At 49.5% G+C, this 144,179-nt stretch overlaps 1 protein-coding gene across 3 annotated transcripts; it reads right to left on the reverse strand.

The window, feature by feature from the left end:
• Positions 1-5,246: 5,246 nt before the first annotated feature.
• CMKLR2 (chemerin chemokine-like receptor 2) lies at positions 5,247-75,754 on the reverse strand. Of its 3 annotated transcripts, none has more exons than XM_075318999.1 (2): positions 75,720-75,754; positions 5,247-8,395 (listed from the first exon to the last, which is right to left on the reverse strand). In XM_075318999.1, exon 2 carries the CDS (start codon positions 8,377-8,379, stop codon positions 7,321-7,323), a length of 1,059 nt encoding a protein of 352 aa, XP_075175114.1. In that variant the 5' UTR covers positions 8,380-8,395; positions 75,720-75,754; the 3' UTR covers positions 5,247-7,320. The 3 variants fall into 3 exon arrangements, with proteins under 3 accessions (XP_075175114.1, XP_075175113.1, XP_075175112.1); XM_075318998.1 differs by lacking the exon at positions 75,720-75,754 and adding an exon at positions 29,648-29,697; XM_075318997.1 differs by lacking the exon at positions 75,720-75,754 and adding an exon at positions 19,633-20,020.
• Positions 75,755-144,179: the final 68,425 nt, after the last annotated feature.

Consider the following 144,179-nt stretch of genomic DNA (forward strand, 5'->3'; position numbering starts at 1 on the left):
AGGCTACCTTATACATGGACTATGGAAGTGCATTATAAAACATGGAGGACTATGTGGTGCAGTATAATATATGGAGAACTATGGGGTGAATTTTAATACATGGAGAACTATGGGAAATGCATTATAATTGAAGGGCTACTTTATACATGGAGGATTATGGGGGTGCATTATAATATATGGAGGGCTATGTATCTGCATTCTAATATATAAAGGGTTATGTGAGACCCTTTATACAATTATTTGGAAGGCTATGTGGGGGCTGTTATAGTATTTTGAGAACTTTATACAGGGGGGACAAAGATACAAGTATGGGATGGAAATGTTTTGTGCTGAGGGAAAAAGGCTCTTTCCCTCAGCAGCCAACTTTCCCATGCTCTGCTATACATCTCTCAGCACCCAGCTTTCCCATGTTCTGATATACATCTCTCAGCACCCAGCTTTCCCATGTTCTGATATACATCTCTCAGCACCCAGCTTTCCCATGTTCTGATATACATCTCTCAACACCCAGCTTTCTCATGCTCTGATATGGGAAAGCTGGGTGCTGAGGACAAGATAAATATCAGAACATAGGAAAGCTGGGTGCTGATAGAGGGATTTCAGGGTGCTGTGGGTGAGAGCCAAGTGTCAGCGTCATTATCCTGTACCCCGAGTGTCAGTGTCATTATCCCTTACCCCATACCTCCCAACCGTCCCGGATACAGAGCGACTTTCACGCTTTACGTTGTTTGTCCCGTTGCCACGATCGGGACGGCCGGCTCCCGGGCTCCGCCCACCCACTCTCTCTCCGCCTCCCTGCTTTTCCCTCCTACCATCCCAGTAGACGTGGCATAACAGAGAGGAGCGCTGCCTGTGCTGCTGCTGGTACAGTAAAATCTCCCCAGCGCTGATTTCCCTCCCTCCCCCCCCCTCACCCCCGGCCGGAGCCTCTCTGTGCGGTCGGCCGGCCGCCTGTCTGTGCGGTCGGCCGGCCGCCTGTCTGTGCGGGCGCCCCCCGGCCGCCTGTCTGTGCGGGCGCCCCCCGGCCGCCTGTCTGTGCGGGCGCCCCCCGGCCGCCTGTCTGTGCGGGCGCCCCCTGCCGCCTGTCTGTGCGGGTGCCCCCCTGCCGCCTGTCTGTGCGGGCGCCCCCCTGCCACCTGTCTGTGAAGGCGACCGGCCACCTCACTGTGTGGGCGACCGGCCGCCTCACTGTGGCTCCCTGCGTGTCCATGCTGGAGGCCCGCCGGCTGCCTGCGTGTCCATGCTGGAGGCCCGCCGGCTGCCTGCGTGTCCATGCTGGAGGCCCGCCGGCTGCCTGCGTGTCCATGCTGGAGGCCCGCCGGCTGCCTGCGTGTCCATGCTGGAGGCCCGCCGGCTGCCTGCGTGTCCATGCTGGAGGCCCGCCGGCTGCCTGCGTGTCCATGCTGGAGGCCCGCCGGCTGCCTGCGTGTCCATGCTGGAGGCCCGCCGGCTGCCTGCGTGTCCATGCTGGAGGCCCGCCGGCTGCCTGCGTGTCCATGCTGGAGGCCCGCCGGCTGCCTGCGTGTCCATGCTGGAGGCCCGCCGGCTGCCTGCGTGTCCATGCTGGAGGCCCGCCGGCTGCCTGCGTGTCCATGCTGGAGGCCCGCCGGCTGCCTGCGTGTCCATGCTGGAGGCCCGCCGGCTGCCTGCGTGTCCATGCTGGAGGCCCGCCGGCTGCCTGCGTGTCCATGCTGGAGGCCCGCCGGCTGCCTGCGTGTCCATGCTGGAGGCCCGCCGGCTGCCTGCGTGTCCATGCTGGAGGCCCGCCGGCTGCCTGCGTGTCCATGCTGGAGGCCCGCCGGCTGCCTGCGTGTCCATGCTGGAGGCCCGCCGGCTGCCTGCGTGTCCATGCTGGAGGCCCGCCGGCTGCCTGCGTGTCCATGCTGGAGGCCCGCCGGCTGCCTGCGTGTCCATGCTGGAGGCCCGCCGGCTGCCTGCGTGTCCATGCTGGAGGCCCGCCGGCTGCCTGCGTGTCCATGCTGGAGGCCCGCCGGCTGCCTGCGTGTCCATGCTGGAGGCCCGCCGGCTGCCTGCGTGTCCATGCTGGAGGCCCGCCGGCTGCCTGCGTGTCCATGCTGGAGGCCCGCCGGCTGCCTGCGTGTCCATGCTGGAGGCCCGCCGGCTGCCTGCGTGTCCATGCTGGAGGCCCGCCGGCTGCCTGCGTGTCCATGCTGGAGGCCCGCCGGCTGCCTGCGTGTCCATGCTGGAGGCCCGCCGGCTGCCTGCGTGTCCATGCTGGAGGCCCGCCGGCTGCCTGCGTGTCCATGCTGGAGGCCCGCCGGCTGCCTGCGTGTCCATGCTGGAGGCCCGCCGGCTGCCTGCGTGTCCATGCTGAATGGGTGTGGATGGGGAGTGGATATGGGCGTGACTGTGAAATGGGTGTGGTTAGGGGGCGTGGACTAAAAATTTGCCGCGGCGCGCGTAGCGCGCCGCAAACTTTGTCCTTCTTTTCCTTCTTTAAAAGTTGGGAGGTATGCCTTACCCCAAGTGTCTGTGTATGTGGAGGGGGGGCCCAGGTCTAAACTTTGCACCGGGGCCCATCCAACTCTAGTTACGCCACTGAAAACAACTGATCCGTTGCTGACGGACCTGACGGATTGAAAACAACTGAAGTGTGAACTTAGCCTTATGGGGAGGGGACATCTGTTTTTAAAGAGTTAAGGAGGTAAGCTGAACTCCTTTTTATCTATTGTCTCCTACTAATCGATCAGAGAAAGACAGATGGAACAATAAAGTACAAAGTATGCCTTCTGTGTTTCATATGTATCCGTATAGACTTTGATGGCCAAATCAGAGCCACAATATAGATGGAAATGGGACATGATCTGATTCTGGGCCACAGATATTTTTAAAACTGATAAGTATTGGATCAATGAAACTTAGATCCATGTGGTGTGAGAAACAGAATGGCCAACACTAGGATGTGTGAATGTAACACTGGAGAAAAAAAAAGGCTTAAAAAGAAAAAAAAAATCATAGAAGCTTCTATAAGATTTAACAGGATATCAAAAATATCTTAATACTTTTAGCTTGCATTTCAGAAATTGTATAATATTGAGACCTGTTCACTTTGCTATAGTGCTTTCAATGTATTCACTGCACATTGGAAAAAAACATAGCACAGTGACTAGGGAAGCGTATACTGAGAATATGTCTGAATTGACAACCAGTGCATGTCCAGTAAAGCAGGGGCTACCTAGGCCCCTTGAACGGATGTCACTGATAATGCTTTGTTTCAGGCCTGTGCCACACATCCGTGCCTCCGGCACGTGTTTGTCATTTTTTACACGTACCGGCGGCACGGAGACACTTTAACCAATGCTACCCTATTGTAGCAGGCACACACACGTAAAACCACACGGAACGTGTGTCCGTGTGCGTTTGTACGTGTGTGCGATTTTCAAAGCGCTGACATGTCCGGTTTTTCGCCGGCAGCATGGGTGTCACACGGCCCGCACCCGCACCACACGGGTGTAGTGTGGATGCGGTCCCGTGTGACACGCGCCGGAGAAAACACACATGTCAGTTAAAAAAAAAAAAAACATTAACTCACCTTCTCCAGCCCTCCTGCCTCTGCCGCTGCCGCTGCTGCCTCTTGCTGCCGACCGCCGCTCATTATTCTCATTGAATATTCACTTCACAGCCTGGCAGCAGCAGCAGCGGGGAGACGGGAGGGCTGGAGCCTGAGGATCAGCACCACGGACAGCAGCGCGGACATCAGGAAGGACCAGGTGAGTATAATAATTACTGATTCTACGTGTGCTATCGCGGATAGCACACGTAGAACACACGTGTCACGCACGTACCAGAGACACGTACTTACCTGCACACAACACGCAGGGAAAATACGTGTCTCTCGGCACGTGCGTGAAATTCACGTGAGTGTGGCAGAGGCCTCAGGTTGTGGACAGAGGGTGTGGCAGTGACAGCAGCCTCTGCCCCCTTATGATGCTTCATCTCAGGTTGTGGACAGAGGCTTTGGCAATGACAGCAGCCTCTGCCCCCTGATGACTCTTCGTTTCAGGTTCTGAACAGAGGCTGTGGCAGTGACCGCAGCCTCTGCCCCCTGATGACGCTTCTTTCAGGTTGTAGACAGTGGCTTTGGCAGTGACCAATAGCCTCTGTCCCCGATGACGCTTTGTTTCAGGTTTTGGACAGAGGTTTTGGCAGTGACCGCAGCCTCTGCCTACTGATGACGCTTCATTTGAATATCCCAGCAAGCACTAGGGATTCTCAAACAAAACGCTATCACACAGGAAGTAGAGGAAAAAATAAAAGCAGTTAAGCCCCCGTCACATTTAACAACTTACCAGCGATCCCGAAAACGATGCGACCTGATAAGGATCGCTGGTGAGATGTCCCACAGTCAGATCTTAGTAACGATGAGCGACCTGTATAACGATGAGCGACCTGTTATAGGAGGTCATTGTGAGGTGTCAAACACAGCGATGTGTCCTGCCCAGCAGGACATCATCTTTGAAGAAAACGGTCCGGACCCTTCAGCAACGACTAGCGATCTCACAGCAGGGGTCTGATCGCTGGTAAGTGTCACACTTAACGAGATCGCTACTGCGCCACAGAAACCGTGACGCAATAACAATCTCGTTAGCGATCTCATTGTGTGTGACGGGGCCTTTAGTGTAGTCAGGGAATGGTAGAAACTTTTTAATTAAAGTGTATTGGAAAAGAGATTAGACTATTACAATAAATCGAAATTTAGCAATAAAATTAACATTAGTTGCAGACCACCCTTTTAAGCATTTGCAGTCTTTGTTTGAACTGTGACCCCCTGTGATTGTCTGCAACAGTGACATCAGCGATGTAAACATGTCATCACTGTGTCTGCCGACCGACTGTTAGGCTACATGCGCACGCTGCGTTTTTTTGCTGCATTTTTGCTACGTTTTTTGTTGTCAGAACTTTCTGACATTTGACTTCCCAGCAAAGTCTGAGAAGTCAGATTTGTTATGCGCACATTGCAGTTTGTCAGCGTTTTATTTGTCAAAAGTTTTTGACAAAAAAAATGCAGCATGTTCATTCTTCCTGCATTTTTGACAACATTTGTCACAAAAACGCATGTTGTGAAAAATGCACCTATAATTACAAGCATTTTTGTGACATTTCCAGGCTCTCTGACAGCAAGCAGTTTTGGCTGCAGTTTGTGAACACAAAAAGATGCAGCGTGTGCATGTAGCTTACAGGTTTCATGTAGAAAGCACAAACTATGCATTTGTGTAACCAAAGAATGGCGTTTAACCATGGCACACTCCAGTGTACTGATGTCAATGAATTGTATTTAGACAAAAGAAAGTTATACTGATTTATAGATTGTTCATAGATAGGCAGGTGACAAGTAAACAATATGTAAATGGACTTACCTCTGATAAGCTTATAATAATATGGTAGCATATTTAAATTTGAAATATAGAAAAAAAGATACCGTATATATTATTTTTCCTCAAATAGCGCTATTAATTCCACAGCGCTATACAGACACGATCATCACTGTCCCCATTGGAGCTCACAGTCTAAACTCTCTATCAGTATGTCTTTGGAGTGTGGGAGGAAATCGGAGAAAACCTACACAAACAATAGGAGAACATACAAACTCACTGCAGATGTCATCCTTGGTGGGATTTGCATTGTGATAAGGTGGGACACAATGTGATTACCACTGGTCCTGGTAAGGCTACTTTCACACTTGCGTTGAACGGCATCCGTTGCATTGCGTTGTGTGACGGATGCAACGGATGTGTTGCATGTAGTTGCACAACGAATCGTACAAAACAACAGAATCTTTTTTTTTTTTTTCGTTTTACCGGCGGCAGACTATTGTGAACGATCAGCTGATCACTCACAGCAGCCGGTCGCCGGGTGATCAGCTGATCGCTCACAGCAGCCGGTCGCCGGGTGATCAGCTGATCGCTCACAGCAGCCGGTCGCCGGGTGATCAGCTGATCGCTCACAGCAGCCGGTCGCCAGGTGATCAGCTGATCGGCCGCCGAGAATGTGTGTAGGGGGCGGGGGGCGGAGTGCATGGTGGGTGGAGCCGAGCGGGACCATGGCGCTTAGGACGTCAGTGCAGCGAGGAATGCAAGGCTGGGGACGTGTGAGTGTGTGTGTGTGTGTGTGTACACACATGTGGAGTGGAGTGCGGGAGGGGGTGGAGCCGAGCGGGAAAGTGTCGGGCTCCCTGCACCCGTAGCCAGGGTAAATATCGGGTAACTAGGCACAGCGCATTGCTTAGTAACCCGATGTTTACCCTGGTTACGGGTGCAGGGAGGCAGAGAGAGCATGCGCAGCAAAATCCTACGGATTGCGCTGCTCAAAAAACGCTACATGCAGCATTCCCTCCGCCCGACGCAGCGTCAAAATAACGATGCTGTGTCGTGCAGCGGATGCAATGCAAAACCATCCGTTGCTATCCGTAGCTAATAGAAGTCTATGAGGAATATAACGGTTTCCTGCAACGGTTACCGTAATTCCTCGAGGCTGCGGATAGCAACGGAAGCCGCCCAACGCAAGTGTGAAAGTAGCCTAAGGGTGGGCACTCATGTATTATCTGATGCTGTTATGCTGCCTTTTGAAATTTACAAATCAGATTATTCTCTCGCTTTTACAACATTTTTATTTTGCACTTTATTTTTTATATTGTCATTACTATGTTGGCTTTGAAACCTTTTTATTGGTTGTGTGGCACTTTTGTATTGTTCTGAGCTATAGCCAACGCATATGATACTTTATACGCTATATGCGGCTCTTTCATATTGCCACTGCATTGCAATTTGTTTTGTATAATAGCAGTCCAATGTGTAGGAGTACTATAAAAGTATTTATTGATGTCATATGGCTTACTATCCTTTTTACACAAGATAAATTATACTGAACAGATCAACTTACACCCCCGTGCACATCATTTTTTTGACTTTTGCAGCCTTTGCTGTAGAGCCAATTTGCCTGCAGCCATGAAGCCTCCATATTCGGCATACTGTTCCTGCAGGGGGCAGTAATTCTTCTAGAATCAAGATGAAGGATAACTGAAGTCACCTGCTGATATTTGTACAATGAAGCCCAGTGCAAAGTGGAACATGGACAGTAAAACGTCCAAAAGTCAAGAGTTGCAATAGCAGGTCTGCATCTATCCGGTTGTACCATCCATAGATTTTCCACCGTCGGGTCTCGGAGAATATTTGTACGTTTCATAATAGAACACGTCTGCATGTTATACTTGTTCTTTATATAATCTCCAAAGGGTTCTATATTCTATGCAGTTCCATAATACCTGTGAGTGCAGAACGCACGTTCTTTGTAGTTGGTCTCTCAAGACATTGTTTCGCAGAGTGTGCAGTTGTTCTCTGACAGTGCCAAGTCATCACTTTTAATGCCTGTCTGGCTGATGTCTCGTATTGTGTTTTTAAAGATCTCTGCCACCGAGGCCTCTAAATGTGTCCGGAATGCTTTGCTTATCAGAACATAAAGGATGGGATTAATACAACTGTTAACAAAGGCCAGGCTAGTGGAAATGGGCATTCCAATCCAAAGCCATTCATTATAGGCGTCACCGTGGTGAACATGCAATTCCAGCAAGCTAAATATGTGGTAAGGAGTCCAACAAAGGAAAAAGGCCACCACAATAGCCAGGACCATCCAGAAAAATTTACTGTTTGTTCGGGTGGTTCTTTTCATTCGGATGGAGAGGATTGCATAACAAATCACCATGGTTAGCAGAGGAAAGAGATATCCAATAAAGAACTTCACCAGTGTCAGAGAGGTGTGGATCTTCTGGACCATGGAATAATCAGTTTCATGAAAATGGTTGAAGCATATGATAGCAGACCTTTTCATCTCTGTGTCTCGAAAGTACAAGGAAGGGCTAGCAACCAATGTAGCTAATAACCACACACAGCCACTTACAATTCCGGATGTCCTCATTGTCCGGTGCTTCTGTGCAATGCTTGGCCAGGCCAAGGTTAGGTATCTGTCTAGGCAAATGACTGTTAGAAAGAACACACTTGCGAACATATTGAGAATGGCAATGAAAGAATTCAGTTTGCAAAGCAGCTTCCCAAAAGGCCAGTGGAAGTTGGTAGCCACATAAGTGATGTGCAGTGGCAGAAAGAGCACGAAGATTAAATCCGCAATGGCCAGATTTAGAAACCAGACAGTGCTTACAGTTTTCTTCCATTTAAATCCAGTGAACCAGATGACGATGACATTTCCGGGTACTCCGAGAAGAAATGCCAGTGAGTAAATAACGACAGATGCCACGTGAAGTGCATGGATTTCATCTTCATTGTGCAATACCTCTTCAAACTCGTCATAGTCATATATATAGTTGTAGATGTAGTCATTCGAAGAGTTGTTCATCGTTGTGTTCATTTTCGAATCTGTGTAGCTGGGTAGAAAAAAACACAAAGGATAATATGAAAATATTGTGTACGACTGATGTCTGCTATTACATATACAATTTTATATCATCTTAAATGGACTCTGTCACCAGGCTTTTGCTATTTAATCTTAGAGCAGCATAATGTAGATGCAGAGAGCCTGATTCCAGGGATTTGTCACTTGCTCAGCAGCTAGCAGTAATTGTAATACAATCATTTTATCAGCAGAAGATTATCAATGCCTGACTACGTCTCATGTGTATACTAGTCCAGCTCTCCATTTTATCAAAACTGCACAAACCAGTCTTGTAAGTGATACATCGCTGGAATCAGGCTCTCTGACCTTATATCATGCTACTCTCAGATTCGATAACAAAAATCCGCTGACAGATTCCCTATAAAATTACTGGAAATTAAAGGGAATCTTTTGGCATGCCCCCCCTTCACCCCCACAGAAGCCTCAAATCTGTTTATATGTTCATGAAGTCTCTGAAAGATAATGTTAATACCTTTATTGATGCGATGCAATCTATTGCTCTCTAACTAAAAAAAGAAAAAAAAATATAATATTTAATTTATATACAAATAAAACTTAAACAGGTTGTCCACTACTCATACACCCCCCCGTCAAGAACCTCACTCAACTCACTAGTGTCGTTCCAGCAACGTCAGCACCACATTCGCCATTCCACGTGAGCCCTGTTGTGAATCAGTGGCCACTATTGAGCTGCTGCACTCTCACAACCTTCAGATGATTCTTGGATGTCTGTGTACAGTATGAGCACTGCAGAACAATAGCAGCATCTGATGTTCTGCAGGGCTCACATGGGACGGGAAATCCACACGAGTCTCGGGAACTCCACCACCAACATTCCTAAAACAGAGCCAGTGAAGGAGCAGAGTACAAGGTTTTTTCATTTTACAAGGGTGGTCATTTAAGAAGGGGTTGTCTCAGTTGTGGCCTAAAGGTCCAGTCACACTGAACAACTTACCAGCGATTCCAACAACGATAGGGATCGCTGGTAAGTTGCTAGGAGGTTGCTGGTGAGATGTCACACTGCGACGCTCCAGCGATCCCACCAGCAACCTGACCTGGCAGGGATCGCTGGAGCGTCGCTACACGAGTTGCTGGTGAGCTCACCAGCAACCAGTGACCAGCCCCCAGCGCCGCGTGGAAGATGCTGCGCTTGGTAACTAAGGTAAATATCGGGTAACCAACCCGATATTTACCTTGGTTACCAGCGCACGCAGCTACACGTGCAGAGAGCAGGGAGCAGCGCACACTGAGCGCTGGCTCCCTGCTCTCCTAGTTACAGCACACATCGGGTTAATTACCCGATGTGTACTGCAGTTAAATGTGCAAAGAGCAGGGAGCAGCGCACAATGCTTAGCGCTGGCTCCCTGCTCTCCTAGCTACAGCACACATCGGGTTAATTAACCCGATGTGTCCTGCAGCTACATGTGCACAGAGCAGGAGCCGGCACTGACAGTGAGAGCGGCGGAGGCTGGTAACAAAGGTAAATATCGGGTAACCAAGGACAAGGCTTCTTGGTAACCTGATGTTTACCGTGGTTACCAGCCTCCGCAGAAGCCGGCTCCTGCTGCCTGCACATTTAGTTGTTGCTGTCTTGCTGTCACACACAGCGATCTGTGCTTCACAGCGGGACAGCAACAACTAAAAAATAGCCCAGGACATTCAGCAACAACCAACGACCTCACAGCAGGGGCCAGGTTGTTGCTGGATGTCACACACAGCGACATCACTAGCAACGTCACAAAAGTTGTTCGTTAGCAGCGATGTTGCTAGCGATGTTGCTTAAGGTCCAGTCACACTAAGCAACTTACCAGCGATCCCAACAACGATAGGGATCGCTGGTAAGTTGCTAGGAGGTTGCTGGTGAGCTGTCACACTGCGACGCTCCAGCGATCCCACCAGCAACCTGACCTGGCAGGGATCGCTGGAGCGTGGCTACACGAGTTGCTGGTGAGCTCACCAGCAACCAGTGTCCAGCCACACATGCAGAGAGCAGGGAGCAGCGCACACTGAGCGCTGGCTCCTTGCTCTCCTAGTTACAGCACACATCGGGTTAATTACCTGATGTGTGCTGCAGCTAAATGTGCACAGAGCAGGGAGCAGCGCACACTGCTTAGCGCTGGCTCCTTGCTCTCCTAGCTACAGCACACATCGGGTTAATTAACCCGATGTGTCCTGCAGCTACATGTGCACAGAGCAGGAGCCGGCACTGACAGTGAGAGCGGCTGAGGCTGGTATCAAAGGTAAATATCGGGTAACCAAGGACAGGGCTTCTTGGTTACCCGATGTTTACATTGGTTACCAGCCTCTGCAGAAGCCGGCTCCTGCTGCCTGCACATTAGTTGTTGCTGTCTCGCTGTCACACACAGCGATCTGTGCTTCACAGCAGGACAGCAACAACTAAAAAATGGCCCAGAACATTCAGCAACAACCAACGACCTCATAGCAGGGGCCAGGTTGTTGCTGGATGTCACACACACCAACATCGCTAGCAACGTCACAAAAGTTGTTTGTTAGCAGCGATGTTGCTAGCGATGTTGCTTAGTGTGACGAGACCTTTAGTGTGACGGGGCCTTATCTCTTTAAAGGGAATATGTCAGGTGATTTTGTAGTAAAATACTAATGTCATCTTTAAATAGGGCTTATGGAGACCTTTCAAGGTCAGTAAGTTCTATTGTTCTACCTTATCCAGTTATCTTGCTGTAAGCTCCATAGAATTCAGTGTCTCCTGCACACTTCTCAAGCATATGTAAATACAATTTACATAGTCACTGCTCCAGCCACCTTTCAGTGCATTTGTGCTGTCCCCGTGCCAGCAGCCGACGCTGCTCGGGCCCGGACCTTCAGGGGTGGTGGCTCGAGGGTCTCCGGACCTGGGGTATCGCGGACACGCCGAATAAAATGGGGGACGTAGATGTACGGGCTAGGCCGTAATAAGTTCGTGATGCCACCCACGGTGTGTGGTGAGGTGGGACACCACCGCTGCTGCTACGGGGCACCCGGGGGAGATGTTCTGCAGCAAGTTGTTAACCCCTCCGTGAGCAGGGATGGTGGCCCCGGGACCCGGTGGCTCTGGTGCAGGGGAGATGACGACCGCAGGGGGTGCTGGTGTACTCACTGTTAGTAAACACACACGAGTCTCTGGTAAACCAAGGTGATGGTGGCCGGTGCCGCGGCCGGTTGCGTTCGGGATCCCCCACCCAGCTGGTGGTCTCTATCCTTTTCCTGCACTGTTGTGTAAAGGTGGACTTTCCCAGTATAAAACTCAGGGGTCCGCTCCCGGCAGACGCTGGCCTGTGGGATCTATGGGCCTTGGCGGTGACCTCTTATACCTAATCGGTGGGCTGTTGTCTTCTATGAGGGACTTTGGGTGGGACAGGACCTCTAGTCCTTGCCTCGATCGGTTAATTAACCAGTTCCAGTAGGATCTGGTTCCTGGCTTCAGGGTCCGAGTACCCCCCTTTGTGCTACGGTTTCCGGAACAGTTTCCCATGTCGGTATCGACGGGCTCCTACCCTGGCCCGGTCCACCTCGGTTCCACCGAGCCGTCTTCCCATCTCCTGTTGACTGAGACCACCGTCTGCCTCCTAGCCAAGGCACTAGAGCTCCTACCCTGGTCCCTGTCAGTTTACTTCAGGCCTGACACACAGGCCTGACCTCCACTCTCACTGAACTCTAAGACAGATCTCACTTACTTTCCCGCCCCTGGGATGTATGGACCCCTGGGTGGGCATGTTCCAACCACCTGGTCACACCCACTGGTGTGTCTATTTTTCCCTAAGGGGGGTGACTAGGGTTTAATGGTTGGCTGTGTGTTTCCTAATGAGGGAAGGTGTTATGCGGGGGCCTATTTGTCACACATTCACTATCACTGCTGGTGGGAGGGAGTTTGGCTGGGGACAGCAGTGCAAATTCAGTTCTGATTTATGATCACTGATGCCAGCCCTGAGAAAGGGGAGCAGTGAATATGCAGTTTGTATTTACATATGCTTGACTAGATACAACATTGCACTGAATTCTATCCTGTTTTCAACAAGATAACAGGAAGAGGGAGAGCTATAAAAGTTACTGATTCTGAAAGGCCTCCTTAAGCTCTATTTAAAGATAACATTATTATTGTACTACAAAATCACCTGACAGATTCCCTTTAAGTGCTTTGTGATGTGAAAGCACTTACTAAGCCTCTGCCTCCCTGATTTCATTCTTGTCCTTCTGCTTGCTTCTCAACCTATTTTCTTAACAACACAGATCCAATTAAAATCAGTGAACCAGTAAATTCAAAATAATATGCGCACTACATAACCACTGTCCTTTAAATATCCTGGAATCACTGAAGTAAAGGTTGTACTTTGGTATGAATCGATCCACTGAGACGTTCATTCAGAAATCTTAAGCGGGCTTTACACGCTACGATATTTCTAGCAATTGCTAGCGCTATCGTATGCAAAAGCACCCGCCCCCGTCGTGCATACGATATCGTGTGATCGCTGCCGCAGCGAACACTATGGCTACGGCAGCGTCACAAGCACTTACCTGGTCGACGGAGTCGCTGTGACTGCCGAACAATCCCTCACTCAAGGGGGAGGTGCGTTCGGCGTTACCGCGACATCACTAAGCGGCCGGCCAATCAAAGCGGAGGGGCGGAGATGAGCGGGACAAATATCCCGCCCACCTCCTTCCTTCCTCCCTCATTGCGGGCGGGACGCAGGTAAGGAGAGGTTCCTCGCTCCTGCGGTGTCACACGGAGCGATGTGTGCTGTCGCAGGAACAACATCTATAAACAACCATTAACAATTTTTGGTTTTAGAACGACCTCTCCATAGTAAACGATTTTCACCACTTTGGAGGACGTTTAAGGTCGCTGGTAAGTGTTACACGCTGCGATACCGTTAATGACGCCGGATGTGCGTCACTAACGACATGACCCCAAAGATAAAACATTAACGATATCATAGCGTGTAAAGCCCCCTTTATTCCTGCCATGATACATTTCAATGAACGAAAAAAATATCCTTGTGTAGTTTGGGAATACAATGGAATATTGGAGTTATGGGATAATCCACTTGAATTTTTTTGGTTGAATTCTATGAGAAAAGGCACATGACACTCGAAATGTGTAAGAATTTATGAAACTATGTTAATGCTGGAGTGAATTCGTAAAATAAGTTTATTTTAAGAGCTGATGAACTGTGTGACTTAAACTGTCTGTTAAATTGTAAAAAAATACTTTTTTTACAAGCACACTTACTAATATTTTCAGCCATTCTTGAAATATCACTTTTGTTTACAGCTCACTGCCAAGGAGATCTTAAGCTCTCAAAAACTAAATTTTGAGCACCAAATGTAATAATCAATTAAAAAAGCAACATATTTTTGGCCTTAAAATGACAATGATAAAGGGTTGAGACTAGTGATGAGCAAGCACTACCATGCTCGGTACTCGTAACTAGTAGTCAGGACACTCGGATGGGCATGACTCGGGTACAGAGTATAATGGAAGTCAATGGGGAGCTCGAGCATTTCTCCGGAAAATTTAAAGGAAAAATGCTCAAGTCCCCCTTTGACTTCCATTATAATTGGGTACTCAAGTCTCGCCCATCCAAGCGTTCAACTGCTCTTTACGAGCTCCTGAGCATGGTAGTGCTCGCTCATTACTAGTTGAGACTTATTGGAAACAGCAGTTTCTGCTACTTTTTGCAGGTAATTTCTAGTTTATAGGGCGCTTGGACCATAAAACTCGTACATCAAACATTTGGAAGCGAAAAATTTGAAAAAGGTTTTACATTTGCCTCTTATGGGTGATTGCAGCACTATCATACAACAATAGTCACTGATAAGAAGCAATACAATAGGAATATTACAGTTAGAGGTGAGCGAGTACCTAACTATTCGTGCTCGCTATACTCATAACGAATACTCTGTAATACTCGCGTATTCATTCCGAATAGCGTGTGCAATGCAAGTCAATGGGGAAAAACTCGCAAAGTAATGAGTAACCCAAATGCCTACTATATACTACTCGCACGAATAGTACGGCATTCAGGTTACTTTCCCCATTGACTTGCACTGCACACTATTCGGAATGAATACGCGAGTATTAGACAGTATTCGTTATGAGTATAGCGAGCACGAATAGTTAGGTACTCACTCAACTCTAATTACAGTTTAACACGTTATCTGATGGTGCCCTTGTTTTGATGCTCATTGCCTATATATCTGTACCAGCCACAATATTACATCAGCTACAGTGCCTTATAGCATTTTAGGTACCAGTCACAGGGACTGGTTATCAGCACAGGTTTGTAGGAAACATCCTTCCTTTCAGGACAAAATTCCCCAGATGAAAGACTGGGTTCACGAATGTAGCATTTTTGTAGCAATTTCTTCGGTCTTAAGGGGGTGTAACATGCAGCGATATCGCTAGTGAAAGCACCCGCCCCCGTCAGTTGTGTGTCACGGGAAAATCGTTGCCCGTGGCGCACAATATCGTTAGGAGCCGTCACACGTACTTACCTGCCTAGCGACGTCGCTGTTGCCGGAGAACCGCCTCCTTTCTAACAGGGCGGTTCGTGCGGCGTCACAGCGATGTCAAGAAGCGGCCGCCCAATAGAAGCGGAGGGACAAAGATGAGCGGGACGTAACATCCCGCCCACCTCCTTCCTCCCGCATTGCCGGCGGCCGCAAGTAAGCTGTAGTTCTTTGTTCCCGCGGTGTCACACATAGCAATGTGTGCTGCCTCGGGAACGACGAACAACCTGCGAGCTCAACAATCAACGATTTCTCTAGTCCCTTCCACGACAGCATAGGAGGTTGTCTCTCCACGCCCTAATTGGGACAGGAAGCACAGAGAGGTTAAAAGGACCCTTCCACCTCCCATAACCAGTGTCTTTCCTGTCCCCATGGGGCATGGAGAGGTTTTGTTTTTCTCCTATGCTGTGGTGGCCGGCGAACTGCAGTATGTATTCGGATTTTCACCGTTCTCAGTCCATCGTCCTGCCTTCCTTCTGTCAGCATCCTAGGACTCCGGGGGAGGAAGTGTTCCATTCTTTGGACGTTCGTCGGACGGTGTTGCACTACCTAGATATCACTGCACCTTGGCGTATTGATCATAACCTATTCATACAGCCCTTTGGTCGAAATAAGGGCAAGAAGGTGGCTAAGAGTACCGTCGCCAACTGGATTGTGCGGGCTATTAGAGACGCCTACCTCGCTCAGCATCTGTCTCCGCCTACCGGATTTACGGCGCACTCCACCAGGGCTGCCTCTGTCTCCTGGGCTAAACGGGCAGGGGCTTCTCCTGAGCAGATCTGCAAGGCGGCTACGTGGTCTTCCCTCCATACTTTCACGAAGCATTATCGTTTGGATCTGGATTCCAACAGGGATTTGGCTTTTGGCAGGAAGGTCCTGCAGGCTGTGGTCCCCCCCTAGGTATCAATTCGTTGGTATTCCTCCTATGCTGTCGTGGAAGGAACTAGAGAAATAAGAATTATTCTTACCGTTAATTCGGTTTCTAGGACCTTCCACGACAGCACGTAATTCCCTCCCTTATCCTCGATATTCCTGGATGTGTTTGTACTTCTCATATGCTATGGGTTCTTTGTAAGACACTGGCTATGGGAGGTGGGAGGGTCCTTTTAACCTCTCTGTGCTTCCTGTCCCAATTAGGGCGTGGAGAGACAACCTCCTATGCTGTCGTGGAAGGTCCTAGAAACCGAATTAACGGTAAGAATAATTCTTATTTCTTGAAAAGGAATGACATGTCAACGATGGACGATAAGGTGAGTATTTTCCATCGTTAACAGTCGCTCCTTGCTGTCACACGCAACAACGTCGCTAATGATGCCGGATGTGCGTCACGGAATCCGTGACCCCGGCGATATATCGTTAGATACGTCGTTGCGTGTAACGGGGCCTTTAGTTTATTTTTTCCAGACACAGACCAAACACTGATGAGAATCTGTCCCTTGATACGTACAAGAAAAATCACTGACGTCTGAACCCTGCCTTAAAGATTACAAATCCTGGGACTGAGACATAACTGATAAGAAATTCACAGCAAACAAAACTGCCTCTGGTCTCACAGAGTGGCTGAATATAGAGAACTATATGGCTACATTAAAGTGGTTTTAGACAATTAGATATTTCCTGTCATGTAAAAACGCTGCATCTTTGTGGTCAAAAAAAGATGCAGCGTGTGCACATAGCCTAATAATATCAGGTAATACTCACCTTCCCACGGTCCATGGATGGATGTCCATCTCTGCTCCGGTCTGAGTGTTTTGGCTGCAGCGGTGACGTAACGTCGATAGGCCACATCACCGATACGGCCACATCATCGATACAGCCAATCACCGTTGAGTCTGTAAGGCTGTGTTCACATGTAAATGCTGAAATTTCTGCAGCAATTTGACAGCGCTTCGAATCGCAGCAGAAACACTGCATAATGGATGCAGTTTTTTTGTATAGAAAAAAAAAGCCGATTTCATGCGCTATGGCTGCTGCACCCACCATAGACAGAGTGGAGCTGCATCCAAAGCACACGGAATAACTGCGTTCAAAAAAGCAACATGCACACGTATCATGCACAATCTACATAGATTGTGCAGGGGCCGCAGGACGCATGCATTTTCGCTGCAGTGCAATACGCAGCATAAATGCATGTAATTACGCAAGGTGCGCACGAGCCCTAATAGTTCTTCTAGCAAAATCTGAAAATATTTAAACCCTATGTTAAACGCTGGAAAAAAAAAATGAAGGCTCCACAATATCTATTTTTTGTCTCTGCATTTCTCTTAAAAAATGCAATGAAAAGGTCATATGTACAAAAAAGTGCCCCAATAAAAACACCAGTTTGGTGTGCAAAACACGAACTCTCATAATGGTTTATATATGGAGAAATAAAAAAGTTACAGATCTCAGAATATGACGACCCAAACAAACTTTTTTTTTTACAAACTTCAGAATTTTTTAACCACTAAAATTCAGATTTTTATAATTGTAAAGGGAATGGTATGATTCAAAAGTAGAACTTGTCAGACAAAAAGAAGCCTTCATACTGTTATAGTGATGGAAAAATAATAATAATATGTTTTATTTCTATAGCGCAAACATATTCCGCAGCGCTTTACAATTTAGAGGGGACATGTACAGACAATATGAGACAATACAAAATAACAAAATTAAGATACCAGGAGGAGTGAGGGCCCTGCTCGTAAGCTTACAGTCTATGAGGAAATAGGGGAGACACAAAAAGTGAATGGGGGGGAGAAAAGCTTGTTATATAAGGCCCAGCCATCGATTTAATAGGGGATTCAAAAAATGAAAAAAATGTATGGCTCTTGGAAAAATAACATCCCCCCCTAAAAATAAAACCACCCGGTCATGGAAGGGTTAAAAAGGAACCAGATCACACAGGTCTTTTGGTGAAGGACAATGTGGTGGGTAGTTCAGGGTCACTATGTCCATACTGATTAATCTGCCTTCACATGGTTGTAGTAAATCAGTGGGTACTAGACATAATGGACATGTTGCACTGTGGCTGCTTTCCTGCATATTACACAGTGTAAACAATACAAATCAAAATTTGTTTTCCAGGAAAAAAAAAGGAAACTGAGAAATGTGACTCATTTCCTAAAGGAATAGAAACCGTGCACATTTCACAATACTACATCAGTCCCAGATTCCTATCAGTTAAAGGATATATCAAATGCCCAGCAGGTGAGGATATTATCAGCACATGTATAACACCAGACTTCACAAATACTGGTTTAGATTTTATTAAATAAATCAAGTGGGTTGGTTGATAGCATTTTAGAACTTGGACGTTTTATCCTCTTTTATTGTTATGTGTTTCTAGGTTAGATGAGAGATGATCTTTAGGACTTCCCAAAAGGGACATTACTCCGCTTGCCTGAAGTCCTGAATGTTTCACAGGGTTAATCACTCTGCCTGTTTCTTATAGGTAGCATACAGGAACACTTTCATTAAAAGTCCAGCAGGTTTATTGAATATCACACATATAAACCGCTCTTCATCACATAAACACGGATTTTAGTCCGTTACCCTCGTGGTATGTCAGCACAGGTTCGGATATACTTCTCAAGTATGAAAGTGGACTAAGTGTGACGCCCTGGCCTATCAGGTCGTCACAGGGTATTGTGCAACCTGCCCTTCTGCACAGTATCCAATCCTCCTTGGTTAAGGATCCTTGTCCTTTGGTGTTGCTAAAATCAGAACCAGCCAAAACCCTAGGAACACTTTACACCGTACCCACCAGACACACCATTGGGGGCCTGAAGGGAATAGGTCCGCCCAATTGGGAGGTTGGTAGGGGAAAGTGAAAAAGTGAGAGGGGTAGTTGTTGTGTGGAGGAGAGAGAGAGAGAGAGGAGGTCAGGAGCAGGGATCCTTGAGTCTACTAGGTGGCAGACGTTGGTCTGGGCCTGGTAGGAGCTGGAACCCCTGTCGCAGGGGATCGCGTCCAGGGGCACGGACTTGCCGAGGAGGGCAGCTGGCAGTCTTGAGCCATCTCTGGGCAGGGGCCAGGGCACGACGGGGTACGCAGACCCTAGGCCGGGAAGTTGCTTCAAGCGTCCTGGTAATTTACCTGACGGGGGTGAAGTCTTCAAGATTCATCCCTCACCCGCTCCAAAATCGGGGTACTAGCGCACCGATAGGATAGGACTTTCCCAAGCACAGTCCAGAATATCCGGAGCGTGAACCCTGAGAGCAAGCTCACTCCGTTAGCCATACGGGTGAGCGGGACCCGATTAGTTCCAGACTATAGGGTCCAACAAGTTGCTCAGAACTCTGGTTTACAAGCTGTCAGTGTCAGTGTTCTTGGACTAAGTGAGTACACAGAGACCCTTCCTTTTCTCAACGGCACCCCCAGCACCACCACCGGGCCCCGGGGCACAAACCCCCTACCCACGGAGGGGTTAAACACCTTGCTGCCATACCACCACCACCGGGCTCCCCCACCAACAGCAGCGGTGGTATTCCATCTTACCACGCACCGTGGGTGGTGTCACGAACTTCTAACTCCGCTGTACATACCCCCCTTTTCAAACTCGAGTGACCGCGCGAACCCTCGGGTCCGGAGACCCCTCGAGCCACTGCGGTTCCGGATCCGAGCGGCTCAGCCGCTGACACGGGGGCGGTACACCTTGAAAAACTCGGCGTCACGAACAGGATATGAGCAGGACTCACTTACCTGGGTGACGTGCACCTTGAAATTCGAAAACCGAGAGTCGAGTCCTTTTCCTGCCAATTCCACCATTGTCCACCATCTTTTCGCGCCAAAACGCTGTCTTCTCCTAAAAAGTGGGCAAAGCTTAAGCCCTGCCCTTCGTCTTGCGTGTGAGGCCGGAACCAGAAGCTCCGAGAGGGCCACAGCGCGCAAAAGAGTGCTGAGAAAAGACCAAGGGGGCGCGCAGAGATTTTGGCTCCAGACGATGGAAGTGTGGCGGCGCTGCCTCCGCTTGACTAGGGCAACGATGGTGCGGCGGACGCCGCTCTGGTCACAGGGGTGGCGGCACGGGACCTGAGGCGGTTGTTCCAATAATGCCGATCACATTGCCGTATGTACCCGGCGCGGCCTGGCTCCCACAGTATGATGGTCGACCAGATGCGCTGCAAGGATTCAAGAGGAAAATCTGTAGCGTTCTTGACATTAAATTAACCACCTCATGTCCATCTAATTTAGCTCATGGCACTCCAAAGAGCTACTTTATACACATTATATTGGGCATCAATGGATGTCCAAATCAAAGGAGTGACGCCATTATTCAATAAAAAACAATCTTTTTTTAAACATATATTTAAAATATTTTAGCAAAAGGGTACCGAATAAAAAGAGAGGCACGGACAGAAACAGTAGTTACATCCCTATATTAGTCACACGTCAGTCAATGGGATGTTTACACCAAAAAACAGGTGAATTTAAATAGATCAAATATCACATGTTCTAGTGGACCGAACACAGACTCTGCGATTTTGTCTGCGTTTTTTATCAATACTGCAGATATTCTCTAATGCACAGTTCCCCCATAAGTGATTTGTACTCGTAAGAATAAATAAAATAAAAGAGTATATGGGTTCCCTTAAAGCATAGGAAATGCAGTTTGGGCTTCAAATAACTATACAGCCATTATCGCAGAGCCCGGATACCTTCACAGACACTGAGACTCATTAAAGATAGGCTAACGCCCAACATAATATTATCACAATGATATCACAAAAGTACATCACCTGAATAATGGTGCCCTGCCGTGACCCTCACACTCCAATAGCTATTGGACTTTTCAAGTCAGTATTCACACAGCAGTTTCTGCTATTCCATGTATTCCCCTTACATAGTCACTGGTGTGCATACCTTATCTCCCCATAGTGATGTTTTTTTAGGTTTTTGCACCCAGTTCAGACTTAGAATGGTGTTCCAAACGTTATTCCTTATTGTTAGTAGTTTTTTCGTTTGTGAACCCTCCCCAACCACACCTATTGCCAATCCATATCATACGTATAATAGCCTGGGTCTCAGCTTCCCATACACGGTAAGTTTTTTAATTGCATGAGAGGACACATACAAGCTAGGGACCCCAACGTAGAGAAATACTTTGGCGTAGTGTTGGGGCTCTATTGCATTGATCAATTCAGTAGCTAAATTTCTCTTGATTCATATGTTCATGGCAGTAATGCAGATTCCATTTTTCACATTTTCACTCTTACATATAGCTATTGGATTTTTCAAGTCAGTATTCACACAGCAGTTTCTGCTATTCCATGTATTTCCCTTACATAGTCACTGGTGCGCATACCTTATCTCCCCATAGTGATTTTTTTTAGGTTTTTGCACCCAGTTCAGACTTAGAATGGTGTTCCAAACGTTATTCCTTATTGTTTACTCTAAAACCTACGAAGCACACTTGGAGCATCTGGCCGAGGTGTTCGACGCTCTGTCCAAGTATGGAATGAAGGTCAAGCCGTCCAAGTGCCACTTGTTGAAACCGAAAGTACAGTACTTAGGGCATGTGGTGAGTGCCAAAGGAGTGGCACCGGACCCCGAAAAGATCACAGCCATCCAGAACTGGCCACGGCCCACTTCTGTCAGAGAGGTGAGGCAGTTTCTAGGCCTGATGGGGTACTACCGGAGATTCGTCAAGGGGTATACCCAGATGGCAGCCCCCTTACAGGACCTTTTAGTGGGACAGATGGTACACGGTAAATTCTCGGGGCCTCCCTTCAATGGGGCGTGGAACAAGAAGACTCTTTCAAGCGGATGAAGTCTGGCCTAACCGGGGACGAAATCTTGGCTTATCCCGATTACGGCCTCCCATTCGTGTTGTACACAAAAGCCAGTAATGTGGGCTTAGGAGCCGTCTTATCACAGGAGCAGAAGGGCAAGGTGAAGGTAATTGCTTATGCCAGCAGGAAGTTACAACTGACGGAGAGGAAGTCAGAAAATTATAGCTCCTTCAAGTTAGAGTTCCTGGCACTTCTCTGGGCTGTAACCGAACGGTTCAAGCACTACCTTGTTGCTGCCAAGTTCACAGTGTACACCGACAATAATCCATTGACTCACTTGGATACGGCGAAGCTAGGAGCCTTGGAGCTACAGTGGGTCACACGGTTAGCTAACTATGATTTCATTATCAAATACAGGGCTGGCCGTAAGAATGCCAACGCAGATGTCATACCCAGAATGCCTCACTTGTCCGATGATGGAAGAGACGAAGATGACCTGGAAGAAGTTGAGCTACCTGTGTTCCATCAGCCTCCGCCTGAGGGACGATCCAGATTCAGTGCTCGTCAGCAGGAGATGACCTGCAACCCGTTGCCTCACCATGGTTGGCAAGAAGCCCAGGATCGGGACCCTGCGATTAAGTTAGTCAAAGTACTGCTGGCCAGAGCTGATGCCCGTCTTGGACCAGGCGCTCCAGAAGAGGCCAGGAAATTGTGGCAAGACCGGAATCGGCTTTATCTGCATCAAGGATAATTGTGCCGGAGCTTGACCAACCCCAAGACCCACGAGAGAATCTGCCAGATCGTGGTTCCCAATTCGTACGTCCCAGTGGTGCTAGAAGCATACCATGACGGAGCTGGGCACTTTGGGTGGAAGAAGCTGGAGATGTTGCTGAGAAGCCGCTTCTACTGGATAGGAATGAGAGACTCCATAGAAGCCTGGTGTAGGAATTGCGGCCCCTGTGCCTTGAGGAGGCGCAAGATGGTACCAGTCAGCGTGCACCACTCCAACCGATTGTCACCAAGCAACCTCTAGAGATTGTGGCTTTGGACCATGTCAAGTTGACCTCCAGCAGAAATGGTACATGTATGCGCTCACGATGGTTGACCACTACTCACAGTTTCTGGTGGTGGTACCTGTTAAGGATCTGACTGCCAGTACTGCAGCAAGGGCATTCCAGGCCCACTTCTGTAGGCCGCATGGGTAGCCCGACCGAGTCTTGACAAACCAGGGTCCTACGTTTGAGGCTGAGATCTTCCAGGAGTTCTGCAGTCTGTACAGGTGCAAGAAGATCCGCACTACACCCTATCATGCACAGACAAATGGGATGTGCGAGAAGATGAACCACCTGGTAATCAATTTGCTGAAGACCCTTCATCTAGAAGAGCGGAACCAGTGGCCCGAAAAACTGCCAGACCTGGTAGACATCTACAACAACATCCCAGTGGGATCTACCAAGTGTACCCCAGCATACCTGATGAGAGCCCGCCCGGGGAGACTCCTAGTGGACTTGGAGATGGAGGTTGAATTGCCTGAAACCTACGCACCCGGAGAGGATTGGGACTCACGTCACCAAGCCCAGTACAAACAGATTCAGAAGTGCGTTGAGGAAAGTTTGGATCAAACCCAGGAGCGGCAAGAAAGAAACTTTAACAATCAAGCTAGAGCAGCCCCCTTCGCCCCTGGTGAAATCGTGCTAAAGAGGAAACAACACAAGTTGGATGATCAGTGGGAGAAAGAGCCGTATGTGATACAACCATCCAACTTTGATAACCAGAAGACCTGTTTGATCAGCAAAGATAATGGGAGAACTACGGCTACGGTATCTAGGGACCATCTGAAGAAGTGCCCAGAACCTTTAAGAAGGGCAGAAGAACCTAAGTCCCAGCTTCCAGTGGTAGAAAGAAAGAAGAAAGTGATCCATACTGTTCTAGGTGATTTTCCAGGAGATTGGCCTATGCAGAATGGAGCAGTAATAGTCCCTGTGTTAACATTCCCACAACCCGTGGAAGAAACTGAGCAGGAAAGGCTTACTGACACTGCACCCACTCCAGCACCTAGAGTAGCACCAGTCCCCTTGCCACGCACACGTAGGGTTTTGCCAGTTACACCTAGCGCAGAGAGCGAGGGACCTGTAGAGAGTGTAAACACTTCATTAGAAGGGGATGAGAGCCCAGAAGTGAGGATATCAACTCGTACAAACTTTGGTCAACCTCCACGGAGGTACAGAGAAGAATGTTAAAAAATGTATAATACCAGTATTTTTGTGATGCCATAGAATTGTTAGGTATCGGTGCTTTCGTTTATTGTTTTTCATAGTTTGTTATTTTTCATATAGAAAATGTTAGTAAATATGTCTATTCAACCAGTTTGAATGAAAAGAGTGAAAGTTACCAGGTTTGCAAGAAGATTGTCAAAATGTATACACCCGGTACATGGACTCCGTTAAAGTTTATATATATAAGTAAATATGGACCATGGTCAGCTGACTGGCGTGACCAACACGAACTTGTGTATTGTGCATAGTTGCACCTCCTGTGCCAACCAGAGTCGTCTAAAGACAACACCCAGGACCTTAACCTGGTCACGGACCCACCATAGGTTTCCAGGGGGAACAGGTTGTTTCGGTGACGGGTTATTAGGTCCGGGATGTTGGGACTGGACTGTCGCAGGAAGGGGCTGCAACGGAGTAGGTTGAGACTCCGTTACTATTGAAACCGGTAGCGTTCCACAGTTGGACGGCTAACTCTTAAAAAGTAAAGTGCCTCCCCTGTGTGGGATGGCACCCGTTAATAAAAGTGTGTAATGTTTAAAATGTTCCTTTTTTTCCTTCTGCAGTTAAAAACAAAAAAAACCCTCTGGTGTCCTGTAGCTCGGGGACGAGCTATGTTTAACCAAGGGGGAATGTGATGCCCTGGCCTATCAGGTCGTCACAGGGTATTGTGCAAGCTGCCCTTCTGCACAGTATCCAATCCTCCTTGGTTACGGATCCTTATTCTTTGGTGTAGCTAAAATCAGAGCCAGTCAAAACCATAGGAACACTTTACACCATACCCACCAGACACACCATTGGGGGCCTGAAGGGAATAGGGCCGCCCACTTGGGGGGGGGTTGGTAGGGGAAAGTGAAAAAGTGAGAGGGGTAAGAGAGAGAGAGAGAGAGAGAGAGAGGTCAGGAGCATGGCTCCTTGAGTCTACTAGGTGGCAGGCGTTGGTCTGGGCATGGTAGGAGCTGGAACCCCGGTCGCAAGGGATCGTGTCAAGGGGCATGGACTTGCCGAGGAGGATAGCCGGCGGCCTTGAGCCATCTCCGGGCAGGGGCCAGGGCACGACGGGGTATGCGGACCCTAGGCTGGGAAGTAGTTTCAAGCATCCTGGTAATTTACCCAACGGGGGTGAAGTCTTCAAGATTCATCCCTCACCCGCTCCAAAATCGGGGTACTAGCGCACCGATGGGATAGGACTTTCCCAAACATAGTCCAGAAAATCCCGAGCGTGAACCCTGAGAGCAAGCTCACTCCGTTAGCCATACGGGTGAGCGGGACCCTATTAGTTCCAGACTATAGGGTCCAACAAGTGAAAAGGTGCCTCGGAAAAGGCCACAGGCTAACAAGCAACACCAAGGGCACGGATCCAAGCATGCTCCCTCCTTGATGCAGCGGTGCTCAGAACTCTGGTTTACAAGCTGTCGGTGTCAGTGTTCTTGGACTGAGTGAGTACACAGAGACCCTTCCTTTTCCCAACGGCACCCCCAGCACCACCACCGTCCCCGGGCACAAACCCCCTACCCACAGAGGGGTTAAACACCTTGCTGCCATACCACCACCACCGGGCTCCCCCACCAACAGCAGCAGTGGTATTTCATCTTACCACGCACTGTGGGTGGCGTCACGAACTTCTAACTCCCCTGTACATAGCCCCCCTTTTCAAACTCGAGTGACCGCGCAAGCCCTCGGGTCCGGAGACCCCTCGAGCCACCACGGTTCCGGATCTGAGCGTCTCGGCTGCTGACACGGGGGCGGTACATAAGCAAAACCCCTTTTCCTCCAGAGGATCCCGTTGAGAGGTGCCACAATCTCTTATCCATGGTCCTGATCAGGACAAGCGAATCCTCCCTTCAGTGGATTTCTTTTTGGAGACATCACAGTCTCCCAACACTGACCATATGGCAAACAAACAGTCTCCATCTTAAAAGATGAGACATACCCATGGGTGGTGAGATGTCGATAGCAGACCCACCCGTATTTCCAGCTATCTGTAAAACCTGGCCCTGGTACACCCTAACAAGACTTGTGGCACTACAAGTAACAGAAACGATATCCAGGTTTACATCATTTCTTTAATATATACCGGTAGGCATGTTACAAATGGCATCTATGTACTATGCAGCATTTAGAGAGCATGAAATGTAAGGCTATATGACTATGCTGAGTTGTTAAAGGGGTTGACTGACAGTAAAAAAAAAAAATGTAGGCATGGATTGTTTGAAAGTAACCAAGGGAGGCACACTCACCTTCCTGCACCACAGAAGATCCAGCACAGCTTGCTCTGTAGGTCCCTCTGGAGGTCTGCACTGGCTCCAGAAGGTCACATTATCACTGCAGCAGTCAGGTGACTAATAGAGCTAGGCATTTCATCTATATATGTCATGCTAGGTATGGGGAAGTATCACGTGTACGGTGACAGGAAAGGGAAATCCTGTGTCTATGGAAGGAGGAGATTCTGACCCTTAACCAAACCTTCTGCTGGCTCCTCTGACCACTCTAGATAGGTTTCACACCTGTGCGCCAAGCAGGATACCTGGCCCTGGCTGACCCTGAACTGGGCCCTAGGTAAGTAACGGATTGGATGAATGCATAGTCAACCGTACTAAGCTCTAAAGGAGTCACAGGGAGCACAAACAGGGGGAAGTGAACAAATAACTTATCTCCAAGAAGACTCAGGGAGAGGAACAGCAACACAATATATCTTCATATGAATACAAGCCAACTGCTTGTATCCAAGGCCTGTTTAGGAATATAAGGCTAAGTGTACACACTAAGTTTTTTGACGCTGCGTTTTTGTGCGTTTTTTAGCACTAAAAACGCACAGAAACGCAGCGTCTTTAAAAACGCATGAAAAAAACGCATGCGTTTTTACCGCGTTTTGGTGCGTTTTTTCTCACTGCGTTTTTTTGCGTATTTTTATCAGTGAACATTGCCATTAAAGATTGTTGAAAAAAAAAAAAATGTCTGATGTCATTTCCTTCTTCCATATGTTCTTCATTCTCCACTAGTGTATGCAGGAGAGCAGACAGTTGCAGAACTACAAGGCTCAGCATGCTCTATCCAGGACTGTATGCTGGAGGGAGAGTCAGGGGGAGCAGACCTACAAGGCTCAGCATACTCCATCCACTAGTGGATGCAGGAGAGCAGACAGCAGCTGGAGAACTACAAGGCTCAGCATCCTCCTTCCAGGACTGTATGCAGGATTTCTTTGCCCCACCAAACAAAAAAAATGACGTGGGCTTCGCCATATTTGTGTATGCTAGCCAGGTACAGCAGGCAGGTACGGGCTGCCCCCAACCCCCAGCTGCCTATTTGTACCCGGCTGGGAACCAAAAATATAGGGAAGCCCTTTTTTTATTATTTCATGAATTTCATGAAATAATTAAAATAAAAATGACGTGAGCTTCGCCTAATTTTTGTGTCCAGCCGGGTACAACTAGGCAACTGGGGATTGGAATCCACAGTGCAAGGTGCCCATGCTTTTTGGGCACCCCCGCTGCGAATTGCAGTCTGCAGCCACCCCAGAAAATGGCGCTTTCATAGAAGCACCATCTTCTGGCGCTGTATCCAACTCTTCCAGCTGCCCTGGTGACGGTGGCTCGCTGGATAATAATGGGGTTAGGGCTAGCTTTATATTATTAGCTGGCCCTAAGCCCAAAATCCATGGTGTCACGCCAATATTAGACATGGCCACCATGAATTTCTAGTAAAGATAAAAAAAAACACAACACACAGAAAAATATTTTTATTAGAAATAAAACACAACACAATTAGTGACTCCATCTTTATTGAAATAAAGAACTCCCCTCCGTAGTAATCCTGGGTCAAGGGTCCCGCGCCGTCCAATCCGGATCCAATATCATCAGATCGATTTGCTGGAAGACAAAGCGATCAGATGATGTGTCAGGTTCTAGGATGTGAATCACATGAGACTGCAGCTGATTGTATACAAGCCGTTTATACAATCAGCTGATGCATCAGTGCAAAAAAAAAAAAAAAATACTCACTTATGTGCTGATTACCGGCAGCTCCTGGAGCGAGTCTGATCCCGTCCCATCGCTGCAGGAGCTGCCGGTAATCAGTGATGAAGTCTCCTGACGGCATCCGCTGATAGGTTAAACCGGCCGGGCGCCGGCGTCACTCCGAGACTTACGATCAGCTGATGCGTCAGGTGACTGCATCAGGTGATCCATCGCCAGGTCCTGCAGGCATACGTACCCGGGGAAACTGCACACAGCCGGAGCGGTGGTACCGGGAAGAGGAGCTGGGAGCGGGCATGGCACCGGGACCCTGTAGACAGGTGAGTATGATATTTTTTTTTTCTACTGTTCACTTTTGATTTTGCAGCTGCCTCCACCTCCTGTCCGGACATGGCGCCGCAGCAGACATGCACAGGACTGGAGGTGGAAGCGGCGGTGACGGTACTGGGAGGATTCACGCTTCTGTATTTACTGACAGAAGGACTCCTCTTCCTGTACATGTCACTTTACTACCCACCTCCTGCGTTTATAGCTGCGTTTTTGGTCTTAGAAACGCAACAAAACGCACCAAAACGCAGCTATAACAACAATTTGCGTTTCTCATTGCGTCTTTCAACATCCCATTGCACTGAATGGATGAAAAACGCGGTGAAAAACGCGGGAATAATTGACATGCTGCGTTTTTGTGGTCACCACAAAAACACAGCTGAAAAAAACGCTGTGTGCAGACAGCAAAAATGAAAACTCATAGACTTTGCTGGGGGAAGCAAAGTCATGCAGTTTTCTGGGCAAAAACGCACCTGAAAAACGCGCAAAAACGCACTGTGAACTTACCCTAACTCTATCACCAGCAACACCAAGGGGAAATGTGGGTATTTAAGGATGATGATTAACAGCTGAAACGTGAGGATATCCGCAGGGTTCTAAAAGGAAATGCATTAACCCCAAGCAGAGAAAATACATAGGATGCCATTTACACCACAGCAGGAAGAATAGAATGTCAAGGAGCAGTTTGTGTAGCCAAACACTCTTACCTTCTAGAGACTGACACCACGGGACTGTCTGTGAACTGTAACACACCCGTGACACACCTGTGACAATATACCTTCCTTTTTCTACATTGAGATTGCCTGACACAAGGTGAGGTTTTAATACTAGAGACAGGATAGGACTTTCCCAATTGGGTATACCTTGTCCCAGTGGGATGGCTTCTACTAATTATCCTATATTATTTACATGTACTATTGCAATTTACTTATTCACTGTATACAGGGTATATGCTCATTTTGTTTGTTTTTTCCTGTATTTTGTCTGTGAAATATCCACAGTGTGAACGTGCTCTTACACATTGCATGTATAACAACTTATGCTCTGGCTCATTTCTTTGGTTTTGTAATAGAGCCTGTCATTGGATGTTTCTCTGATGCGCGCTTCTAGATACCTGACTGCTGCAGTCAATCACACGCTGCAGTGGTGCTGTGACTTCTGACCAGAGCAGATTCTGCTTCCACTGCAGAGTGCTCACAGGGCTGCTGTCAGGTGAGTATGCCCCTGTTCTGTTTAGAAACAATCCATGCTTAAAAAAATACATTTTACTGTCGGGCAACCTCTTTAACTATTCTAGGAAACCTGAATTACAAACTTTGGGGCAGATTTAACTAACATGTCTATCATTTTTCTTGTCACCCACCTCTATAGAAAAAAGTGGTAGTTTATATTGTGAATAAAGCAAGAAACTTACCATAAGATAGTCGTCCCTAGATACTGAGCAGGGTGTAGTCAGTGACAAAATATAAAGCCGTGGTTCCTCCCTTCAGTCTAATTACATGGAAAACATACTTAGCACAACACCCAAACACTGCTGGACTGGAAAATTATCGGTTTAAAAAAGAGCAATAGTCTGAATATTGCAGCAGATCTCAAGATTTACTCGGATTTGTAATGTGCAAATTCATGTTTTATTTAAGTCTTCCTATATTTATCTTGGAAACCCAGAATTTATTTTCTTCCAAAAGTAGCTTATGTATACAAACAGAAGAAAACCAAATATTACAGATAGACGGAATAACTTTATGCGTGAATCAGGCCAAGTGAAGGTTTGCCAAGAAAAGCCTGCCGCCCCTCTAGTTCAAGCCTTCAATTAAAAATCTAGAATAGTGAATCCCTTCATAGACTTACAGAGCTCACATTCATCTGAAGCTGCTAAATAGAGGTGTGTACAAAGAGAACAAGAAAACGGAAAGATAAACAGACATGCACTAAAGGCCGCTTTACACGCTGCGATATCTTTACCGATATTGCTAGCGTGCGTACCTGCCCCCATCATTTGTGCGTCACGGGCAAATCGCTGCCTTTGGCGCACAAAATCGCGCGGACTCGTCACACTACTTACCTGCCTAGCGACGTCGTTGTGACCGGCTCCGCCTCCTTTTTAAGGGGGCGGTTCATTCGGCGTCACAGCGACGTCACTAAGCGGCCTCCCAATAGAAGCGGAGGGGCGGAGATGAACGGCCGTAACATCCCGCCCACCTCCTTCCTTCCTCATTGCCGGCGGCTGCAGGTAAGGTGAGGTTCCTCGTTCCTGCGGTGTCACACATAGCAATGTGTGCTGCCGCAGGAACGACGAACAACATCGTACCTGCAGCAGCGATTATAATTGGGAATGGACCCCCATGTCACCAATTAGCGATTTTGAACGTTTTTGCGACAATTCAAAATCGCTCATAGGTGTCACACGCAACGACATCGCTAATGCAGCCGGATGTGCGTCACAAATTCCGTGACCCCAACGACATCGCTTTAGCAATGTCGTAGCGTGTAAAGCGGCCTTAAGTCTGTGATATCTGATTGTATTTAGACCGCTCATATCCACTGTAGATGGCTGTCATTTGGCAACTTTCTTAGCCATCTTTCCTGTACCCAGGGCTTCTTGGCTCGGCTAATCATTCCTGTGTGAGAGCCGCTGCCGGACATTTCTGGCAGGGAGAAGCAGAAGAAAAGGATCAGCAGTCAGAAATCGGTCTTGACAGATCCTTACCTCCCGTGACAATCATCTGTCTGGTCTCCCCATACACATTAGACTGTCGGCCTAACCCATCGTCATCGGTGAGTTCCGCCGTCATTACACTTTAGTCACATGACTGTAGACTCCCATTTATTTATTTCACAGGAAGATATCTGTGATGCATCGAATATCTGTTTTAGTAGCTATTTGTAATCCTCACAGAGTATGTTTTCTTACAACCCAACATGCTATGATATGTACCTCTATACAGCTGACTAAGGCCTCTTTAACACGTCAGTGATTCTCGTACATATGTGTTAGTTTTTATACGTACCAGAATCACTGACATATGCAGACCCATTATAATCAATGGGTTTGCACACACAACAGTGATTTTTCACTGACTGGGTCTCCGTGTGGCGTACATGCGTGTCCGTGTGCTCCGCACAGAGACATGTGTGTTTTTTTCTGGCATCACTGATGTCCCACAGACCACACTATGCTGTGATCCGTGAAACACATACCAGAAAAACACGGACATTGAAAATAAAAAGCATTTTAAACTCACCCGTCTGCGCTGCTCTGCAGCTACCTGCCCGACCAATTACTGGCATGCATATTCATTTATGCAGGCACAGCCGACCAGGAAGCAGCTGCAAAGGTCAGAAGTGGCTCTTCAGCACCACGGACAGCAAGTGCAGGGAGAGGTGAGTTTATCTCCATGTGCAATCATGGAGCACGGAGCACAGATCACGGATTGCACATGGACAACCCCCGTGTGCCCTTTCTCATTTGATTCAAAAGCTGGAACTAGAGATAAGTAAACGCCATTCCTACCCAACTCTAGTGGCCGTTACTATAACCTGCACCCAAATTCTGGCCCATTAAAAACCATCTCAACAATTTAGGAGCTGGAGCCTGTTTTCCAGGTTTCATATCGCAGGGGCTAGGCACCTCGGTAACACATACACTCCGTTCAGGACCTGTCCTGTTGCCCTCTTACAATGCATATGACTCGCCCCAGGGTTATGGGGTACTCAGTCCAGGGCAGTGCACTACTGGGATGTGTCACTGAGTGGACGTTGTTCTGTGACCTTGGGGGTCAATGTAAAAGGGGTTATGTACAGGGAAATATTTAGTAAAGTTTATGTCGTGACACCACTTGCGGGTTGCGGTAATGGAGATAGAACTGCCCCTGTGCAGCCTCTCTGTTGGGGCTGATGTTGACGGCAGCCTGGATGTTGGGCCCTCCGCAAGTAGGGCCGGGGCTCCAGGGGGTAGGTGATGGAGTTAGGCATGGATAGATGGTAGGCCACACAAGGTATTGTGTGCCACCCCTGCGTCAGCAGCCTGCCGCTGCTGCTCGGATCCGGATCCGCGGTGGCTCGAGGGGTCTCCAGACCTGGGGGTCAGGGTCGCACGGCCACTCGGAATAAAGGGGATTGTATGGACAGTTCATGATGCCACCCGTGGTGCGTGGTAAGATGGGGTACCACCGCTGCAATGGGGAGTACCCAGTGGCTATGGTGTGGGCAGCCAGATGTTTAATCCCTCCACAGGTAGGGGGGATGCCCCGGGACTCGGTGTAGGTGACAGGGAGGGGCCGTTGGGACGGTCAGGGATCACTTAAGTACTCACTCAGTCCAATAACGCTGACACCGACAACCGTGGTAAACCAAAGTTCTTGATATCGCTGCAGAAGGGAGGGAGCATGCCTGGATCCCGTGCCCGTTGGTGTTGCTTGTTAGCCTGTGGCCTTTTCCGCGGCACCTTACTTCTAACTGGTCCCTTTAGCATAGAACTATCGGGTCCCGCTCACCAGTGTGGCCAACTGGATGAGCTTGCTCTCAGGGTTCACACTTGGGATTGTTTGGATTATGTATTGGGAAAGTCCTATCCACCTCATTGCGCTAGTACCCCGATTTTGGAGCGGGAGGAGAACAGATCTTGAAGGCTCGTCCTCGTCGGGTAAATTGCCAGGACGCCTGAAGCTCCTTCCTGACCTAGGGTCCACGTACCCCGTCGTGCCAGGGCCCCTGCCCGGTTATGGCACAAGGCTGCCGGCTGTCCTCCTCGACAGTCCGTGCCCCTTGTCATGATTCCCTGTGACCGGGGTCCAACTCCTACCAGGCCCAGACCAACGTCTGCCACCTAGTGGCCTCAAGAAGCCCAGCTCCTGACCTCTCCTCTTGAGAGTAACTTCATAACTCACTGTCTCCTAACACTCCTGACTTCCCCTTAACCAACCCCCCAAGTGGGCGACCCTATTCCATTCAGGTCAGCCACTGGTGTGTCTGGTGGGTGTGGTGCAGAGTGTTCCTAGGATTTTGATTAGCTTGTTCTTGGCAACACCAAAGGTCAGGGATCCGTAACCAAGGAGGAGGTGGATATCGTACAGGAGGGCAGATTGCATAATACCCTATGAAGACCTGATAGGCCAGGGCGTCACAATTGCAGTGTACCTGGTTCTCTTTACTCACAGCAGTTGGAAGGCTGGTTCTCACTGCTGGTCCCCTTAGTCCCAGTGCCAGTTTGGTGACCTGGTGGCTTCTTTCCCCTGCACCTTTCTCAATTTGGTGGGTCCCCGTGGCTTGGAGCGTCTGGGGGTCCCCTCCTGGTAGTCTCTCAGTCTCTGGTCCGTACGGCGGGCAGTGTGAACCCTGTAGGGTCGGTGTTCCGTTCCTTCCCTGGTTCTCCCGTTACTGCTGGTGCCCCCGGATTTTTAAGGTCAGTAAGGTCCAGGATGGTCCCCTCACTGTGCAGATTTTATCAGGTCTGCCTGGAGCGTTTGCCTGACTTAGGGCTCTGTACCCTGTCGGTGCTATGGTTCCAAGAGTACTCCACCGTACTCCTTCGGCAACCACACGCCTGTGCCTGACAGGTCACTGTTACACACTCCCGTCAGTACAGGTGCATCTGTCTCCTCGCACTTCCACTTACTGACTGTCTCACCCCTTCTCCCTATTGTTCCAAGAGTACTCCACCGTACTCCTTCGGCAACCACACGCCTGCACCTGACAGGTCACTGTTACACACTCCCGTCAGTACAGGTGCGTCTGTCTCCTCGCACTTCCACTTACTGACTGTCTGACCCCTTCTCCCTGGTTGTCGTCTAGTGGACTGGATAGGCTCCACCCCTAGGTGGCCATCCATTGGGTCCAACTCTAGTCTGTCACCAGTCCTTGGGGAAGGGAAAAAAAGGGATTATCATGTGTTTTGGTGTTACTAGCACTGGTCTCCCAGGTTCCTGGGGGTAGGCCCTGCATCTTTGCCAGGATGCAGTACCTTATATCTCCCTGATGGCTTCAGGAGCGCTACACATACTTAGTAGATTGTAAAAAAATATGATCAATTTTATATCTATTTTAATCATGCATGCACACCTTTTTCTATGAGAAAGATTTTGATATTTTTTTGTATTGTTATTCTGGCATCGATTGCTTGGTTGCAGTTTTTGATGCCGTAGTGTTGACACAATTTCAGGTACTACGTATATTAGATGAAGGATTACTGTGAGTTTACTGTATCTAATTATACATTTATGACTTTGCATTTCATTTATGATTCTGCTGATTTTGGTGCACTGCCAGACTCAGTAGAGAAACATCTTTGACATAGGAAATGGTGACACCTAGTTTCTAGGAGCAATAAAAGAGGGATGGTACAAAGAAATGGTACACAAAAAATAAATGTTTACAGAATTTTGCCTCATATATTCTACAATGCAATGTTATTCAGCCTCTTCTCCATCCAGATCCCATATAATACAATGATACTGTCCTATCTGTCTTCCTAGGGATGTTCATGCCTCCATCAGCAGCTATCTGTTCATCTGAAGTGGAAATACTTACACTGCTAGATATGTACCGCTGAGGGAATATTTCATTATAAAAATCACTAGGTGATTCATGACACTAACATATTGTGCTTATGTTTCCAATAACCATCCTAGGCAGGGAAATGAAGTAATACTTAGGGAAAAGGGTAAGAGATTGGCCTGATTCCAGGAATGAACTAACGCTTCACATTGTTCTCTGCACATTCCCTTGAAATATGATCGATGATATAGCAAGTATATTTCAAGGATTTAACAATAATATTGGATGTATACTCGTTTTTTTAACAACTTTTTTTTAGTGGATATTAATAAATTTGTCTAATTGACCTCCATGTTTTCTATTCTGTATAGAGATGGATATACTGTACGTCCAGGACATTACTTTTCTCTATTATGTAATTACCAGAACCGCTCTACATAGAACATTATAATATATCTCAATAGAGCCATCAATTTAAAATATGAATGCACTGACTGAGAAAGAATAGACACATTGGTTTATGTTTTTGCTTGAGTGAATGAGCTGTATATTTACAGCCAATGACCAAATCAAATTTTAGAAAAACTTAAGATTACACAGATTTCTTAACAATAAAGTTAAAGAAAGTGATGAAATGCATGGAGTGCGCTGCATGAAAAGGTCCACCAATGCACATGATTTTATCCAAATCACTTGTTTGGCCCTACATGGAATACGGTGTGAGCTTTCTTTCTTTTTAACTCTCTTAGAGGCCAACTGTAGATCTAACAACTGCCATCTGGACCATCTGCACCTCTCCTTTATCTGCTCTTTGCTGTCCCTCCCAGCTGTCTTCGTGACTGTGAGGTTGTAGAGTGCATCTGGATCATCATGCTGATCATCGATAGACTCTTCCTGGGTCTATTCTACTAACTGCAACCCCCAACACCACTAATGTAGTTCCACCCACTGTTTTGGCAACTTCTAAAAAAAGTAAAAAAAAAAAAAAAATATATATATATATATATATATATATATATACATATACATACATACATAATGTATATTAGGAAAAACAAACTGTGCAAAAAAACAAAAATATGCTAACACAAAAAACTAAATCCTCAGGCCATGTGTTTTGAAGATGTTGCCACAGGCAGCTTTATAAGTCTAAAGGCAGCTTTATAAGTCTAAAGGCCGCTTTACACGCTGCGATTTCGCTAGCGAGATCGCTAGTGTGTGTACCCGCCCCCATCGTTTGTGCATCACGGGCAAATTGCTGCCTGTGGCGCACAAAATCGTGCAGACCCATCACACTACTTACCTGCCTAGCGACGTCGCTGTGACCGGCGAACCGCCTCCTTTCTAAGGGGGCGGTTTGTTCGTTGTCACAGCAACGTCACTAAGTGGCCGCCCAATAGAAGCGGAGGGGCGGAGATGAGCGGGACGTAACATCCTGCCCACCTCCTTCCTTCCTTCCTCATTGCCGGCGGCCACAGGTAAGGTGAGGTTCCTCGTTCCTGCGGTGTCACACATAGCAATGTGTGCTGCCGCAGGAACGACGAACAACATCGTACCTGCAGCAGCAACGATAATTGGGAATAGGGGGGCATGTCACCGATTAGCAATTTTGAACGTTTTTGCGACGATTCAAAATCGCTCATAGGTGTCACACGCAACAACATCACTAACACGGCCGGATGTGCGTCACAAATTCCGCGACCCCAACGACATCGCTTTAGCATAGCGTGCGTGTAAAGCGGCCTTAAGAGTAAAAGTGTTCTTATGAGCAAATTCTATACTTTTTGCACTTGAGTCTATTGCTGATATTGTTGATTTTATTATGAGTGTTTTTGTATTTTAAAGGGTTGCAACAAGTCAGGAATGCAACACACAGAGAAGGAAGACACAGGGGGACTCACAATTATATTTATTATTACACAAACTGGAATAGGGCTAATACAGGGAATTGTTCTAGCAGGAATCTGATCACAGTCTATTCAAATTACACATAAAATGAACATAACACTTGTCTATGCATGTCTAATATGGCTGGCCCCGGGATAAAGAACCCACAACTAGACACTTAGTAATTCAAATTAACTACTGACAGGGGCTTATGTACAGTGGGCAAAAAAAGTATTTATGTAGCCAGCAATTTTGCAAGTTCTCCCACTAAAAAAGATGAGAGAGGCCTGTAATGGATGTCATAGGTAGACCACAACTATGAGAGACAAAATGAGAAAACAAATCCAGAAAATCACCAAAATTTGCAAAACAAATCTTGGCAAATCAGACAAGGTGATTTTCTGGATTTGTTTTCTCATTTTATCTCTCATAGTTGTGGTCTACCTATGATGTCAATTACAGGCCTCTCTCATCTATTTAAGTTGGAGAACTTGCACAATTGGTGGCTGACTAAATACTTTTTTCCCCACTGTATGTTGGGGCCACTGACTCATGCAAGCATCTCTTTCTAACCCCCAGCAGTACCGTACCCTAAAGGCTGCTTTACACGCTGCGACACCGCTAGCGATCGCACCCGCCCCCGTCGTTCGTGCGTCACGGGCAAATCGCTGCCCATAGCGAACAATATCGCTAGTACGCGTCACACGCACATACCTTCCTAACGACGTCGCTGTGGCCGGCGAACAATCTCTTTGTTAAGGGGGAGGTTCGTGCGGCGTCACAGCGACATCACACAGCGGGCCACCAAATTTAAGCATAGCGGCGGAGAGCAGCCGCATTACCGTCACTCCCACCTCGTTGCCGGAGGACGCAGGAACGCTGTTGTTCGTCGTTCCCAGGGTGTCACACGTAGCGATGTGTGCTGCCTCAGGAACGACAAACAACCTGCGTCCAAAATGAGCAACGATATTTGGGAAAGGAACGACGTGTCAACAATCAACGATTTTTGCCGCTTTTTGGATCATTAGCGGTTGCTCGTAGGTGTCACACGCAACGACGTCGCTAAAGACGCCGGATATGTGTCACAAATTCCGTGATCCCAGTGATATCTCGTTAGCGATGTCGTTGCATGTAACGGGGCTTTAAGTCTCTGAACAGCAGACAATATATATATATTGTATAACAGATTAAGTTTATGGCATTATAATTACAGTCCCAACAAGTACCACACGGCTGAGTAAAAAGCAATGACCCAGCTCTCTTGGGTTACCCAAGGGCAGTGGTCTTGACAGGCAGCATCTGCGTCTTGACCTCGTAGTCTTGACAGAGGTCGGCACCTGTGACTTGACAGGCAGCATGTGCTGCGTGGGTACGGCAATGGGGCTTTGAGTTTTCTTCTGGCAATTACCTGGCATGGGATCTGTGGGTGCAGCAATTGGACCACTCGACTCTTCTGTAGGGGAGGCAATGTGCAGAAGAGTCGAGTGGTCTCTCTGCGTGTTTCTCTGCTTCTTTTCTTTCGTGCGAAAGCTCCTCTTCCAGTCACTTCTGGGGCTTTTATTTCCTGCTGTCCCCTTGGCCTTGTCCTCTGCTGAACAGCTTCCCATCCAGGAACCTGCTAGCTGAATTTTTCAACCTGGGTGATTCTTCATTCCTGAGCGATATCTTCAGCTAGCAGAGGGCAGTGTCCCATCACTAATCTTACCAGATCTGTCTGAGTGAACGGGTTGCTGTCATGTCCACTTTCCTACAGAGTATCTGTAATTTCAAGTAACGTTTTAAAATATGCTGTCCTGTGTGCGTACATGAGGAATAACCCCATTTCTGCCCATTATATGATTTGTATCCTGAATTTTCACCAGTTTTCACTTCTGCATGCTCGATTTCTAATTGAATCCATTATGAGCTGGTGTTAGGAGATGAGCTGCTTTGCTTTCTTTCATACACAGCACAGAATCCAGAAGATTCTTCCTCTTCATTCATTTTTTAGCATATAGAGAAAAACAACAGAGGCATGTAAGAAAGTAAAAAGCAACGTTGAACTGTTTGGATGTGAATCAGACTCTGATATGAGATAAAAGACTTGTTAGAAAGCTCAGCACCTTGGTTGTGTGTCTCCTTTTGCCTGTTTTACTTCCTGCTCCTCTGTTGTACTCTTCTCCTCACCTCTCCATTATATTGCATGACATCACAGTGAGTCATCCAGCTAATAAATGATGGAAGTTACATTGGAGTGTGATGTTTTGCTCTAATATGGTTAATATAATGGTGTGCATTTTTTGGGGACCAGAATCCAGAGATTAAAAATGGTGGTAGAAGGGATCGTGACTCGTGAGATGGGAGCAAGTGTGCTGTATTTACCAAGGCTCTGGCGCAACTTTAAATTGCTCCCGCAGCCGCCCATTCACTCCCGGGATGCATCTGTGATTGGTTGCAGTCAGGTACGCCCCCACGCTGAGCGACAATGTGTCTCACTGCTTCCAATCACAGACGCTATATGCATCTACCGTGGTATAAAAATAAATAAGTAAAAAAAATGTGGTAGGGTTCCCCCATATTATAATACCAAGCACAGATAAATCCTGTGGCTACAGGCTGCAGCCCCCAGCCATGCGCTTATCTTGGTTGTGTATCAGAATAGGAGGAACCACATGCAACTTTTTTTTTAAAAATTAATTAAATAAGTCATTTAAAAACCGACGTGCGGACCCCCACAAGTTTGATACCTAGCTATAATAAAGACCGACAGCTGGGAGCTGGTATTCCTAGGCTGGGGAGACCAATGCTTATTGGGCTGCCACCCAGCCTAAAAATAGCAGGCTGCATCCTCCCAGGATTGTTGCATCCATTAATGCCATAATCCCAGCAATTTACCTGGGTCTTCCCGATTGCCTTGTTACTGTGGCAATCGGGGTAATAAGGGGTCAATAACAGCCAACAGCTGCTACTAAGCTCTAGCTTAGTAATGGGGAGGGTCTATGAGACCCCCATTACTAATCTGTAAGTGAAGAAAAATAAACAAGAACAACGAAAAAATCCTTTATTTGAAATAAAATGCAAAAAAACCCTCTTTCATCCCTTTATTAACTCCAAAACACCCCTGCAGGTCCTACATAATTCACACAAGGTCTTATGATAATTCCAGCTCTTCTACATCTGAACTGATAGAGCACGATCATGGAACATGACTGCCCGCTGTGAGTTTCAGACAGAGAATGAATGAGCCGCAGCAATGAGCAGTGACGTCACTCAGGTTAATAGCGGTCACAGCTGCAATCCTCCACCTGTGACTGCTGGTAACCTGACCTCAGTTGATCTCATTAAACTCAGTGAACGCACTTGCATCTCCTGGCAGACAACCACATTTTTTTAACCAAGAGATGCAGATTTGGTGCTGAAATTTTTACACCATATTCCAGCACCCATTCTACACCTCTTTGCAAAACGTTGCATCACTACCGCATCATACTGAATGCGGTTTTGAAGCAATTTTTTTTTGCCAGGTCGGTGTAGAATGGGTGCATGAATATGGTGTAAAAACGTTATCAACAAATTTGCATCTTTTGGCCCAGCAATGCAAAAAAACCTGTTTCTGCCAGGAGGTGCAATTTTGGTGCTGAAAGCAGGTGCAGACATTTCAGCACCAAATTTGCATCTCCTTGTAGATAATAGTACCGAAATGGCATCAAAACTTTTTTTTTTGCATTTTTGTGCCAAGAAATGTAGATTTGGTGATGAAAATTTTACACCATATTCATACACCCGATCTATACCTCCTGGCAAAAAAAAAAAATGCATCAAAACCGTATGCGGTATAATGCTGTAGTGATGCTTTTTTGCCAGGAGGTAAAGATTGGGTGCAGGAATATGGTCTAAAAATTTCAGCACAAAATCTACATCTCTTGGCAAAATATACACGGTTTTCTGCCACGAGATGCAGGTCTCACCTAAGGTGAGGTCACTGACTTTACTGAGGTCATCTGAGGTCAGTCACAGGTGGAGGACCCTGGGAACCTCCAGCTGAGAGTGCACATAACCTGAGTGATGTCACCGCTGATCGCACAGCTCAGTCTCTGCTTGAAGTACGAAGCGGGTGGTCATGTTCAATGATCACGCTCTATGACTTAAGATATGTGGCAGAGCTAGAATTGTCATCGCTGCAGGTTGCTATTTTTAGGCTGGGGAGACCCAATAAGCATGGGTCTCCCCAACTTGAGAATACTAGCCCACAACTGTCGGGCTTTATCATGGCTGGGTATCAAAATTGGGGGGAAGGACAGCACGTTTTTTTTTATTTTAATTATTTATTTACTTACAGCAAGGATGGGCTGCAGTGTGTTCATTGCCCAGGCCAAAAACTAATATTCTACCAGGATACAGCTAAACCTCCACTAAGTAGAGGTATCACAGGTGCAGGAGGAGCAAATCACACACACACTTCCATGGAATGGAGAGGGCGATTGTTGGGTGATAAAACTGCACACTGATGGCTTGCATAGAGTGCTGTTCACACATGCAGATAACACAGTCACAAGCCCGCAGCCTATTAGGTGACGCCCATACTATTAGATCAGGCGGGCTGCCAAGCCGTACCCCACCTGTGTATCATGCAGGGACAGAAACTCTAAGGCTAGGTTCACATTTTCGTCAATTTGTATCAGTCACAATCCGCGGCTCTGGTAAACAACAAAATCCGTTTGGCGGATTCCGTTGTTCCCATATACTTGTATGAGCGGCGGATTGTGACTGATGACGCTGCGTTGCATCCTCCGCCCGACTTATCAGTTGTAGAACGACTGACCGTCGGGCGGCAGGAATGCAGCATGTAGCGTTTTTTGAGCAGTGGAATCCTTTTGATTTCGCTGCGCATGCTCTCTCTCGATGGCCGAACGATCAGCTGATCACCCGGAAGCCGCCTTCTGTGAGCGATCAGCTAATCACCCAGCGACTGGCTAATGAGAGCGATTAGCTGATCACCCGGTGGCCGGCTAATGAGAGCGATCAGCTGATCACCTGGTGGCCGGCTAATGAGAGCGATCAGCTGATCACCCAGCGGCCAGCTAATGTGAGCGATCAGCTGATCACCCGGCGGCCGGCTAATGAGAGAGATCAGCTGATCAACCGGCGGCCGGCTAATGAGAGAGATCAGCTGATCAACCGGCGGCCGGCTAATGAGAGCGAACAGCTGATCGTTCTCATTAGCCGGCCGCCAGGAGATCATCTGCTCGCTCTCAAAAGCCAGCAGCCGGCTAATAGCGATCAGCTGATCATTCTCTCTGTCTCTTGTTTTATAACGGAATCCGCTTTCTCTTCCAGTACTTGTCATCCGTTGTACAATGCATCAGTCACAAGCGTTAAGCAACGCATGTGACTGATGCAAAACAACAGAAATGTGAACCTAGCCTAATATGCAAGGCTTAACAGAAAGGGGCCTGGCTGTATCCTGTACAAAAAAATATGACGTTTTAGTTGGTATTTATGTCCATAAAACGGAAGCCTACAACCCTAGTCACGGGAACCTCTTGCTTGTAGGTCCCTACACTAAATATAAAAATAGCAACAAAATTTAAAACATTTATTAGTTTTTGGCCTGGGCGATGAACACACTGCAGCCCATCCTTGCTGTAAGTAATACTTAATTTTTGGAGGATATTTATTCTTCTTTTTGTTGCTATTTTTAAATTATTTATTGAAATAATTAAAAAAAAAAAAAAAGCTGCATGCGGTTTCTTCTATTTTGGTACACAGCCAAGATAAGCGCTTGGCTGGGGGCTGCAGCCTGTTGCCGTATGCTTTATCTGTGCTGGGCCCTACGCCAAATATTTTATTTATTTTTACTGTACAATCTAGGCCCACAGACAGTGCCTGTGATTGATTGCAGGCAGACACTGTCACACAGGCTGGGGGAGCGTCTGATTGCAACCAATCACAGATGCCGGTGGACGGGGAAAGCAGTGCATATGCATGAGCCTATTGTGCAGCCCTGTAAGTAAATGGGTGGGCACAGGAGCAGTGTACAGCTGTGCCGGAGCCTCAGTAAGTATAAAAGCTTGCTTCATTCTTATTTTTTTAATTTTCCATTATTTTTTTTTTATTTCCCGAGTTGCCAGATCTGGATCAACACCCGGATTCCTGTGCCCGGGTACGGCACTCAGGTAAGTTTGAAAATGCGCGGATTTGGACTTTTTAAGTCTGCGTCCGCCCATCACTAATCCTTGGTTGAAAGTAAGCATAAGGTTAATCAATTAAGTTCTTGAAGCAGAGTTGGGTGCAGAGAGAAAAAAGCCTTAAGATAAAATCAATTATATCAATACTGTCCCCAAAGCCCCCCATCTGCACCTTACCAACAACTGTTGTTTGTATGGCTGACTGCAATATTTAAAGAAAAAAGGAATTCCCTCCTATGTTAAGAAACAAAAAAGTATTTTCTCTAATAGGAGGTCTTTTTTGCCATCCTCTCAATCAGCATTACTAGTTAAAAGGTTTGATTAACATCTCACTTGTTTTCTTGACCCTCATATGTGTCGCCCTGGACAAGCCAGGGGACACAGATAACAACAACACACGCACCCCACATTCCCTGCAGGCACAACAGCTAACCAGAAATCCTTGTTGCCTTCCTCCAGGAGTCTGTTGATGCACACCAGGGGGTGGGCCAGGTGGTTGGCTCCGCCCACCAAGGAGCTCACAACTCTGGAGGCAGGAAGTTACCAGGCAGAAGGCCCAGGCAGGGCAAGTGTGAGGAGCTAAAGTGAGAGTTAACAGAGAAGGAAAGAAAAGTGGAAAAGGAGGAAAGCAAGAAGTGGTGACAGAGCAGAGAGTGTGCAAAGCCTGAGAGCCCAGCTGAGTGTAGGGCTAGAACAGCAAGGTCAGCGACGGCGGTGACTGTCCGGAGGGGGACCGTTTGGAAGTTCCTGGAAGGACCCCGTTGGCTGTGTGCCCGGTGGTCTGGAGCAGTGTTCCGAAGGACAGTCAGCACCAGGGCAGGGGCCTCTCGGACCCTGGCAAGGCTAGGAGTCGCCCAATTTGCCGAATCCGTCAGTGAAGGGGACGTAGATCCCCCAGCAACCAAGTCCCGATTGACGGCAACAGCCCGACCATTACAGGGGAGACACCGCCACCGCCAGGGCACCAGTTTCCCCAGGGCCAGCGCCTGCGGGCAAAGTGTAGAGCTCCTCCGGCCCAGATTGCAGTCGGGGAGCGGGTAACCGGAGGGAATCCACCGCTACCATCAGTCAACACAGGTGCAAGGAAGAGAGACATCACCGTCACCTACCGGGAGTGCAGGTGCAGCCGTCTGTGCGACCGTCCTACCAGCCGTTTGGTTTACCGTACAAACTGTGTCCAAGTCTCAGGCTGAGTGAGTACCACAGTGCCGCAAGGCACAGCGCTGCCCTCGCGTCCCTGCGCCCTCCAGGCCCTACACTTCACATCTCTTCACTGGGCCCCGGGATCCCCAACCCCTACCCACGGAGGGGCAACACAACACCTGGCTGCTCCGCATCACCATCCCCGGGACCCCCACACTGAGCAGCGGTGGTGCAATCACCACAACCGTGGGTGGCGTCACGAACTATAACAATCCCCCACACCCAACAAACACCCCCCTTTCACTCACGGGCGAGGAGTGTCGCTCGAGAAACCCCGGGATCCGGCCTACGGCTCGAGCCACCAGGAGCAGCTGCCGGACCCGAGCAGAAGGGGTGAGCGCGGTGTGCTGACACCCTCCTCCCCGCCCGCGACAACTTGGCGTCACGAACAGGATCTTACCGCTCTGCCGTCTGGTAGAGGTGCGCCTTGTTACCGCCGGAGGTATCCGGCAGAAAAATTTCAGAAGCCGCCATCTTTGGCGCGAAAAGTTCCCGCTCGAGCGTCTTCTCGAGCAGTAGAGGCGCGAAGGCCAAAACCCCGCCCCGAGAGAGGAGGGGCCGGAAAGAGCTAAGGGGGACGGAAACAAGATGTCTGCGCCCGACGGAGCCGCTGGAGGAGCGGTGGTCGCAGCCGCAGCGGCACCCGCAGATGGGAATGGGCCTGCCCAGGTCCCGGCCGTACCGGCGGGAGGTGCCGCGGCCCCCGCGCTTGCTCAGGTCATGCCGTTTTCCTTGCCCTATGCGCCCGGAGCTGCCTGGCTACCGCAGTATGACGGGAAACCGGATGCCCTACAGGCCTTCCGGAAAAAGCTTAACCCGTTGCTAGAGCTGTACCCCCTGACTGATAAGCAACGTGCAGCGATAGTGCTAGGCCAGCTAACCGGTGCGGCGGAGCAGGAAGCGGAGACCTGGGCCGAGGGGGACCGGCTCTCTGTAGCCACCATCTTCGAGAAGCTGCAGACTGCCTTCGAGACCCGGACCGAAGCTGAGCTGAGGATGCAGTTTTACCAGTGCCGGCAACGAGCTGGGGATAGCATTCGGGACTATGCTCTACGTCTGCAGACCGCCCTCCGCACGCTGAAGCGAGTGAACTCTATTAATGAGGCGGACAGCAACAAGATGTTAGTGGAGCAATTTGCGCAGGGGATGAGGTCCCCTGAGGATCGTAAACAACTCCGGCTGTGGGCCCTGGAACACCCTGATGTGGACTTTGCTGTATTAAAAGAGCGGGCTATCAAAGCACTACAACCCCCAGCTGCTGAAGTTCTGGAACCCGTCCCGTGGCCCGCCGAGACAGCTCCCGTTGTGGCGGCCTCAGCCAAACCAACCTCCTCAATACCTGCTGCCCCGAGCAGCACAGTGGAAGAACTGGCAGCCCAGGTCCGTCGCATGGACGGAGACCTCGCCAAGATCCTTGCTGCGCTATAACCTCTGACCAGATCTCAGCCTCCGGCACAGATACAGCTTGCTGACAGTCCCGAAGATGTTCCCTGGATGCAACGGAGAAGCGCTAACAACCCGCGGAGCAGACCTCCAATCTGCTACAATTGCCGTAAACCGGGCCATTATTACCGACAGTGCCCGTTAAACGAGCAACCCCTGGGGCCCCGGGCCAATCCTCAGGAGTAGAACACCGTGGCCCCCCGGACTGGCGAGACCGATATGTCGGGGCCCGCCCTATCATCCCTGTGGCTGTGGACGGCATACCAGTGATGGCTCTCTTGGACACTGGATCACAGGTAACTACCATACCGTACACGTTGTATCAGCAATATTGGGCCACAGACGAGCTGGCGCCTGCAGACAATAGTATAAATTTGATTGCCGCTAATGGACTTCCATTGACCCAGGTGGGGTATAAACAGGTGGCTATGACAGTGGGGCAAGCTGAACTGCAACACCAGGGTATGATTGTGATCATGAATGAACCCAGTGATCATAACCCGAAAATAGTGCTGGGAACCAATGTGATGGAACACTGCATGGCTGATGTGTTGAACCTATTGCAACAGCTAGCCGCTACGGCGGCGGGGAGCCGGCAGAGGGCTGTGCAGCGTGAGATCCGCGCCCTGATGTACCGCCAGCATGTAAGCTCAACCGGAGGGGAGATTGGTGGAGTGAGAGTGATGGATGTTGCTCCATTGACTGTGCCCCCTAGGAGTGAGATGATGATTTGGTGTAGGGCAGCGGTAGGGCCTCAGGGGCGTGACTACCCTGCGATGATGGAGCCCATGCCTTCCGAGCACTGGCCCACTGTAGTAGCCGCCCGAGGGGTGGTGGATGTGAAGAAAGGGAGAGTGCCCGTGAGAGTGTTGAACTGTGGGGAGGAAGAAGTCAGGCTCCCCCGGTATGCCACCATTGCCAAGCTGCTCACCCTGGACCCTCACACTATCCAGGAGGCCAGTCCATCCACACTCCCACCTACCACCAACACTTCCCCACCCCAGGGGGACACAAAGGAGTGGCACCAACAGCTCCATGTAGGCACTGATGATACCCCTACACATCACAGGGCAGGGGTACACAGGGTGGTGCAGGAGTACGAACAGGTTTTCAGTAAGCACGCCCTAGACTTTGGGCAGATTAAGGGGGTCCAACACCACATTCCCACGGGAGAACATCCCCCTATCAAAGAGAGGTATAGACCTATTCCCCCTGCACATTACCAGTGTGCCAAAGATATGTTGAAGAATATGAAGGAGGCAGGGGTTATTCGGGACAGCTGTAGTCCCTGGGCCGCTCCGTTGGTACTGGTCAAGAAGAAGGATGGTACCATGCGGATGTGTGTGGACTACCGGAAGATCAACCAGATAACCCATAAAGATGCCTATCCGTTGCCTCGTATCGAAGAGTCTTTGGCTGCACTGAGAACTGCAAACTACTTCTCGACCCTTGACCTCACCAGCGGATACTGGCAAGTGGCCGTGGCCCCGGAGGACCGGGAGAAGACCGCCTTCACCACCCCGATGGGACTCTGCGAATTCAATAGCATGCCGTTTGGGCTGTGCAATGCCCTCGGGACTTTCCAACGGCTGATGGAGTGCTGTTTGGGACATTTAAACTTCGAGACCGTCCTGCTGTATTTGGATGATGTGATTGTTTATTCCCAGACGTATGAAGCCCATCTGGAGCACCTGGCCGAGGTGTTCGCGTCCCTTGCTAAGTACGGGATGAAGTTGAAGCCCTCAAAATGCCACCTGCTGAAACCCAGGGTGCAATATCTAGGGCATGTGGTGAGTGCGGATGGTGTCGCCCCCGACCCTGAGAAGATCACTGCTATCCAAAGCTGGCCGAGGCCCACTACCGTGAGGGAGGTAAGGCAGTTTTTGGGTCTGGTGGGGTACTATCGGCGCTTTATAAAGGGGTACACGAAGATGGCCGCCCCCATGCAAGATCTCCTCGTGGGACAGACCAAAGGTGGTAGACCCGTCGGAGCCCCACTGTCGTGGGAGGACAAGCATGAGGAGTCCTTTTGCCAGTTGAAGGCGGCCCTGACCGGAGAAGAGGTCCTGGCGTACCCTGACTACGGACGCCCATTCATCCTCCATACGGACGCCAGTAATGTGGGGCTAGGAGCGGTCCTCTCCCAGGTCCAGGATGGAAAGGAGAAGGTGATCGCCTACGCCAGCCGAAAACTCCGGCCGACCGAAAGGAACCCTGAGAACTATAGCTCTTTCAAGCTCGAGCTACTGGCGTTGGTGTGGGCTATCACGGAGCGGTTCCGTCACTATTTGGCGGCAGCAAAATTCACCGCATTCACGGACAACAATCCGCTGACTCACTTGAACACGGCCAAGTTGGGCGCGCTGGAGCAGCGGTGGGTAGCCCGGTTAGCCAACTATGATTTCACCATAAAGTACCGAGCTGGTCGTGTCAACATCAATGCAGATGCACTCTCCCGGATGCCCCATTTGTCAGAAGAGGGGTGCGAGGATGACGACCTCGAGGAGATTGAGTTGCCTGCATTTCACCAGCCGCCTCCTGAGAAGGTACAGGTGTGTCAGCAAAGGGTGGATCTGGACCCGCGGCCCAGTCAAGAGTGGCAGGACGCCCAGGACCAAGCGCCGGCTGTCCGCCTTGTCAAGACCCTGGTGGAACAAGGTGCTATGGGAATAGACCCGGCCGCTCCAGCCGAAGCCCAACGCTTGTGGAAAGAACGAAAACGGCTCTACCTACACCAAGGGAGGCTGTACCGTGAGCTGATCAACCCAAAAACCCATGAGAAGATACGCCAGTTGATCGTTCCTCAAGCTGAGGTTGCTACTGTCCTGCGGGCATACCATGATGGTGCTGGCCACTTCGGGCGGAAGAAGCTGGAGATGTTGTTGAGGGAGCGGTTCTATTGGAGTGGGATGCGGGAATCGGTGGAAGCCTGGTGCCGAGAGTGCGGTCCTTGTACACTGAGGAGAAAGGACGAGACTAGCCAGAGGGCACCGTTACATCCCATCGTCACCCATCAGCCGCTGGAGCTGGTCGCCCTGGACCATGTCAAGCTCACCCCTAGCCGAAGTGGGTACACCTACGCATTGACCATGGTAGACCACTACTCAAGATTTATGGTGGTAGTCCCCGTTAAGGACTTGACTGGTCGAACCGCTGCTCGAGCGTTCCAAGCCCATTTTTGCCGACCCCATGGGTACCCCGAGAAGGTGCTGACTGACCAAGGCCCGGCTTTTGAAGCAGAAGTGTTTCACGAATTCTGCCAGTTGTACGGCTGCAAGAAGATCCGGACCACTCCGTACCACGCCCAAACCAACGGCATGTGCGAGAAAATGAACCACTTGGTCCTGGGGCTCCTCAAGACGCTACCGCTGGAAGAACGGAACATGTGGCTGGAAAAGTTACCCGACTTGGTCGACATGTACAATAATATCCCGTCCAGCTCGACAAAGTGCACCCCAGCGTATCTGATGAGGGCTCGGCCTGGCCGCCTGCCGGTGGATCTGGAGATGGGGTTGGAGGCTCCGGAAGCACTCCCTTCAACGGCAGAGTGGGAAAGTCGGAGGAGGGCCCAGTACCGGCAAATCCAGGAGTATGTGGAGAAAAACCTCAGTCGAAGTCGAGAACAGCAAGAGCACCGGTTCAACCAGAAGGCGCCTGCAGGTCCTTTCCAGCCAGGAGATGTGGTGCTGAAACGGAAGAGAAAAACCCATAAACTGGATGACCAGTGGGAGCAAGTCCCTTACGTTGTACAACCCACCGAGTGGGACAATGGGAAGACCTACCAGATCAGTCGTGACCAAGGGGGCACCCTGGCCACAGTTTCTCGGGACCATCTAAAAAAATGCCCCCCAGCGTTGAAGGCAGAGGCTGAAGTACCGGTTCCTCCACCAGTGGAAAAAGCAGCAGAGGTAATCCACACTGTGATGGGTGACTTCCCAGCAAACTGGCCTACACAGAACGGCGCGGTGATACTTCCAGTGATACTGTTCCCACAACCCGTGGATGAAGAAGTAGTGGAAGCGGTTAACCGTGAGCCAGAACCAGTGCCAGTGCCCAGGGATGAACCTGTACCCAGCCCCCCTGCACCTCCGCCTGCTCCACACTATAGCAGGGAGGAGGAACCGATTGTTCCCTCTACCCCACTGTCTAGCACCACTGACACCGGGCCCCGAAGGTCCACCCGTTCCAACCTAGGTAGACCCCCACTTAGGTACAGGGAGACCGTTCTATGAGTAAAAGGGGTCCGCAAATGTAAAAGAGTGTTGTGTGTCTGTTTGAAAAAGTTTGAAAGTTTGCCGATAATGAAAATGATCCGAAGAAGTAACCTGATTTATTTTGTTGATTTGCAACCGGCTGGAGCCGGCACCGTTGTCCCCGTGGGGACCGTTTAAAAGTTTATTGCATGGGAACTAGCCATGGACAAGCCCGTGAACTTTGCAGGGCAACCACAGACGTTAGTGGCTTGTAAATATGTTGGTTACCGTTACCGTTTCCGCAGGCCGCCTCCGGAGAGGCAGGTTGGAGGGAGGGCCCTGAGCAGAGCAGGCTAGGGCCCAGCCACCAAAGGAACCGGTGGCTACCCTCTGGAGGGAAGGACAGATCCCGCTCGGGTACCGTGTGCTGGACTGTGGGTCAAGGGGTGCTGCCTGGGTTTTAGGGGCAGCATCAGGGCCAGGTTGCTTGGGTGGGAGAGAGCGGAAACCGTAACCGTATACCGTTGAAACGTTAAAAGTAAAATGTGCCTCCCGTCTTGGGAAGAAGTTATTAAAAATGTTATTCATGTTTGTTTAACCCTGTTATCCCCTTTTTACAGAAAAATAAAACCGGTGTTGGACGGGCAGTCCGAGGACGGTCTGCGTTTTGCTAAGGGGGAATGTGTCGCCCTGGACAAGCCAGGGGACACAGATAACAACAACACACGCACCCCACATTCCCTGCAGGCACAACAGCTAACCAGAAATCCTTGTTGCCTTCCTCCAGGAGTCTGTTGATGCACACCAGGGGGTGGGCCAGGCGGTTGGCTCCGCCCACCAAGGAGCTCACAACTCTGGAGGCAGGAAGTTACCAGGCAGAAGGCCCAGGCAGGGCAAGTGTGAGGAGCTAAAGTGAGAGTTAACAGAGAAGGAAAGAAAAGTGGAAAAGGAGGAAAGCAAGAAGTGGTGACAGAGCAGAGAGTGTGCAAAGCCTGAGAGCCCAGCTGAGTGTAGGGCTAGAACAGCAAGGTCAGCGACGGCGGTGACTGTCCGGAGGGGGACCGTTTGGAAGTTCCTGGAAGGACCCCGTTGGCTGTGTGCCCGGTGGTCTGGAGCAGTGTTCCGAAGGACAGTCAGCACCAGGGCAGGGGCCTCTCGGACCCCGGCAAGGCTAGGAGTCGCCCAATTTGCCGAATCCGTCAGTGAAGGGGACGTAGATCCCCCAGCAACCAAGTCCCGATTGACGGCAACAGCCCGACCATTACAGGGGAGACACCGCCACCGCCAGGGCACCAGTTTCCCCAGGGCCAGCGCCTGCGGGCAAAGTGTAGAGCTCCTCCGGCCCAGATTGCAGTCGGGGAGCGGGTAACCGGAGGGAATCCACCGCTACCATCAGTCAACACAGGTGCAAGGAAGAGAGACATCACCGTCACCTACCGGGAGTGCAGGTGCAGCCGTCTGTGGGACCGTCCTACCAGCCGTTTGGTTTACCGTACAAACTGTGTCCAAGTCTCAGGCTGAGTGAGTACCACAGTGCCGCAAGGCACAGCGCTGCCCTCGCGTCCCTGCGCCCTCCAGGCCCTACACTTCACATCTCTTCACTGGGCCCCGGGATCCCCAACCCCTACCCACGGAGGGGCAACACAACACCTGGCTGCTCCACATCACCATCCCCGGGACCCCCACACTGAGCAGCGGTGGTGCAATCACCACAACCGTGGGTGGCGTCACGAACTATAACAATCCCCCACACCCAACAAACACCCCCCTTTCACTCACGGGCGAGGAGTGTCGCTCGAGAAACCCCGGGATCCGGCCTACGGCTCGAGCCACCAGGAGCAGCTGCCGGACCCGAGCAGAAGGGGTGAGCGCGGTGTGCTGACACCCTCCTCCCCGCCCGCGACACATATATAGTAAGGTTCTTGCACAAATAGATGTACTTACATCACATGCACTTATGGTTGAGTTATGCAACAATAGACATCAATATACAAAGTGTGCATCCATAGATAAGGCATCATTGTATAGATTTCTACACACATGCAATGCATTCCTAGCTGAGGGACAGATACATAATTCTTCATGTACATATACAGTGTATCCTTAATATATGGCAATATTGATATCATTATTTTCTTTTATAAATTCATTTATTTCCTTCTAACACCAATATGTTTATTCAGAAAAATTCTGTACTTCTTTGAACACTGACATTAAGGCAGGATCTGATGTTGTTTCTTCTCTGCCTTACAAATTAGAATGGACAAGAATGCCCCCATTCACTAATCTTCAATTATTGAAAAGCTGAAAGAATTCAGCCGGCAAATTAAAGCCTTTACAACATGATGGACTGAATCCAGGCTGTTCCAACACTGTAGAAGAGGGCTAGATAAACTATCAAAGGAAGGAAATAGGAGGGATGCATGAGGGCACAAGTCACAGAGAGCTATTGAAAACCTTAAACAAATAATCTGACAAGTACGATATGCTTACAGTTCTGACTGATAATGTATTCCTGAAATATTTTATTATTACAGTTTTATTATTGGTCTGGAGATACTTTATTAGCATTGTGCAATTGGATTATAAATCATACACTGACAAGCAAAAGGGTAACACAGTTTTTAAGTTTTGACTTTCTGGCTCATCTTGGCTATCTCATACATAAATTTGACTTGCAACTATATGGCATATGATTAGTTATGAAAATTCTTGTCATGTCACTGCATTGTTACTAATTTGCTCCAAAAAAAAATCTAATTTTTTATTTTTATTATTTTGTTAGTATTTTGTAAACCCACTATTATTCAACACTGTCTGAATCCTTCTGAGCATGCTCTCGATCAGATTCAAGTATGTCTCAACAGAAATTTGATTCCAAGTCTCTTCTATACGTTCCCAATGTTGGTGCATACAGGTTGACTCACTTGGGAATGTATACAGCTTTTTTTTTCAACATTACCTACAAGTGTTCAATTGGGTTGAGGTCTGGGGACTGTGGGGGCCAATCGAGCACCTCTACTTCATGGTCACTGAACCATGCATTCGACAATCTTGATGTATGCTTCAGGTCGTTGTATTGCTGGAACACTATGTCATTCTTTTCATATCCATAGTACTCGAGTGTATGAAGTATCTCATCTTGTAGGATGCTCACATATAGCTCAGCATTGAGACCACATTTGATCCTGGTCAAATATCAAATGCCTTTGGCTGTGAAACAACCCCATATCATCACGCTTCCTCTACTGAACTATACAGTTCCTTCAATTTCTCGTTCCATTAGCCTCTTTGTACCTTGTTTCTTCCAGACCCATTTGCACCCATCAGAACCTAGTCTATTGATTTTCATCTAATTACTAAAAATTACTGATTTCCAATCGTCTACTGTCCAATTTTCACACTTTTTGGCAAACTCGAGCCAACAAACAAGAGTTTTCTTCACCTTTTTTGGCCATCATTCCAGACTTGTGTAACGTGCGTCACACGTTGTATTGACATCTATGTTCTCACTATTATAAAGCATACCATGTTTGTCGTGCCAGAACTGATATATCTTGTGATGAGCCGACTTGTTGACTACGATAGTTTGCCTGGACGTCCACCTCTTAGCTTTTGAATGGATGGACAGTCTTCATTTCATATTCTTTAAACTGTGATAACACTCACATGATGCAGTTTGGCAATTTTCTTGTCCGAGAGATTGCTATCAAGTTGTTTTCTTTACTTGAAAAATCTTCTTCATGGCTGTTTCTCGATTCAAACCAGTGACCTTTTGCTTAGGAATCAACCTAATAACACACTGAGCTATTAGAGAATGCTAGAGCAAGTTTTGTAGTATACAGGAAGAAAAAGATTTTTGCATCACCAGAAACAAAACAGTAACAATACAGTGACATGACAATAATCTACACAACTAATCATATGCTAAATAACTGCAAGTCAAATTTATGTATGAGATAGCCAAGATGATTGTCTATAAAATGATGGTAGTCTCAAGTTCAAGGCTGTAGTGGATGCAGTGGTGAACATATTGTTATCCCATATCACACAATCAACAGAGCGAGAGATGGCAATCCAAAGAACATTTATTCCAAGCAAATCAAACGGTCCATAACATAATCCAGAAAACAGAGGGTAAAATTAGTCCAGAAACACAAATATAGTCTGGTAAGCGATAAATGTCCAGGTCTCTCTGAGAAGCCACAGCTTCTCCATGAGGATCAATCCTTCTCTCTTCAAGTTCTCAAACAGACTGACTCATCCTTCCAGGTAAGCAAAGAGGTTAGGACCTCGGGTCAAACACTACAGGGGGTGATTACTTACAGACAATACAATGTACACACAAGCAATACAGAGAATGGACAGTGAACCATGCCTGAACATTAACCCACACAAAATGGTACATAACCCACAATATCACACCATCACAACCTCTCCCTGCTTCTTAATAAGTGAGTACGCCATGAGGTCTACACAGACCTCTGGCCATCTCACTTAAGTCCATGTTGCTCAGCTGTGGATAGTCCCTTGTACAGCGGTAGGGTTGGAAGGACACGCTTCCCTTTGTGTCCTCCTTCACTCAAACTGTGTTTCCTGCACTCACAAATTGGCATTGTAGATCTCCCATATCATTTCCTAGGAGAATATCTGCAGGCAGGCCGCTTATCACCCCAACCACACATTGCTTGACCCCAAAGCCAAAGTCCAGATCTACAGTCGCCTTTGTGATATTTCTCCTTTGTCCTCCAGCCAATTCAATAACAATCCCTAGTCCATGATGTATCGCCTCTGGGCGAACCACTCGGGGATTCTCACAGCTATTGTGAGAAACGCCCCAGAGTCACAAAATCCAATAACTCTGTCCATCCAGCACGACCTCCTGTAAGTGCTTACTTTGATGATAAGAGGAACTCGGGGCTGTGGCTCAAACCCTATAAACCCCTAGTGGTCGACCACGAGTGTCTGAGTCATTAGGCAAGTCAACTTGAAGGGGTGAGAACTCTTCCCCCATTATATTTGGTTGTAGAGAACGAACAGGTCGATTTGGTGGAAAAACATTCCTCAATCGACCAGCAGGGCAAGTGTTTTGCAAATGCCCAGGCTGCCCACATCGATAACATCTGCGCTATGTCTTACTCCTTCCAATGTGCATTCTGGAGAAGGCAGTAGGAGAACTTGGTGACAAAGGTCGGAGGTCATACACTCCAACGGGGGCATCTATGGTGCAGGGGTCAGTGGTACACTCCAGTGGAGGTGGTTGTGCCTCTTCCTCAGGTGGGATGGAATACACAAAATGCACCGGATGAGATGGAGGTGCGTGGGGGTCCCTCCGAGTCCTTGCGGGACAATTGGATTGCATGTGCCCAGGTTGCCCGCACCCATAACATCTCCTCTCTGTGATTCCCCCATGGCGTGGTCGGAACTGTTGGGGCCCAGAATTGTGAGCCGTGGTTGTCATAGGCCTGCAGCTGCGTGGAGGGGCAGACATAACCGGAGAGGGTCGGGGAACAGGAGCAGGCTGTGCCTTATTGTCCAGAAGCCCCCTCCATTGCGGTCGGATAGTAAGGGCCTCATCAGCCAGGGCTGCAGCTTGATCCAAGGTGCACGGCGTGCGCTCTCTGACCCATTCCCAGATTCTGAGGGACACTTGGAAAGGAATTGTTCTATAAGAAATACCTGTATAATGTCTTCCACAGTGAAAGCGTCTTCCGCTTCCAGCCATCTCCGACATGCCTGGGACATCTTATAGGCATACATCCTAAATGATCCTCCCATGGTGCATGGGAGGTTTCGGAACTGTGCCCTATGTGAGTCTGGGGTGATGGCATGGTATTCCCGGATAGTCCGCTTTACAATGTTGTAATCCCGGTTCTGCTGTGAGTCAATGGTGCGATAAGCCTCTGCCAGGCTTCTGTTCAGGAGTCCCACTAATAAATGCTTCCAGCCAGAGTGGGGCACCTCCATCACGGCACACTGCTGCTCAAAGTCCTTGAAGAACCCTTCTACATCTCCGGAAGCCTCACCAAATGGCTTGAAGTCTGTTCGGGTAATCCGGACAGGTTCCAGGATCGCTGGGTTTACACTGCAACTCATATTACTCACTCTGCCGGACTGCATTGCTTCTTGTCTCCGCTGTGCTCGATGAGCAGCCTCCTCCTTATACTCCTGAGATACACCTGGGCCCAGAACTGCCATTTCTTTTTTGAACCACACCAACCACTGGCTTTTTGGGGCAGGGATCCTCCTCCCCAGTGCTTGTTCGTCAGACATCTGGGAGGAGGTGGACTGACTCGCATCCACCAGTAGATCAATTAAGGCCTCTAGTCTTTACTCAGTCTCTTGTAGCTGAGGTCCAGATCTCTGGCTCTCTCCTGTAGACTGGATGGACCGGTTCAGTTTCAGTACTCACTCTGTGAGTGGATCTTCATTAGGGTATGCTCTGTTGATCCCACCGCTGCCACCAGTTGTGACAGGGTCCTTATCCCATATCACATAATCAACAGAGCGAGAGATAGATGGGCAATCCAAAGAACATTTATTCCAAGCAAATCAAACAGTACATAACATAATGCAGAAAACAGAGGGTAAAATTAGTCCAGAAACACAAATATAGTCTGGTAAGCGATACATTTCCAGGTCTCTCTGAGAAGCCGCACCTTCTCCCAGAGGATCAATCCTTCTCTCTTCAAGTTCTCAAACAGACTGACTCATCCCTCCAGGTAAGCAAAGAGGTTAGGACCTCGGGTCAAACACTACAGGGGGTGATTACTTCCAGACAATACAATGTACACACAAGCAATACAGAGAATGGACAGTGAACCACGCCTAAACATTAACCCACACAAAATGGTATATAACCCACAATATCACACCATCTCAACAGGTGTAGTATATGGAGGTGTAGTGATGTAGTATATTACAAGTTTAGTATATGGGGGTAGTGATGTAATATATTACAGGTGTAGTATATGGGGGTGTAGTGATATAGTATATCCGCAATCTACAAAAATGCTAGTGTATGCCCTCATAATCTCCTGCCTTGATTACTGCAATATCTTCCTCTGTGGCCTCCCTGCTAACAATCTCACACCTCTCCAGTCCATCCTTAATTCTGCTTCCCAAATGATCCACCTCTTTCCTCAATACCACCCACTTTTCCCCTCTGCAAATCCCTCTATTGGCTCCCAATCCTCCACCGAATCCAATTCAAACTACTAACACTGACCTACAAAGCTGTCCATAATCGGTCTCCTCAATATATCTCCGAACTAATCTCTTGCTACACTCCAACACGTAACCTCCGGTCCTCCCAAGATCTCCTTCTATCATCCTCTCTCATTCACTCCTCATGCAACCGCCTCCAAGACTTCTCCCGAGCATCTCCTGTCTTCTGGAATTCGCTGCCTCAACATGTCACGAGTATCTGCTACACTTGTAAGCGTCAAACGGAACTTGAAAACTCAATGACCACACTGCCTCACCACCACCACAGCTGCTGCCTCACCACCGTGCCGGAGCTGCCGCCTCACCACCGTGCCAAAGCTGCCGCTTCACCACAGTGCCGGAGCTGCCTCCTCACCACCGTGCCAGAGCTGCCGTTGCTCTTTAAATAAATAATAATAATAATATTACAGGTGTAGTATATGGGGATGTAGTATATTACAGGTGTAGTATATTACAGGTGTAGTACATGGGGGGTGTAGTACATTACAAGTGTAGTATATGGGGGTGTAGTGATGTAATATATTACAGGTGTAGTATATGGGGGTTGTAGTGATGTAGTATATTACAGGTATAGTATATGGGGCTATAGTGATATAGTATATTACAGGTGGAGTACATGGGGGTGTAGTGATGTAGTATGTTACACAGGTGTAGTATATGGGGGTGTAGTGATATAGTATATTACAGGTGTAGTATATAGGGGGTGCAGTTTTGTAGTATATTACAGGTGTAGTATATGGGGGCATAGTGATGTAGTACATTACAGGTGTAGTATATAGGGGGTGTAGTGGTGTAGTATATTACAGGTGTAGTATATGGTGTAGTGAAGTACTATATTACAGGTGTAGTACATGGGGGTGTAGTATATGGGGGATATATATATATATATATATCTGTAGCTTTGTCGTCATGGAAGAGGGGGACATGTTTTTAGGCTACTCTGTGTCATTGCCCCCTAAGACCATAAAGATTATTACAAGCGGTATTTTGTACTGTCACAAACATCATGACCGGTAAAGCATAAAAAATTGCCTTTTTGCTGTTATTATAGCGGGGATGAAAATAACCCTAAAAAAATCAGGGATTTGAAGCTGCGATCATCCAATCCCCTGTGTATCAGAACTGCTCTGTATAGTAGAAATCACAATCTCCTATGAATGTCAGTTCACGGCTGTTAGAGGCACTTGATGGCTGATTAAATCAGCTCTCAAGAGGCGGGAAAGATGCGGGCTCAGTGTGTGGACCCGCATGGACCCAGCCCATGACATACATGTACATCATTAGTTGTGAAGGGGTTAATAGCCATCCATTTTCTTTCATTCTAAACTGATCCAGTAAGCAAAAAACAAATCCTTGTCAAATTAAAGAAAAATGGACGCCAATTCAACGGATCCATTTTCCATAGACTTCAGTGTTAAAATAACAGATCAAGTTGAAATGATTTTTTTTTTGATGAACAAAAAGTTATCTGCACAACTTTTTAGACAACGAATTGCTGCTGGATCCATTCTAACGGATGATTACTGGAGAGGTGAACATAGCCTAAAGGCCGCTTTACACGCTGCGACATCGCTCAAGCGAACTCGTTGGGGTCACAGAATTTGTGACGCACATCCGGTCGCATTAGCGATGCCGTTGCGTGTGACACGTTTGAGCGATTTTGCATCGTTGCAAAAATGTGCAAAATCGCTCATCGGTGACATGGGGGTCCATTCTCTAATATCGTTGCTGCAGCAGTAACAAAGTTGTTCCTCGTTCCTGCGGCAGCACACATCGCTCCGTGTGACACCGCATGAACGAGGAACCTCTCCTTACCTGCCTCCCGGCCGCTATGCGGAAGGAAGGAGGTGGGCAGGATGTTACGTCCCGCTCATCTCCGCCCCTCCGCTTCTATTGGGCGGCGGATCAGTGACGCAGCTGTGACGTCGCTGTGACGCTGAACGAACCGCCCCCTTAGAAAGGAGGCGGTTCGCTGGTCACAGCGACGTCGCAGGGCAGGTAAGTAGTGTGACGGGTCTGGGCGATGTTGTGCGCCATGGGCAGCAATTTGCCCATGTCGCACAACCGATGGGGGCGGGTACCCACACTAGCGATATCAGTCACGATATCGCAGCGTGTAAAGCGGCCTTAAGTGATACACTGGTGGAATCAGGGTCTCTGTCTCTACATGATGCTACTCTCAGATGGGGAAGCAAAAACCTGGTGACAGATTCCCTTTAAAACCCCATTCTTAAAAATGCTGGGGGTCTTTATAATTGGATCGCACCAAACATAATCAGAAATGTATCACCTATAAGTGAAAACTTGCAATGTTAGGCCGGGGCCACACAGGGGACTAGTGCAATCCTTGCATGACACTCGCCTCCTGCTGGCAGCACAGTGGGAGTCAAGTGTCAAGGGAGTGTCACTGCGACTAAAGTCCGATCATGTGATTGGATTTCAGCTGCAAGGGGCGGGCCGGCACTCAGGAGGGGAGGGCCGGGGCTGCGGAGGTGAGGGTGGGATTTATCTCTCTCCTCCGTTGCCGGCTATTGCCATTCTCGCTCTGCACTCGCAGTACACCAGTGTCCGCGAGTGCAGTGCGAATTTTCTCTTGCCCCATAGACTTGAATGGTTGCGAGAGAAACCAGGAACGCATTACAGTTGCAGCATGCTGCGATTGTTTTCTCAGTCCAATTAGGGCTAAGAAAATAATCGCTCATGTGTGCTGACACACAGGCTAATATTGGTACGAGTGGAATGCAATGTCTTACTGCATTCCACTCGCACCGATTTTCATGCCGTGTGTCTTAGGCCTTAGAGTTTTAAAAGTTAGCATAAAGAGTTATTTCTTTTTTAATTAACTCTCTAAAATACAATTCACATTGACTGGAATTTACAGCCCGGTGAATCAAGAGTACCACTTCTTATTAGGAAATAGCTAAATACCAGTAATCTCGTCATGAGTGACATTCTCTTTTTTGTGTTGCCAGACAGAACTCATTGTGTTTAGATTAATAAACTTCCTTTTTCCCTCTAACTTTATGATGAATTAATGCATTTTAGAGAGGTTGTTTAACCACAATGTTTACATAGAACTAATTGTTACAGTAAAGGCCACGTCTCACTAAGCAACATCGCTAGCAACATCGCTGCTGAGGCACGACTTTTGTGACGTAACAGCGATGTTGCTAGCGATGTTGCTGTGTGTGACATCCAGCAACAACCTGGCCCCTGCTGTGAGTTCGCCGGTTGTTGCGGAATGTCCTGGACTATTTTTTTATTTGTTGCTCTCCCGCTGTGAAGCACACATCGCTGTGTATGACAGCAAGAGAACAACAACTGAATGTGCAGGAAGCAGGGAGCCGGCTTCTGCGGACGCTGTAACCAAGGGAAATTTTGGGTAACCAAGAAGCCCTTTCCTTGGTTACCCGATATTTACCTTCGTTACCAGCGTCCGCCGCTCTCACGCTGTCAGTGCCGGCTCCCTGCTCCCTGCACACATAGCCAGAGTACACATCGGGTAATTAACCCGATGTGTACTCTAGCAAGGAGTGCAGGGAGCCAGCGCTAAGCGGTGTGCGCTGGTAACCAAGGTAAATATCGGGTTGGTTACCCGATATTTACCTTAGTTACCAAGCACAGCATCACTTCCACGCGTCGCTGCTGGCTGGGGGCTGGTCACTGGTTGTTGGTGAGATCTGCCTGTTTGACAGCTCACCAGCAACCCGTGTAGCGACGCTCCAACAATCCCTGCCAGATCAGGTTGCTGGTGGGATCGCTGGAGCGTCGCTTAGTGTGACGATACCTTAATTGTGATGAGAAGCATTATCCTGCTCTGGCTTAATTTACACAAGAAGAGAATGAGTGTAGGGAAATTTATCATAATTCTGTATTGTACACTACATTATATGTCAGACTCTTAGAGGCCCTTTGCACACTACGACATCGCAGGTGCGATGTCGGTGGGGTCAAATCGAAAGTGACGCACATTCGGCGTTGCTCTCGACATCGTAGCGTGTAAAGCATTTTTGATACGATTAACGAGCACAAAAGCGTCGTAATCGTATCATCGGTGTAGTGTCAGTCATTTCCATGATTTGGGAAAGACAGATGTTACGATGTCGTTCCTCGTTCCTGTGGCAGCACACATCGCTGTGTGTGAAGCCACAGGAGCGAGGAACATCTCCTACCTGCGTCCTGGCCGGCAATGCGGAAGTAAGGAGGTGGGCGGGATGTGTACGTCCCGCTCATCTCCGCCCCTCCACTTCTATTGGCCGCCTGCCGTGTGACGTCGCTATGACGCCGCACGACCCGCCCCCTAAGGAAGGAGGAGGGTCGCCGGCCAGAGCAACGTCACAGGGCAGGTGAGTGAATGTGAAGCTGCCGTAGCGATAATATTCGCTACGGCAGCTGTCACCATGATATCGCAGCTGCGACGGGGGCGGGGACTATCGCGCTCGGCATCGCAGCATCGGCTTGCGATGTCGTAGTGTGCAAAGTACCTTTTAGACTCACGCCAAAAACAGTACACCAGTATTTTTCAGTGGCACAAGTTTAGAATGAAATGGGACTGAACCTTCCCCAATCTTTTGCCACAAAATTGAAATAAAATAATTCCCTAGAATAACATTATTGAATGTGACTCAATATAAAGCATGAAAGACGACCATACTTCATACCTCCTTCACAGACTGACCGAAAATAAAGTCTGATTCATTCTTTTAAAAACAAGTTCCTTCTGGTTGTAGACGTGTTAATAGACCGGGAATAATTTTGTCTGCCACATGAGATTAGAATTTGTCACATATCCAGGACTCATTCATCTTTACAGGTTATTTTTTTCTTCTACACACAAGAAACATCATTTTAAGCAGCCAGTGAAACTATAATATGCACTTACTAAATATAATTACATATATAATAACAGTCACATGAGTGAAAAGCAAAGGAGGAGGGAATACACCTGATTTGGGAAACATACATATGGATGAAATATAAGTGAACCGTGAGTATTATCTTGACTGTGATAAAAAATACAAATAGTAAAGAGGCGCAAATCGATTCATATGGCCTTGGTGAAGTAGCCCAACCAATATCCTGTGGCCATAACAAGGGAGCCTGGCACACCTCCTCCTACCTGACACCATTCCCGACACTTCTAGTTGGTACACCCAACACAATGTCATTGCTGAGGCGTGATGTACACATGAGGTGGCCACTGCAGCAAATTGACTTGTTCATCTATTGTCACAAAATAAATGGTAATAAATAGATTTTGTCTTTTCCCTGGGGTCCCTGGCTGTTTAACAAGTGGGGACCCAATCTGCTCCTGCATAAGCCCAATTAACCTAAATTTACTCTGCTTAGTCGTTATCTGGTTAAAGGTAACTTGTCATCTCCAAAAACACCATTTACCTCCAGATATACAACAGGGAAAATAAGTATTAAAAGTGTCACCAATTTTTTATGAATATATTTCTAAAGGTGCTATTAACATACATTTTATCACAAACCCATCCATTTGACACAGGTAATGAAATCAAACCATAGATGTCCATAATTTACGTTATTTGTTATAATGAGAAATGAAACAGGGAAAAAGCATTGAACACATGAAGAAAGAGAGGTGCAAAAAGCCATGGAAAGTTATGACACCAGCTGAAATTTGTAAGTAATTATAAAGAAATCCTGCCACTTATTGAAAAATAATATCAGCTGGTTAAACTGATGATCTATAAAAAGGTGTCTCATTATCAAAGTTCCACACAAGAAACATCTCATGATGGGTAAATCAAGTGAGCTGTCTCATGACCTTCACAACCTTATTGTTGCAAAACATACTGATGGCATTGGTGACAGAGATATTTCTAAACTACTAAAGGTTCCAGTAAGCACTGTTGGGGCAATAATCCAGAAGTGGAAAGAACATAATTTCACCATATTTTTAGATGCTGTTTTGCCAAGTATTTAAAGGGATTGGATATGGCTTTAAAGAAGGCGATTAATTTTATTATAATGATTAAATTATTACAGAAAATAGTAAATAGTGTGATATTGCGTACATTTTTGCATAATATAGATCACAAAGGTAAAGTACTTACATTACACACTACATAGAAGAAAGAAACTTCACCAGGAGCCTTACATCATCTGCCCGGAAAACATCAGCTGTGAGAAGCAAAACAGCGAAGACAGAGAAACTCCTGGGATCCACACTGTGGTGTCACGGGGGTCCCCTCCAAATGTAAACAGGCTTCTGACCTCGCTGAAATCTTCACCAGTCTATATCTTACTTGAAAACAAATTGCTTGCGTAAACAAATGTTACACAAACTCGAATAGGTTCAATTTGTCCAATACAGTATCCATCTTCTGAGTGGCCAACGCTTCAGATGCCAACATGCACTGGACAAATGCGTCATGGGATGAATTATGCCAAGAAACTCCTGGTTTCACACGTTTTACCATACTATAAACACGTACGTTCTCAGTAAATATTGATTAGAAAACTATGTGGGACTGAGTGATTCTCACTAGAACTATAACTCCAGGTGTCTGGGATAAGTACAGAAAATACATGTTTTTCTCAGTAGAATATAACTCCAGGTGTCTTAGAAAATTACAGAAAAACAAGCTACATGAACCATAACTGTTGCTGATAATATCTTAAAGGGTTTCTTAAAGACAGACTTCCAATATGGATTCCTGATGGCCACTAATTTGTTAGCACTACAGATGCCATAAGACACACCATATTTGCAAGCCAAAAGGCTGGTGTGGGGCTGTTTTAAAGCATATGGCACTGGCAAACTTCATGTAATTGAAGGAGGGATGAAAGGAGAAATGTACAGAGACATTCTTGATAAAAAATCTTCTGCCATCTACCAGGATGATTAAGATTAAACAAGGGTGGACATTTCAGCAATGATCCAATACAAACAGCCAAGGAAACTTTCAATTGGTTTCAGAGAAAGAATATAAAGTTACAGGAATGATCCAGCCAATCACCTGACTTGAATCTGATAGAAAACTTATGGAAGGAACTAAGGCTCTGTATCATAGAAGGATCCCACAGAACCTTCAGGATTTGAAGAGTGTTGATGTGAAAATATGGGACAAAATCATGCCTGAGCAATGCATGCCACTAGTTTTACCATAAAGGAGTTGTTTTGAAGCTGTCATGACCAAAAAAGGCTTTTGTACGAAGTACTAAATAGATTTTGCAGTCGAAACAAGTTGCCATTAAACTGATGAACAAGCAAAACTCTTGTTCGTTGGGTGAGATGATCTTTTGTGCTGCATAAAAGATCATTGCTCTAAAGGCCCAGTCACACACAACGACTTACCAGCGATCTCGAAAACGATGCGACCTGATAGGGATCGCAGGTAAGTCGCTGGGAGGTCGCAGGTGAGATGTCACATAGTCAGATCTTACCAGCGATGCAGGAACAATAGAGGTCGCAGTAGCGACCTGTATAACGATCTCAGCAGTCACTGTGACCCTGTCACACAGTGTCAAACACAACGATGTGTCCTGCCCAGCAGGACATCGCCTTTGAAGAAAATGACCTGGACCATTCGGCAACGACTAGCGATCTCACAGCAGGGGCCTGATCGCTGGTAGGTGTCACACATAACGAGATCGCTAACGGAATCGCTACTGCGTCACCAAATGGTGACTCATCTGTGATCTCGCTAGCGATCTCGTTATGTGTGACAGTACCTTTACAAGCACACTATCCTGGGTAAACAGGACTTGTGTTGCTGAGAACAAAGGCAGCCTATGCACACTGAACAATCCATTACAGATCACTCAATGTGCATCGTTCGGTGCCGTCTGCCTCTGTCAACATTCTATAAATGACCACCAATCAGTAAATATTCACTAATCGGTGGTCATTTAATGCTGCAAGTCAGGAGGGATAAACCTATTTTAATTCTATGCAGTTCTTCGAAAAATGATCCAAGTAATACACAAATCCATCTTAAAGTGCCACCTACAGACTACAGAAATGTGGAGTGCTATCTACAGACTACAGAAATGTGTAGTGCTATCTACAGACTACAGAAATGTGGAGTGCTATATACAGAATACAGAAAAGTGGAGTGCTATCTACAGACTACAGAAATGTGGAGTGCTATATACAGAATACAGAAAAGTGGAGTGCTATCTACAGACTACAGAAATGTGGAGTGCCATCTACAGACTACAGACATGTGGAGTGCTATCTACAGAATACAGAAATGTGGAGTGCTATCTACAGACTACAGAAATGTGGAGTGCTACCTACAAACTACAGAAATGTGGAGTGCCATCTACAGACTACAGAAATGTGGAGTGCTACCTACAAACTACAGAAATGTGGAGTGCCATCTACAGAATACAGAAAAGTGGAGTGCCATCTACAGACTACAGAAATGTGGACTGCTATCTACAGACTACAGAAATGTGGAGTGCTATCTACAGAATACAGAAATATGGAGTGCTATCTACAGACTACAGACATGTGGAGTGCTATCTACAGACTACAGACATGTGGAGTGCTATCTACACACTACAGAAATGTGGACTGCTATCTACAGAATACAGAAATGTGGAGTGCTATCTACACACTACAGAAATGTGGAGTGCTATCTACAGAATACAGAAAAGTGGAGTGCTATCAACAGAATACAGAAATGTGGAGTGCTATCTACACACTACAGAAATGTGGAGTGCTATCTACAGAATACAGAAAAGTGGAGTGCTATCTACAGATTACAGAAATGTGGAGTGCCATCTACAGACTACAGAAATGTGGAGTGCTATCTACAGAATACAGAAATGTGGAGTGCTATCTACAGACTACAGAAATGTGGAGTGCTATCTACAGAATACAGAAAAGTGGAGTGCTATCTACAGATTACAGAAATGTGGAGTGCCATCTACAGACTACAGAAATGTGGAGTGCTATCTACAGAATACAGAAATGTGGAGTGCTATCTACAGACTACAGAAATGTGGAGTGCTACCTACAAACTACAGAAATGTGGAGTGCCATCTACAGACTACAGAAATGTGGACTGCTACCTACAAACTACAGAAAAGTGGAGTGCTGTGAGGCAAATCCCGGGATATGAAGATGAATTATGACTCCAGTCATAATCGCTCTCATCACTCCCTGGCAGTGCCCCCTCCCTTCTTGTTCTCAGTGTTCCACTTACACCTCCATGGCCATGTCCTGTGATATGGAGATGAGGTGGTGTGGGAACAATGGACACAGGATGACTCCCTGCCGTCACCCTGTAGTAGGAGCTGCTATCTCATTAGCAAGGCTATGGAACTAGCAGACAGAACGACTCCAGTAAAAAATGGTTCATATCTCGCAAGCCATATTTCCGATAAATATGGCAACCATAAAAATGGTGTCTCCGCATGCGGACGATGCCGGCACACCCTTTTTATGGGAGCAGGACATTGGGAAATGCCCCAGGCGTGATATCAGCCAATGGGGAACTGGCAGACAGGTCATGAGTCCCCTCGTTCTGTAGCTAAATTCATAACTGTCACAATGAGAGCGTTGGCGTCCGCCTACGACGCTCCCAGGCAAAGTTATGGCCCATATTCCATGTTGGGATATTGTCCATAACTCAAGCCAGGGGTGGAGCAGTGCTCCCTGTGAGGTCACGAAGGTAGGAGGGGACCTGGATTTGGCCAGGTTGATAACCCTACTTCGGCCATTTTCCAGGGTTCTTTTCGCTGGGGGCACGTGTAGGAAACATCTGTGGGAAGGATCCTAGAAACCTGGGTACAGCGCCCCCCTGTGGCCAGACGCAACAAGGTAACTGCTGGAACTGTGTATGCCTGTTTGTAACCCATGCTTTGACTGTAACTGTACTCTGACATAACTGTATATTCTGTAGATTCCCTATTGTATATATTGTAGTTCTAGTGTGCTTTAGGCTGATTAAATTATATAATTAATCTTGGGCTGTTCTGTTATCTCGATCTTGAATCCCACGTCTGTGTGTTCGGCTAATAGTTACCGTAAATCGGTTGGTGGCAGCGAATTGTGCCAAGGATTATTGTGGGGAGGCCAGTGAGATTCGGGGAGATTTTATATATTCCGCCCGCGGAGGTCGGGGGAATATATACCCTACTCTCACCGGGGACCCTTCAATAATCGGCATAAGTAGTATAGCGGCCTCCTTGCTTATTGTCGGGCAATTCCATAATTGGCCTGACTATAAGAGGGGCGCTAGAGAGCGCGTCACGTGCTCTGTCTGTCGGTCGGGAGGTATAAAGGAGGGGTGACCCCCACTTGTTACCCCCCGATTGTGACGTACTGGTAGCCAGCGCGGGGGATTTCTGAGTGACCCCCCCGGTGGTTTGTGACATATTGGTGGCATAGCGGTGGGATCGAGATAATAGTGTGTGTGAGTGTGAGACCCATACTCCCAGACACTAAAGACTGCCTGCAGCAGCTGTGGCTGCTGGGGTCTTCAGACTAGCTCAACACTAGAGTGTCAGAGTGCAGATACTGTAAGGTGTGTGGAGGCATCAGGTGTCAGTTCTGTGTCAGTGACCAAAAGTCTGCAAGAATGGCTGATGGCACCAGGAGCAGAGCTATGCAACTGGCCAATGCTAAGGCAGGAGCCTAAGAGAGGGAGGACGGTGCTGTGGACAGCAATGAGGAGGTTGCCCACGAGTCCTCCAGGAGCTCGACGCCAGAAAACCGTTCTGCCGAGGACATTGCGCAACCTGGCACTGCTGGACAAGATGAGGAGGAGCTCACCCAAGGTTCCTCAACGAGCCAGATGCCAGCCCTCCGCTCTGAAAGGGACAGTGAATCACCAGGCTCCGCAGCGTGCCGCAGATCACCACGTGCCATTCCACCGAGCCTGGGAGGCTCGGATAGCCTTCTTCAAATGGCTATGGCCCTTCTCCAGGCTGGAGACCAGAAGGGCTACAAGGAACTCCTGGCAGAGCGCAGGGCAGAGCGGCACGCAGAGCGTGAGGCTGCGGAGCGAGAGCGGCAGGCAGCGCGTGAAGAGCGAGAGCGACAGGCAGACCGTGACTACCAGCTGCAGCTAGCTCAGCTCCGGCCCTCATCAGCCACATGTGACCTTCGAGACACCAAACTTCCAAAGGTCCGTGTTGAGGACTTCCCAGTGCTGGAGAAGGATGGAGACTTGGACTCTTTCTTGACTGCTTTTGAACGGACTTGCTTGCAGCACCATCTGGACAAGGACCAGTGGGCCAAATACCTGACCCCCCGTTTAAGGGGTAAGGCCCTGGATGTCCTTGGGGACTTGCCTGCTGAGGCAGATCAGGGCTACGACACCATCAAGCGGGCCCTGATCCAACAGTACAACCTCACTCCAAAGTCCTACCGCAAGAAGTTCCGGAGCCTACAGAAGGGACCAAAGGACTCCTGGGCTGACCACCGGCGGGCACTTGCCCGAGCTGCCGACCACTGGACCCAAGGCCTGCAGCTTTCCACCGGACCGGAGATCCTGGACTTGTTCATCACGGAGCAACTCTTGTGGAACTGCCCTGAGGATCTCCGCCAGTTCATCCGAGACCAGAAGCCAAAGGGGTCCACGGCTACAGCTGCCCTTGCCGATGACTACACCAACAACCGGGCCCCTGAGGCCAGGAGAGCGGCCACCAGCAGCACCTGGAGAGGGGGTAAGATGAATTCTGCGACTGCCCCACCTGCCCCTAGACTGCAGGGGGTGTCCCCCTCAACTCCCCTCTCCAGGCCCGTGGCAGAGCCAAGACGGTGCCACCAGTGCAACCTACCTGGACACTTCAAGGCCATGTGCCCTCAGCGTCCCAAGGCCCCGGCTCCGTCCCCGTCCCAAGGGCCGCCCAAGGTGTATTGTGTGGGTGGGGGTGGTGGTAGGTCCCTGGACAGCTTCCAACCTGTCACCGTCGGCCGGTCTGTGACCATAGGACTGCGAGACAGCGCCTCGGAGGTGACTCTGGTGCGGCCTGAGATGGTGTCCCCCCAAGACTTGATCCCTGGAAAAACCCTCGCTGTCTCCGGGATTGGAGGCACTGACCCGGCGCTGCCTGTTGCTGACATTTATGTGGACTGGGGCGCAGGGCGAGGGGTGAGGGAGGTGGGGGTAACTGATCGGATCCCTGCAAACGTGCTACTTGGGACAGATTTGGGGCAGATAACCTCCCAGTTCGGGCCCCAACCAAGGGCTGAACCTTCAGCCAGTACTGACATGACTCCTGACAATGTTAATGTGTTATCTATGAATGATGTAAGGGAGGAGGGAGTGAACTCTGATATTTCTGCTTGCACAGACACCATAGACACACACGCAGCTGCAGCTGTGACAGGAGGGGAGGGGGTCAGAGAAAGGTGTGACAATGCCTCTACAAGTAACCAGCCTGTGAGCTGGGATCTGTTGCCCTCTGCAGGGATAAGCAGAGAGCAGGGTGCTGCAGGGGGAGGACCAGTGTGTGGGGTGGGGGCTACCACAGCAAATGTGGGGTCCCCAGAGATTTCACAGCGGGGTTCTGTTGCTGCAGGAGGGGAACAGGCAGGTGAGATTGGGGCCGGTCCAGGAGCGGAAGTGCTCCCAGGTAAGATCTCGGTGCATGGTTCCCCCACAACCGGGGTGTCAGGAAGCCAGGTAGGTCTGCCTGAACCGGCGACTTGGTCAGGAACGGAGGAGGAGCAGGCACGACCCACGGTCGCAGCGGCTGTGGCCGCTGTCACCCGCAGTGGGAGTGCTGGAAGCCAAGGGGCCTCCCGGAGGTCCGATAGCTCTTCCCCTTCTGACCAAGTGGCAGCCGAGTCAGGTGGAGGCCAGGACACAGGTCCCGGGGTACTGACTGAAGATGTGACAGTCTCGTCGATTCTGGCCACATCTAGTCAGGGGTTTCAGGCAGCGTTAGAAGCTGACGACAGCCTGAAAGCTCTTAAGGAGCAGGCGGCACAGCCTCCCTCGGACTCGGACCCGGAGCGAGTGGTCTGGGACCAAGGACGGCTGTACCGGGCCACGGTCCAGCAGGGTTCACCGGAGGCGTGGCCCAGGGACCGACAGTTGGTGGTACCCTATCCGTTCCGGACGGAGTTGTTGCGGATCGCACATGAGATTCCGATGGCCGGACACCTAGGGATCGCTAAGACCAAGGCCAGGTTAAACCAGCATTTCTACTGGCCAAAAATGGGGGCCGATGTGGCTGCCTACTGCCGTTCGTGTGAAACCTGTCAGAGAGTGGGGAAGGCGGGGCCACGCCCCAAAGCCCCACTAGTATCTCTGCCAATCATCGATGAGCCTTTCAGGAGGGTGGCTGTGGATCTGGTCGGCCCGCTGGCCATCCCCAGCAGCTCCGGGAAACGCTTCATACTGACGGTAGTGGACTATGCCACCCGGTACCCAGAAGCAGTGGCCTTGTCGTCCATTCGGGCTGACAAGGTGGCCACCGCATTGCTGGAGATTTTCTCCCGAGTGGGTTTTCCCCAGGAAATGCTCACTGACCGGGGGACCCAATTCATGTCCCAGCTGATGGAGGCCCTCTGTAAGCAAGTCCAGGTGCGACATCTGGTGGCCAGCCCGTACCATCCACAGACTAATGGCCTGTGCGAGCGGTTCAATGGCACCTTAAAGCAGATGCTTAAGATGTTGGTCGACTCCCATGGGCGTGACTGGGAGCGGTATCTCCCACACCTGTTATTTGCTTACCGGGAGGTTCCACAGGCCTCAACAGGATTCTCACCGTTTGAGCTCCTGTACGGGCGACGTGTGCGGGGCCCCCTGGCTCTGGTGAAAGAGGCTTGGGAAGGGGATTTGGCCACCCCTGGAGTGTCCGTTATCGAGTATGTCATGCGCTTCCGGGACAAAATGCAGGCCTTGACGCAACTGGTACACGACAATATGGCTCAAGCCCAGGCCGATCAGAAGCGTTGGTACGACCAGAACGCTTGTGAGAGGACCTACCAAGTGGGTCAAAAGGTGTGGGTACTGGTCCCCGTACCACAGGACAAGCTTCAGGCAGCCTGGGAAGGCCCATACCTCGTGTACCAGCAGCTCAACCCTGTGACGTACCTGGTCACCCTGGACCCTGCCCGTGGAAGGCGGAAGCCCTTCCATGTGAACATGATGAAGGCACATCATGAGCGGGAGGCATGTGCGCTCCCCGTGTGCAACCTGCCCGAGGAGGGAGAAGCGGAAACCCTCTTGGATATGCTAGCCCAGGTTAGGGCAGGCGGATCCATTGAGGATGTGGAGGTTGGCCACCAGCTCTTGGAAGACCAACGGTCCCAGCTGTGGGCCACCCTCCTCCCCTTCCGGGGGTTGTTTACCAACCAGCCCGGAAGGACTGACTTGGCTGTCCATCACGTGGACACTGGGGATCATCCCCCGATCCGGCGTTCAGCATATCGGGTCTCCCTGGAGGTGCAGCAACACATGCGCCAGGAGATTGACGAGATGCTGAAGCTGGGGGTGATCCAGGCATCCAACAGCGCTTGGGCCTCGCCTGTAGTCCTCGTCCCTAAGAAGGACCGAACCACTCGGTTCTGCGTGGACTACAGGGGGCTCAATGCGGTCACGGTCGCCGATGCGTACCCAATGCCACGCATCGATGACCTGCTCGATCAGTTGGCCGGGGCTCAGTACCTGACCATCATGGATCTGAGCCGGGGATATTGGCAGATCCCCCTGACTCGCAAGGCCAGGGAACGCTCTGCCTTTATTACCCCATTTGGACTGTACGAGTCCACGGTGATGCCATTCGGGATGAGGAATGCCCCTGCCACTTTCCAGCGGATGGTCAACACCCTGCTCAAGGGACTTGAAGGGTACGCGGCCGCGTACCTGGATGACATTGCCGTCTTCAGTCCCACCTGGGAGGACCACCTAGAGCATCTAGCACAGGTGCTCAGGCGGATCCACCGGGCAGGTTTGACCATCAAGCCGGGAAAGTGTCAGCTGGCCATGAGCGAGGTCCAGTACCTCGGTCACCGGGTAGGTGGGAGAACACTGAAGCCCGAGCCTGAGAAAGTGGAAGCCATCGCATCCTGGCCCACCCCCAGGACCAAGAAGCAGGTGATGTCCTTCTTGGGGACCGCTGGGTACTATAGGAGGTTTGTTCCATGCTATAGTAGCCTGGCAAAGCCCTTGACGGACCTCACCAAGAAGAAGCTGCCCTCTGCAGTCGATTGGACAATGGACTGCGAGACAGCCTTCCGGGCCCTAAAGGACGCCCTGTCCAGCCCGCCCGTGCTACAGGCAGCCGACTTCACGCGGCCGTTTGTAGTACAGACCGACGCCAGTGACTTCGGCCTCGGTGCGGTGCTCAGCCAGGTGGACTCTGCGAGCCAAGAGCACCCAGTCTTGTACCTGAGCAGGAAGCTGTTACCAAGGGAAGTTGCCTATTCCACGATGGAGAAGGAGTGCCTGGCCATAGTGTGGGCCCTGCAGCATCTGCAACCCTATCTATACGGGCGCCACTTCATCGTGGAGACGGACCACAATCCCCTCAGCTGGTTGCACACCGTCTCTGGGACGAATGGGCGATTGTTGCGATGGAGCCTTGCGCTCCAGCAATACAACTTCACCATTCGCCACAAAAGGGGCCGTGACCACGGTAACGCAGACGGGCTGTCCCGACAAGAAGAGGTCGCGGACGGGCGCACGGGGGAACACCGGAGTGTGCTGCCCCCTAGCGCCCTCAAAAGGGGGGAGGTGTGAGGCAAATCCTGGGATATGAAGATGAATTATGACTCCAGTCATAATCGCTCTCATCACTCCCTGGCAGTGCCCCCTCCCTTCTTGTTCTCAGTGTTCCACTTACACCTCCATGGCCATGTCCTGTGATATGGAGATGAGGTGGTGTGGGAACAATGGACACAGGATGACTCCCTGCCGTCACCCTGTAGTAGGAGCTGCTATCTCATTAGCAAGGCTATGGAACTAGCAGACAGAACGACTCCAGTAAAAAATGGTTCATATCTCGCAAGCCATATTTCCGATAAATATGGCAACCATAAAAATGGTGTCTCCGCATGCGGACGATGCCGGCACACCCTTTTTATGGGAGCAGGACATTGGGAAATGCCCCAGGCGTGATATCAGCCAATGGGGAACTGGCAGACAGGTCATGAGTCCCCTCGTTCTGTAGCTAAATTCATAACTGTCACAATGAGAGCGTTGGCGTCCGCCTACGACGCTCCCAGGCAAAGTTATGGCCCATATTCCATGTTGGAATATTGTCCATAACTCAAGCCAGGGGTGGAGCAGTGCTCCCTGTGAGGTCACGAAGGTAGGAGGGGACCTGGATTTGGCCAGGTTGATAACCCTACTTCGGCCATTTTCCAGGGTTCTTTTCGCTGGGGGCACGTGTAGGAAACATCTGTGGGAAGGATCCTAGAAACCTGGGTACAGCGCCCCCCTGTGGCCAGACGCAACAAGGTAACTGCTGGAACTGTGTATGCCTGTTTGTAACCCATGCTTTGACTGTAACTGTACTCTGACATAACTGTATATTCTGTAGATTCCCTATTGTATATATTGTAGTTCTAGTGTGCTTTAGGCTGATTAAATTATATAATTAATCTTGGGCTGTTCTGTTATCTCGATCTTGAATCCCACGTCTGTGTGTTCGGCTAATAGTTACCGTAAATCGGTTGGTGGCAGCGAATTGTGCCAAGGATTATTGTGGGGAGGCCAGTGAGATTCGGGGAGATTTTATATATTCCGCCCGCGGAGGTCGGGGGAATATATACCCTACTCTCACCGGGGACCCTTCAATAATCGGCATAAGTAGTATAGCGGCCTCCTTGCTTATTGTCGGGCAATTCCATAATTGGCCTGACTATAAGAGGGGCGCTAGAGAGCGCGTCACGTGCTCTGTCTGTCGGTCGGGAGGTATAAAGGAGGGGTGACCCCCACTTGTTACCCCCCGATTGTGACGTACTGGTAGCCAGCGCGGGGGATTTCTGAGTGACCCCCCCGGTGGTTTGTGACAAGTGCTATCTACAGATTACAGAAATGTGTAGTGCCATCTACAGACTACAGAAATGTGGAGTGCTATCTACAGAATACAGAAAAATGGAGTGCCATCTACAGACTACAGACATGTGGAGTGCTATCTACAGACTACAGACATGTGGAGTGCTATCTACAGACTACAGAAATGTGGAGTGCTATCTACAGAATACAGAAAAGTGGAGTGCTATCTACAGAATACAGAAAAGTGGAGTGCTATCTACAGAATACAGAAAAGTGGAGTGCTATCTACAGAATACAGAAATGTGGAGTGCTATCTACAGACTACAGAAATGTGGAGTGCCATCTATAGAATACAGAAATGTGGAGTGCTATCTACACACTACAGAAATGTGGAGTGCTATCTACAGAATACAGAAAAGTGGAGTGCTATCTACAGACTACAGAAAAGTGGAGTGCTATCTACAGAATACAGAAAAGTGGAGTGCTATCAACAGAATACAGAAAAGTGGAGTGCTATCTACAGAATACAGAAATGTGGAGTGCTATCTACAGAATACAGAAATGTGGAGTGCTATCTACAGAATACAGAAAAGTGGAGTGCTATCTACACACTACAGAAATGTGGAGTGCTATCTACAGAATACAGAAAAGTGGAGTGCTATCTACAGAATACAGAAATGTGGAGTGCTATCTACAGACTACAGAAATGTGGAGTGCCATCTATAGAATACAGAAATGTGGAGTGCTATCTACACACTACAGAAATGTGGAGTGCTATCTACAGAATACAGAAAAGTGGAGTGCTATCTACAGACTACAGAAAAGTGGAGTGCTATCTACAGAATACAGAAAAGTGGAGTGCTATCAACAGAATACAGAAAAGTGGAGTGCTATCTACAGAATACAGAAATGTGGAGTGCTATCTACAGAATACAGAAATGTGGAGTGCTATCTACAGAATACAGAAATGTGGAGTGCTATCTACAGAATACAGAAAAGTGAAGTGCTATCTACAGAATACAGAAAAGTGGAGTGATCTTGCGTAAAATACTGAAAACAAAACTTGAGATAACTTACATAAGTGTTACATTACATGTAACACATTCCTCCCATTGTGAGACATTTTTTACATATTATGTTGCATGCTTGAAACCAGTCGCCAGAAATCACAGATAACTAGTAGTCAAGGTTTATTTAGACTGGCACCAGCGTATGAAAATGATGCATTATGTGCCATTTAACATTTGCTTTCTCATGAAAATATTTTTCCAATGTATTTCTGACATAAAGCTGGCGTACAACCGTATGTTTTCTCCAATAGGTGCGTTAAGTACAACTAGAAAAGAAAAAAAATCTTAAAGTGGTTCTTCCCAAAAACAGACTCCAGTATCTATGAATTATATGGACAGTCAGATGAGTAATATTCTATTTTCCCGGCCACTGCAGGCAAATGTCTGTCTGTCGGTGGCTTCCCCCAGCAAAATTAGCTCTATGTCAAATATCAAAGAAGCAGCTCAGATCTAAAAACATTTCCTATAACGAGGCAACCCATTTTAGTCCGTGGATAAATAAGTACAGTTTTGCATTTTTTTTAAAAAAAACTTAAAAAGGTTAAACTTTACCTAAACTGTTTTTAAATTAAATCTCCCCAATTGCCATAAATTTTCTAAAGAGAGCAAATATTAATTTTACCGTCTATGTAGATTCCACGACATCCCCAATATTTTCACCCAGTATTGACAGATATTGACAAAATGACGTTTTTTCCTAAAAGCGAAGTGACATTTTGACCAGCCCTAGGCTGTATACTATTCTCAACAATGAATATTCAATGATTTACTCCAAAAAAAGCCAAATATCTTCTCATGTAAGAATTCACACTTGCACATTGTATATATTCTATAAGTAACGGGAGAAAGAGAACTTCTTACCTCAGTAGCTGCTGCAGTCACATATGAAATGATTATCTGCAGCTGTTGGGCAGAGACAAGTGCTGTGATTCATTTTCTCCTGTGAGGCCAGCATGTCCTGCCTTCCTGGGAGGGACAATATAACCCTTGAGTAGTGAGGATGTGACAATCTGCATCTGGACTAACAATGAGGAACGAACAGATAATCTAGATGAGTGTCCAAAAAAGATAGCTTGGGGTAGCATTATTACACAGATCCTTTGAAAAAGAATGACTTTGCCCTGCCCTTCACGCACAGTGGAGAACATTCATGGACGCACGTACGGAACGAAGAACTAAGACAAGGCGTAAGCCTGGATTCACATATACGGTTGTTGAGGCACTTTTTAATCCAAAGGACTAAATATAACAGAGAGATGTGTCTTTCATTTAAAATTTTCAGAACTTTTGAATCCATCTCAGGATTTTCGTAGCCAATTCATAATATTTCCAGATTCTTTATTGACAGGAACAATACAAAGTAACTGGCACGAGGTGAATGTGGCGCCCAATTTAGAAAAATTACTTTAGGTCACGAACAGGTAATTAATTATAGTAAGCCTGACATCCAGTGTGGGAAAAATGTTTGTGAGGATGTTAAAGAAAATTTGTCTCTTCATCAAAAATATTGAGACAAATGTCTTTTAAAAATTCCCGTGCTCCCATTATTCTGCTACACCACTTCACTGCAGAATACTCACATTTGTTTTTTCAAGATCACAGTATGTGAAATCTCTGCTTGTTGTTCAAATAGGTTTAATGTCTGTCAGAGGCCACAGGCCAAAAAAGGTTACCTCAGACAGATACTAGTGGAAGCCCAACCTTCATTCTTTAACTTTTGAACAGGGATCTGGTCTTATAATGGGGTCCACCAGGTTGCTCTCTGGAGGACCAAACCAGGAGAACAGTGTGGCTCCCCTGAGTATATCAGGGTGCCACAGAGTACTGAAACCCTTACCAAGGGTGCAGGACCTACCCCCCATGGTTCCAGGTTCTTAAGCCGGTGTCACTAACATCAGCACAATTCCCAATCATACCTCACATCACAACCTGTCAGGCACACCTGTAGGTTGGATAAGAGGAATAAGGCCACCCACCTAGGGGTCAGGTAGACTGGTGGGAGGGACGTTCTGTTCAGTTGAGTCTAGAGAGTCGAGTGAGAACCTTCAAGAAGTGAGGAGCTGGGGAGTAGTAGCTTCTGGTGAGCTAGACCGAGGTTGGGTCGCAGACGGTGGTCCGGGACCAGAGGAGTCGGGGACCGGTGGCAGCGACATTGGAAGGGTGCGACGGACATAGTTTAGGAGGACTGTTGGCATCAGACATCCAAGAGAACTGACCGGTATCGAGCACGACGGGGTCCAGGACCCTAGGTCAGGAGCAGTTCATCGTCCTGATAATTAACCTGGGAGGGAGAGTCTCTTTATGAACTTCCCTAGGAGCTCAGAGATTGAAGGAAACAGCACACCGCAGGAGATAGGGCTTTCCAGTAACGCGGCCCACTAAAATCCCAAGTGCCAGCCGTCAAGAGCACAGCTACAATAAAAACATAGTGAGCAGGGCCCCAACAACTTCAAGCCGAGGGGCCACACAAAGAACTAACTTGTGCACGGAGGCGGCACCCAGCAACACTGGTGGGAGCGGACACCTAGATGGGCTCCCCCGTAGAGACTGTGATGCACAGAGTCTTTGGTTTATCTACAGTGTGAGTGTCTGCTTTATAATCCTCAAGCTGCACCACGACTACCCGCAGTGAGTAACCTGGTTCCCCTGCACCCTGCGCTCCCAAACATCTCACCAAAACCCCAGAGGCCGGAGCCTTCCCTACCTGCAGAGGGACTGACAACTTGCTGCTCCCCACCATCTGCTGCAGTACTCCTTCCAGAAGCGGCGGTACTCCCTTTACCAAAACCTGCAGGTGTCGTCACGAACTTCTCCCCTGTAAATAATCCCCTTTCAAGGATCGGAGCGAGTGCCGAGCCCGGGTCCAGACTCCTCGAGCCACGACCACCCCGGATCCGAGCACCCCAGTCTGCGCCGGGGCGGCACAAGAGCATGGTCTTGTAGCCGGGTCAAAACCAAGAGAGCAGAGAAGGCACAAAATCTTCAGGCAGGAGAAACATAAATAAACAAGGCGAGACCAAAACCGGAAACTCATACACTAAACAGAAATTGGGAAAACAAAACTCAACCAGAGGAGCACAAGGCTGTATCAGGCAGCTTCCACCAGTGTCAGACTGGAGAACACAAGGCCCACAAGGAAAATCATTCTTGTAACCCACCATACAGTTATATAGAAATAAGACAGGACAAAGTCTGCAACAAAAAGGCGGACAGCGCTGTGTACATTATGATAAACCATTTGAAACTACATATCAGAGCTTTCTTTTTTCTTATCACTATTTGGACTACATTGGATTTGATACACTACGTTGGCCCAACATAGGAAATAGTTGGTTAATAAAATGGTCAAGAGAGGACGGTGTAGGGCAGCGATTTTCCTTTTTAAAGAATTTTTGTTCTTTGTTATAGCATTAGTAATGGAGGGATTTTACAGACACCGTTAAATTATTATCGCTGGGGCTTAGTATCAGCCAGCATTGTTTTGTCGCCTCAAAAATTAACACCTCCCTCGCTATTAATTCACTATCTAATGCACCAGGGGAAATGGGAAGGATCTGATTACCCACGCCCGTTAGCCTTACATGTCTGCTGATCAGATCAGCAGATATGTGTGAGGATTAGCCCGGGTTGGCGCGGGAACACGTGGTAACGGGACAGACATGGCCAAGGACATACCAGTACGTCCCTGGTCGTGAAAGGGTTAAAGGCATGGATCCATGCTCACCCAATAGTCCACCGAATCTGATGTGGACCAATTTGTAAACCTACAAAAAGTAAAGGCACTACAAAAACATGACAATATGAAGAATTAAATAAATATTTTATATTTATGTGGCGCCCCTGCAGTGTCAGGTGCCACAAAATGTGAACGTGGAAACCCAAACCCTGGAATACCCGTGCCAGTCAGTACACCAACACCTTCAGGCCACATACACAACCCCAACACCAGACTGGGAGACTTCCTAGCAACAGGTAAAAGGGATGGGCACTGATTGTATAGTTGCCGCCCAATCTGTAGGAAGAGACCCAGCGAGGGGGAGGAGCCAGGGGGTCGGTTGGGAAGTTGGCAGGAGGAAGTAGTGAGCTGAGCAGAGTTGAGTTAGGAGAAGTGAAGGAAGGAGTAGAGGAGTTGTGAGGAGAGAGAGAGAAGGAGCGAGAGCGAAAGTACAAAAAGACCTGAAGTAACACCGGATTGCTGTAATAGGAGTGAGGGACTGTGGAGTATGGAATCAGGACTCAAGGCACCGTGGGTTACCTGTGGAAGTGTAAGACTCCAGGAACCGCGGGACGCCTGCGGAAGTCTGGAACCAAGGCTCACAGGACTCACAAGGTGGGGTGCAGACCCTAGGACAGCGAGACACTTTATGGTCAACTGTTAAATCTGCCAGGCGAGAAGATTTCCAGGGTCCATCGCCAACCCAAAAAGTCTAAAGCATCAGCAGCGAAGAGGGGACCGGGGACTGAACCCCTTAAATAGTCAGGCTGCCTGCAATAGGACCAAGACTAAAGAGAAGGACTCCCAAGCAGCTCTAGGGCACGGGAGCCCATTAACAACAAGTGTGCATGGAGGACAGCCAACCCAGGTCACAGCTGGCACGGAGAGCAAGGAGAGCGGGAACACCTGGAACCAGCACCAGCGGGTCCAAGCACTAAAACCAAGTAAAGACAAAGCAAGTTAAAACTGCAATTCTGGTGTGAAAAGTTTCCTTACCGCCTCCGTACATTTACACAGACAGTTCCCCATTACAATCCCATCATTCACTGCTGGGGCCTATGCTTGCTTGTGGAGGGCCCAAAACACCTAAACTGCACTATTCCACCAGCCCCAGCAGAACTCTGCAGCGGCAGCCCCAATAACCTGGCCGCACACCACAAGTGACGTAGTCGAGAACTTTTTTTTTATTTTTATTCCCTTTTATTTTTCACCCCTTTTTTTTATCAGACCGACCCCCTGGGTCACAGAACCGCGACCACGACTCCCCCTGAGTGTCACACACACCCGGGACCGAGTACCCCACAGCCCTGGGGCATCACATTTACTTACACATGCTTTGTCCTAACATGGAAACTGCAGCACTAAAAAGGTTTGGATTAAAGTCATCAATGTAAGTGCTGAAGGTGAACTCCACTGCGGAAAACAGAACCACCTACACTGAACTGGAAATGTAGGGGCTCATTATCAAATGCAATCTCCATAATATCTAAAAAGGTATGTATACGGCTTGGTGAAAAGGAATTAAAGCATAACTTTTATTAATAGAATATTAATATATTAATAATATGGGTTACAGTGTGGCACCCGCCTGATCTAATAGTATGGGCGTTGCCTAATAGGCTGCGGGCTTGTGACTGTATCTGCATGTGTGAACAGTGCTCTATGCAAGCCATCAGTGTGCAGTTTTATCATCCAGCAATCACCTCCTCCATTTTTTTGGAAGTGTGTGTGTGATTTTCTCCTCCTGCACCTGTGATGCATCCACTTACTGGGGGCTTAGCTTTATCCTGCTAGAGTAGTAGTTTTTGGCCTGGGCATTGTACAACTGCAACCCCATCTTTGCTGTAAGTAATGATATTTATTCCTCTTTTTTGTTGCTTTTTTATATTATATATAGTGTAGGGACCTACAAGCATGAGGTTCCTGTGACGAGGGTTGTAGGCTTCCGTTTTATGGCCATAATACCAACAAAAAAACCTCCTTTTTTGTACAGGATACAGCCAGGCCCCTTTTTGTTAGACCTTGCATATTAGAGTTCCTGTCCCTGTATGGTGCATAGATGGGGTACAGCTTGGCAGCCCGCCTGAACTAATAGTATGGGCGTCAGATATTAGGCTGCGGGCTTGTGACTGTGCATCTGCAAGTGTGAACAGCGCTCTATGCAAGCCATCAGTGTGCAGTTTTACTATCCAGAAATCGCCTCCTCCATTTTTTTGGAAGTGTGTGTATGATTTGCTCCTTCTGCACCTGTGATGCCTCCACTTAGTGGGGTCTTAGCTGTATCCTGCTAGAGTGGTAGTTTTTGGCCTGGGCATTGTACAACTGCAGCCCCATCTTTGCTGTAAGTAATAATATTTCCCTACTCTGATAAAGGAGAATGGGAAAATAATAGGTACAATGGTACTTTATACACACAGTTCAGTGTTATGATCCGGAACCATGGAAGACCACTACAAATCATTGGCAAAAAGGTGACAAGAGCATTGGCAACTAATCTGGCCGCCATCCCCTTACTAACCATCAACAAACACATGGACCCAAAGGAGCTATATTCCACACAGAACTGCAGGGAGTTCCTCAACAATCCACTGAGGGGGAAAATCCCTGGAAGGAAATAAACTGAATCCAACGACAACAAATGACAAACCCAGATAAGCAAAAGAACCAGACAATAAATAAAGAGCAAGCACTTATCTGGAGTAGACGTGGAGTAGAGCAGGATTAAGCAGGCTGGAGATACAAACAACAACAACTGACATCCGGCACAGCCTGCAATCAGACCAGGACTTAAATAAGCAGAGAGTTAGCAAAGGAAACACCCACTGCACAACACACCTGGTCCAAGTCCAAACCATTCCTGGCCAACAGAGGGAGCCTCCCAGCAGCCAAAACATAACTAACATTCACAACAGTACCCCCCCATGAGGAGGGGTCACCGAACCCTCACCCATGCCACCGGGTCGCTCGGGATGAGCATGATGGAAGGCGCGAACCAACCTGTCCGCATGAATGTCAGAAGCCACAACCCAAGAGTTATCCTCCTGCCCATAACCCTTCCATTTCACAAGGTACTGAAGCTGACGCCTACTGGGACGGGAATCCAGAATGTTTTCAACCTCATACTCCAGATCCCCTTGTACCAAAACAGGGTCAGGGGGCGCTGCTGCAGGAACTGCCGGCTCCACATGTTTCTTCAACAAGGACTTATGGAAGACATTGTGAATCTTAAATGACGCAGGCAGAGTCAAAACGGAAAGATACAGGATTAATAATCTCCGAAATCTTATAAGGTCCAATAAATCTGGGCTTAAATTTAGGAGACGGAACTCTCATAGGAATATTTTTAGAGGACAACCACACCATGTCCCCTACTTTAAACCGGGCACCAACAGTCCGACGCCGGTTGGCAAACTTTTGGGCAGTTTCTTGGGACTGAAACAATTTATCCACTACCTGCCCCCAAATCTGCTGCATTCTGTCGACCACCGAATCCACCCCCGGACAGTCAAACACCTCAAGCTGCCCTGAGAGGAACCTAGGGTGATACCCAAAATTGCAGAAAAAGGGGGACACCAACGTGGTAGAACTAGCTCTATTGTTAAGGGCAAATTCAGCCAAAGGCAAAAACGAAACCCAGTCATCCTGATCCGCAGAAACAAAACACCGTAAATAGGTCTCCAGGGTCTGGTTAGCCCTTGCAGTCTGACCGTTGGTCTGAGGATGAAACGCCGAGGAGAAAGACAGCTCAACACCCAATTTGGAGCAAAAAATCCTCCAAAACCTGGATACAAACTGCACCCTTCTGTTAGAAAAAATGTTTACGGGAATACCATGCAAACGAACAACATGTTGGAAAAACAAAGGCACCAACTCTGATGAAGACTTAGATAGGGGAACCAAGTGGACCATCTTGGAGAATCTGTCACAGATCACCCAAATCACAGTCATTTTCTGAGAGACGGGAAGCTCTGAAATAAAATCCATAGAGATGTGCGTCCAAGGTTTCTTAGGTACAGGCAAAGGCAATAATAGCCCACTAGAACGTGAACAACAGGGCTTGGACCTAGAACAAACTCCACACGACTGCACAAAACAACGGACATCTCGGGACAGGGAAGGCCACCAAAAAGAGCATCTCACAAGATCCCGAGTACCCAAAATGCCAGGATGACCCACCAAAACAGAGCAATGAACCTCAGAGACAACTCGGTCTTTTCATTGGTCTGGGACAAACAGTTTCCCTGTAGGACATCTCTCAGGTTTATCCCCCTGAAATTCTGCCAGTGCCAACCGCAGATCAGGCGAAATAGCCGAGAAAACTACACCATCATTCAGGATAGTAGACGGTTCGACAACCTCCAAAGAGTCAGCGCAGAAACTCCTGGAAAGGGCATCGGCCTTAACATTCTTTGTGCTCGGCAAAAAAGAGACCACAAAATTAAACCGGGTAAAAAAACAAAGCCCAGCTGGCCTGCCGAGGATTCAACCTCTTGGCCGATTCCAGATAGATGAGATTCTTGTGGTCCGTAAGCACCACAACTTGATGCCTAGCCCCCTCCAACCAATGCCTCCACTCTTCAAATGCCCACTTCATAGCCAATAATCCCGGTTCCCCACATCATAATTCCGTTCAGAAGGAGCAAACTTCCTAGAGAAAAAGGCACAGAGCTTAAGTTTACCCGAAGTAGCATCTCGTTGAGACAGAACAGCACCTGCTCTGATCTCTGAGGCATCGATCTCAACTTGAAATGGGCGAGACACATCCAGTTGCTGCAGAACTGGGGCAGAAGTGAATCGCCTTTTAAGCTCCTGGAAGGCCACAATAGCCTCAGGGGTCCAATGCTCAGCATCAGCTCCCTTCTGTGTCAAATCTGTCAGAGGTTTGACAATGGCAGAAAAATTGGCTATAAATTTACGGTAAAAATTAGCAAACCCCAAAAACCGCTGCAGGGATTTTAGAGAAGTCGGTTGCACCCAGTCATAAATAGCCTGAACCTTAACCGGGTCCATTTCAATAGCGGAGGGAGACAGGATGAAGCCCAAAAAGGAAATCCTTTGCACCCCAAAGAGGCACTTTGACCCCTTAACGTACAGTGAATTATCCTTAAGTATCTGAAAAACATCTCGTGCTTGCCCAACATGAGAGTCCCAATCATCAGAAAAAAATCAAGATGTCATCCAAATACACAATCAAAACTTTACCCTTAAGGTCCCGAAAAATATCATTCATGAAGGCCTGGAAGACGGAGGGTGCATTAGTGAGCCCAAAAGGCATCACTAGGTACTCAAAATGCCTCTCAGGAGTATTAAGAGCCGTCTTCCATTCATCACCCTCCTTAATACGGATGAGATTATACGCACCCTTGAGATCCAGTTTCGTAAACCATTTGGCACTCTTCACTCTAGAGAACAGATCAGACATCAGAGGCAAAGGGTACTGATATTTGACCGTAATTTGATTAAGAAGACGTTAATCAATACAAGGCCTCAACGAACCATCTTTCTTAGCAACAAAGAAGAAGCCAGCACCCAAAGGGGAAGATGAGGGCCGAATGTGCCCCTTCTCCAATGATTCCCTGATGTATGACCGCATGGCATCATGTTCGGGCACAGACAAGTTGAAAATCCGCCCCTTGGGAAATTTACAACCGGGCACCAACTCAATGGCACAGTCACAGTCCCGGTGTGGGAGCAGAGAATCAGATTCCTGATCATTAAATACATCACGGAAATCAGACAAGAAAGCCGGAACATCAACTGCCTGAGCAGACGTGGATGACACGGAAAGGTCCTGATGCAAACCTTGACAACCCCAACTAGCTAGCGACAAGGATCTCCAGTCAAGAACCGGATTATGGGTCTGCAACCACGGGAATCCCAGTACCAAGGTATCCTGTAGATTATGCAATACTAAAAATGTACAAGTTTCCTGATGCGCTGGTGCAACTCTCATAGGCATCTGGGTCCAAAATTGGGGTTTATGTTCTGCCAAAGGGGTAGCATCAATGCCCCTTAAAGGAATAGGAGTTTGCAAAGGAACCATGGGAAAACCACAATCCCTAGCAAACCCAAAATCCATCAAATTGAGCGCTGCCCCTGAGTCCACAAAGGCAAATGCAGAAAAGGAAGACAATGAGCAAATCAATGTGACAGACAAAAGAAACTTTGGTTGCAAAGAACCCACAGTAACAGAAGTAGCCAATCTCCTTTCACGTTTAGGGCAGACAGAGATGTTATGAGAAGCGTCTCCACAATAGAAGCACAGTCTATTCTTCCGTCTGAACTCCTGCCGACTAGCATTAGAAAGGACCCTATCACACTCCATAGTCTCCAAAGGCTGTTCCACAGGCACAAAACCAGCAGGTATCTTCCTGCGCTCACGTAAACGCCTATCAATCTGAATGGCCAAGGTCATAGAGGCATCAAGACCAGAAGGGACGGGAAATCCTACCATTACATCCTTCACAGCATTCGCAATACCCTTGTGGAAAAGAGCCGCAAGCGCATCATCATTCCATTTGGTAAGGACCGCCCACTTACGAAATTTCTGACAAAACGTTTCTGCAGAATCCAAACCCTGAGTTAAGGACAACAAGACCTTTTCTGCTTGGTCCACAATATTGGGTTCGTCATATAATAATCCCAAGGCCTGAAAAAAAGGAGTCCACATCATTGAGAATCGGATCATCAGACGCTAGAGAGAAGGCCCAGTCCTGAGGGTCACCACGCAGCAAGGAGATGACAATCTTAACCTGCTGTACGGGATTCCCCGAGGACTTAGGGCGCAGGTCAAAAAATAATTTACAATTATTTTTGAAGCTCAAAAATCTCGACCTATCTCCCGAAAAAAATTCAGGAACAGGAATCTTAGGCTCTGCAAGGGGAGTCTGTGCAAGAAAAGACTCTATACGATGAACCTTAGCATCAAGATGAGCAACACGCTCACCCAATTCATCCATGCTAGACAAAAGAAATCTTCCACAGAACCCAAAGAAGAAGAGGAAAAATACCAAAAAAAAAAAAAAATAAAAATGTTTTTTCAGCACCTTTTTATTTTCCTTCTTAAGAGCACCCTTTAAATTTGTTGGCCGGATGTGCTGTTATGATCCGGAACCATGGAAGACCACCACAAATCATTGGCAAAAAGGTGACAAGAGCATTGGCAACTAATCTGGCCGCCATCCCCTTACTAACCATCACAACTAGAAGTAGCCGAGGGGTGAACTAACATCCTGTGCACCGCGAACCCAGCCGGAGAACTAACTATCCTAAAGGTAGGAAAGATGAATAACTCTCTGCCTCGGAAAATAGACGAGAATAGCAAGCCCCCCACATTCAAAGACTGCGGTGATATAGGAAAAACACAATACACAGGTAGATGACAGGATTAGCAAAAGTGAGGCCCCCGCTGACTAAAATAGGAAAGGACAGGAAAGGGACTGATGGTGGCCAGAGAAAAACCCTGCAAAATACCAACTTCCTGATAGTACAAAAAGGCCCTCAGATCGCTCGATCTGAACTCCGTCCTATACCAGGTGCCCTTGTCATACCAATGGACAGAAAACAAGAATTATAACAAATTCAACAAGCCACAAACACATGGACCCAAAGGAGCTATACTCCACACAGAACTGCAGGGAGTTCCTCAACAATCCACTGAGGGGGGAAATCCCTGGAAGGAACTAAACTGAATCCAACCACAACAAATGACAAACCCAGATAAGCAAAAGAACCAGACAATAAATAAAGAGCAAACACTTATCTGGAGTAGATGTGGAGTAGAGCAGGATTAAGCAGGCTGGAGATACAAACAACAACAACTGACATCCGGCACAGCCTGCAATCAGACCAGGACTTAAATAAGCAGAGAGTTAGCAAAGGAAACACCCACTGCACAACACACCTGGTCCAAGTCCAAACCATTCCTGGCCACCAGAGGGAGCCTCCCAGCAGCCAAAACATAACTAACATTCACAACAGTTCAGATGAGATGACTATCTCTTTTACACAAGTTCCCTGACAGTAGTCCTGGAACGCAAGGGTGATGTTTCTATATATCAAATAACAAAAAAAAATTGTGCAATAGAAATGCACAAAACCATATCACCCTTATTCATGTATGGATATAAATTATGGTAAACCATAACAGTGGTCATAGGACTACGATTGGATTTACCAACCCTCATATACAGTAACCAAAATATAGCATGCAATGATAAAGGTAAGGAACAATCTCACCTGATTGAAGGATGCTTACCAAGATGCAGACATCTCCAGGTCCTGGTTATTGCAGGTGCAGTCATTTCATTCTCAATACTGTCCCCTCTGTGAAAGACTTTGATGTCCCTGGTGCCCCATTTGCTCCAACCCTTAAAATGGCAGTCCACAACTTGCCCTTTCAAGGGTACCCTGCTCTATCCCTTAATGCATCCCAACGTGTTTCTTCATTAGTGATTCATAAGGGGACAATATGCACAAGAGGACTTAAGGCTGCTTTACACGGTACGACCGATTGTGCAATTTCACAATCGATCGTACCCGCCCCCGTCCTTTTTGCGTCACGGGCAAATCGCTGCCCGTGTCGCACAAAGTCGGTAACCCCCGTCACACGTACTTACCTCTCGTGCGACCACGTTGTGGGCGGCGAACGTCCACTTCCTGGAGTGGGAGGGACGTTCGGCATCACAGCGACGTCACACGGCTGCCGGCCAATGGAAGCAGAGGGGCGGAGATGATCGGGACGTAAACATCCCGCCCACCTCCTTCCTTCATCGCGTGACGCAGGTGAGCTGCTGTTCATCGTTCCCGGGGTGTCACACGGAGCGGCGTGTGCTACCACGGAAACGATAAACAACTAAATTAAACGATATTATGGAACCTAGCGAGCAGTACACGACTCATGATTTGTGAGCGATACTGCGTCGCTAGGAGGTGTCACACAGGCTGGCATCGCCAGCGATGCCGGATGTGCATCACAAAAACCGTGACCCTGACGATCTATCACACGATAGATTGTCTGGTGTAAAGCAGCCTTAAGTTTCCCTAAGGAATATCTGCTGTCTGCGCCATAGGGAAGACAATGTTGAGGCTAGAGGCTGGCCTTCTAACAAAGTGGCCCCAGGCAGAAGGGTCCAGAGGATGGGATTCTAGCAGTAAGTCCCCAAGCCTCAAAGGTAACAGGCGGGGATGGACTGATGTGTGAGCATAGTTCCCTTTCTCGGGCAGAAACTCCCCAAGTGTTCAATACTGCACTGCTGAATACCCACTTAACCCCTCCTATATGAGGAGGAGAGATGTGGGTACAAAAACATCTGGGAGCACAAGACTCTACTCTGACAATTGTGCCTTCATGTCTGTATTGCATTTCTAAAGAAAACAAAAATGTATACATTGCTTGAAGTCGGAATATATATTTTTCATTTGGATGTTTGAACGGCCATAGAAGAACCGGTTTCCGTGCTCAGCATTTGAATGTTAGGCGGAGGTGAGCTGGATCAAATTTTGTTTAATTATGGCAAAACCCTGACCATCTCCTCAACAAGGATATTGGACGTGGTGCACCAGTAAGGGAAAGTAACCATCACAAATTGGACTGTTGCATTAGGCTGGGATGTTCTGGGACTCACACGACTGGTAAGATCAGAAACAAACCAGCGGAACTGAGAATGTATCTGATTGTGCCTTGAATAATGGAAACATGCTGGACGATGTATGCCCATTATCTGGTGTATAAAGTTTTTGATGAACAACTGTTGCATAAAGTACTGTTGTTTGAAATTAATTGGTGCTCCCCTAGTGGAATTGAATTGTCATTCGGTCCTGGCCAGCCGTCATGAGCGGCACCATATTTACATAGTTATGTGACGCCCCTGGACTATTCAGGTCGTCACAGGGTACTGCTCAAACTGCCCTCCCCATGCAGTATTCAACCCCCCATGGTTCTGGGTCTCCATCCTGCAGTACTGCCTCCACCAGCATCCACAAATCCTAGATACACTTTGCACCACACCTGTCAGGCACACCAGTGGGTTGCTTAAGCAGGAATAGGGCCGCCCACCTTGGGGTCAGACAGGGAGGTGGGAGGTGTCGAGTGAGTCGAGTGGTAGCCCTCGAGCTATGGGGAGCTCTGAGGAAGCTGGGAGTTGGAGCTCCCAGGGAAGAAGTAAACTAGGTCGCAGACGGTGCTCTGGACCTAGAGGGGTCGGACCCCCGGTCGCAGGGGATTGAGGCTAGGTGCCTTGGACCCGTCAAGGAAGACGGTCAGCAGCCTGGTCTTATCACCGGTCCGGGACCGAAGGTACGTCGGGGTACATGGACCCTAGGTCGGGGAGAAGGTCAGGCGACCCAGTAATTAACCTGCGGAGGACATTGCCTTTATGGACTGTTCCCACCAGCTCAGAGATCGGGGGCACTAGTACAATGAGGGGGATAGGGCTTTCCTAGCAAGCAGCCCACTGAAATCCCGTGTGAGCTCCTGAGTGCAGGCTCCCTCACTTAGCCATAGTGGGGATCGGGGCCCGGACAGCTCCAAGCTACCTGGCCACAACGGACAATCTAAACCTTTTGTGCCAGGAGGCAGGTTACGGACCACCAGCAGTACTGCAGGGGACGGGACCCTGACGAGATCCCCTCAAGAGGCAACAGCGTTCAGAGACTTGGTTTACCCTGTTGTTAGCGTCTGCTTCATTGCTGAGGCTGGTGGTACAGCAGGGGAGGACAAGAACAGTCTTTGGTATAGTATGGGCCATCAAGGTAGCTGAGGCTGGAGGCATGGCCGAGTTGTACAGGCACAGTCTCTGGTGTGGCGAGGACCACCGGGGTAGCTGAGGCTAGAGGCATGGCTGTGGTGGACAGGCAAGTCTTTGGCATAGCAAGGACTTCAGGGTAGCTGAGGCTGGAGGCATGGCAAGGTTTGACAGGCACAGTCTCTGGTATAGCAAGGACTACCGGGGTAGCTGACGCTGGAGGCACAATGGGGTGGGACAGGCACAGTCTCTGATGTAGCAAGGGCCTCCAAGGTAGCTGAGGTTAGGGGCACATCCGGGTTGCACTGGCACGGTCTTTGGTATAGCAACGACCACTGAGTAGCTGAGGCTAGAGGCACAGCCGGGGTGGACAGGCACAGTCTATGGTAAAGCAAGGGCCACCAGGATAGCTGAGGTTGGTGGCATGGCCGGGTTGGACGGGCAGGGATGTAGTACACTGTTCCAGAAGCACAGCGGACAAGGGGACCTGACAACTAGCTGGCTAGGGCGCAGAACCACTAACTAACTATTATGTCCTGGATTGTGGATAGACTGGACCGTGCACCGGACTCCCCTGGAGGAGCAACCAAGAGCTAACCCCTGTACAGGGACTGTCGGGTCACCCCACCAGAGGGCCTAAATGCACGGTAGCCAGAACACAGGAGGTCCAAAGTCCAAGTCCACTTAAGGAGTGCAGGAGTCCAAAGGGATCCATAAGGCAGAGGGACGACTGGGACCAGGTTCAGGTGCCACGTAGGAATAGCAGATGGGGTCCAGGTCCAGTGAGAATTGCAGGTTGAAGCAGCAGGTAGGGTCGGGAATCCGTGATGGGTGCAGGCAGACGAGAGATGGCAGTATCCTCAGTACACAGACAAAGGACACTTCCTGGAAGAACCAAGTCAGGACCAGCGGACGGACTCTGCGGACGAGACAGTGTTAGGAACAAGACCAAGCACAAGGGGACCTGAGCACCTAGCATAGAGAACACGTTGATCAGGCGCCGCCCACATGGAAAGGGAAGTCTTATATACCCTGTCCCTGTAACATGTCATATTCTGCTTCAGGAGTGCTGGGCCTATAATACTAGGTGAGTGGATGTGGCCCCGCCCTATACACATGCATGTGCCTAAGAATCAGAGTCAGACACAAGAGACCAGGGACAGGACGCCGGAGAGCACGAGTGGGAGCGGCAACTGTGACCGGTGGGCACGTGGACTGGATCAGTGGGTAAGGAGCGGTGCCGTGATGGTGAGACCGGATCAGTGGGTAAGGAGCAGTGCTGTGACACCGGGAGCGTGACACTAACTAAACACGTTGATCAGGCATCTACCCTAGTGTGAGAGGGCCTTATTTACCCAGTACCTCTCAGTGATAGGCTGAGAGGCACTTCCTGGGAGTTACGCAATGGCCCTTCAAGAAAAGGGCAGCAGCACGCGCACCTGCCCACCCCAGGAACAGTTACAGAGGACTTGTATCATGGGAACAGGCCCTGGGAGAAGGAAGAAGGAAGCACCCATGTGGAGGACGGCGGAGACGCCGGGACACATGGTGAGAGCCAGCCGCAGCGGTAAATAAGTGCTTGTCTCTGCATTGAGAAGAGAGCAGGGACGCTAGTGTTACATTTGTGTCACCTCCGCTGCGACCTCTTTTTTGCAGTTTTGGCAGGGTATCCACACTGTCAGCCATTATGCAGTTCAGTTCTGCACCCCTTTCTCGAAACTAGACTGGAATAATCAGGCGCTGGTGGCTGCCTTTTGGGAAGGCTTCTCCGGAACAACTAAAGATAAACTGTCAGGCTGTGATATTCCCACCACTTTGGGTAACCTGATTTCCTTGGCTACCAGGGTCGACCTTAGGTTCCAGGGGCGATCCATGAAGCTGAAACATAATAAGGGACCTATACATCTGGCTCCATGCATCCAGAGCCTGCTGGAGTCCCAGTTTCCAGTTGCCGCTCCTGCTCCTGAACCCATGCAGCTTGACCATATCAAGATGTCTGAACAGCATCGAGACTATCATCGAGCCATAGGCTTGTGTTTCTACTGCGGAGGTGTGGAATACTTCATCAATGCATGTTCCATGAGGCCAGTAGCCCCTTAAGTAGGGTCGGTAGGAGGGGTCACCCTTGGTGAGAACAAATCACTTTTTGGTTAGCAGCTACTCTAGGTACCCTCTTCATAATCTTTTCTACCACCCTTTGGCTTTGCCGTTTCTCTTGTAGTACTCTGGTGTCCACCCAGTTTACTTTTCCCATGTCACAACTTAATCTGATTGTAGGAATTTATTTATTTCAGGCATGTAATATAACTTGAGCACATGAGCACAAGTGACCACACGTCTGCCTCCATTTTTGTACATAGGTACGTGTTATTATGCCTCTTGCACCAATTAGTGTATTCGGGGGTTTACTTATGTCTATTTTGAGGTGGTTGAAGTAATACAACATTTCATAACATTTAGTGAACTTCATTCATTGTGTTTTCCCTCACCCGAAACTGACAGAATATTGTTGCTGTAAATATCCTTAACATTTTGCTGTATATTGTACATTTGTATACAAATGTTTTATTCTGTATGTTGATTGTAAATAGCCACTCTCTTTATGTAACCTGTTCTATTACACAGATCTCTATCCTTGACAAAGGCCCCGAGTGAGAGCCGAAACGTTGAAATTTGGAATTTATCTTTTGGACCAATAAATAGCAAACACTCCTACGTTACCGGTTGCTGCTACTGCCTCTGTGGCGCCCCTGAGGCTTCCGTTGCCACAGGTCATTGCACCCCATTCAGCGGTGTGATGCCCCATTCTGGGTGAGGAAGGGAGTGAACACCGGTCCCCTGGTAAATCCACACTACACCCATTGCTAGGAACATACTGGGACCAGGGAAAGTGGCAGTTACCCTCCCATGCTGCATGCTGGGAGGGGCCGTAAGACCCATCCCTGCTCCTATAGGGTAGATCAGAGCAACTGGGGAGGTGGGAGGAGCCACAAGAGAGCAGATAGAGAAAGGAAGGTCAAGTTAGTTTCAGTTTACCTCAGAGAGTGAGAGAGTGAGGAGCCAGCATGTAGCTGTGAAAGAGAAAGAAGCTCTGTGAGCTCAGAGTGTCCGCACAGAGAAAGCAACAGAAGTCTGAGAGAGAGTGCGGAAGGAGAAAGAGGTCTGCAGGAGGCAGGCAAGGAGGAGAAGTAAAAAAAGAGCTCCAAGTCAGTCAGGAGCTGAGAAGAGGAAAGAGACGCTTCCTGGTGAAGATCCTGGGACTCAGAGGGTCCAGGTGACACCAAGCAGAGAACAGAAGGGATCCCAGGGCCACGGGTAGCTGTAGAGCTGCGGTGGCCTGTTCCACAGGAACATCGGTGGCGGGATCAAGCTGCAGCAGGGGACGGTCCCTAGAAACCGGAGGAGTGCAAAATCATCTCCAAACAGTAAAAACCGAGGCCTAGGGAATGTTGTAAACTCCCCGGGCCACAGCCCACAGCAGAACTTCTAGAAAAGGGGTAATCAGCCGACAGGTGACCCCCCAGCCTGGAGGCTGTTGTGGAGGCCAAGCCAGGTTTATCCTACAAAGGCAAGGTTTAAGGAGACAGCTGAAGACAGAGACACTTAAGAGAAGGGTACCGGGTTTTGCTCCAAGAATCACCCAGAAACGGCGGAGGTCCCTGACAGTGGTCCCAGCAGTCCAAGGGTTCCTGCCGGCCTTGACAAGAACTGTGAGTAAAGAACTTGAAACTGTACCCTTGGAGTTGCCTCTGTTATTTCATCTGCATAGACACTCACAAGCACCAACTGTGCCCCGGGGCATTGCTCCACCTGTGGGGAGTAGTACCACCATTGCTGCCATATCATCCCCCGGAGGCCTCATACAGCAGCGGCGGCCTATTAGCCGCATACCACAGGTGGCGTCACGAACACAAACTTTAAGTCAAGCCACATATTCTACTGACACCCACCAGGGCCACGGGTGTCCCACAGCCCTGGGGTGGGCGAGTCAATTTTGGCGCTGTGAACAGGATTTCGTGCCCGGTCACACCGGGTACTGTGCGCCTGAAGAATCGTGAAATAGCCTGTGTTTTACTGTGAGAAACTGCCGCCATTGAAGCCACTGAGCACGGGAAGAAGGGGGGCGTGCCAGAAGAAAGGGCGCGAAGAGAAGCCCCGCCCCCTTGTCCAAGAAAAGAGCGCGAAGCGGTGCCCGCGATGGAAGGCGGAAGAAGAAGATATGGCGACTAGAAAAGCTGGCCGGCTGGCAGAAAGAGTCTAAATGCCAGACCAGCAGAGAGAGAAAATGGCTCCTGCAAGCGGAGGCCAGGAGGAGCTTACCTGGATCAGGCCTGTGACCGCCGCTGAGCTGGAGGCTGAGGTCGGAAGGATGGCTGACGGGATGAAGAAGCAGAGCGGACGGGAGACAGCCGTGTGGGGGAAGGAGATGGTGCTGGCCATGAGGAGTCTGCAGATGTCAGTGCAGCGAGGCCTGTGTGGAGGTGCCGCCCACGACCATCCGGAGCCCACACCAGCGATGGCGATCCTGCTGCAGAACATCTCCAGCCTAGATCTGGGTGAGTCCCATGCTGCCCCTGCTGGCGCGAGTGCCCCAACCCCCGCTGCCATGCCCGCGGTCCCTGGAGGGACGCCCGGCACGGCGACGCCGATCCGGGCCGCAGCCACGCCAGGTGCGGCCCGCCAAGATTTCACCGCCGGAGCGGCGCCCATCCACACCGCAGCAGCGACGCCAAGCCCGGCCCGTCCAGCTCAGGCCCCAGCAGCGATACCCCGCTCGGACAAGCAAGATCCCGCCGCAGCGGTGACGTTAATCCACGCCGCAGATGCGGCCCGCCAAGCCCAGGCCGCAGCCATGCCAGGTGCGGCCCGTCAAGAATCGGTCACAGCAGCGACTCCAATACAGGCCGCCGCCATGCCAGGCGCGGCCCGCCAAGACCAGCAGACGCAGACTGTGCTGACCGCTGTCTACCTGCTGCCAGGTGGGGAGCCGGAGAAGAATCCCTACATGTAAAGAAGTAAGAAAATGCTGAACTGTATATAGCCCCTGTCTGCCCCTCATTCTTTGTGAAGATGTCCCTTTTGTGCTGCCCTAATGTGCTTTTTGAAGACGACACCCTACCCTGCCTTACTGCCCCGTGTACTTTTTGAAGATGTCACCCCCATGTGTATGTGTTACCGGGCCACGGAACTGGAATGTGGGCCCCGGTGAATGTGAATGTATAAAAGTGTCCTGTGTAACCAAGCCACTGGACTTAGTGGCTGGTTGAGTATTTGCCCCATTGTTGTTTGAAAAGAAACGAACTGCCAGGCTACTGGACTTGTTGTAGCCAGAAATGTAATTAGTTGCACCTGTTGTGCCCCCTACCAGAATTATGGGGGATGTGCCCAAACTGTGCAATAGACTGAAAGTGCACACTTAGATGTTTCTTTATAAGAAGTTTGCAACGTTCAAGTACCTATGCCTCCCATAAAGGGAAGAAATGTTTTATTGTTTTATGTTATGCATAACAAAAATGTTTTTGCAGTTTCTTCCACATGTTTTGTTGTTTTTTTCAGCCCGAGGACGTGCTGGGATTCGCTGTGGGGGAGTGTGGCGCCCCTGAGGCTTCCGTTGCCACAGGTCATTGCACCCCATTCAGCGGTGTGATGCCCCATTCTGGATGAGGAAGGGAGTGAACACCGGTCCCCTGGTAAATCCACACTACACCCATTGCTAGGAACATACTGGGACCAGGGAAAGTGGCAGTTACCCTCCCATGTTGCATGCTGGGAGGGGCCGTAAGACCCATCCCTGCTCCTATAGGGTAGATCAGAGCAACTGGGGAGGTGGGAGGAGCCACAAGAGAGCAGATAGAGAAAGGAAGGTCAAGTTAGTTTCAGTTTACCTCAGAGAGTGAGAGAGTGAGGAGCCAGCATGTAGCTGTGAAAGAGAAAGGAGCTCTTTGAGCTCAGAGTGTCCGCACAGAGAAAGCAACAGAAGTCTGAGAGAGAGTGCGGAAGGAGGAAGAGGTCTGCAGGAGGCAGGCAAGGAGGAGAAGTAAAAAAAGAGCTCCAAGTCAGTCAGGAGCTGAGAAGAGGAAAGAGACGCTTCCTGGTGAAGATCCTGGGACTCAGAGGGTCCAGGTGACACCAAGCAGAGAACAGAAGGGATCCCAGGGCCACGGGTAGCTGTAGAGCTGCGGTGGCCTGTTCCACAGGAACATCGGTGGAGGGATCAAGCTGCAGCAGGGGACGGTCCCTAGAAACCGGAGGAGTGCAAAATCATCTCCAAACAGTAAAAACCGAGGCCCAGGGAATGTTGTAAACTCCCCGGGCCACAGCCCACAGCAGAACTTCTAGAAAAGGGGTAATCAGCCGACAGGTGACCCCCCAGCCTGGAGGCTGTTGTGGAGGCCGAGCCAGGTTTATCCTACAAAGGCAAGGTTTAAGGAGACAGCTGAAGACAGACACTTAAGAGAAGGGTACCGGGTTTTGCTCCAAGAATCACCCAGAAACGGCGGAGGTCCCTGACAGTGGTCCTAGCAGTCCAAGGGTTCCTGCCGGCCTTGACAAGAACTGTGAGTAAAGAACTTGAAACTGTACCCTTGGAGTTGCCTCTGTTATTTCATCTGCATAGACACTCACAAGCACCAACTGTGCCCCGGGGCATTGCTCCACCTGTGGGGAGTAGTACCACCATTGCTGCCATATCATCCCCCGGAGGCCTCATACAGCAGCGGCGGCCTATTAGCCGCATACCACAGGTGGCATCACGAACACAAACTTTAATTCAAGCCACATATTCTACTGACACCCACCAGGGCCACGGAGCCGGGCCCAGCCACCACTGACTACCACCGGACTAGTCCGGCCCGGCACCGGGTGTCCCACAGCCCTGGGGTGGGCGAGTCACCTCCATTCATCCCGGCCGAACCTACAACATGAGCTGCTGCTGCTTTTTCTACTACCAGAGACTGTTTGTGTTGATACCTATGGCTTAAGCTGACGGAGTACTGTGATCCCCTGGGACTGCCCATGACGGTTACTTACCAGTGTGGTGTCTATCATCACCACCTGTGGCTTTAATGAAGTCTCGGTATCTGTTCAGGTTCGCTCCTCTAGGTCAGTGATCAGTACCTTAAGCCCTCTGGATCCACTAAAGTCTTGTTCAACCCATGAACATTACTCTGGCTCTGTGTAAGTGTCATGCGTATGGACCGCTACCCAGGGACAGGGGCTTCTCTGACCCTGTAAGCTGAAAAACCCTGATTTGCCCTCAAGCCACAGGTACACTTGAAGATAGCAAGGTGTGACCCTCCGATCTGTCCTTGTCTCCTACACGGACCCTGATCTAGAGACCCCCTACCTGTTCAACAGGATAACTCAAGGAAACAGCACAAAAACATAAAATAAAGAAAAACAACAAAATAACATCGCTTCTGCAAACTACACCTTGTTTGCAGAAGGCTACAGGAACTAGCATATAACACGACCACACACACACAGGCTGTCTCTATCAACTGTGGAGAGAAAATAACCAGCACTGTGTGAAGGATGCTGGAACCTTAAGGTCCAGCCTAATGAATAACTTCGAGCACCTGAGGGAATGCCTCTAAGCAGACTTGTAAAAGAAGCATTAACCTCTCAGGTGCTAAAAGGAAAAAACGTCCAATTAAATGAGGACGAGTCTCGCTGGAAAGAAACCAGCATGACAGTAAGATCCAGTTAGATCAAGTGTTGGAATCATCACCTCTGCAGGTAACTAAATGATCACCTGTGCAATACAAAGGAAATCCTGAAAACACACACTGTTGGTGGGTCTTGAAGATTGGAGCTGAGGAACACTGCTATAGCAGGTAGAAGTAACTGTATGGTGAATGGGTTTTCCAAATATCCAAAAGCTTAATTTTTGCCACGTTTAAAAATCTTGTGAGTTTTAGGTTAAATGGAATTAAGTTAATATAATTGAGAAATAATGATGCCTTTTCTGGGGTTTTATTCCATACCAGCAAGAAATTGTCTATGTAATGACCAAACCTAGTGATGCTGGTATGGAATGGATTATCATAATATAAAAATGTCTCTTCCCAAAACCCCATGATAATATTGGCTAATGTTGGAGAAACTTTGACCTCCATGCTTATGCTCTGTTTCTGAAACAAAAAAACATGTGATCAAACGAAAAATAATTATGGATGAGTAAAAAAAGAACCACTGATGTAATGAAATCCTGAATTGCCACAGAATATGCAGAATATGTATTATGTTTGTTTAGGACATATGTAAGACATTGTAGGGCTATATTGTGTGGTATGGATGGATACAATCTTATGATATCACAAGTCATCCATTTTAATGAGGGGTCACAACCAAAGTTATTAAATGGAAGCATTACCATTGTAATATCCCTAATGAAACCAGGTAATTTCTGGTCTAGGTGTTGAAGATAATGATCAAACCAAGCCCCCAGTCTCTCCCAAGGAGTCAATACCAGCAACTGATCTAAATGGAGGGCAGAAAATCCCTTTATGGATCCTGTCCGGGGTAGGGAAATATAGATTGGGACAATAGGACATTCCACATACAGATATTCCATCTGCGGTATTTTTATCAATTACTCCCACTGATTAACCCTCTTGAAGTAGTCTTTGCAGAACATTTAAATACAAGGTTGTGTTATCTCGGTGTAGTTTTTGATAAACTGTTGTATCGTTAAGATCATTCATATTAATTTTATAATACAACCCTGAATTTAATACCACTACAATCCCACTTTGTCAGTCATTACTTTGTTACCATGACTAAGGCGTCTCACCGGAAGGCGTTGTTTTTCACACATTAGTATGTATTGGATACTTTTTAAAGATATGTTAATAAATTGGACGTTTTATTATTATGAAGATTCTTTCACTGGAGAATTTTTTTTAAACATTACTACAATGGGACCAGGGTAAGGATATTACAATAAGAAGGGGACCAGGATGAGGCATTGCTACATGATGGGGACAAGGATGGGTACACTACTATAAGAATGGGACCTCATGATGGGGGGATGTGTGCCGACCCAGCAGCGGATCGAACCGCACAGATCCGGGGGTAGTGTCCGTTCGTGGCTCGAGGGTCTCCAGACCCGGGGGCTTAGGGTCAACACTCTAAAGTAAAAGGGGGAATATTTACAGGGGAGTTATAGTTCGTGACTCCACCCGTGGTGTGCGGTAACTGGGAGTACCGCCGCTGCCGTTGGGAGTACCTGGGGTGATGGAGATGGGCAGCAAGGTGTCGTTGCCCATCACGGGTATGGGTAGGTCACGGGATTCTGGATGGTGATGCGGGGACACAGTGCAGGGGGGATCACTCAGGTACCCACTCAGGAAATAAGCAGACACTGACAACATAGTAAACCAAGTCTCTGGGTGCCTCTGGCTCTCAAAGGGGAGCTCGTCCAGGTCCCGTCCCCTGCAGTGCTGCCTGGTGATCCGTGACCTGCCTCCTGGCACAAAGTTTAAATTCACCGTGGTGACTCAGTAGTCTAGAACTTGCCGGGCCCCGCTTCCCACTGTGGCTAAGTGAAGGAGCCTGCTCTCAGGGCTCACGCTTGGGATTTCAGTGGGCCGCTTGTTTGAAAAGCCCTATCCCCCTCGTTGCGCTAGTGCCCCGATTCTGGAGCTAGTGGGAACAGTCCATAAAGGCCCCATTCTCCATAGATTAATTGCTGGGTTGCCTGAAGCTTCTCCGCGATCTAGGATCCGTGTACCCCGCCGTGCCTTCAGTCCCGGACCGGTGATAGGACCAGGCTGCTGACCGTCCTCTTTGACAGGTCCAGGCACCTAGCCTCAATCCCCTGCGACTGGGGGTCTGACTTCTCTAGGTCCAGACCACCGTCTGCAACCTAGTCAGCTTCTCCTGGGAGCCACTACTCCCAGCTTCCTCTGAGCTTCTCTTAGCTCAAGGGCTACCTCACTTCTCCTCCCTCCTCCACTTCACTTCTTCACTCCTCACCTCCCCTTCCTGACCCCTAGGTGGGCGACCCTATTCCGCTTAAGCCGTCCACTGGTGTGCCTGGTGGGTGTAGTGCAGGGTGTATCTAGGATATGATTTGCTGTTTGAGGCAACACTGCAAGATGGGGACCCAGAACCATGAGGGATTTCAATACTGCACGGGAGGATAGTTTGCGCAGTACCCTGTGACAACCTGATAGTCCAGGGGCTTCACAGATGGATGGGGCATTACTACAAGAAGGGACCAGGATGGGGTCATAACCACATGATGGGGACAAGGATAGGTACATTACTTCAAGAAGGGAAAGAGAATGCAGCATTACTGCAAAATGGGGGCCAGGATGGGGACATTACTACAAAAAGGGAACCAGGAAGGGGCACATTACTACATGATAGGGATCAGGATGGGCACATTACTACAAGATGTTGTCCAGAATAACTATATGATGTTAATTGTAAGATAATATTATGGTACGTGGCAAATTGGGGTATAAAATTACAATATGGTGCTAATTGTAAGATAATATGGGCTGTATGTGGCAAATTGGGGTAAAAAAAATGCTGATACATTTGAAAGTGCGATCCTAGGCGGGGTGCCTGGTGCTGGCGCTGACAACGCGGGCAGCCACCACTAGGTGCCCCCAGCTCACGGGCCGCATAGCAGTGGTGGGGCCTGCCTCTATTGGCGGTATGCAACTGCACTCGACTACTGAAGAAAATAAGTACAATGGTAGACAGACCATTGTTTTTAATCTTCATGAACTTTATTGCATGAGTGGCGCATAGCAAATGTGATGCCAACATTCAAAAATCGTACAAAATCTGAGCTTGGTAATTATAGGCCAGTAAGTTTAACCTCTACTGTGGGCAAAATCCCTGAAGGTTTCCTATGAGATGCCATCTTGGAGTATCTGAAGAAGAATAAGTTCAAGGCCCAGTACCAATATGGATTTATGAGGGATCGGTCCTATCAAACTAATTTGATCAGCTTCTATGAGGAGGTAAGTTCCAGATTTGACCAGGGAAATGCAGTGGATGTTGTCTATATGGCGTTTAATACAGTGCCACACAAAAGATTGATATATAAAATGAGACTAATGGGAATATGGGAAATATGTGTAACTGAGTTATGAACTGTCTCAGTGATAGGAAACGAAGGGTGGTTAGTAATGGAACACACTCAGACTGGTTCGCAGTTAACAGTGGGGTACCTCAGGGATCAGTATTGGGCCCTCTTCTTTTTAACATATTTATTAACCCCTTCACCCATGGCCGATTTTGTGTTTTTTGATTATTTTGTTTTTTTTGCTCCTCCTTTTCCGAGAGCCGTAACTTTTTTATTTTTCTGTCAACCTTTCCATATGAGGGCTTATTTTTTGCAGGACGAGTTGTACTTTTAATGGAAACCATAAGTTTTACCACATAGTGTACTGGAAAACTGCAAATAAATTGCGGAAAAATTGCAAAAAAAAGTGTGATTGCATGATTGGTTTTGGGATATTTTATTCACCATGTTCACTATATGGTAAAACTGATGTGTTGGTGTGATGCCTCAGCTCGGTACAAGTTCGCAGACACCAAACAGGTATAGGTTTACTTTTATCTAAGGGGTTAAAAAAAAAATCTGACGTTTGTCCAAATTGCGCCATATTCTGCAATATTTAGCATTCTCATTTTTGGGATCTGTGGCTCAGTAGTGGCTTATTTTTTGCATCTCAGGCTGATGTTTTTAATGATACAAATTTTGTGCTGATGCTACTTTTTGATCGGCTGTTACTGCATTTTGCTACAAATTTGCAGCGTCCAAAAAACGTAATTTTGGCATTTGGAATTTTTTTACCGCTACACCATTTACTGATCAGATTAATTGATTTTATATTTTGATTGCGGCGATACCAAATGTGTGTATATTTTTTATTTTTTTAACTCTCTAATTTTCATTGGGGCAAAAGGGGAATGATTTGAACTTTTAGGTTTTGTTTTTTTTTTTAATTTTTTAAAACTGTTTTCTATTACTTTTTTTTATTTTAACCCCTTCAGCCCCAAGCCTATTTTGACCCTAAAGACGAGGCCATTTTTTGCAATTTTGACCAGTGTCACTTTATGAGGTTATAACTCTGGAACGCTTCAACGGATCCCGTAGATTCTGAGATTGTTTTTTCGTGACATATTGGGCTTCATGTTAGTGGTAAATGTAGGCTGATATTTTTTGCGTTTCTTTGTGAAAAAAACGGAAATTTCGTGAAAATTTTGAAAATTTTGTAATTTTCAAACTTTGAATTTTTATGCTCTAAAACCAACGAGACATATGACACAAAATAATTAATAAATAACATTCCCACATGTCTACTTTACCTCAGAACAATTTTGGGGAAAAAAAAAAATTAAGGAAGTTATAGGGGTTCAAAGTTTATGAGCAATTTCTCATTTTTACAACAAAATTTACAAAGCCACTTTTTTTAGGGACCACATCACATTTGAAGCGATTTTGAAAGGTCTACATGACACAAAACACCCAAACGTGACACCATTCCAAAAACGGCACCCCTCAGGCTACTCAAAACCACATTCAAGAAGGTTATTAACCCTTCTGGTGTTTCACAGTAACTAAAGCAATGTGGAAGGAAAAAATGAACATTTTAATTTTTGCAACAAAAATGTTAATTTAATTAACACACAAAAGGTCTTTACATTATCGGACACTCCCATGATACGTTTATAACAAAACCATGAAAAAACATTTGTCATATGATATTTTTTCAAAAAAGGAGCACTGGGATCCAAATATTAAATAGTAATCTTTATTACAAAAATAGACATACAATTAAAAAGATGTGCACAGTAAACAAACAAGCTATAGCAGCATAATAACGCACATAATGAAGTCAATCCAGGAAAAAGGGGTGACATATATCAATGCAGTCCAAGGACGTGGAGGTATAATCTACTACAATGAATAGAGTTATATTCTAGTTGGCAGGGATACCATGTCCGGATGAGGGGCTTGAATATCTAAATAAAGTTCCACCATGGAATATCCACTCTCAAGTCCCACTCCAGCGTATAAACAGACATAGAAATCACCTGATCGCCAATATGTGAAAAAACTGTGTTTAAACAGCAGACAAAACATCCAGGACTACATCCATTTCATACTACATGGATAATAGTAGTGAGTGATGGATCAGTCTTATGTTCCAATCCTACCGGCTGCTTTTGGCTCGGAGTAATCGCACAACGGGGATATCTCCGCTAAGCCATATATAATTATACTGGTCAATATTCATACTCATATATCTGATCAGTCAGTCACAACACCAATATCCTATAATCATGATAAGTCACCACAGTTATCTAGATTAAGTACAACCTGTGCATAATAACCCAGTGTCTAGTGGATGATGGATCCGCCCGTAAGTTAAATTAGACCTTATTCCCAAAAGGGGACATTGTCCATATAATACCGGCGAGCCGGTTGCTCACAGCACAGACTACCTCCACCCAGGGGGGATAACCGCACTACCGTGTATGTGCAAAGCCGGTCAACGTCCTGACAAAGAAAACAGATCCATCAAACACGTATCCACGGTTCACCTGGGTATTATAGATCTCCGTGCCGCCAGCTACTTACCCCGACGTACGTTTCGCGCCCAGCTTCAACGGGACGCCCCGGACGCCCTGGAGAATCTGATTCTCAATCCACATTAATTCCACCACATCTCGTACATGCTGTATGCCTGGATATTACATTATGGATGGTACATATGGATCCCCCCAATGGGGCGCACATGTATCTGGAGAATGAGGTGCTGCTGCTCTTTGTGGAGAGATGATATAAATTCCTATACACTTAGAGCGGCGCAGGTCGTGGCCCCATTGGTGGGATCAACATCTACTATACAAATCCTGAGGATAAATGTACCGGATGATAGCAGACAAGGCACCATAGAGCCCGCGGCCAATGCTGTGTGTACGCCGGACCAAAAAGTCCAAAATACAGATGTTAAAGGGGAATGTACGAAATTAGAAAAACAATCTCTGCTTTCTACATAATAAAGAGTCCTCAGGTTATATGTGTCGCTGCCTCTCAGCTAAAATGACCTGAACAGACTGAGGTGCAGTATCACATACACACCATAAGAACGGGGGGCGCTGTGTATGTGTGACTGCCTCTCAGCTAAAATGACCTGAACAGACTGAGGTGCAGCACCACATACACACCATGAGGGAGGGGCACGGTGTATGGAAGAACTACGGCATATATATTGTAATCCCTTTATTTACCAGACTGGGCACACCCCATTTGGAAATGCTGCAAATAATTTTGTTGGAAAATTTGTAAGATAAATCCACACCGAATAATGTAATATTCTCTAGAACTTCATAATGCACACCTCAGCTGCTGCAGAACCTCAAAATACACACCTGAGATGCTATATAACCTCATTATACACATCTCAGCTGCTGAAAAATCTCATAATTCACCTCAGTTACTTCAGAACCCCATAAGACACATCTCAGCTGCTGCAGAACCCCATAATACACACCTCAGCTGCTGCAGAACCCCATAATACACACCTCAGCTGCTGCAGAACCCCATAATACACATCTCAGCTGCTGCAGAACCCCATAATATACGACTCAACGGCTGCAGAACCCCATAATACACACCTCAGCTGCTGCAGGACCTCATCATACACAACTCAGCTGCTGCAGAACCTCATAATACACCTCAGCTGCTGACGATGCATTACATTGATAGAATGGCGTTCATAACAACATTAAGGCTAAATTCACACAGGACATCTTTTGTAGCATTTTTGAGGTCACACAGATGCCCCTGCATGCATTTTCTCCTCCCAGCAAAGTCTATGGGATTTCTCTTTTGCTGTCCACACTGGTCATCTTTTGTTGGCTGCATCTTGGCTGTGTTTTTGAAGATGCAGCATGTCAGTTCTTTTTGCGTTTTCGTTTTTGAACCCTTCCAGTCAATAGATTAGACTTAAAAACCGCATTGGGCAAAACGCGGTAAAAATGTGTCAAAAACACATTGCGTTTTTTTATGCATTTTTGCCGCGGTGCGTTTTTGGTGCATTCTTGGGACAAAAACACTGCATATTTGTGGTATAAAAGATGCCCCGTGTGAACATCCCCTAAACCATTCCATGTGATGTGCAGACGGCAGTGACGCCATGTAACATATGAGACTCCACTGTTATTTTCTACCAGGTGAGGAATCTGACAGCTGATTCGTGCACGACCCCCGCGTGGAAGGAATCAGAGACCGGCTCCATTATTGCAGTCGTGTATATTTTACTCTGATGCTTCCACATTTCAGATAAAACAAATTTTATCTCTGCCGAGGACGATGCAGTCAGATGAGGAGCCCGGGAGGCCAGTGCCCAATGGCGTCTCCCTGCTCTGCTGCACATTGACTGGTCGAACCCACAAAATGTGTAATACACACTGTTAGGATTTAATTTGCCAATGAAATCACTCACAAGTGATTTGCAGACTCGGGGTCATCTGCTGAATGACGTCTCCTCCTGCGTCTCTCATTGTTATCATTTTCAATTTGAGAGAAACAGGAGGAGACGTCATTCGGCAGATGACCACACATTGCAAATCGCATGTGAGTGATCAGGTGACAACTACTCGAATCAGCAAGTGAAATCCTAACAGAGCGCATATTACACACCTTTAGGATATGGCAGGTCAATATTCAGAATTACATTACATTACACACTATACGTGACATGTACAGGGCATATGTAGGGTGTATAATCTAATATATAAAGCTGAGTGTGTGTGTGTGTGTGTGTGTGTGTGTGTGTGTGTCCGTCCGTCCAATAAAGGAATTTGCACCGTCACATTTATAATCACGAAATGTGACCCAGGGAACGTCACAGACTATGTTTTGATGAGAATTTTTAACCCCGCACTTTACAGTGATTCGCCGCAAAAACCTGCTTACACTAAAATCAATGGCGCTGGGAACTACAGGTCATTAATAACACTGTGCACTGCTCTGTGCACGGCTTCCGGTCGGGTCCCCGATGTCGGTTCCAGCGGGCTCCAACCCTGCCCCGGTCCACCTCGGTTCTGCGAGCTGTCTTCCCGTCTCCTGCTAGCTACGGGCCCACGGTCTGCCACCTAGCCAATGTGTCAGGGCTCCGACCCTGACACCTGTCAGTTCAGCCTCAGGCCTATAGCACAGGCCTGGACTCACTCCACTCCACTCCAAAGCTAAACTTCAACTCCTGTTTTTCCTGACCCGGGCTCTCCAGACCCCTAGGTGGGCGTTTCCTTCCGTCTGGTCTCGCCCACTCATGTGCCTGTCTTTTCCTGGGGGAGGTGACTAGGGTTTCTGGTTGGCTGTGTGTAACCTAGGTGATGGAAGGGTGTTATGCGGGGGCCTAAGTGTGACTACCTGACCCGTCAGGGCGTCACAACAACACCTCCGCTCACACTGCACAAGTGACCAAGGCAAAACTGGCAGAGCTAGGTTTGCAGCTGGTTGACCACCCACCTTATTCACCAGATCTAGCTCCCTCCAACTATCATCTGTTTCCAAACCTGAAGAACTACCTCAAGGGTATCAAATTTCACACCATTTCTGATGCCATGGCTGGTATGGATGTCTGGTTTGAGGCACAACCGAAATCCTACTTTTTTGCTTTTTTGCTAGGCATACAGAACCTAGAATACCGATGTAAGAAGTATGCTGACATCAGTAGAGAGTATATGGAATAAATGTAAAGTTTCATCATCCTATCTCTTTTTTTTCTTGGTAAATCCAAAGACTTATCAGCAGCCCCTCCTATCAACGCAGGAGTCTTTCATAGCAATCAATGGGCACAGTGATCAGGTGTAGTATCCGCACTGCGGCCGGTGATGGTGTACATTGCAGCAGCAATAACTTGCTAATAATTTCCTTCTGCAGCCAGAGAATGGTCAGGAACCAGGGCGGCATGTGCACTTCATTGTGGGGAATTTCATAAATGAAATATGTGACTATTGTACATGTTGTAGTGGAAAAAAGGAACAAAAAAATAAAATTAAACAAAAAAAAAAATGGGGGGAAAAAAGTGTAAGTCCACCTTTTTTTTTTTGAGAGGGGGGATAAGGGGGGGGGGGCGCATGTGTGGCGCCCCTGACCTGGTCAGGCACCACTGAGTACTGCACCCATGCTGGGGACAGTACAATACAGGTAATCCAGAAGGCTGACCGAGGTGTGACTACACAGGCGCATAGTGATCAGGTCTCACACATGTACCTTTGAGAGGACCCCTGGGGATCCCAGGAGGGGGCAAAGCCTTCACCTCCACTTGAGGAGTGGAGGGGGCGAAGCCTCCATCTCCACTCAAGGGGTGTGGTAGAGAGCCTGGTTGCTAGGTGGCGTAGGCAGGCACAAAGGGAAAAGAGAAGGAGGAGTAAACAGTCTGAAGCAGAGTGTGGAGGAGTGAGGAGCATGGAAGTGGAGCTCAGACAGGAGCAGCAGTGCAGGTCCCACGAGTGAGCCAGTTTAGTGCAGCAGTCCAGGAAGAGCAGAAGCAGACCCTGGAGCTGTTGCAGTCTAACAGCGTCCGCGCAGTGACTACCGACGGGGGAGAACGGTCACCTGGTAGTGCTGCCCGAACACCACACACAGCTGGAGAGAGAGCAGTGTAGTGGAAAGTAAGGAGACTGTCAGGGAGTACCAGGCCCAAACGGGCGGCAGATCCCGGTGCGGGGATAGATCCACCTTTCCTTGCTAAACCTGCCGGTGTGGGGCCCTTAAAGCCCACGCCACAACACCACAAAAGCCGCAGCCACGTAGCCACAGTTAGGGCCCATAGTTCACAGGAGGCAAGCAGCTGGAGTGATCTGGTCCAGGCGACAAGCAAACGGCAAACCAAACGAGGGGAGCAGTTACTTCCCTGGGTGACCCCCATAGGGACTAAAAGTCGGGGTTACCACAAACCACAGAAGGGCTAAGGAAGGCGAGTCGGTAGCCACCCTCATCAGTCAGCCTGAAGGATACCTGGTTCCAGCCTGGTTCATCCCAGCTACGCCCGGGTTACTCACCCTGCCATCAACAGTGAGTAAAACCCCTGAAAGACATTCTGCTTGTGTTGAGTTATTCTGCGCCTTGTGGTTCTACACACCTACACAGGGCCCTGGGGCTTGCCTCACTCTCAGGAGGCTATTACAACTGACTGCACCCACCATCAGCCCCAGGCATCCCTTAATCTGCAGTGGCGGTCCCCATTGACCGCAATTCTGAGAGTGGCGTCACGACAATCCTAAATAGAAGATCTCCTACCTGTGACAGGATCCAGCCGAGTGGAGTCCCTGAAGGTAATGCACCGACACTGCACTTGTGGGGCTTCACACATGGAATAAAGAATCTTGCTCTTACAGAGTTTACTCTGTGGTAAAATTTACCCAGAAAAGTTATTCTCCGGGTCAGAGCAATTATGGCGATAGCAAACCTGCAAAGATTCTTCTGTTTTATTGTTACTGAAATCACTTTTTGCATTTACAGCATTTTTAGTACCCCATAAAGCTGACCTGGCACTGCTGCTCCTCAGCCCAGTACGGGTGCAGAAATACCAAAATTAGGAGAGGTTTCAATAATCTAGTCGTGAAAGAAAAATGATGATCTTTATAAAATAGAAAAAATTGCTTTGTGTCGCCATTTTCTGAATCCCAAAAACTTTTATATTTTTCCATCAATGGAAATTTGTCAGTTCTTGTTTCTTGCTGGTACAATTTAAGTGTTAGGGCGGCTTTGCACGTTGCAACATCACACGTGCGATGTCGGTGGGGTCAAATCGAAAGTGACGCACATCCGGCGTCACTTTCGACATCGTAGTGTGTAAATCCTAGATGATACGATTAACGAGCGCAAAAGCGTCGTTATCGTATCATCGGTGTAGGCTCCGACGTTTTCATAATTACGCTGCCGCGACAGGTACGATGTTGTTCCTCGTGCCTGCGGCAGCAAACATCGCTGTGTGTAAAGCCGCAGGAGCGAGGAACATCTCCTACCTGCCGCCGGCGGCTATACGGAAGGAAGGAGGTGGGCAGGATGTTTACATCCTGCTCATCTCCGCCCCTCCGCTGCTATTGGCTATTCAACCACCACAACAGCGGCCACTACACAGTACCAGCACTCAGTGAGAGGAGCTGCGCACTCACCTCCCACTGGCTCCCATATGTGGACTGGGAGCAAAAAAAGGGGCTGACCCCTCTTGCAGTCTCCTGCTGATTAAAATCACCTGTGCCAAATGGGGGGAGTGCAGATCCAAGCAAAAAAAGAGGGGGATAGAATGTTGTATAACATGCTATAAAGAAAAAGACATGGATCGCACATCCCAAAAAAATACAATGATCTAATGCCGCTAGGCAAAAAATTAATAAACAGAACATGAGGTTCTTTTGTTACCATTCTGATCAGATTGTATTACGCCCACTGCCACGTCACGGCAAACCTCTTGAGTGGGTCCCTAACCTAAACCTTTATAGTGCGGCACTGTGCACCAACCACTGCTGCAGCGACAAAGCACCAGCAGGGCAGACGACCTGGTGCCTCACAGCACCCATGCTGCAAGGCAAAGCCCCCAAGGCTCCAGGCCGCACTGCTCCACTGTCACGAAACCACCACAACAGTGGCCACTACACAGTACCAGCACTCAGTGAGAGGAGCTGCGCACTCACCTCCCACTGGCTCCCATATGTGGACTGGGAGCAAAAAAAGGCTGACCCCTCTTGTAGCCTCCTGCTGATTAAAATCACCTGTGCCAAATGGGGGGAGTGCAGATCCAAGCAAAAAAAGAGGGGGATAGAATGCCATCGACTCCTTTCCCATCATCACTATCTACGAAAGGAACACGTTGTCACCTGGCGACCGGAGTACAAATTGATGGAGCGGACTCCGGTGGTGACTTAAAAGCCGTGTGCGACAATGATGCAAACCTGGGTGTGGCCCTTTGTCAGGGCAATGTGACACACGTGCCTTGTATGGCTCACGTGTTGAACCTGTTTGTCCAGCAATTTTTAAACCACCATCCCGGCCTATAAGGCATTCTGCAGCGAGCGTGCTTGCTATGTGCTCACTTCCACCATTCACACCCAGCAGCTCAACAACTTGCATCGCTCCAGAAGTCTTTCGGTCTGGCGGTTCACCGCCTGAAATGCGATGTGCCGACACGCTGGAAACTGAATCTGCACATGTTGCAGTGTCTGTGGCAGCACCGGCGAGCCCTGCTGCAATAGTTATGACGTATAGCCTGGGCTAAAGAGATCCAGAGGTGGTGCAGATCACGCTGCTGGAGTGGTCTCAGATCAAGGACCTATGCACCCTTCTTCGAAGTTTACAAATGGCGACGAAGATGTTTGGCGTTGACGTTGGCATCATTGGCATAACAATTCCGGTCATTACATGCTGGAGCACACTCTAAACAGCATTCATAGTCAGGTGGTGGGACAAGAGGAATGGGAGGAAGAACAGGAGGAGTCATATGCGCAAGAGATAACAACATCTACAAGGTCCAGACGGTCAGTAGCACCAAGGCGGCAGGCATGGGACAGTGGGGGAGATGGATTAACAAGGGCGCATAGTATCAGCCTAACTGTTGAGGAAGGTGTAAGAGCCCAGTAAGAAATGGAGGACGAACTGGTGATGGGCATGGAAGACTGAGCAGATGAGGAAGAGCTTGCTCACATTTCGGTTGTGCGAGGTTGGGGGGAGAGGGCAGAGGAAGGAGGCATGATTCTCACCTCTCCGCAACCAACACAGCAAGGACTTGTTCCTCCTTGATGCGCAAGACACATGAGTGCCTTCTTGCTGCACTACCTGCAACATGACCCTTTGATTGTCCTAATTCGAAGTAATGCTGACTCGTGGTTTGCCACACTGTTAGATCCCCGGTACAAGACAAAAATTGGCAAAATAAATCCTGCCGTACAAAGGGACGCACATATGCAGGAGTATCAGCAGAAGCAGGTACGCAATCTTAGCTCGGCTTTTCCACTAAACACCAGTGCTGCACAGAGTGAATCACAACATTTTGTCATGGCTAGTAGGAAATAGTCTTTTACTTGTCTACATCTGAGGGACCGAGGGCTGGCTGCTGTGCTGAGACAGCGTTGACTATGGTGTCCCTGCAGAGTTGCAAATTAGTAAATATACAAAATGAGTGACAAAAGGCCATATGCTGGTGGAAAGTGGAACAGGTGTGTTGGAAAGTATAAAAAAGTTTGTGTCCGTGGGTTTGGTGGTTAAGCAACAGTAACATCTGCTGAAGAAACACCATCTGTTACGGGGGGACTGGCAGATTAGGATAAGGTGGTATATATCCCAATCGCCAGTCGGGGTCCACCATGCTCACAGATGGAAAAGGAGATGCTGGCAACACGAAGGTTAGGCGGAGGATACAGAGCTGTGTGGCTATGAAACTAATAGTAGCCTGACCTGAGTTAGACGACACTCGGATCTGGAGACTGGGAACCCTGTTAGCGTCACAGGGTCCACACACCCAGCACAGGAACTCCCAGTTAACAACACAGGGGCCATTGGGTACGCTGTCCGTGTGCGTAGGGGCCACACCTGTGGACACCAGGCGCATCAGCAGCAGCAGCCCAGTTAATGCCACTGGGCTGCACTAACAGGACTGGTAGGACAGGAACTGGTCTTAACCATTCTGCGTTACCAACTGTGGTGATGGCCTGCACCGACGCCCTATCTCTGCCTACCTCTGGCCTAAAGCCGCAATGGGTTCAACACATGGAGGTGTGCTCTTTCTGAGCATAATAGAAGACTGCGCACCTCCTTGTTAGCTCCAGCCCCTTTTATAACCTGGGTCCGCCCCAACCCAGGGTGAACCACAATGCACCTCCTGGAGACAAAAGCAGAGTGACACGTCATCAGTGGCATAACCAGCGGCCTATTTGGAACCGCCACTTCAATGATGACCTCATGGCAGCCACGACCCAAACACCTCACCAGTCATCGTCTGACCAACAATAATGAGGTGACAAGTCATAGGGTCGGGCCTCTGCAAGCCAGTCTGGAGTGGCCTGGCCACGTCATCAGGACACCTGACAGGGCAGGGCCAAAGAGTTCATTCCCGGACCTAGACTCTGATGCAGTAAGTGCCTGAGCATGCTCAGTAGCATGAACAACAGTCTCAGAAAAAAGACTATCAGCTTCAGCATGCTGTCTAGGCACAACACAGGACTGAGACACGGCATGGAGTCCAAGTACCTGTGCAAAGAGGCTTTTCGCAGTAAGTGTGGGAGCATGCGCTGTAGCCCGAACTGAGGACTTAGCCTCAGTCAGGAATGGCACAGTCAGGCTGAGCATACTCACTAGGCAAAACAGTGGACTTAGGCTGCGGCTGGGGTAAATCGGCACACGCATGCGCACTAGCCACCTCTCCACACTTAGACGTGGAGGAGAAAGCAGCCAGCTGGACAACCCGAGGCACAGCCCAAAATGGCAGGTGACGCCTGGGCGCAACTGGAACCACAGCAGTCTGCTTCCGTTTACGGAGGCACCGTTTCGTAACACCAACTACCAGCCAAAGTAACAGGTGTACTTTTTCCCGTGGATAATCTATGATCCCTTTTTTCCTGGACACGACCATCGCTAACAAATGTAGATGAGCCAGCAAAACAGCTGCTGCTTCAATGGATCTCAAGTGCTCCATAAAGTGGCCTCTCCTCCACCTCAAGTTCAATATCCCAAATACTACATTCCTCTGTGGTGTCAACCCAATCGCACTTGCTTCCTAACAGCTCTCAAGTTTCCACCAGCCCTGCTGAGTATGGGGTAACAGAGATGGTTGAGTCTGCAGAGCTGTTCAGTCACACAATAGCCTGGGAATCAGAGGTCTGCCCCAAAGCTGCAGTGAGTCCAGACAAGGAAATGATCTGTACTGATACCCAGAAGCTTTATAAGTCGGATCCAGGACCCGATGAAGAAGGTGCTAATCATAATGTACACCCTCATTCCCAAACTGTAAATTATCCTGGTGGAGACAATGGGGAACATGCTGAGGAGACTCAGATACCTGATTGGAACGACAACTTTACTATTCGGTCAGGGGAGGAAGAGCTTGGCTCGGAGGAGTCAGGACAAGGGGAGTGAAAACACACAGGGTGATGATGAGGTTGGAGACCCCACTTACTTTCAAACCAAAGTCAGCCAGTCGATGAGGTCAGCAGAGGAGGTGGAGGAGGATGCTACTGATGACGAGGTTAAGTTGCGTCTTCCTGGACAGAGACAAAGTACTGGAAGCACGTCAGCAACTGAATCCTCAGCCACAACTCTGCCTCTGAGCAGAAGTCGTGGTGGCTCTGCAGGTCACATGGACTGTAAGCCTTGTTTAGCCTGGGGCTTTTTTGACATCGCAAAGGATCACCCAAGTCATGTCATCTGTAAGATTTTTCACCAATCTCTAAGTAGAGGCTAAAAACTCACTACTTAAGGCCACTTTACACACAGAGATAAATCTTTGGCAGATCTGTGGTTGCAGTGAAATCATGGACATATTGTTCCATTTGTACACAGCCACAAACCTGGCACTGATTGTCCACAATTTCACTGCAACCACAGATCTGCTGCAGATTTATCTCTGTGTGTAAAGTGGCCTTTAGAGTACTTTGTCCATGAAGTGTCACATTTGTCACAAGTGTCACATGAATTGATAGCGTGAGGGTGTATTGATCAGCTTTATCCACTGTCAATGCAACATGCTTATTTGCCATTCATTGCATGCATTGTTGCACACTACACACAAGGGGCAGCTGTTTTTTTGCATCTGCCTTTGTCTGGTCACTATAGCAATAGCAAAACAGTCTTCGGCTGTGGACTTGGAGAGCGGAGGAGATGCTGTCTATGAACAGAAGGAAAAGCTAAAGGTGTGTGTTACAGCAAGGAGCCCCCACGGAAACACTTCGGTCAATTGTAAGGGGAGTCGTGTTGGAGTTTGGTAAGGAGGACCGTAACGCCTGTGAGCAGCATCCTGTGCCACTGACCAACAGTCTTCCGGTGCTGTCTATATTGTTTACCGTGAGAGGAGCGTAAAGTCTGTATTTATGGCAACTGGACACCATAGTGTGACGCCCTGGACTAGCCAGGTAGTCACAGACATAACACCACACACAGATCCCCTTCCCTGGATAGTTACACCAGTCAACCAAAACCCCTTGTTGCCTCCCTCCACGGTCTGATGTCCACACCAGGTGGGGTGGAGCCGAGCGGTTGGCCCCGCCCACCGAGGAGTTCAAAGGCCTGGAGGCGGGAAAAGGAGTCAGATTAGTTTTGGAGGCGAAAGTGAGAGGAGTAAAACGTCTGCGTGTGCCTGGGTAGGAGACCAGGCACTGACAGCAAGGTCGACAGACGTTGGTGGTCGTCTGCAGGAGTTAGCGGATCTCTGCGGAACCGTAGGACCGGGGTTGGGCGGTGGCCCACCGGTACCGAACCAGGGAGCGGAGTGAAGTTAAGCACACAGGCAGGGCCATCGGACCCCGACCAGGCTTGGAGCTGCCGACAACGGTCAAATCCGAGAGTGACCGGAACCCCAGGGGTTTCCTAACACCCAAGTCCCGCTAGAAGGCAACAGTCCACACCGTGAGGATATACAGCCACCGCCGCAGGCTAGAGATCCAAGGGTCAGCGCCTGCAGGCAAAAGGGCTCCTACGGTACCTATACGCCGGGGAGCGGACTACCGTTGGGAAACCATTGGAGTCAACACAGTCTACACAGGTGCAGGGTAAGACAGCCACCATCACCTGTCTAGGGAGAGCAAAGACACTGCAGCCGGCTGCGGGACCCGTCAATCCGGCCGTTTGGTTTACCAGAGACTTTGTGACCTTCTGTCTGAGTGAGTACAACAGTGACATCCGGCACCGCTCTGCGCTGCCCCTGCAACCCTGCACCCAAGCTATCCAGTCTCCCCGCATCATCACCGGGCCCCGGGATCACCAACCCCTACCCATGGAGGGAATAGCATCCTAGCTGCTCCCTGCCACCCCGTCACCAGCAGCGGTGGTGCCATCATCACCACGACCCATGGGTGGCGTCACGAACTATCTCCCTAAACAAACCACCCCTTTTCACTCACTTGGGAGGAGCGCTGCTTGAGTCCCCGGGTCCGGCCCACCGCTTGAGCCACCGAGCAACAGCAGCAGAAGCCCTGGACCCGAGCATAGCGAGCGCGTCCCCTCCGCCTGCGACAATAGTACCTGGGTACGGTAGGCTGGGACCAGACAGTGATGCATGCACGCAACACTTTGTTTTCTTAGCAAAACATATATCTGTTCTGGTTAGGCCGACTATATAGACAATAAGACTTGATGCCTCTGCACTGTCAAATTGTCACTTACAGTTAAACTCATAGAGGGACAGCGACACATGTTTGCATTGAGTGTTGCTTTACAGGATTTCCAGGACTGTGTTGATGAGCTGTTTGGTTTGCATTCACACTGTAAAGCTGGGGTCACACTAAACGACAGCGACAACGACGTCGCTGTGACGTCACCATTTTCTGTGACGTAGCAGCGACCTTGTAAGTCGCTGTTATGATCGCTGCTTAGCTGTCTAACACAGCAGACGAAGCAGCGATCATAACGACAGTGCTGCAACATGTGCAGAGAGCAGGGAGCCGCGCACACTGAGCGCTGGCTCCTTGCTCTCCTAGCTACAGGACACATCGGGTTAATTAACCCGATGTGTACTGCAGCTACATGTCACAGTGCAGAGAGCAGGGAGCCGCGCACACTGCTTAGCGCTGGCTCCCTGCTCTCCTAGCTACAGTACACATCGGGTTAATTACATGATGTGTACTGCAGCTACATGTGCACAGAGCAGGAGCCGGCGCTGGCAGCGAGAGTGGCGGAGGCTGGTAACTAAGGTAAATATCGGGTAACCACCTTGGTTACCCGATGTTTACCTTGGTTACAGCTTACCGCAGCTGCCAGATGCCGGCTCCTGCTCCATGCTCGCTTCATTTCGTCGCTCTCTCGCTGTCACACACAGCGATCTGTGCGTCACAGCGGGAGAGCGACGACCAAAAAATGAAGCTGGACATTCAGCAACGAGCGGCGACCTCACAGCAGGGGCCAGCTCGTTGGATGTCACACACAGCGACGGGACGTCGCTGCAACGTCACAGAAAATGGTGACGTAGCAGTGACGGCGTTGTCGTTGTCGCTGTGTGTGACACCACCTTTATCATCTGCCTTATCTGTGAGGCTTCAGCTAACAAGGGTATTCGGGGGGGGGGGGGGTAATGGGTTTTGTCTATTTTTAGGTAGATAAGTTGTAAGCTCTTGTGATGCGACACTGGTAAGTTGTGTTCGCGGACACACACACGCAAACACACAATTACTCCTGCTACGCAGAGGGATTACCAGGTAGTAGGCAACTCTTTAGACAGTCCCTTGGTTAGGAAAAAGTTGGTGAGCATGGGGTATAAATCGCCATTACAATTGTCGCAGCATAGGGGTGTAGGCTTTTGGAATTGTGAATAGGTTGTTCTGTTCTTTCAGTTTTATGAATGGTTCTTATTGTTCGTTTTGGGAAAGTAAAACAATCATTTATCAACCCAACTGTCTAGAGTCCTTTTCCTAGTGTGTGGTTTTGCTGTATACTGGGAAGCCCACCCTGTTCACTACTTTAAATTATTATTATTATTTATTATTATAGCGCCATTTATTCCATGGCGCTTTACAAGTGAAAGAGGGTATACGTGCAACAATCATTAACAGTACAAAACAGACTGGTATAGGAGGAGAGAGGACCCTGCCCGCGATGACTCACAGTCTACAGGGAATGGGTGATGGTACAATAGGTGAGGACAGAGCTGGTTGCGCAGTGGTCTACTGGACTGAGGGCTATTATAGGTTGTAGGCTTGTTGGAAGAGGTGGGTCTTGAGGTTCCTCTTGAAGCTTTCCACGGTAGGTGAGAGTCTAATGTGCTGAGGTAGAGCATTCCAGAGTATGGGGGATGCACGGGAGAAATCTTGGACGCGATTGTGGGAAGAGGAGATAAGAGAGGAGCAGAGAAGGAGATCTTGTGAGGATCTGAGGTTGCGTGCAGGTAGGTACCAGGAGACTAGTTCACAGATGTAGGGAGGAGACAGGTTGTGCATGGCTTTGTATGTCATGGTTAATGTTTTGAACTGGAGTCGTTGGGTGATGGGAAGCCAGTGAAGGGATTGGCATAGTGGCGAGGCTGAGGAGTAGCGAGGGGAGAGGTGGATTAGGCGGGCCGCAGAGTTTAGGATAGATTGGAGGGGTGCAAGAGTGTTGGAAGGGAGGCCAGAGAGCAGGAGGTTGCAGTAGTCAAGGCGGGAGATGATGAGGGCATGCACTAATGTTTTTGCTGATTCTTGGTTAAGGAAAGCACGGATTCAGGAGATATTTTTGAGTTGTAATCGGCATGAGTTGAAGAGGGCTTGGATGTGTGGCTTGAATAATAGAGCAGAGTCGAGGGTTACTCCAAGGCAACGTGCTTGTAAGACTGGGGAGAGTGAGCAACCATCAAGTTTGATGGAAAGGCTTGTTGGAGGAGATGAGTGAGGAGGGGGAAAGACAATGGACTCTATTTTGTCCATGTTAAGTTTTAGGAATCGCACAGAGAAGAAGGATGAAATAGCAGACAGACATTGTGGGATTTTGGTTAGTAGAGAGGTAATGTCAGGTCCAGAGACGTAGATCTGTGTGTCATCGGCATAGAGATGATACTGGAAGCCGTGGGACTCTATGAGCTGTCCCAAGCCGAAGGTGTAGATGGAGAACAGCAGGGGTCCAAGAACTGAGCCTTGGGGGACACCGACAGATAGGGGGCGAGATGAGGAAGTGGTGTGAGAGTGGGACACGCTGAAAGTTCGGTCGGTTAGGTATGAAGAAATCCAAGATAGGGCCAAGTCTGTGATGCCCAGAGATGAGAGAATCTGTAGAAGGAGGGAATGGTCTACTGTGTCGAAGGCAGAGGACAGGTCCAGTAGGAGGAAGATAGAGTAGTGTTGCTTGGCTTTGGTGGTTAGTAGGTCGTTAGTGACTTTAGTTAGGGCAGTTTCAGTGGAATGATGCGGTCAGAAGCCAGATTGTAGCTGGTCAAAGAGAGAGCAGGATGAGAGGTATGAGGACAGTTCAAGATGGACATGTTGTTCTAGTAGTTTTGAGGCATAGGGGAGAAGGGACATGGGGCGATAGTTTTACACAGAGGATGGGTCAAGAGAGGGCTTTTTGAGGATGGGTGTAATAGAGGCATGTTTAAAGCATGAAGGGAATACACCAGTTGTTAGTGATAGGTTGAAGAGATGGGTTAGGGCTGGGATGAGGACTGCGGTGATGTTGGGGATGAGGTGGGATGGGAGCGGGTCCAGTGCACAGGTTGTTAGATGTGATCTTGAGAGTAGAGTGGAAAGATTGTTTTCTGTCATGGCGGAGAAGCTGGATTTGGAGGAAGAAGGCTGAGTAGTTGTGAGAAGTGGCTGTGGTGTTTGTGGGCCAAAGCTTGCTCTGATGTTGTCAATCTTCTGCTTGAAGAAAGAGGCAAAGTCTTCAGCTGAGAGGAGAGGAGAGGGAGGTGGTGCTGGAGGACGGAGGAGAGAATTGAAAGTGTTGAATAGCTGTTTAGGGTTATGAGAGAGAGAAGATATGAGGGATGAGAAGTAGGTTTGTTTTGCAGCAGTGAGTGTGGACTTGAAAGTGGTCAGGGACTCTTTATATGCAATGAAGTGCTCAGTGAAATGAGACCTTTTCCATCTGCGCTCAGCAATTCTGGAAGCCCGTCTTAGTTCTTTAGTCTGCCTCGTGTGCCAGGGTTGCCTGTTGATTGTGCGGGTTTTGGTGTGTGTGAGGGGGGCAGTTGATTCGAGAGCTGCAGAGATTGTAGTGTTGTATAAAGTTGCAGCAGCATCTGCATCATGTAGAAATGCAATGTCTGTGAGAGGGAGAAGGGACTGAGAAAGGGCGTGTAAATCAATGTGTTTGATATTTCTGCGATGGTGTGAAAGTTTGTGGAGGGGGGGTTGCGTACTTGGCGAAGAGAGGGAAGAGAATGTGAGTAGGTTGTGGTCAGACAGGGGGAGAGGCGAGTTAGAGAGGTTGGATAGGGAACAGAGGCGAGTGAAGATGAGGTCCAGCGTGTGGCCATCTTTGTGAGTAGCTGCAGAGGACCATTAGGTGAGGCCGAAGGAGGAAGCGAGTGTTAGAAGTTTGGAGACAGATGAGTGGGAAGTGTCAATGGGGATATTGAAATCACCCATAATGATGGTGGGGATGTCGGTGGAAAGGAAGTGTAGTAGCCAGGTGGTGAAATGATCAAAAAAGGCAGTGGCTGGCCCTGGAGGGCGGTAAATGACAGCCAGTTGAAGGTTGGAGGGGGCGTAGATGCATACGGAGTGCACCTGAAAAGATGGGAGAGTAACAGAGGGTGGTAGTGGAATTGGTGTAAAGGAGGATTGGATCGGACAGGAGCAAACCAACTCCTCCACCATGCTTGTTGCTGGGGCGGGGGTGTGAGAGAGTTGGAGACCGCCATATGAAAGTGCAGCAGGAGAGGCTGTGTCAGAGGGAGTGAGCCAGGTTTCAGTGATGGCGAGGAAAGAGAGTTTATTAGTGATGAAAAGATCATGGATGTAGGATAGTTTGTTGCAGACAGAGCGAGCGTTCCATAGAGCTCCTGTTAGTGGGACTGGGGGAGCGGGGTATGAGGTTTGAGAGGGTGCGGAAATTTGTGTTAGATTGTGGATGAGGGTTTGAAGTGACATTAGGGATGTGGTGAGGAGGACCAGGATTTGGAGAGATATCTCCAGCAGTGAGGAGAAGCAGTGAGAGTGTTAGTAGGTGGGAGCAGGAGAGGCCGTGAGGTTGCCGTGTGTGTCTGGAGACACTAGGTGAAATGTGGAAGAAAATATGTGAGGGAAAGGTGAGATGGGTGGGGAGGATGGAGGGAGAGATGAAAAGTTCATTACTGGGTTTAGGGATCAGAGGGTGCAGTAGAAAGTGAGGTATTATAGAGGTGAAAGTTAAAGGGAACCAACCATCAGGATTTTCGTGTATAAGCTGCAGCCAGTGCAGTACGGGCACTATCAGGCACAGTGTGTACATACCATCAGGGGGCAGCTCGGATGTTTAGTCAGTGAAATCCAACTTTATAAAGTTTGAAATTTCGTGCACTTTTTGATTGACGTGTGCACCTCTCTGTTAATGTCCGGGCGTGTTCCCCGCCCCCCCCACCAGCCTGTTCCTCCCTGTTCCTCGGAGGACGCGATCAGCTGTAGCTATGATGACGTGCCGCCTCAGGACACCGGGCCAGGACAGGAGCTTGCCAGCGACATCGGGGGTCAGGTGAGGTAAGTTCACAATGGACTCACATGACCCCGTGACGGCAGTGCTGCGAGACCCGGTCACGGTAGTGATATTATCGGGTGGCACTGTCTTCACGGGGTCAGGTGAATGAAATTACTAGCACCTGTGATGTCATTGCCCCAGCAGGCACGCACACATTATACACACACTACATATATATATACACACACTGCTGTGTGTGCGCCCCTGCGTTGACCTGGGCTCACCTTCTGAGTTCCAAGTCACTGCAGGAAAGCACTCACAGCTGTGTGTGTATATAATGTGTGTGCGCGCGCGTGTATAATGTGTGTGTGCGCGCGCGTGTATAATGTGTGTGTGCGCGCGCGTGTATAATGTGTGTGTGCGCGCGCGTGTATAATGTGTGTGTGCGCGCGCGTGTATAATGTGTGTGTGCGCGCGCGTGTATAATGTGTGTGTGCGCGCGCGCGTATAATGTGTGTGTGCGCGCGCGCGTATAATGTGTGTGTGCGCGCGCGCGTATAATGTGTGTGTGCGCGCGCGCGCGTATAATGTGTGTGCGCGCGCGCGTATAATGTGTGTGCGCGCGCGTATAATGTGTGTGTGCGCGCGCGTATAATGTGTGTGTGCGCGCGCGCGTATAATGTGTGTGTGCGTGCGCGCGCGTATAATGTGCGTGTGCGTGCGCGCGCGTATAATGTGTGTGCGCGCGCGCATAATGTGTGTGTGCGCGCGCGCGCGTGTATAATGTGTGTGTGCGCGCGCGTGTATAATGTGCGCGCGCGTGTATAATGTGTGTGCGCGCGCGTGTATAATGTGTGTGCGCGCGCGCGCGCGCGCGCGTGTATAATGTGTGTGCGCGCGCGCGCGTGTATAATGTGTGTGCGCGCGCGCGTGTATAATGTGTGTGCGCGCGCGCGCGTGTATAATGTGTGTGCGCGCGTGTGTGTATAATGTGTGTGCGCGCGCGCGCGTGTATAATGTGTGTGCGCGCGCGTGTATAATGTGTGTGTGTGCGCGCGCGCGTGTGTGTATAATGTGTGTGCGCGCGCGTGAGTATAATGTGTGTGCGCGCGCGTGAGTATAATGTGTGTGCGCGCGCGTGAGTATAATGTGTGTGCGCGCGCGTGAGTATAATGTGTGTGCGCGCGCGTGAGTATAATGTGTGTGCGCGCGCGCGTGTATAATGTGTGTGCGCGCGCGTGTATAATGTGTGTGCGCGCGTGTATAATGTGTGCGCGCGCGCGTGTATAATGTGTGCGCGCGCGCGTGTATAATGTGTGCGCGCGCGCGTGTATAATGTGTGCGCGCGCGCGTGTATAATGTGTGCGTGCGCGTGTATAATGTGTGTGTGCGCGTGTATAATGTGTGTGTGTGCGCGCGTGTGTATAATGTGTGTGCGCGCGTGAGTATAATGTGTGTGCGCGCGCGTGAGTATAATGTGTGTGCGCGCGCGTGAGTATAATGTGTGTGCGCGCGCGTGAGTATAATGTGTGTGCGCGCGCGTGAGTATAATGTGTGTGCGCGCGCGTGAGTATAATGTGTGTGCGCGCGCGTGTATAATGTGTGTGCGCGCGCGTGTATAATGTGTGTGCGCGCGTATAATGTGTGTGCGCGCGTGTATAATGTGTGTGCGCGCGTGTATAATGTGTGTGCGCGCGCGTGTATAATGTGTGTGCGCGCGCGTGTATAATGTGTGTGCGCGCGCGTGTATAATGTGTGTGCGCGCGCGTGTATAATGTGTGCGCGCGCGCGTGTATAATGTGTGCGCGCGCGCGTGTATAATGTGTGCGCGCGTGTATAATGTGTGTGTGCGCGCGCGTGTATAATGTGTGTGTGTGTGTGCGCGCGCGTGTATAATGTGTGTGTGCGCGCGCGCGTGTATAATGTGTGCGCGCGTGTATAATGTGTGTGTGCGCGCGTGTATAATGTGTGTGCGCGCGCGCGCGTGTATAATGTGTGTGTGCGCGCGCGCGTGTATAATGTGTGCGTGCGCGCGCGCGTGTATAATGTGTGCGTGCGTGTATAATGTGTGCGTGCGCGCGCGCGTATAATGTGTGTGTGTGTGTGCGCGCGCGCGCGTGTATAATGTGTGTGCGCGCGTGTATAATGTGTGTGTGCGCGCGCGCGGGTGTATAATGTGTGTGTGCGCGTATAATGTGTGTGTGCGCGTATAATGTGTGTGTGCGCACGCGCGCGTGTATAATGTGTGTGTGCGCACGCGCGCGTGTATAATGTGTGTGTGCGCACGCGCGCGTGTATAATGTGTGTGTGTGCGCGCGCGTGTATATAATGTGTGTGTGCGCGCGTGTGTATAATGTGTGTGTGTGTGCGCGTGTATAATGTGTGTGCGCGCGTGTATAATGTGTGTGTGCGCGCGCGCGTGTATAATGTGTGTGTGCGCACGCGCGCGCGTGCATAATGTGTGTGTGCGCACGCGCGCGCGTGCATAATGTGTGTGTGCGCACGCGCGCGCGTGTATAATGTGTGTGTGCGCGCACGCGCGCGCGTGTATGTGTGTGTGCGCACGCGCACGCGTGTATAATGTGTGTGCGCACGCGCACGCGCACGCGTGTATAATGTGTGTGTGCGCGCGCGCGTGTATAATGTGTGTGTGCGCGCGCGTGTATAATGTGTGTGTGCGCGCGCGTGTATAATGTGTGTGTGCGCGCGCGTGTATAATGTGTGTGTGCGCGCGTGTGTATAATGTGTGTGTGTGCGTGTGTGTGTGTATAATGTGTGTGTGTATAATGTGTGTGCGCGAGTATAGTATGTGTGTGTGTGTGTGTGTGTGTGTGTGTGTGTGTGTGTGTGTGCGTGTGTGCCTCTCTGCTGGGGCAATGACGTCACAGGTGGAAGTGAGAGGCTGCTCTCACAATCAATGGGGGACTTTTAGTTCTGCATTGAACGTACCAGGGAGTATGAGATCAACCCCAGATTTGGATTTCGGCGGACCTAGATTATGGATGTCACAGGGAATTAAATTTGAAAATATGGCGTCTATTGTGTTCTAATTTCTATTTTTATGTCTTTTCAGGGTCAACTTTGGAGAACGTCGGGGGACATCTAAATGGATTACGGCGGACCTTTAGCATTTTAATAATTTTGTTAATAAATTGGTCAACGAGGGATGGCGTCGGGGTTTTTTTTGTTCTAATAAAAAGTATTACTTTCAAATAAAGGAATTCGTAATGGGGGTGTCTACTAGATGCCCACCCATTACAAATACCAGGACTTGATGTCAGCTGGCAATTCACAGCTGTTATCAACCCCATATATTACCTCGTTTGCCACCGCACCAGGGCAACGGGATGAGTTGGGGCGAAGCGCCAGTATTGGCACGTCTGATGGATGCGCCACTTCTGGGGCGGCTGCAGCCTGCTATTTTTAGGCTGGGAGTGTCCAATAACAGTGGACCTCCCTAGTCTGAGAATATCAGACCCCAGCTGTCCGCTTTACCTTGGCTGGTGATCCAATTTGGGGGGGACCCGACGTTTTTTGTTTTAAATTATTTATTTAATGTAAAATAACAGCGTGGGGTGCCCTCTGTTTTGGATTACCAGCCAAGGTAAAGCTGCCAGCTGTGGTCTGCAGGCTGCAGCCGTCTGCTTTACCCTAGCTGGCTACAAAAAATAGGGGGGACCCCACGTCGTTTTTTTTAAATATTTATTTATTTTTTTTATTTTGGCTAATTACAAGGCTAGGCACCCTTTAGTGTCACATGGAAGTCACTAAAGGGTGCCAGCTTAGAATATGCAGGGGGTGGGACATTATATAGGTCTTTCTCATCTATCTATCCATCTTTCCCTCTATCCATTATCTGTCTATCGATTATCTATATTATTTATTGCAGTTCAGCATAAAAAAACAGGAACCAACCTGTGGAAAAACCGCGCGAAAACTGCAGGAAAAGCGCATGCGTTTTTCCTGCGGTTTTGGTGCGTTGGTTGCACAAGCCACCTTCCAACATACATATCGATGAAAAATTCATTATACAACCGCAAGTAGCAGCAGCATAGGTGGCGAGGACGCGGCAGGCAGCGGGGATAGGTAAGCTCTATGAATACTCCACCTCCTCCTATTTCTCCATCATCATTCTCCTCCTCCTCCATCATTATTATCCTCCTCCTCCTCCATCATTATTATCCTATTATACACACACTATACACACACACACTATACACACACACACTATACACACACACACTATACACACACACGCGCGCGCACACACACACACATTATACACGCGCACACACACACACATACATTATACACGCGCGCACACACACACATTATACACGCGCACACACACACATACACACGCGCACACACACATTATACACACACGCGCACACACATTATATACACACGCGCACACACATTATATACACACGCGCGCGCACACATTATATATACACACACACACACACACACACACACACACACATATATATATATATATATATACACACACACACACACACACACACATTTATACACACACATATACACACTATACACACACACACACACTATATACACACACACACACACACACTATATACACACTGTATACACACTGTATACATATACACACACTGTATACACACACACACTATATACACACACTATACACATTATATACACACACACACTACACACACACTACACACACACACTACACACACACACACACTATACACTAGACACACACACACACACTATACACTACACACACTATACACACACACACACTATACACACACACACACACACTATACACACACACTATACACACACACACTATACACACACACACACACTATACACACACACACTATACACACACACACTACACACACACACACTACACACACACACTACACACACTATACACACATATAGTGTATAGTGTGTGTTTGTGTGTATAGTGTGTGTGTGTGTATAGTGTGTGTGTGTATAGTGTGTGTGTGTATAGTGTGTCTATACACACACACACTATACACACACACACACTATACACACACACACTATACACACACACACACACACACACACTATACACACACTATACACACACACACACTATACACACACACACACTATACACACACACTATACACACACACACTATACACACACACTATACACACACACACACACTATACACACACACACTACACACTATACACACACACACACTATACACACACACACACACACTATACACACACACACTATACACATACACACACACACAAACTATACACACATACTATACACACACACACACACACTATACACATACACACACTATACACATACACACACACAAAGTATACACACATACTATACACACACTATACACACACATACTATACACACACACACACTATACACACACTATACATACACTATACACACACACACTATACACACACACTATACACACACACACTATACACACACACACACTATACACACACACACTATACACACACACACTATACACACACACACACACACTATACACACACACTATACACACACACACACTATACACACACACACTATACACACACACACACTATACACACACACACTATACACACACACACACTATACACACATACGTGCGCACACACACAATACACACACACACACAATACACACACACACACACACACACTATACACACATACGTGCGCACACACATTATACACGCATACACGCGCGCACACATACATGCGTGTGCACACACATTATACATGCGTACGCGCACACACACGCGCGCATACACACACGCGCACGCACACACACATTATACACACTATGCGCACGCGCGCACACATACACACGTGCATGCACACATTATACACACGCGCATACACACATTATACACACGCGCATACACACATTATACACACGCGCATACACACATTATACACACGCGCATACACACATTATACACACACACAGCTGTGAGTGCTTTCCTGCAGTGACCTGGAACTCAGAAGGTGAGCCCAGGTCAACGCAGGGGCGCACACACAGCAGTGTGTGTATATATATGTAGTGTGTGTATAATGTGTGCGTGCCTGCTGGGGCAATGACATCACAGGTGCTAGTAATTTCATTCACCTGACCCCGTGAAGACAGTGCCACCCGATAATATCACTACCGTGACCGGGTCTCACAGCACTGCCGTCACGGGGTCATGTGAGTCCATTGTGAACTTACCTCACCTGACCCCCGATGTCGCTGGCAAGCTCCTGTCCTGGCCCGGTGTCCTGAGGCGGCACGTCATCATAGCTACAGCTGATCGCGTCCTCCGATCAGCTGTTCTGCAGTCTGCAGACACCAAGCTGTGTAATGCGGGGGCTTCAGAAACATGGCGCCGGAGATAAGCGCTATGCGCAGAGGCCCACTCCGGCGCCATGTTTCTGAAGATTAGCATTTTACATACAGCCGGAGGGAGGGAGGAACAGGCAGCGCGGGGGGGCGGGCAACACGTGCATAACCCGCCCGGACATCAGGAGAGAGGGAGGAACAGGCTGGTGGGGGGGCGGGGAACACGTGCATAACCCGCCCGGACATTAACAGAGAGGTGTACACGTCAATCAAAAAGTGCACGAAATTTCAAACTTTATAAAGTTGGATTTCACTGACTAAACACCCGAGCTGCCCCCTGATGGTATGTACACACTGTGCCTGATAGTGCCCGTACTGCACTGTCTGCAGCTTATACACGAAAATCCTGATGGTTGGTTCCCTTTAAGAGACACACAAACAATGTTTACAGTGACTATGTATGCAGTCACCTTCCGGACACTTCTGGCACAATTCTGGCCTAATTCAATGCATCATACTTATATGGTGCATACTTGTCTTGGTGCAGACTTTTAGTTGGCCCAGTATATACACATACAAGTGCAATCAGCTGTGAAGGGGTGGGGTGCAACAAAAACCCTTTGATCACTCAATCAGATTGCCAGATGCAGCTTCACATAGGCAAAATAAACAAAGGTCATAAAAGTAAGGTGGGGAACAGGGGGTGAGAGATCACAGTGAGATGCTGGAGCATGCCAGGGAGATATTGAAGAAAGAGGGAACAGGTCAGATATATTGGAAAAATTGGATGGATGAATTGACATACCATGTATTAAAACACACAGCAGAGAGAAGGGGAGAGCAGATCAGTTCATGGGAAAGTTGGATGGATGAATTGACATACCTGTGGGAAGATAGCGCATAAGTCACAGTGGAAACGTCACTATGCTACAATGCGGACTAACGGGGCGGTGCAACCACCGTCTGCCCCATCAATGGCATCTGCATGCTCTTCATCCTCTGTGACTGTGGGGACAGCAGTCACACATGCTTTATCACGCTGACCTTCCACCCCTTTACCCACAACAGGGAGTGTGATTGTCATGTCGTCAGTTGTTTTGGAAGTGGAAACAGCGGGTGGTGTTGAGCTCTCTCAGACATCAAGAGAACCACCTTTGGATGAAGGCAACATTATATCCACGCCTGCACCTTCATCACAGATTGGCTGAACTACCTGCAGTTAAAAATTGTGTAGCAGAAATGGAGAGGAGTGTAGAATGCACATGTGGTGTACCGTGCTTGACAGCAAAGAAACCCTAAGGTACTATCCCAGACAATTTTAGTACACCCCTGAAAATGTCAGCACTTTGGAAAATTAAAATTGCGTAGCAGAAATGGAGAAGAGTGTAGAATGCACATGTGGTGTACCTTGATTGGCAGCACAGGAACACTAAGTTAGTATTCCAGACACTTTTAGGATGGCACAAAAAGTGTCAGCTCTTTGGGCAAATAAAATAGCGTGGCAAAACTGGTCAGGTGGGTAGAGTGCCCGGGTTCTGTGGGTACCAGGACAGGAAAGGAACACTAACTTAGTATTCCAGACACTTTTAGGATGGCACACAAAGTGTCAGCTCTTTGGCTAAATAAAATAACATGGCAGAACTGGACAGGTGGGTAGAGTGCCCGGGTTCTGTGGGTACCAGGACAAGAAAGGAACACTAACTTTGTGTGCCATCCTAAAAGTGTCTGGAATACTAAGTGTCAGCTCTTTGGGCAAATAAAAAAGCGTGGCAAAACTGGGCAGGTGGGTAAAGTGCCCGGGTTCTGTGGGTACCAGGACAGGAAAGGAAGCCTCACTTTCTATCCCTGCTAATGAAAAAATGCAGCAAGGAATTTCCTGAGCTGAGGAAGTCAGACGTTGTTATCTAAAGCTGTACACAGCGTTTGCACAGACCTGCCTAGCAGCTATGGCTATGAACGCCTGGAAATCAGCCCTGAAAAGGGCTGAAATAACCAGCAGTCCCTAATCCCTACAATGCGATGTAGATTGCACTATGTCTATAGCGCACACAGCAGGAGCGGGAACAGCAGCGTGAGCGGTGACTGTCACCCACACACAGAAGGCAGATAATGGCGGCGACGGGGAAAATGGCAGTATCTTATAAGGCAAGGACATGTGACATGCACAGCCTATGACACATGCACTTGCTTGTCTGGCAAAAATCCACTTAGCTGTGTGTGTGTCTGTGATTGGCTGACTGCCTGGCCCGCCCCACTGCACGCACGGTTAGGAAAAAAAAATGGCGATCAGCATTATATCAGCACTCAGCAGCAGCACAGATCTAAACCGCGTCCCCCCCATACACTATACGCTGAAATTTGATAATAGCGTAAATCACAGTGACTCACACTATTAAAGTAAAAAGCCAGCTAGTAACTAGCTAGGCTTTTTGTTGATTGAACCGTTCTCGAACGTTACTCGAACTGTCGAGCTTTTAGCAAAAAGCTCGAGTTCGATCTCAAGCACCCGTAAAATCAGTCGAACATGAAATTGGCGAATATCGAACCTCGAACATCGCTCAAGTCTAGTGGTGAGATGTGACACCACCGCTACTGTTGGGGAGCACCCGGGGGCGATGGGATGGCAGCTGGATGTTAACCCCTCCGTGGATAGGGATGGATGCCCCGGGGCCCAGTGTCTCTGTGCTGAGGATGGTGGCTGCAGGGGCCGGCGAACCCGGTCGGACCGGGGGATGTTAGGCTACTCACTATTGAATAAATCACACAAGTCCAGTGTAACTAAGGTGCAGTGGCCAGAGCTCCGCGGCCGGGTGTATTCTGGTCCCTCACCGGGGTGATGGTCTGTGTCACTTTCCTCTGAACTGTTTTTAGTTTGGACTTTTCGGTATGGAACTCAGGAGTCTGCTCCCAGAACTATGGGTGGGAGCCTTGCCCGCAGACGCTGACCCTTGGGATCTAAAGGGGCCCTGGCGGATGCCCTATCCCCCCCGGTGGGCTGCTGGTCTGCTATTGGGACTTTGGGTGGGACAGGACCTGTAATCCTGTCCTCAACTGGTTAATTAACAAAGTCGGTTGTTCCAGTCTCTGCTTCAGGGTCCAGGTACCCCCTCTGTGCACGGTTTCCGGGTCAGTTCTCCGGTGTCTGTACCGGCAGGCTCCTACCCTGTCCCTGTCCACCTCAGATCTCCGGCAGCCGTCTTCCCGTCTCCTGTCAGACACGGACCACCGTCTGCCACCTAGCCAGCTCGCCGGGGCTCCAACCCCGACGGCCTTTCCTCTCTGGCTTCTCACTTGCACTTTACTCTCTCCTCTCTCAACTCTCACTCTCCACTTCAACTCTCACTTGAAGCTCAACCTGAACTCACTCTTTTCCCCCCCCCGGACTCTCTAGACCCCTAGGTGGGTATTTCCTTCCACCTGGTCCCGCCTACTGGTGTGCCTGTCCTGCTTTGTGGGGGTGACTAGGGTTTTGTTGGCTTGGTGTAACCCTGTGAGGGAGGGTGTTGTGCAGGAGTCTATTTATGTGTGACCACTTGGCAGCGCCAGGGCGTCACACTTTTCCTACCTGCAGATATTCTGTATCTGATGCAAGTGTGCCGCTCCCATGCCTGTAGCAGCTGGGCTGCTCGGATCTGGACCCGCTGTGTGTGGCTCGAGGGATCCTCCAGACCCGGGGGTCACGCGGACACGCCAAATGAAAAGGAGGACGTAGTTGTACTGGCTTGACCGTACTTAGTTCGTGACGCCACCCACAGTGCCTGGGGAAGTGGGACACCACCCCTGCTGTTGTGGGACACCCGGGGGAGATGTAGTGGCAGCTGGATGTTAACCCCTCCGTGGGTAGAAATGGTTTCCCCGGGACTCCGGGACTCAGTGTCTCTGTGCAGGGTATGGCAATGGCAGGGGCCTGCGAGCCCGGACGTATCAGGGGATTGTTGTGTGGCGCCCTGGACTAGCCAGGTAGCCACATGAATAACACTCACACCCCCACCCCCGGGCAGAAACACCAGAGTCAGACACAAAATCCTTGTTGCCTCCCTCCAGGGGCTGATGTCCACACCAGGTGGGGTGGAGCCAGGCGGTTGGCCCCACCCACTGAGGAGTTCACAGGCCTGGAGGCGGGAAAAGGAAGCAGATAGTGTTGAGCAGTTAAAGTGAGAGGAGCTACTGCTGGTGTCTGGGAGGGAGCCCAGGCACTGACAGCAAGGTTGGCAGACAGTGGTGGCCGTCTGCAGGAGTGGTGGATCGACGCGGAACCGTAGGAACGGGGTCGGGCGGTGGCCCGCCGGTACCGAACCGGGGAGCGAAGTGAAGCCAGCACACACAGGCAGGGCCTGCGGACCCCGACCAGGCTTGGAGCCGCCGTCAAAGGTCAAATCCGTTAGTGACCGGAACCCCAGGGGTTTCCTAACAACCAAAGACCCGTTAGAAGGCAACCGTCCGCACCAGAGGATATACAGCTACAGCCAGAAGCTAGAGATCCAAGGGCCAGTGCCTGCGAGCAAAACGGGCTCCTCTGGCACCTATACGCCAGGGAGCGGGCTACTGTTGGGAAGCCATCGGAGCCAAAACACTACACAGGTGCAGGGAAAGACAGCCGCCATCACCTGTCCGGGGAGAGAGACACTGCAGCCGGCTGCGGGACCCGTCCATCGAGCCGTTTGGTTTACCGGAGACTTTGTGTATCGATTGCTGAGTGAGTACACCAGTGTCATCCGGCACCGCGCTGCGCTGTCCCAGCAACCCTGCACCTCACCAACCCTGCCTCCCCATCACCTCACCGGGCCCCGGGACCACCAACCCCTACCCACGGAGGGGGAGAACAACATCCCAGCTGCTCCCTAACACCGCTCCCGGGATCCCCGTCATCAGCAGCGGTGGTGCCCATCTTCACCACAACCTGTGGGTGGCGTCACAGACTCAACCCCCAAACAAAACTATCCCCTTTTCACTCACGGGTGAGGAGCGCCGCGAACTTGGCGTCACGAACAGGATACTTACCGTTCTACCGGCTGGTCGAAGTGCGCCTTGTAGCCCCGCCGGCGGTGTCCAGCCGAAAAATTTCAGATTTCGCCATCTTGGGCGCGAAGATTTTCCCACTCGAGCGCCTTCTCGAGCAGAGGAGGCGGGAAAAACAAAGCCCCGCCCCTAAAGAGGGAGTGCCAAGAGAGTACCAAGGGGGGACGAATGGCGGCCGGCCGCATGTAGCCGAGGTTGTGGAGAAGCGGGGACGCCAGGACTCCGTGTTAATACCGTTCCTGGAATCCCGAAGCCGCTGCACCATGTCCACCCCGCCTGCACAGCCGGAGACCCCGCAGCCCGCGCCCGGAACCGTGGCATGGATGAGGGCCCAAGTGACTGAGTCTAACCAACACCATCGGAGCCAGATACGTCTCCTGGCGGAGCAGTGGACCACCGAGGTGGAGGCGCTGGTTGGGATCGCCCAAATGCACGAAATGGGAGCCAACGTGATGGAGCTGGTGAGTGACCCACGCCTCCATGTCCCACAGGGACTGGTCGCTGCGGCTGGGAGACCCGGTCTGATCCTGCTCCTTGTACCGTCCCTGCCATCCCCCGTGGGGGCCACAAGCGCTGACCTACCTGGCCCGCTGTCCCATACTATGGCGGCGGGGCCCGAAGTGCTGATCTCAGGAGGTCCGAAGGTCGGAGAAACGGAGACGGTCGCAGGCCCGGATGCTGCTGCAGTTGGAGGCGATTTGCCTAACGCGGAAGGAAGTGGGGCCCCGGCAGTCTGCCCAGCCCAAGAGGGGATGCCTGCCCAGGAGGAGACCGATAGTGATAGCTCCGGTCCCGATACAGAACTGGTCTCTGAGTCCGAGGAAGCGGGCGAGAGCCTCTCCGACGGCAATGCGCCAGTAGCTTTCTATGTCCCGTGCGGCGGTGGGAACGGATACCGCGTGGCCCTCTCCCACCGGAACTGTTACCGTATGTTTGCCCTGTTAGAGGACGAGGCCACCTCAGAGGAAGAGGTGGAATAGGCAGCAGTCCACCGTTGCAGCCGTTGTCCCCGTTGGGACCCCCAGCACCGTTGTTCCTGTTGATAAGTACTGATCTAACCAAAAAATCACCTGATTTACCATCCAAAAAGAACCGTCCCCGTTGGGACTGGAGTTGTCTCTGTTGTTCCGTTGACTCCATACCCACATGAGGAACTACTCATGAACAGGCCCGAGAACTTGCAGGGCACCCACAAACTTGTGGGTTTGTAAATATGTTGTGGGATGGATGCCGTTGCTGCCTCCGGAGAGGCAGATTTGGAGGATGGGCCTGGAGGAAAGTGATGGCCCAGGCCCGCCACTACCGTAACCGGTGGCGATCCTCCGAGGGTTAGGGGTCCCCCTTGGACGTGGGGGTCCCTGAAGCAACAGCCGGGTGCGAGATACCGTACCGTTCCCGCTCGGGCAGCCTGGACCTGGACTGGGGTAAAGGGGTGCTGCCAATTTCTTAGGGGCAGCATCAGGGCTAGGTTGCTTGGGTGGGAGAGCGGAAGTCCGTCCGTCCGTTATTATTAAAAAATGTAAATATGTTTGCACCGTTCAAGTGACCAGAAAAGTATGCTTATGTTCGAAATGTTTACATGTTTTATCTTTTACAGTTGTGAAAATAAAACCGGTGATGGACGGGCAGCCCGCGGACGGTCTGCATTTTACCAAGGGGGAATGTGGCGCCCTGGACTAGCCAGGTAGCGACATGAATAACACTCACACCCCCACCCCCGGGCAGAAACACCAGAGTCAGACACAAAATCCTTGTTGCCTCTCTCCAGGGGCTGATGTCCACACCAGGTGGGGTGGAGCCAGGCGGTTGGCCCCACCCACTGAGGAGTTCACAGGCCTGGAGGCGGGAAAAGGAAGCAGATAGTGTTGAGCAGTTAAAGTGAGAGGAGCTACTGCTGGTGTCTGGGAGGGAGCCCAGGCACTGACAGCAAGGTTGGCAGACGGTGGTGGCCATCTGCAGGAGTGGTGGATCGACGCGGAACCGTAGGACCGGGGTTGGGCGATGGCCCACCGGTACCAAACCGGGGACTGGAGTGAAGTTAGCACACAGGCAGGGCCATCGGACCCCGACCAGGCTTAGAGTCGCCAGCAAAGGTCAAATACCAAGTGTGACCGGAACCCCAGGGGTTTCTTAACAACCCAAGTCCCGTTAGAAGGCAACCGCTCACATCGTGAGGATATACAGCCACCGCCAAGGGTATAGATCCAAGGGCCAGCACCTGCGGGCAAAAGGGCTCCTACGGCACCTATACGCCGGGGAGCGGACTACCGTTTGGGGAACCATCGGAGTCAACCAAGTACACAGGTGCAGGGAAAGACAGCCACCATCAGCCGTCCGGGGAGAGCACAACATCAGCACTGCAGCCGGCTGCGGGACCCGTCCATCCGGCCGTTTGGTTTACCAGAGACTCTGTCATTGACTATCTGAGTGAGTACACCAGTGCCATCCGGCACCGCACCGCGCTGTCCCTGCGACCCTGCACCCCCACCGGTCAAGCCTCCCCGTCAACTCCATCGGGCCCCGGGAGCACCAACCCCCCTACCCACGGAGGGGGAAAACATCCTCGCTGCCCCCTGTCATCTCTCCCGGGATTCCCGTCACCGGCAGCGGTGGTGCCACTGTCACCACACACCGTGGGTGGTGTCACGGACAATCTCCCCATACCAATCATTCCCCTTTCACTCACGGGCGAGGAGCGCCGCTCGAGTCCCCGGATCTGGCCCACCGCTCGAGCCACCGAGCAGCAGCAGCGCCGGACCCGAGCGTTAGCAAGCACAGCGCCCCGCCGCCCGCAACAACTTGGCGTCACGAACAGGATCTGACTTACCAGTGGACGTGCGCCTTGTGGTCCCCGCGGGCGGCGTCCGGCAGGAAAATTTGAAGCGCCGCCATCTTTCCCTCAAGATTTCCCGCTCGAGCGTCTTCCCCGAGCAGGGAAGGCGCGAAGGAGAAGCCCCGCCCCCGAGAGAGAAAGAGTGCTAGAAAGTACCAAGGGGGACGGGAAGAAGATGTCTGCGCCCGACGGAGCCGTTGGAGGAGCGGCGGTCGCAGCCGCAGCGGCGCCCGCAGACAGAGACGGGGCAGCCCGTACTCCGGCCGCAGGAGCGGGGCTGGCTGCGGGTCCAGCGGTCGCCCAGGTGATGCCATTCTCTCTGCCCTATGTGCCCGGTGCTACCTGGCTACCGCAGTACGATGGGAAACCTGATGCTTTGCAGGTGTTCTGGAAAAAGATTAGCCCGGTCCTCGATTTATACCCCTTGACGGACAGGCAACGGGCAGCGGTAGTGCTGGGGCAGCTAACCGGCACGGCTGAGCAGGAGACGGAGACCTGGACCGACGTGGACCGGGCCTCGGTGACTATCATTTTTTAGAAACTCCAAACCGCTTTTGAGACCCGCACGGAAGCGGAGCTACGGATGCAGTTTTACCAGTGCTGACAGCGGCCTGTGGATAATATAAGAGACTATGCCTTGCGCCTTCAAACCGCTCTCCGTGCTCTGAAGCAAGTGGATACTATTAAAGAGGTGGACAGCAATAAGATGCTCGTGGAACAATTCTTGCAGGGACTGGGGTCCGCGGAGGACCGCAAGCAGCTACGGCTGTGGGCCCTGGAGCACCCGGATCTGGACTTTGCAGTATTGAAGGAGCGGGCCATCAAGGCCCTGCAGCCCCCAGCACCAGACGCCCCCGATGCGGCCCCATGGCCGGCTGAAACTGCTCCCATCACGGTGGCGCCTACTCTCCCGGCGCTACCGGTCCCTGCAGCGCCCGCCGGGATGATGGAGGAGCTGGCTGCCCAGGTCCGCCGCATGGATGGAGACCTAGCCAAGATCCTCGCCGCACTCCAGCTCCCGACGAATGTCAAGCCCCCAGGGAGGATCCAACTCGCTGACAGCCCAGAGGACGTCCCCTGGATGCAGCGGAGAAAGACCAATGACTCACGGTATAGGCCTCCTATTTGTTACAGGTGCAGCAAGCCCAGGCACTACTCTAGGCGGTGTCCGTTAAACGAGCAACCCCTGGGGCCAAGGGCCAATCCTCAGGAGTAGACACCTACGGCCCCCCCGACTGGTGAGACCGGTACGTCGGAGCTCGCTCCATCATCCCTCTGGCAGTAGACGGCATCCCGCTTATGGCCCTATTGGACACAGGATCACAGGTAACCACGATACCATACTCACTGTACCAGCAGTATTAGGGCACTGATGAACTTGCCCCCCCTTGATGATAGCCTGATCCTGGTTGCAGCCAATGGACTCCCTTTAACTCAGGTGGGATACAAACAAGTGACCCTAACCGTGGGACGTGCGGAGCTAAAACACCAAGGGATGATTGTGGTGATGAATGAACCCAGTGATCATAACCCAAAAGTAGTCCTAGGGACCAATGTGATGGAGCATTGTATGAGTGAGGTGCTGAGTCTGTTGCAGCAGTTGGCCGCCACAGCAGGAGGAGGCCGACAGAGAGCTGTGCAGCGTGAGATCCGGGCCCTCCTATATCGGCAGCAAGTGAATTCAACGGGTGGAGAGATTGGTGGCGTGAGGGTGATGGATGTGGCCCCCTTGGTAGTGCCCCCCAGAAGTGAGATGATGATCTGGTGCAGGGCAGCAGTAGGTCCTCAAGGGCGCGACTACCCGGCAATGGTGGAACCCATGCCTTCGGAACACTGGCCCACGGTGATGGCGGCCAGAGGGGTGGTTGATGTCAAGAAGGGAAGAGTTCCTGTGAGAGTGCTGAATTGTGGGGAGGAAGAAGTCAGGCTTCCCCGTTACGCCACACTGGCCAAGTTGCTTACCCTAGACCCTCACACCATTCACGAGGCCACCCCACCTACCTCAGCACCCCCTGTCAGTAACCACATACCCTCCGAACAGCTAGAGACGTGGTGCCAGTAATTGCATATAGGCACCGAAACCACACCCATGCATCACAAAGAGGGGGTACACAGGGTGGTACAAGAGTATGGACAGGTTTTCAGCAAACACCCATTAGATTTTGGGAGAAGTAAAAGGGTTCAACACCATATCCCCACAGGCCTACATCCACCAATCAAAGAGAGATATAGGCCCATCACGCAACCACACTACCAATGCGCTAAAGACATGTTGAGGAACATGAAGGAGGCAGGGGTCATTCGGGATTGTTGTAGTCCCTGGGCAGCCCCACTGGTGCTGGTGAAAAAGAATGACGGCATCATGAGAATGTGTGTGGATTACCGGAAGATCAACCAGATAACGCACAAGGATGCCTATCCTCTCCCCCGTATCGAAGAGTCGCTAGCTGCGCTGAGAACAGCTAACTTATTCTCTACCCTTGATCTTACCAGTGGATACTGGCAGGTGGCAGTCGCCCCCGAGGACCGTGAAAAGACTGCATTCGCTACTCCCATGGGACTCTGAGTTCAACAGCATGCCGTTCGGGCTGTGCAATGCCCCCGGAACCTTCCAGCGGCTCATGGAGTGTTGCCTGGGACATCTCAATTTCGAATCCGTCTTGCTGTATCTGGACGATGTGATCGGATACTCCCAGACGTACGAGGCCCACCTGGAGCACCCGAAAGAAGTTTGCGTCCCTTTCCAAATATGGGATGAAGCTGAAGCCCTCCAAGTGCCATCTACTGAAGCCTAAGGTACAGTACCTCGGACACGTGGTGAGCGCCGAAGGTGTCACCCCAGACCCCTAGAAGATCACGGCTATCCAAGACTGGCCGAGGCCGACCACCGTGAGAGAGGTGAGACAGTTCCTGGGCCTGGTGGGCTACTACCGCCGCTTCATCAAGGGGTATACGAAGATGGCTGCGCCTATGCAAGACCTCCTCGTGGGACAGACCAAGGGTGGCAGGGCCCCTGGGCCTCCGTTCGTGTGGGAGGAGAAGCATGACGAGTCCTTCCACCAGCTGAAGACGGCCTTGACGGGAGAAGAGGTCCTGGCGTACCCCGACTACAGCCTTCCGTCCGTCCTTTACACCGATGCCAGCAACGTGGGCTTGGGAGCAGTCCTGTCCCAGGTCCAAGACGGGAAAGAAAAAGTGATCGCCTACGCCAGCAGAAAGCTCCGGCCCACGGAACGAAACCCCAAAAATTACAGCTCTTTCAAGCTGGAGTTCCTGGCCCTGGTGTGGGCAATCACCGAGAGGTTCCGACATTACCTCGCAGCGGCAAAATTCACCGCTTACACTGACAATAATCCGCTAACCCATCTGGATACGGCCAAGCTGGGCGCTCTGGAGCAACGGTGGGTAGCCAGGTTGTCTAAATACGACTTCACTATTAAATACCGAGCTGGCTGCAAGAACACCAACGCGGACGCGTTATCCCGGATGCCCCACCTGCCAGATGGGGGGGCCAGAAGACGACGACCTTGAAGAAATCGAGTTGCCTGCGTTCCATCGGCCGCCGGTCGAAAAACTATACGTCAAACAACAACAGGTGGCCCTGGACCCGTTACCCAATCAGGGATGGCAAGAAGCCCAAGATCAAGCGCCTGCTGTCCAGCTGGTTAAGACCATGATCGAGCAAGGCTCCTCCGGAATGGATCCGACAGCTCCCTCTGAGGCCCAGCGCCTGTGGAAAGAACGGGCTCGGCTATACCTGCATGAAGGGAAGCTGTATCGGGGGCTGATTAACCTGAAGACTCACGAGAAGGTTCGTCAGCTGGTGGTCCCTCAGGCCAGCGTGCCCAAAGTCCTACGAGCATACAACGATGGCGCCGGGCATTTCGGCTGGAAAAAGCTGGAGATGTTGCTGAGAGAACGGTTCTATTGGAGTGGGATGCGAGAGTCTGTGGAGGCCTGGTGCCGGGAGTGCGGCCCCTGTGTGCTGAGAAGGAAGGACAACACTGTGACGGGGTGTACAGCAGAGCAAGGAGAGACAACAGGCCGAGGAACGATCCAACAGGTTTATTCACAAGAACACTGGAACAGCACACGATAAGTCCACGTAAAACAGATTCGGGGGCCCTTCCCGACAATCCTCGGACCGGATTACAAAGCAATCGTCCTTACAGTAGTCCAAAGAGTTCCACACAATCCCACGGGCCGCCACACAGGCCTAGCTCCGTCCGTGTCCACAGCCACACAGGCTGGAGCTCCTGCTCCCTTCAAGTTTCAGCTCACTCTGACTGAATCTGCCAGGTAAGCAGAGTTTACACTAGTTGGACTCTAGGCCCACCTCCCCCTACTCCCAGGGATGGAAGTGCCTCAAGAGGATATAACCTTGCATTTTAGGGGGTGATTACCTACAACAATAGAAATGTACACAGAAGTAGTTCAAATAAGACAATGAACCCAGCTTGAAATAGGAATCTGTACAGCATATACAGTGAGAGGGTAAATTACATCTTCACAATCCCTCCCCCTCCCAACTTGTGTACGTACTAGGGACCTCTACAGGTCACTGGTTAAGTACACACAGGCAGAGCGTTGCTTACATGTGGCTTCATGCAGCCACGAATTGGCATCGTAGCTCTCCCACATCATTGCCCAGGAGAACAGCTGCAGGCAGACCACCCATCACCCCAACCACACATCGCCTGACCCCAAAACCAAAGCTAAGATCCACAGTGGCTGTGGGAATAGTCCTCCATTGTCCACCAGCCAGTTCAATGACAATCCCAGGTCCTCTATGGATTGCCTCAGGCCGAACCACTCGGGGATCAGCCAGTGTGAGGAAAGCACCCGAGTCACAAAATCCAACAAGTCTCTGTCCATCCAGCACAACCTCCTGCAAGTGCTTACCTCGATGAGCAGAAGTCGTCATAACTGCAGGTCGCACCCCGTAAACTCCTGGTGGTGCAACATGGGGGGCTGAGTCACTAGGCCAGTCCTCACATAGCGGTGCCACATCTTCCTCCATGGCGCTGGGCTGTAAATAATTAACAATCCGATTGGGCGCAGGATCAGTCCTCATTTGAACAGCTGGGCAGGAGACTTGCCGATGCCCTGGCTGTCCACATTGATAGCATCTGAGCTGGGTCTCCCTCCATCCAAGGCGTCCTCTTGGGTAAGGGGTAGGGGAACTTGGAGGCCGACTCCCACCTGAAGGTGCTGTAGGGGTTTGAGGATGATTCCTCCATGGGCTGGCTGGGCATGAGGCCTGCAAATGCCCGGGATGCCTACAAACATAACACCTGCGCTCTGTTACTTCCTCTCCCCGGCGTATTCCAGAAAGTGCAGTAGAAGCAACTGAAGGCACATTAACACGGGTATCAACATGTGGTGGCTTAGAGGAACGGGGAACAATGGGGACAGAATAACTGGGGGCATCCGGTGTTGTGGAGCTGTTAGGCGTCTCTCCATCCTCCAACAAAACCCTCCACTGAGGCTTGATAGTGAGCACCTCATCAGCTAGAGCAGCAGCTTCCTCCACTGTCGCTGGTTTTCTCTCACGCACCCATTCCCGGATCTCAGCGGGGCACTGGGCAAAGAATTGTTCTTTTAGGATGACCTGGAGGAAGGTCTGCCAAGTTAAGGCTCCCTCTCCCTCCAGCCAGCGATGGCACACTTGTTTCAGTCTGTGGGCAAACATCTTGAAAGACACTTCTCCATCACAGGCTAATGTACGGAACTTAGTCCTATAAGTATCTGGGGTCACGGCATAATGTTCTAGAATAGTCTGTTTAATATCCGCATACTCACAGTTCCACCGAGGGTCCATAGCTCTATAGGCTGCAGCAGCTCCACCCTCTAAGAGCCCAACCAGATGCCGGACGCGCTCCCTTTCTGGGACTTCCATTAATCGACACTGATGCTCAAAGTCCTGGAAGAAGCCCTCAATGTCACCAGCAGCCTCATTAAACTGCTTGAAGTCTTTGCGGGACACTCTGGGAAGTTCCCTCATGATGGGTGCTGGGGTTACAGTCTGTCTGGAACCTCTCGCGGCTTCCACAGCGAGCTGCTTATCCAGCAATGCCATCTCCTCCATCCTGCGCTCCTTCTCTTCAGCTCCACGCATGGCCTCCCTCTTATCTTCTATGGTGGCCTCATCTCCAAGCAGTGCCATCTTTTCCTTGTACCACACAACCCATTGACTTTTTTGGGTATTCACCTCCGGCTCCCGTCTTTGCTCCCCTTGCTGTGGAAATTGTTCCTTGGTGCCATCTTGCAGGCAAGCGTGTTCCAATGCCTCAATTAGTTGCTCCTTAGAGAGTCCTTTGTAGCCGACACCTAATTCACGGGCCTTTGTTTGTAGACTCGCCACAGTCCAGTTCCTGTATCCTGAGGTTCTGGTTTCAGACGTCGATTGGCTGTTGTCCTCCATTTCTTCTGCTCTGATCCCGCCGCTGCCAACCAGTTTGTGACGGGGGTGTACAACAGAGCAAAGGATGGACGAGGCCGAGGGACGATCCAACAGGTTTATTAACAGGAATGCAAGAACAGCACACGATAAGTCCACGTAAAACAGATTCGGGGGCCCTTCCCGACAATCCTCGGACCGGATTACAAAGCAATCGTCCTTACAGTAGTCCAAAGAGTTCCACACAATCCCACGGGCCGCCACACAGGCCTAGCTCCGTCCGTGTCCACAGCCACACAGGCTGGAGCTCCTGCTCCCTTCAAGTTTCAGCTCACTCTGACTGAATCTCCCAGGTAAGCAGAGTTTACACTAGTTGGACTCTAGGCCCACCTCCCCCTACTCCCAGGGATGGAAGTGCCTCAAGAGGATATAACCTTGCATTTTAGGGGGTGATTACCTACAACAATAGAAATGTACACAGAAGTAGTTCAAATAAGACAATGAACCCAGCTTGAAATAGGAATCTGTACAGCATATACAGTGAGAGGGTAAATTACATCTTCACAAACACCAGCCAAAGGGCCCCTCTACATCCGATCGTCACCCATCAACCGCTGGAATTGGTTGCACTGGATCACGTCAAGCTTACACCTAGCCGGAGCGGATACACCTATGCCTTGACCATCGTCGACCACTACTCTAAATTCATCGTGGTTGTTCCAGTCAAGGACTTGACCGGCCGTACCGCGGCTAGATCATTCCAGGCCTATTTCTGCCGACCGCACGGCTACCCGAAGAGGGTGCTTACGGACCAGGGCTCCGCCTTTGAAGCAGAAGTATTTCAAGAATTCTGTCAATTGTACGGTTGCAAGAAGATCAGGACCACGCCATATCATGCCCAGACTAACGGGATGTGCGAAAAGATGAACCACCTGGTCCTGGATCTCCTCAAGGTGATACCGCTGGAAGAGCGAAACCTGTGGCCAGAGAAGCTACCTGACCTGATTGATATGTACAACAACGTCCCCAGTAGTTCTACTAAATGTGCCCCGGCGTATCTGATGAGAGCCCGACCGGGCCGGCTGCCGGTGGACCTAGAAATGGACTTGGCAGCTCCCAAGGCCCTTCCTTCAACTACAGGCTGGGATGCCCGACGGCAAATCCAGTACCGACAGGTTCAGGAATACGTGGAGAGGAACCTGTGTCAGAGCCGAACAAAACAGGAACAGCGCTTTAACAAATGGGCCTCCGCCACCCCCTTTGAGCCCGGGGATGTGGTGCTGAAATGGAAAAGAAGAACCCATAAGCTCGATGATCAATGGGAGAAGACCCCGTATGTCATCCAGCCTACTGAATGGGAGAATGAAAAGGCCTATCGGATTAGTCGTGACCAAGGAAAAACCGCGGCTACGGTCTCCAGAGATCACTTGAAAAGGTGTCCACCCCGTTTAAGGCTGACAAATGAAGTTCCAGTCCCGAAACCGAGTGAGAATAAGGAAGGAGAGATGATCCATACAGTGATGGGTGACTTTCCAGCAGACTGGCCGATGCAGAATGGTGCGGTGCTTGTTCCGGTGGTAATGTTCCCACAACCCGTGGAAGAAATGGAAACTGAGAGAACCGCCAGCGAACCGTCTGAGCCAGCGCCCAGGGATGCACCTATGTCCGACCCTCATGGGTCTCCAACAGCCATATCTGTTACATGGGAAGAGGAACCAGCTGCTTTCTCTGTTCCCCTGCCCTCCACTAACGACATTGGGCCCAGAAGGTCCACACGCCCCAACCTAGGTAGGCCCCCACTTAGGTACAGGGAAACTACCATCTAGGGGTGCAAGGTGTTAACCATGTAAATAAGTAAATGAATGATTCAAACCGAGTGTTCACCTGATTGTCTGCCTGATTACCGTCCGTTTAAGACAAGTTGTCCCCGGAGGGACCCTTTGTGTTTTGTTGCTGCATGAGAGACTACTCATGGACAAGGCCGAGAACTGGCAGGCCACCCATGAACTTGTGGGATTGTAAATAATGTTATGGGCTGTTTTCCGTCAGTGCCGCCTCCGGAGAGGCAGATTGGAGGAGGGACCCGCAGCGGAGCAGGCTGGGGTCCGGCCACCACCTGGACCGGTGGCCATCCTCCGGGGGTCAGGGGTCCCCCTGGACGTGGGGTCCCCTGAAGTGCGCATTACTGTACCCGTTCCCGCTCGGGCAGCCTGAACCTGGACTGGGGTAATGGGGTGCTGCCCACTTTTTAGGGGCAGCACCAGGGCTAGGTTGCTTGGGTGGGAGAGCGGAAGACAACCGTCCGTATGTTAATAAAAATGTTTGCAACGTTAAAGCTATGCACCTCCCGTAAGGGAAGATTCCTAAATATACATATGTTGAATATTAAATGTTATTTATCTTTTACAGTTGTAAAAATAAAACCGGTGATGCACGGGCAGCCCGCGGACGGTCTGCGTTTTACCAAGGGGGAGTGTGATGCCCTGGACTAGCCAGGGGTCACAGACTGCAACAACATGCACACACCCCCACCCTAGGCAGTTACAGCATGCAAACAAAAATCCTTGTTGCCTCCCTCCAGGGGCTGATGTCCAGGTGGTTGGCCCCGCCCATCGAGGAGTTCACAGTCCTGGAGGCAGGAAAAGGAGAGCAGATAGTGTTTGGAGGTGGAAATGGAAGGAGTAAACTACTGCGGTGTCTGGGTTGGAGCCCAGGCACCTAAAGCAAGGTTGGCAGACGGTGGTGGCCGTCTGCAGGAGTGACGGATCTCCGCAGAATTGTAGGACCCGGGGTTGGGCGGTGGCCCACCGTTACCGAACCGGGGACCGGAGTGAAGTTAGCACACAGGCAGGGCCATCGGACCCGGACCAGGCTTGGAGTCGCCAGCAAAGGTCAAATACCAAGTGTGACCGGAACACCAGGGGTTTCCTAACAACCCAAGTCCCGTTAGAAGGCAACCGCTCACACCGTGAGGATATACAGCCACCGCCAAGGCTAGAGATCCAAGGGCCAGCGCCTGCGGGCAAAAGGGCTCCTACGGCACCTATATGCCGGGGAGCGGACTACCGTTTGGGGAACCATCGGAGTCAACCAAGTACACAGGTGCAGGGAAAATAGCCACCATCAGCCGTCCGGGGAGAGCACAACATCAGCACTGCAGCCGGCTGCGGGACCCGTCCATACAGCCATTTGGTTTACCAGAGACTCTGTCATTGACTATCTGAGTAAGTACACCAGTGCCGTCCGGCACCGTGCCGCGCTGTCCCTGCGACCCTGCACCCCCACCGGTCAAGCCACCCTGTCAACTCCATCGGGCCCCGGGAGCACCTACCCACGGAGGGGAAAACATCATCTCTCCCAGGATTCCCGTCACCGGCAGTGGTGGTGCCACCGTCACCACACACCGTGGGTGGCGTCACGGACAATCTCCCCACACCAATCATTCCCCTTTCACTCACGGGCGAGGAGCGCCGCTCGAGTCCCCCGATTCGGCCCACCGCTCGAGCCACCGAGCAGCAGCACCAGCAGCAGCAGCGCCAGACCGAGTGTTAGCGAGCGCAGCGCCCCGCCACCCGCGACATATGCCATGAACGGATTTTCTTTCAATCGGAATCGCACGTACCTGTCACACCCTGCAATGTACCTTACAATGCCGGATGTGCGTCACTTACGACATGACCCCGCCGACACATTGTAAGATACATTGCAGCGTGTAAAGCAGGCTTAAGGCCAAACACAATGAGAGAATCACTGATGCTGATCACCACTGTGTTTTCTAGTTTGTTAGACAATCACTATTTTTTTAGAGGAAATGCTGAACCCCCATAAACCTGAGCGGCCATTAGAAATGTAAAGGTGTAATTTCACCAACATATCTACCATGTCACCCAGGATGAGTGTTATTAGTGACACACACACCACATTCCAGTGTCTCAGTATCTGCTATTTCTC

This window comes from Anomaloglossus baeobatrachus, chromosome 7, assembly GCF_048569485.1.
Source record: "Anomaloglossus baeobatrachus isolate aAnoBae1 chromosome 7, aAnoBae1.hap1, whole genome shotgun sequence".
NCBI classification, from domain to species: Eukaryota; Metazoa; Chordata; class Amphibia; order Anura; family Aromobatidae; genus Anomaloglossus; species Anomaloglossus baeobatrachus.

Bases quoted from the DNA above. Each gene is read 5' to 3' on its own strand.
- CMKLR2 (XM_075318999.1), bottom strand. From the start codon at position 8,379: ATGAACACAACGATGAACAACTCTTCGAATGACTACATCTACAACTAT.